Here is a 105,834-nt window from a genome sequence, read left to right as displayed (position 1 = left end):
CTAAGGAAACTGTAGTATTGCAGCTCCAAGGATGGGGGTGGGGTCAGGTGAAGAGGGTCAGCTGTAGCCTTAAAAACCGGCTGGAGGTGCTTCCACCTTCAAGAGTACCAAATGTGGGCTGTACACTCAACGGTCACTTACTTGAACTCAAAGAAACGTTTACACTGAGCAAAGGAGGAAACTTACCTAATTGCCACTGGTGGATGAAACGCCGAATGACTGGTGGCTGAGCCAGTCTGTCACAGTGATCTGGAGATGAGGGACAGGGTTCCAGTGCAGCTCAGACCCCAAGGGGGAGCACCAACACCAGGAGAGTCTATCCAAGTCATATCGGCAGTGTAAGTGCTACAGCTCTACTGGGATGAATAACCCCACAAAGTCAAACCCCACAACAAACCATATGAAGAGATTTATCGGGAGGGAAAAACCCAGGTTTGGCTGGGTCTACTTGGGCAAGCAGCAGCAAAGCAGAAGATACGGTTTATACAGGGCTCGGGGGGGTGGGGGGGGACGCAAGGGAGTGCTTTCCAGGATGGTCCTCAATTGGAGGGGTTATGTGGCCTGATCTTGAGGAAAGTTCAGGGATTGGTGGGATTTTTTTTTTTTTTCTGTAGGACAGGGGACTGATCACTCTTCCACCTCGGGGGCAAGGGGGGACTAAGAACTACCATTAGAGAAGTCTGGGGTGTGGAGCTTGGCCACTGGAGCTCTTCAGGGCAGGGCCTGGCTGCTCACCTACCTCAAGGGGTCAGGCCTGGCCGCCATATTCGTCTAGGGGTGGAGCCTGGTGGCCATAGGTCTCCAGGGGCGGGATTTACAGCAGGAGTCTGAGCAGTGGGAGGGAAAGCTGCCCTGCTTCCCAGGGTTGGTGTTAATAGCCCACAGGGACACTGCCATGTGATCCCAAAGCCACCAGGGCTGTGATGTGTACTTTATAGAACGTACTGGAGTCACGTTCTGTTGAGTGAGTCTCCTAAATACGAATGATACTTCAGAACTGCTTAGGAAAACTGACACTACTTGCTCTTGAGAGGCTGGTACCTGCAAACTGCTTCTGCTTCCAGGCAGCATCTCAACTGATGTGACAGGAGCTAGACAGTCTGAATACAAAGTGGCCCCGCAGGGCTTATGGGGTGAGTGTGTGGTCCCCAGCTGGCAGCACTGCTCTTTACGTGGGGCAGCTTGAGCTGACGGAGCAGATCACTGGAGACTGCCTTCCCTTCCTGTCTGCCATGAAGTCAGAACCTCCTCTCTGTCCTGTCACTAGCGATGGTGACTTAATTAGCCCTGTCCGGCCCTGCTTCCTTCAGCTGTGAAGCCACCCATCCTCTTACTAATTAACAGCTGCTGCAATGCTCAGGAGGGGCGTCCCCAGAAGGCAGTTTCTCTTGGAAGGTAGTGCAGGTAACTTGGAGGGACGCTGACCAACACAAAAGTCTGATTCTTTACCCTGCACTGAACACTGAATTTTGTGCACCACATTTCAGATTCAAATTTTAACCATAGTCCCATGCTTATGCGGGGTGAGGAAGTGCTGTGGGTTGAATCCAGGACTTAACAGAACAAGCAAACACTCTTCCAGTGAGTTATATCTCTGGTTCCATAGTCCCATGTTTAATGTTGGGCCAGCCCTAATCATATTACAAAACCCCAATGATCACCCACTACCCTTTGCAAACTTTAACAGGAAGGCTTCAACAGCACCACTTCTTACCCAGTCAGATACTCTGGTCCTAGTGAGTTCTCCATGGGAAGGGCTTCATGCAGAAATAGAAGGGCATTTCAGGCAACAAGAGTGACGTCAAAGTGATATACCAACAGGCAGTTTTTGTGAGAGCTTTAATGGCACAAAATGTTTATAGCTACAAGTTACATGTGTTCTGTAAACTGTAAGGAATGACGCAAGTGCTGACGAGACAGACGAAGGATGTGTATCACTCTGGCTCAGTTAATGCCAGGAGCTCCACCAACTGGTTCACTGTGCGGTTCGTCTCATGGCCAAGTCCCCACTCCACTCTCTACTGTGATCGAGTGACTCTGCTGCGCTGCTCTCTGTGCCGCTTTCCTCTTGACTTACAAACATCTGAGCCAGTTTTCATCAAACTTAAAACGAAGCCTGCTTTTCATTCCAAATTGTAAACAGGAATAAAGCTTTTTAAACATTAAATTTCAACTCTTGGTTGAATTCTGCTTTGCAATAGGACAATCTGTTTTCATTCAACAAGAATCTGTGTAGGAGCATAAACATCCCGTATGTCAGGGCTGCAAATCAACATCATACACGCTCCCTGACGGACAGTTGTACTGTGACATGTTCCATGATCTTACTGATACTTTCAAAAACAGCAAAATTAAATTTAGTTTTAATGTTGAAATAAACGTCCCCAGAGTTCAATGGCACTGCTGACAGACTGCTCCTGAATTCATGCAGCAGGTGTCTCTGCCTGGGAGACACTGGATGAGCAGCTGCTCTGCTCGCTCACACAGCAGCACTGGGAACCGGGCTACAGTTTAGCCTCAGCAGTCTTGCCAATCTGACTCAGGCTTTTCAAAAACAAAACACAAACAAATAGGCCATCGGATTTTCTTTCTTCCTAAAGAAATTCAAATACAAACACTTGAAATAAATAAGCGATAAGGTAAATCAAGCGTCACCAGGTTTAAGAGCAAGATAGGAAAAGGGCAAAAGACGCCCATAATCATTTAGACATTAAATGCCAGAAAGAAAATAACTCACAAAAACTACTTTGGATATATTATCTTTCTTAAAGATAAACAGCTTTGTTCTTGAAAAATGATAGAAATGTCTTCCTATCTGTGTTACTTTCCATTTCCATATAATACCAATTTTATAACCCTTTATGTGAGAGAGGAGTTTGTTTCTGCAGACTAGCAAACCCGGTTGCCATATTTATTCAAGTCAACTTGGTACACCATGTAGGTTGCTAGCTTTGAAATTCACAATGGTTCTGCAACTATAGCACAGTCTATATCATAAACAGTGATTAATTATATATAAAACATAGAATCCTTCAGAGTCATGCTATGTTCTGAAATCCAACAAAATCTACTTGAGATAATCTGCGATCCTGATGCTGTCTAACAGTTTGGTCCTAAAGCTTCACATTGTAGAAACAGACAAAGTCTGCCATTCAGAGGATTTTCTGAGTATTGCGGAACATCAGGAGTTTGACAGACCTGAAAAGACACTGCATGAGAAAGTCACCAGGGCCTGGGAGATCCTGGGAGACACACTGGGAAGACCGCAGCCAACAACAGGAAGTAAGGGACCACAGAGAATGAATGGCATCTTTCCAGAACTTTGTCAACTGTTCCCACACCCCAGATCTGCTGTTTGAAGTTACACAAGTACTTGAAATAACTCTGAAGTCACTCTTCAGAGGGTAAAGGCTCCAGGGTGTAAGCAAAGCTTCCTAAAACAAGAAGCCTCTATTAACACCATGAATCAGACTCGTTCCAAGTCTCTTCTGAGAAAAAAAGAGAAAGAAAGAAAGAAACTAGAAAGACAAGTAAAGAAAGTCATGAGAATTCACATGCAGGTAACACATGAAAATACCAAATGCACAAAAATCTCAAAAGCAATTTCATGTATGTCTAGATCTGAGGCATTCCTTAGAAATAAAGATTCTCTATCATAGAAAAGATAACATTGCAACATCCTAATGTTAAAATCTGCCAGTATGTTCTATTCTTCTATATCCTATCTGTCACTCATACAGGCTGCCTCCTATGAATTGAAGGCGGAACAGGAGGCTTAGGAAAAGAGCGGCTCCAAAGCTGGTTTAAAGTAATTTTTATTGCCCAGGATATTTTTTTCTTATGTCTTGCTTTTTGTTGTTGTTGTTGTTTGGTTGGTTTTCTTTTGTTTTTAATAACTATAAATTCAAGCTTAGGGAAGCTTGTTTTTGTTCTGGAAAACAAAAACTAAACAAAGCTTTTATAGTACTGTTTGCAAACCTGACCTCATTTAGAAAGAGATGTAGTTGCATGGCTAGAATTCAGCTTCTAGCATGAATGACGCAGGTGTGATTCTGGTGGTACTAAGAGGAAATGATGGCATTGTTGACAAGGTTATAATCTGCTGGTGGCATTGCTGAAAAAAGCCCTTGCAAATTTCTAAACGACAGGAAATTCTGTTAGGAATCTCTAAAGTGTCTTACAGGCCAAAAAGGGAAGAAGGTTAGTAAAATGCCTCAACAGAGTTTGAGTAAAATACTGGATTTGAGAGAGAGTTACTGGGATTGGGTATGTAAAAATAGGGTTGTAGGTTGGGGATCATGCTTACAATAGGTCTCAAATTCAAACTACAATACACCACTTGACAGGCCACGCGCATTTCCAGGTGCTTTTCGTTCCCCTCAGTAGGTGCTGGCAGAAGGTGTGCTCAGTCGTTTTCCAATATAGATGCTGAAAGGAAGCAGAGTGTATCATGTTCCATCTATCTCCACAATTACACCAGCCTGGTCCACAGGGTGATCTATACTGACCAGCTGGTAAACATCCGAGAGCCTCAGCACACTCTTCCCAGAGAGTCTGGGCACCGCTCTTTTCTCCCTTCTGTCCGTTAAACAAGCATGCTCCCACTGAGCTACAGCCCACTGACCAGCTCAGCCCAGATGATTTCATAGGATTCTGTCTACTCATTGAGTCAGGATTGGAATCACAAGGGCAGTGATGTCAAGACCAGGTAAAGCTAGGAAAAAAGAGGCCCTTTCAAAGCCCAAAGCAGAGTCTTCTCCAGCCCCCTCGTGTTTCTATTTGGATAAAAGGTTCTATTGCTATTTCAGATTGAGAGAGATGGTCATAGACAGTGTTTTTAAGATGGGATCTAACATGACTTTCCAACACCAAGCAAGAAAACGACCCCTTCCACAGCAAAAGCAGAGTGCCAAGGATAACAAGCAGCACAACCTTCAATGTAGTAATAGCAAATTTTAAGCCCCTTTAAAAACATTCACCTGTAGCAAGAGTTAAACTTAAAGCAACAAAAACAGTTTAAAGATACATGAAAGCAAGAAACACTGCAAGGCCCCCCCCCCCCAAACCAAGCTTTCTAAGGTAAATGAACTGAACAGGTGGCAGATATTAAGAGTCCTCCCAAGCTCCACAGTGCCTTCCACTCCACTGTCCCGTCTTTACCAGCAGATCCTCTACTAAGGAGACAGGGAAAGATGCCCACACGCCCATGCTCCAGAGCAGGCACTTCCCTCTGCTATGCTGAGCCACTCACAGCAAGATCAGGGAATGATCCACTTTCCATGCACCAGACAAAGAAAACAACTCACTGAGCATGCTCAGAGTGCATGCAGCAGGTAGGTCTTGAAAAATTAATTAAGCTAATGCTTACAAATGGAAATCTTTCAGATCTTAAATACTCAAATTAAGGGAGAAAAGTCATTAATTGAAAAGACATGCCACAAGTTAATGAATTAAGTAAACATGAAGCTGACTTTTGAATATAAATGCCACAAAGTTTAAAAAAAAAAAAAAAAAGACAGTACCTACAGTAGCCTACCAGCATATTCAAGAATCATCCTCCACAATAGTGTGTTTAACATCTGGGGGGAAACCATTTTGCATTTATTCCTACATTTATATTTAATAACAAATTACAATTAGCTAAATTTTAAATAACTCAAAAAAGTAATCCTGGGAAGTGTACCCAGGGAAGGACGCAGGGCAGACGGCTCTTCTTCTCAACACCTTGCCGCCCACTACCATTAAGTGATGCACCGTCAACAGGGTACTTACCCCAGCCCCAAAGCCAATACGTGAGAAAGGAAGAGAGACGGGATGAAGACCTTCAGGAACTCTGCAGAGAAAATGCCCCCTTTCTTCATGGCTCCGCTCTTCCTCATGCTTAGAGATACAGCACGTTTAGGGTGTCTGAAATGGAACTCTCTGGGGAAGAAGTTCACAGGCTGGTTTCAGAACACAAGTGCTGCACGTGTCCTGGGGACTACACCAGTCCCATAGACAAGCACATAAAACCCCCCAAGACAAAGCAGGACTCACTTGGGTGGGATGTTTTCGGGTCTACTGGACCAGTCCGATACCCAGTCTGCACTTTTCTTCAAAGCCTCAACTTCTTTCTCTCCTTCTACAACTTCTTCTTCTGACTAAAAAGAATTCAAACAGTGAGAGGGAAGGAACAAGAGAAAAGCAAGAAAGGATAACCAATTCTTTTAAACACAAAACAAACTAAAGTCGTGCGTCTTTACATAGGAAGCAGCCTATTTTCGGAACGGGCTCAAAACTGCCCTAAGAGCATCCCAGGAAGAGCAGTGAGCATGACGGAGGCCGCACTGAAGGGCAGGCTGTACCCTGCAAACGCCCTCTTTAGAGATGTGAGGAAGCCATGGATCTGGTGCTGCTGAACCTGAGGATGCACAGTGGGGTTTCACTATATCCCTCTCAACATTATATTTCCCACACTGTACATATTTTCAATTGCATTTAATTTTTCAGAACTAGAAAAAAATAAAGAGAATACACCAAAAAAGACGTGGAAATAAATCGATAAAAAGGTTGGCAGAGATGTGGTAAATCATGATGCTGCCAAACACCTGCAAGAGCAGCATCTACTTAAGCTGCTCTCACGCATTAATCTTGACCTTGGTCAATGCCCGAACAGAAACTGCTGCACTCCATTCTACTGAAGAGGGCAGGGTTTATGTGACTTGCTGAGGGCCTCACAACTGAAGGTAGAGGCCACTGGTTTCCAGCCCAGGTAAGCTGCCCCAAAGGTCCCACTCACAGAACCATGTTTCTCACTTTCTGAAAGGAGATTGCTTTTAAAGAGGAATTAATGAATGTTTCTCAAGATTCTAAAACTAATTTTTTATTGGGGGGAATAATCTATTTTGAAGTGAGTCAGAAGTTAACATCTATTAAATAAATGAAAAATATTCTTTTTGTTGCTAGTGAAAACCTGAGATGTCAGGCTAGGAAAAATTTATATTTCCACAAGCTTTTTCTTGTTTTTGGTCCTTTAAGACAGTGTCTTATTCTGTAGCCTAGGCTGACCTGTAATTCACTATGTAGCTCAGGCTGACCTTTGACCTCCCACGTGCTGGAGTTCTAGACTCAAGCCTGGCAAACTCTCTTTTAATAGAAACTAAAGAAGGGTGAGAAATTCCTAAAAATGACACATTAGCTGTATTAATTCCTAAAAACGACACGTTAGCTGTATTTATTCAGTCTTAAGACTGTAAGGCTGTGACTCCAGAGTGGAGTCACACTACTGAACACGCTGATTCTGACCAACAGGTGAAACATCTGGCCCACTCACGGGACACTTTCCACAGCTCCACCTGGCCCACTCACGGATACTTACCACAGCTCCACCTGGCCCACTCACGGATACTTTCCACAGCTCCACCTGGCCCACTCATGGGACAATTCCCCAAAGCTCCACCTGGTCCACTCATGGACACTTTCCACAGCTCCACCTCCTAGTGACTCAGCTGCCTGGGAAGGGAGCTTAAGCCTGGCTCTACACATAACACCCATTTACTACCAAATCCAGGTCAAAGCTCAAGGGATGTTTGTGTCCCTTTGTCAGCATGGCCCTTATCTAGTTCTGCTGAAGTTGGCAAATTCCACTGAAAAGCACAATGCAGCATTTAGGACTGAGCTTTTTCCAGCAGGCACTGAGATTACTCAATATCATGAGCTGGCTCTCTGGAGTAACCCTGAAGTCATGTCAGGCAGAAACGAATCAGCAGCCACAGGGCAAGCGCTGAGCAGCCTCTGTGCAGCGTTTCTGAGTCTTCAGCCTACTACAGTCATTCCCTGGATGTTACCTTTGTATCTCTATTTATTATGAGGGGCGGTACCTGTGTGGAAGCTGTTTTTCTCCTTCCACCACGGGGTGCCACGGCTCCAATGTGGGGTTGCAACTGAGGCAGTTAGGCCACCTTGCTGGCCCTCTGGTTCTTTTGGTTTGATTTCAGCAATGCTGGAGATTTAAGCCTAGGGCCTCTGACATGCTAGAGACTCTGCCTCAGTAACTACATGCCAGTCTTATAACAGTTTGTTCTGCTTAGTTCCTCCTTGGGCCTCCTAGGATTCTAAGTGCTTCTGGTTTAGTTCAGATTTTTTTTTGAACAAGTTCATACTTTATCCTTTTCAGAAAAAACAATGTGAGATTTGTGCTCTGAATTTTTCAAGAGAATGGAATTTTCTCCAGGGGACTAAAGCAAAGTTACCTTTGGATTAATACAGTTGTTTTAATCCACAGATGTATTTCTCAACTTACTTTAATGTTTGCTATAGTTCATTTCCTTTATTAATCTTAAACTTGCCAATCCCAGGGTTTTGGGAGAGAGACGGTGAGCAGCCTCACCAAATACTACATGTTGGCCTCAAGCTTCTTTATAGCCTTGGCTGGCCTTCAGACCTTGCAATTCTCAGCCTCCTGAATTCAGAAACTACAATAAAGATCTTAACACATCGTGTTTGGCCCATTTTGAGGTTTTGAATCATCTTCCTATAATTAAAAAATATGGCAAAAGGGCACCTCATCTAACCATGTACAACTCTGTTCTTCCCTCAACCACCTCAAACAGTCCTAAGAGGTGGGATGGGTGGGTCTTTATCTCATTACCATTTAATGCTTCATTATCTGGCCCACCTCCAGTTCTCTTTAGGTCTCTAAATAGGGGTATTAAACTGCATGCCTGTATCCATGTACAGATAAACCAGTCTCACAAGACAGAAAGGAGGCTATTTCCAAAGACAGCAGCTCCATGCTGGACCCATCCTAAAAAACAATGCCTTCATGGACTGTAAGTCTGCATGAGACTGAGTCTATTTCTTGCTACACAGTGGAGTTGCATGGGTCCCATTACCTTTGAGGAAGAGGAACACTCTGCGCTGGTGAGCCTGCTTAGGAATCCCTACACTGGGGCTACACTGGGGCTCTGTGCAGACCTGTGAGCTCATTCGCATGCCTAGTCTCCTGACTAGGGACTGACTCCCCTCAGAGGTCAGTTTTAGTGAAGGACTGGATCACAGGCTCAGGTTTGCTTTCAGTCAAGGCTCTAACACTGACTTGCTTTGTCATCTTAGGTGATAACCACATGAAGACAAAGTGTCTGTCTCCCCATTTCCCCAGTAGAGTAACATTACCCTGTCTCTCCGCTGGACTGAGAAACTTAGCATCAGAACATACTGGTAAGTACTGGTGTCTTTCCTAACTTCTCTGGGTAAAGCTGGATCATGACATCTCATTTATTCCTCACAGACACACATAAAGAAAACGGACAGCCTCAGCCAGTTGTTCTTAACTTTCTAACAAAAAACTTTCTCATTCATGAAACACATTTTCCTAATCCTTAGTGACTAGCTTTTCAATTACTTCTTCAATCTTAAATATATAAATGCTTTATATACAATATAAAGCATCTACTAATATATCTCCTTTATTTTAAAATTTTTACTCCACAGACCCAACTTTGTCTTTATAGGCATCAAACTACTTGGAAAAACCCATGCTTGTCCCCACTGGTCAGTCTGACAGCATGGCTTATCCCCTGCTTAAAGTCAACCTCAGACTATCAGAATCTCACAAGCTCGCTCTCTCTCGCAGATTTCTTTCCAATTTTATAATGGCTGCATTCAGTCCTAAGATCGCAGTTAAATTCAGTGACCTCATGGGCCTGATCACACTCATTTTCTTGAGTCAGGGCTGCACACCCAGCTTTCATTGATCTAGGAGAAATACCCATAGGGGAGTGTAGGAAATCAGAGCTCTGAAGGAAAATGAACTCGAAAAAGACTTGGCTTCAGCTGGTGTCTTTCTCTGGACTCTGCACAGCCTGAAACAGCAATTCATGGGGCAAGGATGCAAGACTGACACTTATTTGACTTCAGAATAAGTTCATAGAGAGCCGGGCGGTGGTGGCGCACGCCTTTAATCCCAGCACTCGGGAGGCAGAGGCAGGCGGATCTCTGTGAGTTCGAGGCCAGCCTGGTCTACAAGAGCTAGTTCCAGGACAGGCTCTAAAGCCACAGAGAAACCCTGTCTCGAAAAAAACCAGAAAAAAAAAAGAATAAGTTCATAGAGCTTCCCAACTGAGTAGTACTCTTGAAGACACTCTGGAAAATGTCTAAACAAAAGCAATCAGACCAAAGACCCCCTACAGCAGAGTATCAATTCCCTCCTCTCTTCTGTCCAGGGGATACCTACTTGCCATGAACTTCATGTGCCTTTTCCACACCAGTTACAGCATCCTGCATATGGCCAAATTCACACATACAAGCCATAGAGACTTAAACATTTCAGCCAATTATCACCAAGCATCTTTAGACAACAAAGTGCATCACACAGAGTAAACTGGTATTGCAAGTTTCAGCATGTGAGCCGCTAAAGTGAGCTTAAGTAAGCCAGTGTGGACTGCATGGATTTTCCAGCTTCAGAAAACAGCAGAAGGCAGAGCAATGAGGTGTGGAGAAGCGGTGCAGTCTCCTGGCATCAGACACATAGCTCCAGCACAGCAGCCTGGGCTTATGCCATGAGGGAACATCATCAGTAGCTTTCTAAGAGTTGGCACAATAGAAAATTCAAGAAACAAGGGATTCCTGTCTTCACTTATTGCCTGTATGCATGCTGTAGCATCAAGGAGCAGCCTTATACACCTGGTACCAGGCCCAGCAGTCAAAGTGACAGGTCCATGAGCTCACAGACAGCGCTGCACTCTGGGCTACAGACACCGATCTTGTTAGAGAAACACTCCATTGGTAAAATGCAATCAGGCTTGGAGCCCAGCACCCTATTTTGCCAACAAACTTTAGAGACTCTTGTGTATTTTCCAAATCAAAATAAAACACACACCCACCTGAGAGCTATGGTCCCTGCTGGTGTGCATCTCAACATCAAACATGATCTGTCCATCTTCTTGTGGTGAAGGGCTAGGAGAGAAAAAACTTAGACATTATTTTTTTTTTCTTTTTTACACTTTATTCTTCTGGCCATATATGTTTGTGTGTGCAAGTATTTCCTGGTGCACATGTGAAGGTCAGTGGACAACAATTGGCAGTCTATTCTCCCCTCCCCCCACATAGGCTCCTAGGAACAGAACTCAGGTCATCAGGCTTGGAGCAATCACCTTAATCAACTGAGCCATCTAGCCAGCCTAGTTCAGTAGTTTTAATTCTTGTTTTGTCACATCTTAAGAATTTACTGAAAAACAGAAAATGAAAGTTACAGCAAGATAGCTTTGAAACAGGAGCAAATCTTAAAGTCTATCTAATACCAAAGAAGCAAATCCTATGTTGAAAGTAAGTAGCACAATGTAATGGAGTAATCTTACAGAGAGCTCAGACTCTGTCAGTGGTAATGAATGCCTTCATAGTGACAAGCCACAATATATGACCTGAAGATGAAGAAGCACCACACGTTCTTGTTGTACTGCTGCCCAATGATGGTGACATAATCTTCAAAATCCAAACAGACTGAGTTCTTTTGTAACAAGTCCCCAAACCTTAGCATAACTGACGACATGCTGGAGGCACCATTCTGACCTTAAAATCCAGTACACAGGCCCCAACACCCGCCAAAACAGGAGCAAAGAACTAACCCACCAAAAACCTAAAGCATATAATTCCAGGAGCCAAGAAAGTCCCTATATGTACTAATCTTGCTTTCTGGCTCCTGAAGTTTCATTCTTGTTAACTGAAATGTGCCAACCACAATGTGGGTTTTGTACATAAAAGACAAATGGTGAAGGTCGGGGCTGCATGATTTATGCTAGCTCCCGGTACAGCCACTGTCTCTGTGCTGGTACCACGATGGCATCAAGGGCCAGTCTCATATACCGATGACCAGGCCCGACAGTCAAATAGACAGGTCGATAAGCCCACAGAAGTGCTGTTTTCCCTCTGCACTGTGCTGTTGATACCAATCTTGTTAGAAAGAAGCTCCCTCCTTCACTGGTGAGCAGTTCACACCCGAGGATTCAGAATGCCATCAAGCCTGGAGCCCAGCTCCTCTCAGGTTCGGCAAGCGCCATGATGTGTTTGTCCTGCACTGACAGGCAAAGGAGGAGCTCTAGGGATAGGGCCACACTGGGCTTTTAGAAACTGCTTGGGACGGCAGGATACAACGCAAAGTAAGGCATGCTGGGATATCTTCTAACCACCACGGCAGTGTCTGTCCTAGAACTCAAAGATCCAAGCGCCACTACTCTGGAGTGCTGGGGTTAAAGATTTGTACCACCACACCGGACATGGGATAACTTTTAAACAAAACATCTTTAAAACAGGCTAGGCCTGGTGGTGTAGTCTGAAATCCTAGCTATTCTAGACCCTGGGGCAGGGAATTTTCAAGTTCATTGCCCAGGCTACAGAGCAAGTTTAAACCCAGCCTGTGCAACTCAGCAGGACAGTTCCAAAACCAGAGAGTCACAAGAGGGCTGGAGATGCAGCTCAGCAGAGCAGCTCTTGCCCAGCACTCAGCACCAAGACGAGAAAGTAGGGGGAAAGAGAAGACAGAAAGGAAAGGGGAGAGACGAGAACATGTCCATCAGCTGAGATTATATCCAACAATCCTAAGACCTCCTCCACCGATAAGAAACACTTCCCCTAACTTCAAACACAAGTCAAATCAATCGCATCTCGAAGCCCCCTTTTCTGTTGTACTGTAGTGCTATGCATGTCTTGTGTATACATGTGTGCAGGTTAAGTGCACGTCCTTGTGGAAGTTAAAAGTGGCTCTCATTACTTTCCTCTATTGTTCTCCATCTTATTTTGTGAGGTAGTGTCTCCAGCTGGACCTGGAAACCACTGTCTCACTGAGACTAGATGGCCGGAAGTCCCTCTGCTAGTCCTCTTCACATTCAGGAACCTGAACTAAGCTGACCCCAGGAAGATGAAGTCACAGTTCATCACACACATCACTGTCATCATAAGCTAAACAGGATGCCCAACAAGCAAGTGACTTCTTAGCATCCTGTGAACAACTGACTCACGTACACATGGTACCAATGATCAGGCTCATGCATGCACATGTACAAAAATAGGCTACAGAGGACAGAAACACCAGAAACTCAAAGAAAAAGCTCTAGAAATCCTTCAGCAAGTCCCTAGATATAAAACTTTATTCTGGCTGGGCATGGTGGCACACACCTTTAATTGCAGCACTCGGGAAGCAGAGGCAGGCAGAGCTCTGTGAGTTCGAGGGCAGCCAGGACTATGTACAGACCAACAAGCAAACAAAACTACTGAAAGACAGACTAGTGCTGCAGCCTCCAGAGCTGACGGCAACTGTCCAGAGAGAACCTTGTGCTCACTTCTGCTTGTGACAGGAGACATGGCAACAAGGCAGAGATACCACGGAGGTGGCAGGGTGCTCACTGTGCCAAACAGCCATCTGACCTGTCCTCCAGCTGCCTTAGAGACAGAACTGGGTCATAAGGCATGCGGGAAGGTCAGATGTGTTTTAACTTCTTTCTCTATTTTCTCAGTCACTAACCATGTGCTATAGACAAAATTCCTCCTGCAGATATAACCTACCCTGCTTCTCCCATTTTTAAATGCCTCTCAATCTTCTCATGCACATGCATCTTCACCATGGTGAATCATCAGCCAGCTACAAATGAGGCAGACCATTGTGGCATCGAGCATCCTATGAGGCTATCACCCTGCAGGGAACTTCTCACTATTTTTGGAGATGGGTTATCATTATGTATTGTTATGTAGCCCAGGTAGACCTTCAACCTGTGGTAATCCTCCTGCTCAGTCTCTTGAGTGACGAGACCACAGGCATCTCTTAACTATATTCAGCTTACAATTGTTAATGCTATTTAAGACTTCCTAGTCTCTCAGGAAGTTACAGAAAAAAAAGGCTCAGATCAAAGTTAATGAGCCACTTGTTATCCTTTCCTTTCTACATCTTTCTGTATATTTACTCCTCAGCTTTCCAGAGGCAAAGAGCCACGCAGTGAGATGGAAGTAGCATTTCTTCAGAGGGAATGCATGGACTTCAGCACACTGCTTACTGAGAGCCACACAGACATGGCTGGAACCTCCATCAACTTGCAGGTCCTGTGAGCAGAGCATTTACTGAGTACCTCCTGTGTGCCAGCCTGTTACTGTGAAGGGTGCAAAAAGGCCACATGGCCCTACCTCTGGTTGTCTAGAGAGGAAGACAGAATGTTACTGTGACTCATAACATGGGCTCAAAAACAAAGGAAAATAGGAAACTCAGATTAACTCTGTAAGTTTACATTAATAATGCTAAATTTCATTTTAAAATTGCATTTAGTTTGTGTGTGTGGATGTGCATGTGGAGGCCAGGAGACAACTTGAGGAAGTCAGTTCTCTCCTTGCTCCAAGTGAGACCCAGGATGAAATGCAGGGCTACAGAACTTAGCAGCAAGTGCCTTTATCAGCTTAGCCATCTTGTTGGCCTGCTACCCAATTGAAACTGATAAATATCTGAAAATAATTCAATCTGAGAATAAAAATGACAATGGGGGAAGGGCGACAGTGAGCATTCAGGTGCCTATCCATTAGCTATTTGGTTTTTAATTTTTCTTGAGACATGATCTCACCATAAGGTCCTGACTGGCCTGGAACTCAAGATGTAGACCATGCTGGTCTCGAACTCACAGGTCACCTCTGCTTCCCAAGTGCCTAGCCTAGCTATCTAGTTTAAACACGCATGGTACAATAAATCTAGAGGCCTATTCTCTTAATGACTATTTAAGCAAATGAGCCTTCTCCTCATGAAAATTACCTTCCTACCCACTCAGCTCCTGAGTTAGTTACGCTATCAGCCTTCACATACCTGTCACAGTGAGAGCTGCCTCTTGAGCTGCTCTGTCCCGACTCATGCTGTGCGTCCAGAAGGATCTTCTCCATGTCTCCATTGTGGATTGAGGAAGAGGAAGGGACGTGCTCCAGCCCCCCATTCTTCCCGTTCCCATTATCATTGCCATTGCTGCTGTTCATAGGTAGCTCCACCCAGGAACCTGTTGGACAGGTCAGATAACAAGTCATAACCACAGTGGGGCTGAAATCCCTCCTGTGCACACAGATGTCCATATGCTGAGTTCAGATAAGAATTCTGACTTGACTCAAACTGAAGCCAAAGTATTCTGAAGAAAATAAACACACAGAAAGTCAGAATCCATGCTGCTCTGCTCCCAAAGGAACTCATGCATTAAACCCACCCAGAAGGTAGAAATCTAAAACTACAGAAGATGGGCTTTCCTGCCAATTTTTTTTTCTGGTTAAAGCTTAATATATGTCCAATCAACACTCTGGTGAAAACTCAGGCTCTTCTTCAAAAACTATATGCCTCTTCCTTTACTAGACAGGCCATTACCTTAGCATTTCAGTACACATATACGACTTGCCATGGGTGCTACAGGATTTGCACCTAATTAAATCACCAGATGACCTAGCAATGTCGTACAACTCGTCTTAACAGCTGTCTCCTAACTAACACAAACTGAAAAACTGCTGAAGTAAAACCAAAATTAATCAAAAAGTTCTCAATTTGTTCCCAAACCCAGAGCATGCATTAATACAGCTGGTCCTTGATAAAACCAAATAAAATTAAAAATTGGGGTAGAGGAAGCATCGGAGGGAGACCACCAATGTGTCTCCCCTTCCCCCCGCCACACTTTTAAGTTTTCTCTTCCACGCTGAACATACCTTATCAGGTTGTTCCTTCCCTTTTCTCTCCCAGGACCTCTACTTCCTAGGGTTTTCATTAAGTCCTGAGTGTGTGGAGGAGGGAGAAGCCACTGCAGATGGGCTACAGAGAAGTTTGGGATAAATAGTTGAAGGGGGTGGGACCATAGGAAAAGGGGATGGGCCTTTCTAAGACGCATGTTCTTGAAGATTCTTATTGGTCCAATAAGTTCAATAGGCATCAGTAACACTGGCCAATTAACCAACTTCTCAGAAAAGACATCCTCTACATCCCTTCTGCACAGCACTCTGCTTTAGGAACTGTGACCAACAGCCAGGCAGTGCTCACACCTGCACTTGGGAGTCAAGGCAGGATGACTGATGATCAAGAGCCAGTCTGAGTCTGACTTGGGCTTTGAAAAACATACAAAATCCCTCCCAAACCAAAACCTTACAACCTCCAAAATGTAACCAAGCAGGTGAGCAGGGACAAATCTCTAAATCCTTCGCAGATTCGTCAGAATGGCCAAACCACACCTCAAACCCTAAAATGCACTTTAAACGAGGCAGGAGATCCAGCAAGAGAGTGAGCTCACCTGCCTAGCTAGGAATGGGACTCCCGGCACTTTAACCCTTCTTGCTCTCCATCTTATCAGTCAACAGAGCTGGTAACAGAGGGGATCTACTCCCCAGAGCTGTCAGAACTACCCAGCAACATCAACGACCAGCAAACAGCAGACACTCACTCATATGTTATGGAGTTTGTATCTGTTGCTAAAGAGTTTCCCTGTCCTCTCCATCAAAGGCAGCCCACCTGCCCCCCCCCCCGCAGTCCTGAAATCACCAATTAATTCCAAACAACAAAGGCACACAACAGCACCTGGCCTCATTCTACACCTACGTGAAGATGGGCATGGCTGAGAACACAGGAAGAAGAGCAAATAAAACCAGAATCACTAGAGAGATCTAGTTTAATTAAATATTCAGAGTGCTCCTGGAGTGGGTACAAATGTGCCAGAGCACATCTAAATTTAGAGCTCTGTAAAATATTCTAGATGGAGGGACAGAGAGAATAAACAATCTTCCCCTATTCCCACTGCTTCTAGGGTTTTCAAATGTCTATTAAAACCAATGGGATTCAGAGGCAGGCGGATCTCTGTGAGTTTGAGACCAGCCTGGTCTACAAGAGCTAGTTCCAGGACAGGCTCTAGAAACTACAGGGAAACCCTGTCTTGAAAAAAAAAAAAAAAAAAAAACCAATGGGATTGGTTCTTGTAGACAGACAGCATGCACAAAATAAACAAAACCAAAGTCCAGGGCTGCTCTGGCAGGAGCACTAAGGACCAAGGGTTCCAGACAGGACAATCAACATGTGTTTAGAGAATCTAATCAAAGAATGGTGCCCACAGAACCTGGGTTTGTGCTCCTCACTTCACTGAAGGACTTCCAAGCCCACACCAACTCTATTTTCTGCTTTAAACGTAAACAGTTGCTACCCTAACATTAGGAACTTGAGAAGACACACCTAGAAAGGCTTAAAAGTGACTCCTGCTGTGCCTGCAACAGTCCGGAGTACAAAGCCCCCATTCCCACCATAAGGTAGAATGTATTGGAGTGGCATATACCAGCTCCACAGTGAACAGCACAGGCTGAAGCTACACCCCATACTAATGCTTACAGCTTATACCCAGACAGGTGCCTTAACCTCTATGTCTTAGTTGCCTTATCTGTAAACAGGAACAACAGCTATATCTATTTTAAAAAATTACAGTCGGGTGATGGTGGCACACGCCTTTAATCCCAGCGCTTGGGAGGCAGAGGCAGGCGGATCTCTGTAAGTTCGAGGCCAGCCTGGTTTACAAGAGCTAGTTCCAGGACAGGCTCCAAAGCTACAGAGAAACCTTGTCTCGAAAAAAAAAAATTAAAATAAAAAAGAAAAATTATTAGGATGGCATAAATAACGCACACAGAAAACTACAGAGAATTACCACATACAGGTCAGTCACTATGGTAAGTATTCTTCAAAATCACTGAACTGCAAAAGTATGTTCCTTGAACACAGAAATGTCAGCACATAAAACTAAGACTCAGGGCAGGAGGGGTGGCTCAGTAGTTCAAAGCACTGGCTGCTCTTGGAGAGGACCTAGGTTCAATTCCCAGCACCCACATGGAGGATCACAGCCATCTATAACTCCAGTTCCAGAGGATCCCATACCTTCTTTCTGTTACCTTTGGGCACCAGGCACATGCAAACAAAACACTCACACATAATTCTTTTTTTAATTTTAAAAACAAAATCCTAATAATTATTCTCTCCTTCCTATTTCTAGTGCCTTGTTTTGTTGTTTTTCTGGTACTAGGGACTTGAACACAGGTGCAGCAGGTCTATTAAACAGGTACTCTAAATCTGTATACATAAAAAGCTTTGATTTTGATTTTCTGAGAATGTCTCATGTAGCCCAGGTATATTTCAGCATCCCACATTTTGTTTGCTGGGAGTATAGGATTACACACCACTACACCTGGTTCCCATTCCTATGTCCAGAGGAAATCACTTTGAATAGTTTCACATGGAAATTTCTGCAAGTTTACGAAATATTTTTGGGGGGCTGGAGAGATGGCTGAGCAGTTAAGAGCACTGGCTGGTCTTCCAGAGGATCTGAGTTCCCAGCACCCACATGACAGCTTATAACTTTCTATAACCCCAGTTCCGGGGATCTGACACCCTCACACAGACATACATGCAGGCAGAACACCAACATACATAAAATAAAAACTAAAAAATAAAGAAAAATTATTGATTTATTTATTTATAGCTTTCTGAGACAGGGTTTCTCTATGTACCCCGGGTTGTCCTACAACTCACTCTGTAGATAAGGCTGGCCTCAAAAGAAAAAACTGTTTTGTTTTGTTTTTCAAAGACATGGTTTCTCTGTGCAACTGTCCTGGCTGTTTGGTAGACCAAGCTGGCCTGAAACTCACAGAGATTTGCCTGCCTCTGCCTCCCGAGTGCTGGGATTAAATAATTGTGCCACTACTGCCCAGCTGAAAAAAAATTTAAATAAACAATTGGAATTCTACTGTATATATGTTCCTCTACGTCATGGTTCTCAACCTGTGGGTCATGACCCCACTGGGGCCGTATACCAGACAGCCTGCATACCAGATATTTACACTATGATTCATAACAGTAGCAAATTACAGTAACGAAGTAGCAAGAAAGGATTTCATGGTTGGGGTTCACCACAACACGAGAAACTTTGTTAAAAGGTCACCACATTAGAAAAGCTGAGAACCACTGACCGACCTAAGTATTGATTTGCACTTAAAATTCTGATGCGCCTTTCAGATGCTGGTATGTGCGCACTCCTTTGAATATGCTGAATCTCATTTTAAAAATTTCTTTTACAATTTCATGTGTATGGGTGTTTGGTCTGCATGGTGTCTGTGTACCACATGGATGCCTGGTGCCCGTGAAGGGTGTCAGATCCCCTGTGAACTGGAGTTAACAGTCATGAGCCCCCATATGGATGCTAGGAATCAAACCTGAGCCTCTTAAGAGCAGTCAATGCTCTTAACCATTGCGTACTCGCTCTCCAGCTACTTAGAACCTCACTTTCCATAAAGACAGCACATTTTTAACCATTATCCAATGACAATGGTTAGCAATTACCCAGAAGACTATATTCCAAATATTTTATTATGCTGAGGACTTCAGGAAACGTTCTGAAAGGTTGTCTGGCTATATGTAACAAAAGCCTTTAAATGTTATTCTTAACTCAGCAACAGTCTTTTAGAGACAATCTAAGTATGTGTGCATGTGTATCTGTATGATTGCATGTATGTATGGAGGTCAAAGATCACCCTCAGGCAGTTCCTCCTTGTTTTCTGGGACAGGATCTCTCATTGGCTTAAAAGTTGATAATTAGATGAGGGTGGCTAGCCAGCAAGCCATCTTGCTGGGACCTACCCATCTCTGTCTCCCCAAAGCCAAGATTTCACGTGTGGACCATCATGCCTGGTGTTATGTAGGCTCTGGGGAACTCAAATCCTCAAGCTTGCAAGCACTTCAATGATGGAACCATCTCCCTGACCCCAGAAATACTCTTTAGGGAAGCATGCGTTGTCACAGGGAAAGCTAGGTACACATTCCTTATAAGGAATCCATTAGATGGGTGTGGTAGCTCACACCTGTAATCTTGCCTGGGAGTCCAAGGCAGAAGGGTTGCTACAAACTCAAGGTCATCCTTGGCAACACAAGAAGACTAAAGTCTTAAAGCAAAACTAAATAATCTGGTGTTGATAACAGAAATAGAAACTTTGTTTGGTTGTTTGTTTTTGAGACAGGGTTTCTCTGTAGCTTTGGAGCCTGTTCTGGAACTAGCTCTTGTTGACAAGGCTGGCCTGGAACTCACAGAGATCCTCCTGCCTCTTCCTCCTGAGTGCTGAGATTAAAGGCATACACCACCACGCCCAGCTAGAAATAGAAACTTTTAAAACATTAACTTTATCTTCTGAATATGACACAAAGAAAGGAAACAGGTGGAGGGGCTCATCTTATTACTCATTCACTACAAGCCTAGGCTGCCCTGGACCTTACTCTAAGTTACCTTAGGCCATGATCTTGCTTCAGCCTTCCCAGTGCTAGAATTATGTCTTAACAGACAAATAAATGACACACACTTTCTCTCCACCTAAGTTGCTCATTTACAATCAGGTCCTCTTAATGTGCTAACTCGGCCCAAATCCTCACAAAGTCCCCTCTTACTTGGAAAAGAAACAGTAAAGATTTCATGTCATCCAAGCAACACACAAAGGAAACCACCTCCAAGTCAGTACTCTTCCTGGCATGCAAGAGTTAAAGAAAGAGCCCAAGCTATTATTGTCAAAGGACTGTTTACATGTTGGAAGTGGTTCCTTTGTGCTGGTTTGTGCAAAGCCATGCTGATTTATTTTCTAGTTAAAATCTTCTAGAATGGCAGAAGTGGGCATACAAGTTCCTGACCAGTAACTGATCAGCTTGCCTACCCTACAACAATTAAATCCTTACATATCACAGGAAACATTTATTTTCTTCCAACTTTTCAAGGCTTCTGATGTCACTGGCACATAGTTAGGGGTCCTCCGAGTCTTTCTTCTGCATTCTTGTTTCAGGTACTTAATGCTAAGACCCCAGATAACCCTACAAAAGTCCCCAGCATTCTTCTGCACTGTGGGCACAACACACTACAGACTGGCGAGGCAGTGACATCTTATGCGCCACAGCCCGAACTTCTTACCAGGGGAACAGCAAGGGCACTGTGAAGAGCTGTCAAAAGGAAAGGCAGTAATTCCAATTACACAAGAATTACAATACTCTGATGTTCCTTATGACATATCTGCAGTGTGTCTCACTCATCTCTTGAGAAACTTGACAGTTTTCTTAATCAGAAAAGTGACTGGAAACATTCTTTTAACTTTGTGAGAAGTTTGGGTATTTGTCTTCCAATGTGTAATAAAACTGAACAGTCTCGCTACAGTAGTAAACAACAGAATCAGAGAAAAGTTTCATTGTTCCATATGCATCAATAATTTGGGCTGGAAAGATGGCTCAGCTGTTAGGAACATACACTGCTCTTACATAGGACCAGAGATTTTTTTGGTTTTTGGTTTTTCGAGACAAGGTTTCTGAGTAAAAGCCCTAGCTGTCCTAGAACTAGCTCTGTAGACCAGGCTGGCCTTGAACTCACAGAGATCCTCCTGCCTCTGCCTCCCGAGTGCTAGGATTTAAGGCATGTGACACCACCACCCAGCCTAGAGGACCAGAGTTTGATTCCCAACCCCTCAGTTTGTAGTCTAGCTCCCAAGGATCCACCACCCTCTTCTGGCCTCTATGGGTATCTGCACTTGATACATAGGTAATTTAAAATAATCTTTAAGAAATTTCAATATTTGCTATTAAAATTCTGCTGTGGGGCTGGGCAGTGGTGGCGCATGCCTTTAATCCCAACACTCAGGAGGCAGAGGCAGACAGATCTCTGTGAGTTCAAAGCCAACCTGGTCTACAAGAGCTAGTTCCACGACAAGCTCCAAAAGCTACAAAGAAACCGTCTCGAAAAACAAAAAACAAACAAACAAAAAAAAAACCCTCTGCTGTGGGGCTGGAGAGATGGCTCAACAGTTAATTAAGAAAAGTGTGTGCTCTTCCAGAGGACCTGGGTTTGATTTCCAGCATGACAGAGCTTAGAACCATCTGTAACTCCAGTATCAGGGAATCTGATGCCCTCTCCTGGCCCCGGTGGGCACCAGGCAAGAACACAGAGCACATGCACACATGCAGGCACATCCATACAAAAAGCCCTCTGCCATTACCCTTAAACTAAAGACAAATATTTCAAGCCAGAAATAATCTGCATTCATTTCAGCTCCTGTTTTCGACAATTGTGGAACTGCAGCCAGCAAAGTACTTGGACTTATCAGGAATTCAGATAGTATTAGATGCCCGAATAAGTTGTTTCACTTAGTGCCTTAAAAAAAAAAATCACTCGGCGAAATCAATAAAGCTTGTTTTGTTCAACTCAGGGCTATGTGATGAGCTTTAGAAGGCAAACAAAAGAAGAGGCAAGGCCAATAGTTAAACCTGGCATCACCCAGCAGATCTTTGATGACTCTGAGAAGTGCAGCCTGGCCCAAGTATAATACTATCTAGCAGACTTCCCAAAGAACATCTGGTATTACATGGAGGCTGGGGCTTCACCTGCTCCTGTAAGAACCACTAAAAACGAAGCAGAAGGTGATGGCCCAGGCAGAAGGTACACACAGAATGAGCACGCCCCAACACAAGAGAAGGTTCTTGAAAACTCCATGGGGACTCAAAACAAGAGCCACCGCTCCTAGAAGTAACACAGACCAGGTATCTCTTTAGCCTAACCATTTCTAAAAATGTATGCTAAAGATGGGTAAAAAAAAATTAAATTCTGTATTGTGTGATGTAATATTTAATGACACACTGACTAAATCTTTTTTAAAGTTAGCATTTAGAGACGAGGCCTATCAAAAAGATGGGACAGCCGGGCGGTGGTGGCGCACGCCTTTAATCCCAGCACTCGGGAGGCAGAGGCAGGTGGATCTCTGTGAGTTCGAGACCAGCCTGGTCTACAAGAGCTAGTTCCAGGACAGGCTCCAAAGCCACAGAGAAACCCTGTCTCGAAAAACCAAAAAAAAAAAAAAAAAAAAAAAAGATGGGACAGGGCAGAGCACCTTAAAATATCTTATTTCTTTTTATTTACTTATTTTTTGGTTTCGTTGTTGAGACAGCCTTACTCTGGGGCCCACGACAGACAGTGCTGGAATGACAGATATGTGCCACCACAATGGGCGAAAATAAATGTTCTTCCCATCCTGGAGGCTGAGCAACCGCTCTTACCAAACTGTTCTGGCTACGCCTGAAGCACCCCTCTTATGAAAGACACTGCCTGACCTTTAAGCATCCAAATGGCTTTTAAACTTCGTCTCGCCATATGCCAACCCCTCCCCCCCACTACCTCTTTCATAAGCACATACAGAAAAGTTGGGCAAGAACCGTCACTCTCACAACAGGGGACACTCTGGGGACAAGAGGTCTGTTAGAAGGGCACTACATTTGACTGCAACGCCATCCTGACCGGCAGCCTTCAACTGCCAGTGCCTCTGCCCTGGGTCTGTGTGTTGTTTACTGTATTTCCTGAAGTCCACTGCCCAGACCTGATGGTGTGATCTAAGGGGATGTGCTGGGCACTCAATCCATTTAACACAAAAACAGCACTCGAAAAGTCCCTGGTATGGTGGGCTGTCATCCCAGAACTTTGGAGGTGGAAGGCAGGAGGATCAGGAGTTCAGATAATCACCAGCTACACAGCGAGTTCGAGGCCAGCCTGGGCTACATGTGACTGTCTCAATACAGAAAAGTAGTAAAATAAGGTAAAAATTCATGGTTAACCACAACAATAAAAAACTAACTTAAGAAACTTCGGACATTTTCAGGGAAGAAAAGGGGGGGCGGAACAAGCACCCTACACAAAACTCCAGTGACCCCTGGACTGGCGTTGGGAAGCAGGCGAGCCCAGCACACCTGCGCTGCCGCACGTCCACCCGCCACGCCCGGCCGGCCGCGTCCATCTCCCGGCGTCCCCGCCGCACGTCCCCAGACCCGCTCCGCCCGCCAGCTCCAGCCCGCCGCCCTCAGCTGCGCGCGCCGCCCGCCCGCTTCCGACGCCCGCCGCGACCCTAAGCCTCAGCGCCCGGAGCGCAGGCCGCGAGCCAGCGCCGAGCGACTGCTCCTGAGCGGAGCACGCCGCTGTCAGTCACACGCGCAGCCTCGGCCTCGACCAATGGCACTGCCGTCTGCTCCCGCCCCCGCCCCCTCCCCTCCCGCACGGTGGCGGCGGCGGCGACCGAACGGCTCCTCCTCCCCCATCCCTCCGCCGCGCCCGCCGGCCCCGCGCTCACTGTTGAGGCCGGCGGGCGGCGGCAGGGGCTGCTCCCCTTCCTCGCAGTTGTTGTTGTTGTTGTGCAGGGGTGGCGGCGGCTCAACTAAGTGAGACATGGTCGGGAGACTGGGAGCGCCGCGGCCGCAGCACGACAGTATCCGGCTCTCGAGCAGCAACACAACAAGTCGAGTCCCCCCGCCCCCTTTTCTGCGCCTGCGCAGTCCCTCCCCGCGTGACATCAGGCACCTCCCGGACCACGTGATGACAACACAGGCGGCAGGGGGCGGGACCTGGACGGGGAGGGGGCGTGCCCGGGCCGAGCTGAGGCGGGGCATTCGAGGGCTGGTCCGGAGGTGCGGGTGCCAGAGTAGCGCTGACACCTGCTCCAGGAACAGTGCGACGGTCAGTCGCACTAGCCAAGAGGGCTGAGCTAAGCAGTTGGCGTCGTGTCGAGTTTAGGGAGGGCAGTGCAGCCCGGAAGCGTGGGGCGTGAATGGAACCCCTCCCACGCCTGCAGCGTACACGTAAGAACTCAACCCTGGCTTTAAAGAAGCAGAAAACCCCAGTTCTTCCCCTTGGTGAAACATCCATCCCTGCCTCCCACAGGACACCCTGTGAGGTACCTTGGAGCGAATCACCTTGCGGGAATTTCTGAAATTTTAATTGCAAAGGAAACATACAATCCTAGTGAAGAAGAATCAATAATAGCTGGGTGTGGCGCACACCTGTCATTCCAACCCTCCAGCAGGCTGAGGCAGGAGGATAGCGAGTTCCCTGCAGCCTAAACTATACAGCAAGCCCTTACCGTCAAAGACAAATTAAAAAAGCAAAAACAAACAAAACAAACAAACAAAAAGATTTACCCAAATCCTGACACTTGCCGGGCTGTGGAGGTGCTTGCCTCTAACCCCAGCACTCTGGAGGCAGAGGCAGAGGCAGGTGGATCTCTGTGAGTTCAAGGCCAGCCTGGTCTGCAAGAGCTAATTCCAGGACAGGCACCAAAGCTACAGAGAAACCTTGTCTCGAAAAAAACAAAACAAAACAAAACAAAAAACAACAAAAAAAACCCTGACACTTACCTATCTCAGGAAATGACCTACATTTTATATGCTCCCAATTCTGTTACTTAATGTTCCTGAATACTCCTACATCGTATCTTTGCCAAGTTTCCTTGACCCTATTTTTGTATAGGAAAAGTTTCTCTCAATACAGTACTTTAGTTTCAGTCTGCAGGAGTTGGAATTTTTCAAGTACTTGTCTTTTTTTTTTATAGTCTGGAATATCCACACACCATTTTCCCCCCGAGACAGGGTTTCCCTGAAGCTTTGGAGCCTGTCCTGGAACTAGCTCTTGTAGACCAGGCTGACCACGAACTCACAGAGATCCACCCGCCTCTGCCTCCCAAGTGCTGGGATTAAAGGCGTGTACCACCACCGCCCCGCCACACACCAAGTTACTAAAGCTAAGACCAGCCAGGGAGATGGTTCAGCTGATAAAGGCGCTTGCTGTTCAAACCTGGTACTGAGTTCTTTCCCCCAGAACTCAAGGTAAATGGAAAGCTAACTCCACAAAGTTGTCCTCTGACCTCCACATATGATCTCACACACACACACACACACACAATTTAAGATTTTTTTTTTCAAATTACGCATGTGTGTGTGTGTGTGTGTGTGTGTGTGTGTGTGTGTTGGGGTCGAGGTACTTTTAGAAGTCAGAGGTATCAGATCGTGCTAGCAGTAGACTTTCTGGAAGTTGTGAGCCACCCCACTGAGGTGCTGAAAATCGAACTCAGGTCCTAAGAGTAGTACATGCTCTAAACTGTTCAACCATCTCCTGCCTCACTAGTAATAACATTTTGTTTGTTTGTTTTTCAAGACAGGGTTTCTCTGTAGTTTTGGAGTCTGTCTTGGAAGTCCCTCTGTAGACCAGGCTGGCCTCGAACTCAGAAGGATTCACCTATATCTACCTCCTAAGTGCTGGGATTAAAGGTGTGCACCACCGCTGTACCGCTAATATCACTTTATATATTATATATCGCCAACTATTTTTCTTTTAGATACTTCTCATTAACGATTTATTTTTAGCCAGGCATGGTGGGGCATGCCTATAATCCCACCAGAAGCTAGCCTGGTCTACAGAGCCAATCTCAGGACAACCAGGGCTACACAGAGAAACCATCTCAAAACAACCAAAACAAACAACAAAAAAAAGATTTATCTTTTTAAATTATGTTTGCATGTGCGGCGATGTACACTGGTACAGGTACTGCGGAAGTCAGAGCCATCAATGGGATCCACCTTGAACTGGAGTTAAAAGTGGCTTGTGATCATACCCCGTTACGTGTGCTGGGACCCCAACTCACGTCCTCTGCAAGGAGGGCCACTGCAAGAGCAGTATGCACTCTGCCATTGAGCCATCTCTTCAGCCCCCTTTTAGATGCTTCCTTTAAAAAATTTAAAGTATTTTTAAATGTTTTGTTTTTCACTACCCACTGAACTACCAAACCACGATTTTCAGGTGTAAACAAAATTACTATATTTTGATCAGAGGACATATACACAGAGCAATTCCATTCTATTGGAGCTTGTTCTAACATTTTAGTAAGTATTCTGTGTGAGGACTTGGCTTTTTGTAGAAAGAAGGGTGGGGATGGAAGGAGAATGAGCTTTCTCTCTTCTTAGATACACAAGACTGAATACGACACTCCAGCTTACCCTAACCACCCAGTTCTTCACTATTTGAGATAATTCCATTACCAAGTAAAGTAGTGTACAACAATTCAATTTAGATAAGAAAGCAAAATATCACTAGGTATGGTGGCACACGCCTTTAATTCCAGAACCTAAGAAGCATAGGCAGGTAGATCTCTGTGAGTTCGAGGCCATCCTGGTCCATATAGTGAGCTCCAGGAAAGCTAGAGTTACACAGTGAGACCCAGTCTCAAAACAAAAAAAAATTGCATGAAGACATAACCTACAATCGTAGGTTTCTTCCTCAGCATTGTGGGGGGAAAAAAAACCTCAAAATAATGCTAATATACATATTTTAAAGCTGTGTATAGAAATATGTAAAGAAACCTACACAGTTGGATACTTTTCTGAGTGCCTCTCTCTTTGGTGCCTATGCCTAAATCTACTGAAACCTCTGTTTTAAAAACTTATGACTATATATGCATATCTGAATACGGGCTTGTGCATGTAAAAGCAGTACCTGTGGGAGCCAGAAGGCATCAGAAGCCTTGGGTCTGGAATTACAGGCAGTGGCAAGCCATCCCACCTGGGTGTTGAGAACCGAACATGGTCCTCTACAAGAGCAACCAGTGTGCTCAACTTCTGAACCATTTCTCTAGCCCACATGAAAAAAAATTATGAACCACCTCCAAAACTGCAAAGAAAAAAAAAAGCCTAAAATAGCAAAGCAGTTTTTTAAAAAAATTATTCACATATATTTTATTTCCAGATTTATTTACTACAGTAATCAAGACAATATAATGTTGGGGAAAACATAGACCTTAATCTATATATTAATGGAATATTTCAGGCGGTCTCACAGGTGGATAGTTAACTGAATTTCAAAACATTGTGAAGAAAAATGATCCTCCACCACGTTTCTCAACTTTCATGTTTTATACAACATATCAAAAAAAATCTCAAATGAGTCATAGAGTCATAAGACCTAGTTTTTCAAACTTGAATTAGGCAAAAATTTTAAAAGCCATCAAAAAATAGTCCATATGAGGAAAAAAACAAATAAACCATGAGATTTAAGAACTCCTTTTCAGGGCCTGGAAGGATGGTTCAGGAGTTAAGCACGCTAGATGATCTTGTAGGGGACTCAGATAAACATCCACACAATGGCTCACAGAGGATTCAATGCTGTCTTCTGGTCTCGGGGATGAGAGATCCACACAGTACACAGACATACATGCAGACAAACACTTATGTGCATTTGAAGACAAAAATCTTCCTCTGGTGAGATGCCTGCACTTACTACCTGAGTACAGGCCCCAAGGCCAACATGGTAAAAGGAGAGAACCCACTCCCATAGCATGTCCTCAGACCCCCCCCCACACACACACACACAAACACAGAATGTAATAAACATCAACTTCTAGGTCTCTTTTCTAGTGTTATATTTATAAAGGAATACAAGCATAAGAACATTTCTCTAGTTTCTCATTGTGGGCAAATCTCACTGTTTGTTTATGCATTTGAGACTTAGCATATATTTCAGGACACCCGCATCTTGTACTCTTTATTCCACAGGCATGCCTCTTTTCTCAAATAAATAAATATAAAAAGAGCATAAAGGCCCATTTTTCTTTTCTCTCTTCTTTATTTTTATTTATTTATTTTGGTTTTTTGAGACAGGGTTTCTCTGTGTAGCTTTGGAGCCTATCCTGGCACTAGGATGGCTTCAAACTCATAGAGATCCGCCTGCCTCTCCCTCCCGAGTGCTGAGATCAAAGGTATGCACCACCACCACTTGGCTAAGGTCCATTTTTTCAAAAGATCCCCATTAGGAATGAAAAGAAACAAACCTCATACTTAAAAGACTGTACTTTATGAAGCACATCCTATAAAGGTATATCCAACACACAAGAGTTACATTGCTTTCTTTCTGCCTTCTTATGATTTTTTGTAATGAGTGTTTGCTTATATGTATGTATGTGTACCATGTGCATGCTCTGTCTCAAAGAAGACATTGGCTCCTCTAGAACTGGGATCACAGATGGCTACAATCCACCACGTGTAGGTGGCAGAAGCTGCACCAGGTCCTCTGCAAAAGCAACAAATACTCTACAGCTGAGCCATCATTCCAGCCTTCGCCCACCTTTTTGATAGTGGCTCATGTAGTCCAGGCTGGTCTGAAACTTACATAACCGAGGATGACTTTGAACTCCTGATCATCCTTCCTCTTTCCAAGGCTACTGTGATTATAGGTGTGCACCACTATACTGAATTTGTCACTATTTTCTCAAATTGATAAAAATGAAAACACAGGTGTGTGCAGTTAATGGGTATAAAAACATGAGTGATATAACTATGATCCAAATTTTGGTATCTTGAAAAGTATTTTTAACATGTTCTGATCTTAAATGGCTGTTTCCCGTAAGGTACTAATTCCGTCTCTAGCACCGTACACTAATAGTTTAAACACTGAGACTGGCGTACATATTATTCTAGTATCTTCTACTTGCAAAATAAAAACAAAAATCAATTAACAGGAACTGGCCATGGAGTATGCACACAAGTGAGGTTCTGTAGACAAGAAAAATCTGTTTACAGAAAGTATTTCAAGGTCAGGCATAATGGCACACACCTGTAATTCCAGCACTTGGAAGAAAAAAAAAAAACAAAATCATGAATTTAAAACACGTCTCAAAACAAAATTCTCAACATGGGAGTCTGCTCGAGGTCAGATGGAGAAATAAGAAGACAATATGATTATATTGGATGATTCCAGTTCCTATAGAAGGACAAGTCTAAGAACATGTGAGTGAATGGCCTCTCTGCTAAGGGATTTTTTTTAACTATCCAAGGAAATCATAGTAACACAGTACAAGGGACAAATACTAAGTTCTTTCCCCGTGAGGCTGGTACATTCCAGCCATCAGATGGCTTCAGGGTCTCCACTCACTACAGGGTGGCAGTGAAGAGGGCATTCATCTGGACACGAGCACCCTTTAGATTTGCCCTTCATCTGATTTGGGTTTTAATGGGTCTCTCCTAGATCAGAAACCTATCCTATCTAAAGTTTCAAAACCGTACCACAAAGACAGGTCAAAATTTAACTATTGCCCCCTAGTGGGAAATTACCCAAATAACCTGTTGCTGGTCATATTTCTTAAGTCTTCTTATGCTTGGAGAATTCTTTGTAGATTTAGAAGTTTTGTGGTTTAATATTTGAGAAGTGAGGTGTTATGGTGGGACATTTTATGTTAACTTCAAGTCTGTAAAGTGTCTAATTCAAACAGACAGGGCTAGTGGGTCACACAGCCTCATACCACCATTAGAAACACTGAAACCCAAATTACTCTGTATCTTATGCACTTGCGAACACCACCAGGCTCTATGGATTCACTAGACACCTCACCTAACTGCTCAGTGCAATGGTTCTATTCACATGCACAGACATAAGATGAAGTAGGGCAGCTGCCAAGAGTTGACTTAAGAGTGCTATATAAGAAACTCGGTTGCATGGTTTCAACTCTCCATGTTGACAGATCATTAAGGCACCTGAGACAGATTCTCAAATAGTGAGGAAAACTTATAAGATTCATTACTTAGAACACACTTCATTTAAAAAAACAAAAACAAAAAGAGGGTCTCCATATGTAGCTCTGGAACCTATGTAGACTAGGCTGATCTTGAATCGAGATTACCTACGTGTCTTTCATGTAGTGGAACTAAAGATGTGCACCACATCAGACCCAATATATATGTTAATGTGTATGAAGGAGTGGACATGCAGGTGTGGAGGTCATAGGACAAGCGAGTCACTTCTGTCTGTTCCTAGCTGAAATGAACGCAAATCATCACGTTTGGTTCTGAATGCCTTTACCCACTGAGACAGCAGGCAATTTTCTTTATGGGGGCTAGGGTGACAGTGGATATTATTTTTGCATTTCTCTAGGTTCGGTGGGATGGCCTGTGAAAGCCTGACGACCTGCAGTTTGGTCCCAAAATCCACAGTGGAAGCAGAGCCAATTCCGGCAAGCTGTCCTGTGACCTCCACATGTATTCTGTGCCAAATGTGCACCCACACTCATACATAAAATTAAAACAAAAAACTCTAGCCATGATTAAGTCTCATGTGTAAGAAAGATTTGGGGATTAAAGAACCCTTAACAGAAGTTTAATTTTAAGAAGGGTTATACCACTTAATACCTAGACGTTAGTTATCTAAGTATACTGTAGGTTTATAAACTACTTCTGCCCAGCCACCAAGTGAATTGTCTTAACAGAATGAGAGCTCTCCCATTCTAGCATCAAAAACACTGAAAGAGGATAAAATATGTGTCTTGGTTTTAAAAGAACAGGAAAATACAAACAAGTTGACAAGACTAGGTTTATTCTGTAATTTTTATTAATAAAAGTTGACGATATAAAATGAGTGGCTGGGCTTATATTTTGCTACACCAAAGAAATTAAAAAGCCACTTAAGATGTTACAATAGTTTATGATAGCAATCCTGATAGAGGCATCTTAAGTTTGGCAAGTAGGTTTCCTTTGACTATATAAAACTAACTCTTATAGTTATGAATGAGAATCACAAAACTACGATTTGAATAATAAAAAAAAAGTTCCTAAGAACTGCTTGGTGGTTTCAAGGCCAAACTGTAGGGAAACCGCCACCCCAAAAGATCCGCAAAGTTGCCCAACCAAAAATGAGTAAAGCTGGTCCTTCTGGGTGGACAACTATCTACTTGAAAGCCAAAGGAATAAATAACAAAACTAGGAATGCACCCAAGATCCCAAAATAAATTAGTAAAAGTGCCATTAAGAATCATCAGACATATCATCATTGTTTAAATACAAATTCAAATTTTAAGTCCAAAAGATACAGTAACTTTATTACATAAAATTTCTCCTGTGTGCTAAAAATGTTAACGTACAAGACATATTTGTGTAAGTGTAGAGGGAACTGTGGTGGGGTTGTTTAATCATTTTTCATTACTGAAGAACAATAGGCAGTGGAAATATATAAGCACGCAGAGTCCTCTAAATTCAACATTGTTAGATTACTGTTCAACCAAAATATACTACCATTCTCATATAAACGCCTGCTCATTCATCTTTTAAAAATAAAGTCCATTCTCTCTCCATAAAGCTTCCTGCAGGACTGACCAAGGGCAGTTCCACACTAACTGGGGCACTTTCCATCTTTGGCTAGGGCCTCAGTACTGGGACAATGTGGGTAGACACACATCTGGTACTATGCAGCTGTTGCAGTCCATGCAGCACTGTACCTTTAAAAGCTTGTCCCGAATATACCTTTGGAAAACCAAAAGGTGTATCTATGGCAAAGTACAATTCCTTCTGATTCCATAGCAAGCAGTACAAAACAGCTCTTCAGTGCAGCATGGGGTTTCATCTACCAAGTTACTTCCAGATGGAATTCCACTCTGCTGTGCCACAATGGCGGGAAAAGTCAGCTTGTCTACTTGGCATTTCCTAAGGCAAAATGAAATGAAGCGCTGGAAGAAGACTTCAAAGTGAAGCTCTACAACCGTGGTTTCTCATTTACAGCAACTTCATTAACAGAAGAATTAAGCACAGACACAAAACACAGAACCCTCTAGCATCTCTAGACTGTGAACCCTTAACAATAATGTATGGTCAACATATGGGTGAACAGAACACTTCTCTGAGGCTCCATGGAAAAGAACACTTGTTAAAAATAATTCATAAAAATACCAAGGAGACAATAGAAACCCATTTCATTTCACTGCACCCAAGGATATGACACAAAATATTGGGGGTTTAAAGAGGTAGAAGAAAAAGAAAAAGAAAACCAGATTCTCCATTCTTTGTCACTTTTATTCAGTAGTAGGTTTTTTTTTCCTTATTTTCAGTGCCAGACATGGCAAGGAGTGATTACAGCCAACTGTTATTAAAACATTTGTTCGCAACATATACCCCCGTTACCACTGACCCCAGACCGACTCATTTTGTGTGCTTTCTTTAGTTCTTCCTTTTGTTGATATGCCACCACCGAGACCAGGTGGAAAGGGCAAGGGTAAGAGATGGAGGGGGAAGAGTCCAGGAGGCCAGAGAGGAGGAATGCTACAAGCCACAGTAAGAATGAGCTGTATTTAATTTAAAAAAGAGGGGTGTACCCCACAAATGATACAGTAATGAGGATACACAAATCCCATAGCATGACTGAAGGCGTTCACTGTGTTTGACGTCATCACAATGGAAGGCATAAAAAGTGGAGTACAACAATGCTGACACAGTCCAGTCCAGTCCACCAGGCAAGATGGTGCAAGAAGTCATTAAATTAAAAGTGCCCTTCCCTTCCCTAATGGCTAGCAGACATGGAGAACAGCCCGGGACGCACCCACACAGCTTTCTCCATGTGGCTATCAAATGTGTTGTCGAATGGCACACTGTCAAACACTGGAAAGGGGCGCCACAATGGACCGCTCTCTTATAGGTATGAATGCTAGATTCAACTATCTCACTAAGCAGGAAGTGGCTCCTCTGCTAGGAACGCCAGCCTAATTCACTTTGTCTTGAAATATGTACAGATTGTTTGTAGTCGCTACGGCAATGATGTTCTCCTTGGGGTGCCAAGCTGTATGAAGGATTTTCTTGTTGAAGTCTAGGCTGTCAACACTTATTTCATCTTTCTTTCGTTTGCCGCTTGCACAGACTTTGCGTGGCTTCAAAACTGTGCGAGGCTTATTGTTTTCTCGTGATGCTTCTAGAGTTATATCCCGCTTTGTGTTCCTGTCGAACATTCTGAAGAAATTATTGTAGGATCCAGTCATGACAACGCTGTAAAGGTAGAATACCCAATCAAACTGTTAACAAGAGATTGTTTACTTTAACAAATCAGTGAGCAACGTGGACTAGCACTCTGCAGGAAGCAACTTCTTTAAACTTATCTGAATTAAGACAATCAAATTCAGGATGGTGCATGTCGCTGACAACCCTAAAACTGTTTTTCTTTAAAACCGATTCATACTAAGCTGGTGGTGGCCCCTCGGTCCAGGTTTGTGAAGTTTGTATAATCTTTATTTAATGAGCAAATGCAATGCTCACATTGAGAAACAACCTATAAAATAACCGTTATTTTGTAACACAAAATGCCCAGATTATGAAAGCCAAGAAACTGAAGAACTCTTTTAGAATAAAGAGAACAAGTTATGACACCATGTCACTTTAAGACAAGAGCAGGTTTTACTCTGCCACGAAAGGACTGGGACCACTTGGTGCGTCTCTGAGTTCTGGACAGCACTGACCAAAGCTGGCTTTGAAGCCACGGTTGTGGCGGATGGCGGTCTCTGTCCTTTAGGAAGTGGTGAGGGAGTTGGGAAGGGTTTAGTAGTTAAGGACACTTTCTGCTTTTGTAGATGCCCAGGTTCCCAGCAACCCTTGGTTGCTCACAACCATCTGTTACTCCAGTTCCAGTAAAAGCCTTGTTTTGACCTCCATGGGCACCAAGCACAAAATGCAGGCAAACATTCCTACACATAAAATTAAGATAGACATCAGAAGAAATAGTTTGAAAAATAATTTTTCAATACGTAATTTGATAAGAATTAATCCAAAAGCCTTTCGTGTGAGTATGTGTGACACATGGAGTCAGAAGACAACATGTACAAGCTGGTTCTTCCTTCTACTATGAGCACCAGGAATCCAACTCAGGTCGTTGTTTGAAAGCCTTTCTATTACACTGATCACCCTGTCTGCCCTCAGAAAGTATTCTTATTGTTGAGAATCACCATACAGCTACCAGACATGGGGAAAACTGGCTGTATAAAATGCCATGCCTACACATCACTACGTTTTCTTGACATCTGTCCTTACTGGCCTCACATTTAGCAATGACATCACAGGTGCTTAGCCTGCAGCAGGCATCTGAGTAGTGTAGCATGACCAGCCTATTATTGGGTCTCATGTAAAATTCAAGTACTTATAACTTAAAAACCAGATAAAAGACAAGCATTCCAAGTTCCAGGGCTCTCTGTAACATCTAACAAGAAATCTGAATCGTATCAAGTGTTTTAAATTCAACTAGTGCCAAATAAAGCACCTGTAATTGCTTTAGATATGGCCTTAGTAATTTCAAAATTATGCTTTGCTTTAATCGGAATATAGTAAGGAGTAAGTGCTTACAGTAACACTTGCAATAACTTCTGTGAAGTGAGCAGAGGGGTAAGAGACACTGAAGTACCCTGCATGAAGTACCTACTGCCCAAACAGTTCTCCAAATACTAGAGTAGCAATCAAAAACAAAATCCACCACTTTAACTAACTGCTGGCATATCAGAGTTGTGATTTTTGATTTAAATGTTTCTTAAAACATGGTCTGAGTTACTCAGGCTGGCCTTGGACTCCTGAGTGCAAACATTGCTCCTGCCTCAGGTGGGACTATAGGCACACACTGTCCTAGCTAGCAATGTCATTTATCTGGGTCATAAAAATTGGGGAAAGATTTTAAGATGATAACCCTGGTATAGATTTCTTATGCTTTGCATTTATTTTGAAAATCAATACTTTGTTTTTGTCATTATAGCTCTATTCATGATTACTAGGCTTATTTTACAAGTACCTGGAAGAAAATGTTTTATAACTTCTGTTTAAAAAAAAGTCATTATTTTTACCTAGTGTGACAAGAGGTATGAACATATAACAAGTTTCTTTCCTTACCTGTCAGACCCATTCCAACAACATTCAAATTTGTCAAATATGCAGTCATTTTCATACAGTGAGCAAAGTTTACTTCTGAGGTATTCATGTACCTGGGGAGAAAACATACTTAGTTTATTGCAATCTCTTTTCAAATCAGGAAAATAACTAAAGCTCCATTTAGAGAGTGTGTATACAGAATCACACACCCTCTAATCTTACTTCTAGTCCTTATATACTCTTAGGCAGACATATTTTCCATGGCACAACTAAGGAAAACCACCTTTCCAGGCATTGTAATATACCCTGATAATCTTAACTAAAGCATCTGTGATTATTCAAATTAAGAACATAACACCCCGCCACAGGTTCATATATCTGATGTTTGGTCCAGAATTAGTGTCTATTTAGGAAGGATTAGGTGGTATTGCCTTTATCTGTTGTTTGTTTATTGCAGCTACTGTTCCAAAACCATGCCTGACTGCTTACTGCCCATATTCCCCACCATGACGAAATTGTAAGCAAGGCCCCAATTAAATGACCTCTTCCCCTTTCCCCCCAGGGACAGGGTTTGCTCTGTGTAGCTCTGGCTGTCCTAGGACTCCCTCTGAAAACCAGGTTGCCCTCAAACTCAAGACATCCACCTGCCACTGCCTCCAAAGTACTGGGATTAAAGGTGTGTGCAACCACAACCTGTTTTAAATGCTCTCTTTTGTAAATTGCCTTGGTCATGGTGTCTCTTCACATGAATCAAACAGTAACTGAGACATCTAAGTCAGAAGGTATTTGAAAATGGCAGATAAGACACTAACAAAAGAATGTTGCAGAGGAATTTAATTTTCACTTCTTGACACTCATTACATTACTGCTGGCCTGCTTCCTTCCCTTAAAGTACTACTTTATTTTAAATTCAATATACAGCACAGCAAGGCTTTGGCTTAGTGACACACTGATTTCTCTTGGCTGTCTGTCCCCATCTCCTCACACTCACTTACCAGTATCATTTAAAAATTCAATACTGGGCTATGAGATATGCTTGTCATCAAGCCAGAGTTTGAATCCCAGGATATGCACATTAAAGAGAACTGAATCCTCAAAGTTATTATTCTCTGACTCCCACATGTGTGCTATGCATGCAGACACCACACTCACTCACATACATACATATATGATAAAACATTTGAGAGTCTCTTCCTATTTTTATTCAATATAAAGTCAATAAAAATGTATCTCTTTTTTGAGCTATAGTATTTCACAAAAAGGGTAATTTTGGAAACCATGATGGCTAAACTACAAAGTAAATCTGCTAGTTAAAAGTTAATCAGAAAGCATAGCACATCTCCACACAGATGGTACCAACAACAAAGACATCTCCCAGTGTTTGCTGAGATCAGAGGAAAAAGAAGTGTTCATCGGCCATTCCCTTTTTGCAGAATGAGAACCTTAAGAAGTGACAGCCACCAAGTTGGTATCAAACTTGGGGACTCTATAACAAACCTCTGCATCATGTTCCAGAGTTCTGGGATTTATGTATATATTAGCACACTCAGATCTAAGTTCATTGCAAATGTCCACTTTACTTGAAGTACTAATAAATTTGAGTCATGTCTATGATACTAAGTATTTTAACACTCAGAAACTGAAACTGATATAAGGCCAGGACAGGATTAGTAGACGGAAAGCAAACATCAGAAATAGCCTCCAGTCTCAGAGGCCATCAAGATAACCATACAAATTCAAATGATCTGTTATAATGTGACTTCATCCTCAATGGTTAATCCAATTCTATAGGCAGAACAGCAAGTCAAGTAACATGTAAGGTAGGAACCAAATAGAGCATTCACAATGGTGCAGGGTCTCTCCCCAAACAAAGGGAGACCATGAAACTAGCATCTCAGTGTCAGGCATGGGGAAGACAACCAGTAGCTCTCCTGGACATCGCCAACACTTTGAAAACAAAACACTTTTTCATTCACATTTATTTTGAGAGTTGAAAAATTAGACTCTTGAGGTGTGTGTTTGTCCTACTTTTGTAAGCACCACATATTTCCTAAGGCTGCTCCAGGGCACTGCTTTCTATACCCTGGTCCACAGGCTCTGCTGGCCTGGTCTGTGCTGAACTGTGTACCTCAGTCCCGCCTATCTCTGACATTGGAGACATGGATCAAGGATAGTAGCTCTCTGACAAGGAGAAAATGCTGAACTTACATTCTGCACTGAAGAAACAAATCCAAAAGCCATCGGTCAAGAATTCAGGCCTTTTTAAACTTGAAAATGAGCCAGGAGGTAGATGAGTCATGTTTGGTGAGTCAAATTTAAGCTCTGGTTCACTGTCCTTCTACACTATACACTACCTGGAGTACATTCTCTGCTGAGAGTGTTCGCTAGCTCTGCTCCAGCCCACATGTCTTCTGTACACAAAGCAGCATACCAAGTGGCCAGTATTAAAACACATGAGTAACAAAATTAAGTTCCTCTGCAATCCTAAACGGACAACATACACTTTACACAGGCAGGAAGAGTAACACATCCATACACTTAACACAGGCAACAGTAACATGTTCATGGCTCTCGGAGAGAAATATACCACTCTAAACAACCTGCAAGAAGCACCTCCATACAATGCCCACAGACACACACCCTTCAAAAGAAACAAACTGTGAATACCTGGTATGTCTCCACAGGCCTGTCTTCCATATTCAAGTCCCAAATTTTGACTGACAAATAGTCTCTAGTCATCATATAGCGACCACTATGGCTGAATTTTACATCAGAAATAGAAGAGATGATTTCAGAAAAAAATGACCTGTTGCTGGGATCTTCAGGTTCTTCAAACACTGAAAACAAAGGGGAAAAGAGTTAATATTTGGGACTGGATAAATCATTTTCTAAAATAAATTATTCAAGAGAGGGGAAAATAAAAATCACAGGCTAATTAAAAAAAATTCTGCCAGCTTTGGGGACACATTTCCTTGCAAAATTTCTTAAGAAAATGAATGATTACTACAAAGTGCAGAACCTGATAAGTAGGGTCTGATTTTGCACAGGAAGACGCACGTGGGACATTCTACCTCAGTGCACATCTGCCTCACTGTCTCTATTACTGCCACTCTTGAAAAGCACCTCCCACCTCCCCTATCAAACCTCCAGGTGCCTTACAAAAGGATTTTATCGACTGGTATATATCTGAGCTTTTTTTTAAAAATGCAACCAAAGACAAGAAAATAATTCTATAACTCCATCCCTTTTGATTTTATGTGTATGGTGTGTGTATATATGTGCCTGTATCTAAGTGTATATCATGTGTGTGCAGTGTCAAAGAAAGCCAGAAAAGGATGTTGGATTCCCTAGAACTGGGGCAAACATTTAGACAGTTGTGAGCTGCCATGCTCTTAACTGCTGAGCCATCTCTCAAGCTTCACCCATTTTAGTGCCAAGGTTTTCCCTTTTCCCAACATTTTATAAAGAGAACCTTTCATGGAGGGAAGGGGGCTTCCTAGTTAAGTTCCAAAGGTTAAGGAAAGAGGGATGAGAAAGGAGGAAAAGAAAGCTCTGCTTGAATACACAGTTGGAGAACTTAGCCACACCTCCACCCCCAACATACATTCCAACCCCGTGTGCTTCCTGTAGAATAAGTGAAGTCTCATGAGTCGGGAAGCTACCCACAGACACACAAGCCCGGCAAGAGTCTGAGTAGACCATTTTAAAGAAAGGGCAGACACAGACTTACATTTAGAATGCCTGTCACAGAGTGCAGATGCCCTCATGTCACATAACCGAATAGTTCCTTTACTGCTGCTGTACACGAATGTATTACAGCTGTTGGGATGGAATTCTGCTGCTGTAATCACCTCTGTGAGCTCTTCCATATTGGCAGGCTTGATATCCACAATATCTATACAGCATTTCATTAAGGAATCTCCACTCAGAAAAGAGCAAATAACTAAGATCAAGTATTTCTTCTTAACGACACTCTACTCCTATACAAGCAAACCCAGAAATGTTAAAATGTGTTTTGTATTTTTTTTCTTTTTATTGAGAGGCCTCATCAATTATATAGCCTAGGTTGGCCTGGAACTCCTGGTCTGCCAGCCTCAGTCTGCTTAATGTTGAGACTGTTAAACAGTACTATCACACATGAGCAGTAACAAATCTTTAGATCACTTTCAGGTTTCAATGTTAGTATTTTTGTAATTAAAGCCTTAGGTATCTTACAAGTATAACAAAACACTCAGATTCAATATTCAGGGCACAAAAGAAATTCCCTAGAATTCCATAAATCTATTTTGGAATCAGTTCATATGATACTTCTTTCTATTTTCTCATGAAGGTAACTTTTTCCTCAGTTTTAATTACTTAAAAGAGGGACTGGGAAGATGCCACAAAGATGGAGAGATATTATAAAGCAAAGAACTCAAATACATTAGGGAGAGAAGATAAATCTAATGACAAAATATGATTTCTTTACCAAACACCAAACTAAACAAGTCAAATGGATACTAAAACTCCTGTCTGTAATTTCCAGATGCCAGAGATTAATCCGCAAATCATCCGCTGATAAGTAGGTTTCATAATCACTATTGATAGAAATTGAGTTGATGTGGTAGGTATGGGCATTGGCAAATATTCTCCGTGGACTGGCCTCCACCATTAGATCCATGGGTCTAAACACTGGCACCTGTCAACAAAATATGAAAAACCAGATTCACAAGACCATCAATCTACTTTTGAGAAAACAAAACGTAGAATAGATTAAGAATGAATTTTTTTAAAGCCACTGATGTTGGTTCTGTGTAAGCACCAATATGAACTCCCCAATGTCCAAAACCAAACAGTACTAGCTTATAAGCAGTATTTCTGGTATAAACCAGTACATTTGTGGCTTGAATTAACAAGGCTAAGAAGGAAATGAAAACCCGCTTTCTTATTCTTAGCATCTTTAGCATAAAATTGTAAGATTCTGTCCATTTCTACTCTCTGAGCTTCAAAAAAATTACTCTGCAAAGACTAAGATCCCAATTCTGAAAGCCAGAACCAGTGACAGAATAGTGTTAGACAGTCTACGTGTGTCCTAGCTCTGCCTCTAGTAGTGGTAAGACCTTGGCAGAGCTGTTTCTGTTCTGTTTCAATGAGAAAGATGCAATGTCCCATAAGGAACTGTCCACCAGTGGGGCCAGGAACAGAGGCCATAATGGTATCTGTTTGGAAGCCAGGTTATACAAACACTGACAGAAATCCCATCAAAGGCATTTTCCTTTCTTTGAAGTCAGGGTTTCTTTATAGGCCTGGCTGTCTTCAAACACACACCACATAGACCAGGTTGGACTCAGACTCACAGAGATCCACCTTTCTCTGCCCTGCTGTGCTAGGATTGAGAGTCGTTTTTATTAAGTGCTTACCCGTAATGTAGTGACTGTAGTAGGATCTCTATACCTTCCATCTTCCTCTTTCAAGTTATAGCCTTCTGGTCTTTTGTCTCTTTCACTGATTTTCCATAATTTTATTGTTTTATCTGGGGAAAGAATTAAAAAAGTCTTCAAAAATCCAGAAATTACTTTAATTCTGATAGAAAAGCTATTTAAAGTATGCTATTTAATAATTCATATAAAGGAATTTTTAACTTTCCTACCTACCCCCTTTCTTTTTTTTTTTTTTGGTTTTTCGAGACAGGGTTTCTCTGTGGCTTTGGAGCCTGTCCTGGAACTAGCTCTTGTAGACCAGGCTGGTCTCGAACTCACAGAGATCCGCCTGCCTCTGCCTCCCGAGTGCTGGGATTAAAGGCGTGCGCCACCACCGCCCGGCTCTACCCCCTTTCTTTCGTGAGACAAGGTTTCAGTAGGTACCCCTGACCATCCCAGAACTTGCTATACAGATCAAGCTGGCTTCAAACTCAAAATGTTTTTCCTATCTCTGTCTTCCAGCTGCTGGAATTAAAGGCATGGGTCATCGTGACAGGCTCTTTTATTTTGATTGTAAAAGGGTTTCACTCTGTAAACCAAATTTCCAAGAACTCTTATGAGGCTCAGTTGCTCAGATTAAAAGAGCGCCCCCCCCCCCAAACTACTCTTAACAACACCAAAAAGAATCCATGTGCCTTTTCATCTTCATCAAGTTGAGGTCAGGTCTCTTTCAAAAATACACCTGTTTCATGCGTAAAATAAAGCATGTGTGTGCATACTTGTCCAGTATTCAATGTTAAATGTAGAAAATACACAATGGACTCAACACTGTCTATTCCTGAGCTCAGCTGGCAAGGTCCAGCTCCTTGGATCTCAACCCAATATATCTTATGGAAGACCAGAATCCCTTATGGCATAGAATGATTTCTTTAAGTTTGCCTTTTCTCCTCTCGAATCAGTGATTACCAAAATACAAATGGAGGCCTGGAAAACAGTGTTTAAATGCAAATCCTCACCAGGTAATAGTGCAATAATCCCAGCTCTTGGGAGGCAGAAGCAAGCATATCTCTGTGTGTTTGAGGCCAGCCTGGTCCAGGATAGCCAGAGCTTCACAGAAAAACCCTGCCTTGGTATATGTGTGCACACAAATCCTCTATCCCTTCAAGACAAAAATTCCTATAATTCAAGAATGTATACAATAGCCCATTTAAATTTTTTTTTCATCTTGGAATTAAGTTTAGAAATATACAAAGTTTCAAAGATAGGTGTATTCTCATATACACTTTACCCAGTCTCTCTGATGTCAACGTCTTAAGCAACAATGACATACTTAGATTTAACTAAGTTTCCTACTAACTCCTTTCTTCTGTTCTAGGATTCAAACACCACATGGCATTTAGCCATCAAGCCTCCTCTGTATTTAAATTTGCCCCTTAATTTTGATCGTTTGTCTTTATCTAGAGAGCTGTGAGCAGTGGTCCCTCAATGTTCCTCTCTGGATGTTTGGAAAAACACAATGGTAAGCTCTTATACAAAGGTCTTATAGACTCTATCAGCATAACTTATGGTTGGTAGCTCATGTTGCCAAGCTTCTTCTCCAAGGCACACTGGCACACCTGTTCACTATATTCTTTGGAAATAAAATCTATCCATGTATCGTTTGTAATTATTTACTATGGATTCAGTACGATTATACTTTGTTATAATTCTAAAATCGTATTTTTATTCAAAAGCAAGACATCTCTAATGTTCTTACATAAGCAAAATTGAATATCCTAGCTTTAAAATAGCTCAGAAGCCATTTAAAAGCAGTGAAAGTCAATTGCTAAAGGGAGATATCAGTGACAGTGTGGCCATTTCTACTGCCTACTTACAACCTGATACGAAATGAAATGTAAATATAAACTGTTAGCTTCAGTAACCTACAATCCTAAGCTCTAGTGAAGATCCTGTTTGCAATTCTCTTGTATCTGTTATGTGTTTCCAATGCACTATTTAGTTCATAAACTGACAGTTAAGAAATAGATGCTCAGATACAAGTCATATATATACATACTTTCTTTTCTTCAGAAGATGTAGACATCTGCTTAGAAATCCCCTTCTGAAGATGAAGGTGACAAATCTGCCCCACCCCCTCAGCTGTCTTCCGCCTATTGAAATCCATCAACTGTACAAAAGGTCCAGAAAGGAAACTTGCCAAACTTTCAGATGAGATGAATTAGTTAGTGTTCTTTTTTTACATTTACAAGGGAAAACAAAACAGTAAGAAAAAGCCCTCTAAAGCAAACAAACCATCATGAAAAAGTTGGATATTCTTTTTAGGCACATTTTTTTCTTAACTGTGAAGCTTGTAACTCAGAATATAACTATTTTTATTGTTTCAGTAAAAAGACACACAAAACTGAAGTCCTATGGTTCGGGACAATTGTGCAGGAAGTATAGGTAGGACAACCAGACAGGAAGTAGAGGTGGGTCAATGAGAACAGGAGAATTCTGGGAAGAGGGAAGCTCCCTCTGCAGTCCTGTCCAGACACAGAAGCAAGATGTGACTACACTGCTGAAAAAGGAACTGAGCCATGTGGCTAACGCAGATGAGAATAATGGGCTAATTTAAGTTTTAAGAGTTAATAAGAAACCTGAGCTGATGGGCCAATCAGCTTATGATTAATGTAGACCTCTGTGTGATTTCTTTGGGACTTAACAACTACGGGATCTGGGCAGGACGGAAACCTCAGACAACAGTGCTAGAATAACTACATGGTCTCAGTGTAGTGCTCTGGGGAGCAAGCAAACAGGAAATAAATCACCACAGAAAATCCACTTTTACCTAGCATTTCTGCCCCCACAGCAGGTATTGTGTGAGAAGGACCAAGTCCACAGAAGTACACAATGGAGCGGGATGTTCTAGATCTCAGCAAATGACCATTCATCTCTCAAGCTCTCTTTTTCCTAAAATGTCTCCTCTTGCTATTTCCCTAAACTGCCAACAAATAACTAAATGTTGTATCCCACTTTAAACAAGGACCATACACTGTATGGATGCTGACATCTTCAAAGAGTTGGATGTAACTCAAGTCCTACTCTTTCTATACCTTCTCTTTCCCTTCATACTCAAACACAAACGTTTATAAAATGTTAACCTTTTTAACACTATCATATTGAACCCTATTTTTAAATATATACACTTAACTCCCTGAGGTTATCTTAGTTCTCTTAGAAATCAGCAGTAATGCCCCCCCCAAAACACAAATAAACTGTTCTATCAGGCCTATAGGATCCTGAACTATATTCTGAACATTATTAATCATGGCCCCCATAGGCTCGTATATTTGAATGCTTAATCACTAGGAAATGGCAGTGTTTGAAAGGATTAGAAAGTGTGGCCTTGTTGGGGGAAGTGTGTCGCTGGAGGTAAGCTCTGAAGTTTCAAAATCCATGCTCAGTCTGTTTCTCCTCCATTCGCCCACAAACCCTGGCTTGTTGATCAGGATGTAGCTCTCAAATACTTCTGCAGTACCATACCTGTTGCCACGCTTCCCACCATGGTAACAGACTAAACCTCTGAAACTGTAAACAAACCCCAATTAAATGCTTTCTTTGTAAGAATTACCTTGGTCTTGGCATCTCTTCACACAATAGAACAGTGACTAAAAAGGCCCTTAAATAATATGTAAAAGTAGTATTTTCAAATGTAGGCATCCAGTATTTAGAGATATTCTCCACTGTCTACAGATACAGAATACAGACTACAGGCCCCTGGCCAAGCCATGGGAGTTTCTATTAGCCTCAATCTCAAATGGTCCCCTAAATTAAGGCTCATCACAGTTGAGCATAGTGCCTACACCTATAACCCTCATCTAAAAGCCAAACAAAGGAAATGCTTATTTGGTGACACTTTTGCTAGAAGAGCAAAAAGGCAGTCTATGGAAGCTGCATGTGGACATAGTGAATGATAACTAATGATCGGCAATGAGGTAGGGAGGGAGTCCTGAGCACTCACTGGGCCTCATTACACTACTCTCTCTGCTTGAACTCTTGAAGGCCTATACTTGATCCCTAACTTTAGAAAAGGTAAAAATACAAACTGCCATGAGGTAGGCCTTATGGCCCAAGCTTGTAACCCCAGCCTGGAGAAGCTAAGGCTAGCCTAGGCTAAAATGCAAGACTGTCTCGTTATCTCCCTTGCCTTCTACGTGCAAAGAACCATTCATATGAAAAGACGGAAAAACCGGTGTGTGTGTGTGTGTGTGTGTGTGTGTGTGTGTGTGTGTGTGTTGAATTGGGAGAAAAATAGGTTCCCGAGGTCACAAATACATAGAATCATGAGTGGTAATATTTTATGTGCTGCATTCCCCAGAATTAATATAGTAGACTACAGGGTATAATGTGAATAATCTAAATATTTCCCACTGTGTTATCCTAAGAAGTCATGAGTCTACACTACACAAATAGAAAGGTATAAGTGCTAAGGTTTGCTTCTATTAATAGCTAGATGAGAAAACATGAGATTTCTGCTAACGTGTGTCAGTCTCAAAAAAGTTTTGGTCTAAATTTTTATAGGCCATGCTACCCAGATCTCCAACCACCACCCTCATCTCTTTAATCCGAAGGTCCTAGTATAAACCAAGTCACATTTTAAGTGGTGGTGAGGGAGGATAGAGAATCACTCAACTTGTCATACAGGGTTTCAATTTTTGGCCTCAATTTTACCAAACTCTAAACCCCATTAACAACTTTCCTTGCAGTTAATATGAGAAGATACTTCTTCCAGGCATGTGGCTTTGTAAGAAGAAAGTGATATGCTAATGTAAGCCAAGGAAAGGAACTCTCCCAGAGATCATCCTGGCACAGAAACCGTCCTCTGCACAGTTTAGCAATGAAGAGGAAGGAAATGAACATTTTCTGAACCCTGGTTCTGTGTGCCAAGGTACCACATTACTATGTATTCATAACAGTACTACAACAGACACTGCTGTCTCTATGTCTACAGGTAAGGAATAGTCAATTCAGTATTGTGGATCAGCCCAAGGCCACAAGGCTGAAAGGGGGCTAAACAAAAATTGATAATCTAGAATCTAAAACTTGCTAGTAAACAATAAAAGAAGTGAACATAGTAGAACTTTACGTTCTGTACAGGGAAGGGCTCTGCTAGTGTTTCTTCACAAAGACCTCAAGCAGAAGTCCTCTTGGAAGGGCCTGTATCCTCTACAGGACATGGCCACATGAGTGCCTAAAAACAGAAGATGCACACTTACCATTGGTAGACAATAAAAACTGGGCAGCATTTTTCTGGGGTAACCACCTAATTTTGTTGATCTTCTCTTCTATTTCTAAGCTTTTCAAGTAGTCAAATTCTGGCTCATGGCTCTGGAAGGTGCTGTAAACATTGTATTCTCCTCTGCTATGAGACTGGATTTTGTTCTACAACAGAAAGAAAAATATTTGGACTATATTGAGAAATATATTTAACCATAATCAACTCCAACAGACTCTGAAATTGTCGATTAGCTTACTAGGCAGCTCTATCTTATACGTTATCACACCACTTTCTGTATTTAAAGTCCTTTAAGAAGTAAAAAGGCTTTACAAAGAATAAAAATAAACACTTCATAAGTTCATTCAATAGGCAAAGAGTGAACCAAATAAATACAGACTGGTTCGATTAACTTGTCTACTAAATCTACTAAATAGCCCAGTTATACTATTAAGAAATATGAATACCCACAATAATGGATTCCATGTAAAATGTAAAAATTAGGGAGACAGTGCTCAGAAACAGTTGGCTGAAGCACATTTTGTCTGTTATCTAATGTGATAATTGGTTTTGTCTTTTCTGAAGCCTCCTTTCTGTATTTCAGTGCTGAAAACCCCTTAAAAAAAAGATGCTCTCATAAATCCACAATGTGCCTAACCTAAGAACACTGTTAGGGACAACTCTGCTACCAATCGTGTCTGTCTGTATCAGTGCCCTGGCAATGCCTGCCTGAACCTCTGCTACACAGCCTACTCTCCTGATCTCATCACAGGATCCCTACACCCTGACGCTTATAGTTCACTTAGTGTTAGTCTGCTGACATATCAACTGAAGGGATTAATATGAACACTACTTGAGAAGGGCTTCAGTTAACACCAGCAGTCCAGCAAAAGTGAAAATTATAACCACACAATTAGAAACACTTTCATGAAAACCACTTTTTAAAAAAAATCTTATTCAAAAAAGAACTATTGGAAACGTAAGAAAACAGTTTAATTAAAAATATAATTTTACAAACAGACAATCGTTTTAATGAAAACCAAGTTATCAACTGAAATGTCTGGAGCTATAACCTGTTCCCCATCCATATCAGAAGAAAATTATTAAGACTATCTTCAAAGTCCACGCTTTGGTTTGTTTTCTCTAGTAGAGTAACCAGGACTACTTAGTCAGTTATTCTTGCACACATCAATTATTAGTGAGTGGGTTGACCTATGTTAAGAATGCAGAGCATACCACTAACATACCCAGCTCTGGGGGTATGTTGATGTAAAAGTCAATTTTAGTGTTTGCCCCACTGTCATACTCATATGCCAAATTCCATAAGGTAAATCATTTACTCTGTATATTCAAATATCATGTTAGAAAGAATGCTGACAAACTTCCACCTAAATTTATCCAACCAGCATCATATGAAATAATAAACGAGACTATAATTACAGTAGTGAATATTGTTTTAGTTTTTATATCATATTTAAACAAGAAACAATGGTATATAGTACTATCTAAATCTTAAAGGGGATAGTTAGCAGAATCTGGAGTGTTGGAAGGATACACTTCAAGTACACAATGTACAGAATAAGGAGAAACTACAAACTGCATTAAAAAAAAATGCAAACCTATGAAACCAAAATTCTCAGAAACAGAACCAAAATACTATTCTACAGACTGTTCAAGAATCACACAGGTCCACAGAGAAGACCCTGTCCTAACAAGACTCAGAGCGGCATAAGGAAGGAGGCGGCACACTGCACAAGGACAAGAATAGATGCAAACAAGGCACATATGCCAGGAGGCAGGCTTGGACTCTGACCATAGCAGCCTTGCTGTGTAGCATCAGGTCTACTGGCAACTCAGTCCCTATCACGAGTCATAAGACATATTGCAGAGACAAAAATAAGCAAGTATACCATAATTCTAGAACAACTCTGTTTTCTACCTGCCACACGTTAACCACTGGCCTCACACTAAGCACCTACAATATGGCTACTAAAATCAAAGGAAAATTCATTCACTCACTTCTTCATTCACTCCAGTTTTGCTAATATAAACCAGGAGAGCCTCAAACCTGAAATTCTCCCACACCAGCCTTCCATGTGGTGGATTACAGGTTTGCATTTCAACTCTTGGACGGGATTAATGTCTTGCTAGTACATTCATTCATTCATTTTCTAGCTTTTAAAAATGGATTTATTGTTTATTTGCATGAACATCTACACCGCTGAAAAATCCAAGCCCATTCATTTCTACATCTTACATACTCGAGCATTTCTAAGACCACATCCCCACTGGAGCAGGAGAACACAGTGATGAGAATCTCAGGAAGAGGCCTTGGGAATATTAGCAGCCTCATTACCACAGCCCTAGCTATCATGTGTTATTTTCACTTTATTTCACCGCCATGACGACAGGGAACTTATCTATTCTTTAATAAACTTAACTGAAAATGGCCATATAACCAGTGGCTATATACTGCATACAGCTATACTTAGAGAAGAATCTTGTTTTAAAAGGCACAGAAAATATTCTCAAAAGATGAGAAAATTTTTTCAGTTATGAAGAGATAATACAGGAGACATTCACAACAGACAGACAACCAGAAAAGAAAATCCCTCATCAAACCATAATTCAAATACCAAATAAAGAAAATGAAGAATCTCAGCAGCAAGAACGAAAACATAAACATATGGAGGCAGGCCCATCAGAGTAACAGCAGAACAGCAACTGACACTTGCAAAGCCAGGTCTCAGTTCTAAAAGTAACAAATGCCAACCCAGACTACTACATCCAGCAAAACAATCTGTCATAACAGAATGAAAAATAAAAATCTTTCCCACAATTAAAATAAACTAAGCTGGGCTGAAGAGATGGCTCAGGGGTTATGAGCACTTCTAGAGGTCCTGAGTTCTAGTTCAGGTAACCACATGGTGGCTCACAACCATCTGTGAGATCTGGCACCCTCTTCTGGCGTGCAGGCATACACACAGACAGAAGAAAAAAAGGGAAGGAGGAAAGGAAGGAGGGAGGGAAGAAGGCAGGCTAAAGCAATGTATGACAAGGTCAGCTTTACAGAAGATATCTAAAGGGAGAGAAAAAGCAAGCCCATCTACAAGGACACAGGAAGAATAAGCAACACTACAGTAATAGTTAAAACAAGATGAAAAAAGCACTACACACACACACACCAAAATACATGCCTTTTCATAACGATTCTGAATATTAATGATCTCAATTCTCCCATCAAAAGCCACAGAATATGACTGAATAAAAAAAAAAATCAGAGCCGGGCAGTGGTGGCCCACGCCTTTAATCCCAGCACTCGGGAGGCAGAGGCAGGCAGATCTCTGTGAGTTCGAGACCTAGTTCCAGGACAGGCTCTAAAGCTGCAGAGAAACCCTGTCTCGAAAAACCAACCCCCCCCCCCAAAAAAAACAGGTGTCATCTATTTGTTGACCCCAAGAAATGAAACTCACCACAAAAAATCACCTTAAGATGAAACAATGGTAAAGGTATTCCAAGCAAGCACAAGCAGGTGTCACTAAAGCTGATAAAAATGGGCTTCAAGCCAGGTGGTGGTGGCATGTGCCTTTAATACCAGCACTTGGGAGGCAGGGGAAGGCAGATATCTGAATTCGAGGCCAGCCTGGTCTACAAGAGCTAGTTCCAGGACAAGCTCCAAATTTACAGAGAAATCCTGTCTTGAAAAACAAACAAAAATGCCAGGCTTCAAACCTCAGCTACTAAGAAAAGATAAAAGGCCACTTCACACTGACTGGAAGACAAGCCATCAAGTGGACAGTGTGATTCTAAACATATGCCCAAACACAATTGCACACCCAACTTCCTAAAACTACAGACGTGAAGCCACAGACTAACCTTAGCACAACAGTCACTACTTCAATGACCCACTTTCCCCAACTGAAAACAGAAAAACAGCACAGATCAAATGAACTCAATAGACATCTACAGAACATTCAGTCCATACAAACACTGTAGGATATAGTTTCTCAGGAGCCCATGGAACTTTCCTTAAAAACTGATCACCTCTCTGTTTCAGACAGGAAGCAAGTCTTAACAAACACAGGAAAACAAAAACAACTCATTGCTTTCTATTTGATCACAATGAAAATTTGATCACTATTTGATCACTCATGAAAATTAAGTAGCACTCTAAAATCAAGAATAAAAGCATTTCTAGGGTCAAATAAAAAATGGGGCATAATGTCCCACAAGCCTTGCACCAGAGAGATGGCAAACAATCTCCACTAGCCATGAAACCCCGCTAGGCCATATCCGGAGTTAGCCTTATATAAGATAAGCCTTAAGCCATCATTTGTGTTACAGATACCTTTCGTTGCCCTCTGTGAATCTTGTCTGGATAGAAAGCCAATGCAAAACTTGGTTTAGAGGGAACCAGGAAAACCGTGTTACCTCATGAATCAGATATTTGCACTTGGCACTGTATTTTTGTAAGCTTCATTATGTTTTGAGATATGGAAATTAAAGTGTAAACACAAGGAAAAATAAGAATTTCAAAGGGCTAGGGAAAGTGCTTCCATTCACAGAGACTAAGCCCCTATAGCTGCAGAAGCTAAGTTAATTCTCAAGAGTCTGAGTCTTCATTTCACGGACCCGCATGAACCCACACCCCCACACCACAATACCCATGGCAAAAAAAATGAAAACATTAACATATCCAAATTTGTGATACGACGAAGACGGTCTCAGGAGGTTAGGTTAAGTTTAGAGATCTAGGCACCTACATTAACAAGTTAAAGAAATGGCTCAATAATGCTGGGAAAAGAACAAGTCAGCAGGTGGAAAGAAATGGTGACGATCAGAGCATAAATCAGCGAAATGAAAACAAAACACCATCAACTAAAGAGCTAGTTCTTTAAAAGACAGGCAGATGCACCCCTAGACAAACTAACCAAAAGACCCAAATTAATAAATTTAGAAATGAAAAGAATCCATTACAGTGATGCCAATGAAATTCAGAAACCTTTTAAGTCTTACCTAAGAAAACATACAGTCGATAACTTAGAAAAGTCTCAAAGAAGTAGAAGAATTATTAGATGACTGACTGTTCTACCAAATAGATGAGATGAACAAGTTTAAACACATCTACGAGGAGCAGTGAGACTGAAGCAGTAATTGAAAAGCCCAACAAGGGACTAGGAGAGAACTCTCAAGTTGTCCCTTGACCTCCACAAGTGCATATAGCATATGTACACACACACCCAGAAACATATATAAATGAACGAATAATATCTGTCCAGATTGTTGGCACATACCTTTCAGTAGGCAGAGATAGCCAGATTACATAGTGATACCCATTTTGTGTCAAGGTGCTTAAAAAAAAAGTCTCCCAAACAACATATGCCCAGGGCCAGCCAGATGGATTCACTGGAGAATTTTGCTTCTCTAACTATTCCATAAAATAGAAAAAGGAAGGCACGGTACTTTAACCTTTTTATTATATTAGTATCACCTTGACACCAAAATTGTAACCCAGACCAACTACCCTGATGATATAAATCAGTAAATGTTATTAACTGGATTAAAGGACAGAAATCATAAGGCCATCAAAAGAGATACAGAAAGGGCTTTTGACAAATTTCAACTTCCCTTCAACTAAAAGTCCTGAAGATAACTGGAATAGAAAGAATCTATCGCAACATAATACAGGCTATATAATACACACCTATAACCAACATTAAATGGGGGAAAACCTTAAAAGTATTTACAATAAAATCAGGAATAAGACACTCCTATTCAATACAGAGATGGAATTCTTACCTAGGGCAATATGACAGGAGAACCTGGGGCTCAGGGATTAAAAGCACTGGCTCCTCTTCTAAAGGATCCACATCCAGTCCCCAGCTCTGTAACTTCATATCCAGAAGATCTAATGCCCTCTTCTAAGCTCCACAGGCATCACGTATATACATGATACATAGACAAACCACCTATAAACAGGGGCTGGAGAGATGGCTCAGTGGTTAAGAGCACTGGCTGTTCTTCCAGAAGTCCTGAGTTCAATTCCCAGCAACCACATGGTGGCTCACTACCACCTGTATTGGGATCTGGTGCAGTGCAGGTATACCTGCAGACAAGAGCACTCATAAATAAATAAATAAATAAATAAATAAATAAATAAATAAATAAATAAATAAATAAATGAAACTCCAAAGAAAAGTAGAAAAAAGACAAGAGGACCAAATAAAAAGAATATAAAAGGACAGAAAAAGTCAAAGTATCTCCATTTGCCGAAGATTCTATATCTAAGAGACTCGAAAATCTCCCCTAGAATTCTCAGATCTGATAAACACTTTGTGCAAAGTGGCAGGATACTAAATTAACACATACAAAGCAAGGACAAGCGTACTCAGAAAGAAAGCAACAACCCCTCTCAATTGCTAACACCAAGGATGTATGAAAAAGTTCCAGAACTACTTTGTGGGCTAATTTAAAAATGTAATTTTAATCAAGAATGAGTTTGAAGGATAGTGCCATGCATAAATGGACAATGCTGCTTCCAGAAAATATGTTATGAAATGAAAATCTCAATTCAAGGGCTGGGTTATCTCCCTACAAGTCATTAGTTGGGGAGGTCCCAGAAGCACCCAAAACACAGGCAACTGTCACTGCTCTTCGTTATCCACCATAACTAGATGGAAAGATCCTACTGCCAGAACACCACCGACTAATTGCAGGACACAGAAATGAATAGGAACTGATAGAAAAACTTCCCTGCTTCCTTACAGGAGAGGTGCTACACAGGCTGCTGGGGAATAAAAGATAACAGTATATTTGGGTTTTGCTAGTTTTTTGGTTTTTTTTTTTTTTTTTGAGATTTTTCGAGACAGGGTTTCTCTGTAGTTTTGGTGACTGAACTAGCTCTTGTAGACCAGGCCTGCCTCTGCCTCCCGAGTGCTGGGATTAAAGGCATGAGCCACCACTGCCCGGCAACATCAGTGTTCTTAACCAGCACTGGGCCTTGCATACTATACCACCAACCTTAACAAACAAGATATGTCTACTTACCACAATGTCGTGGCTGTTTTACAGGTAACCAACTACTCTGCAGTTGAATTTAAGGTCTGTGCCACAGGAGGTGATTCATGCCTGGTGCTGTAAACTTGGCCAGAGACCCATAGTTTGGAAGGTTATAGGCTGAAGGTGGGAGGTCGGGGGTGGTTCTACTGTGCTGTTTGGCTAAATGCTCATGCTGTCAAACAGCCTTCTAAATGTTTGTGCTTACACCCATAATTTGTTACACTCTCAACTTTGGTCAGAGAAGCTTTTTGCAGAGCGCAGAATAATATAGACTAGCTGTTGTGAAATATTATTTAAAAATGTGTTACATTTGTTTATGCTATGGAACATTTGTTTAATAATGCAAAGATATGTTGCATTCTTTTATATGGCATTTGTTTTAACTCTGAAGCAGTGTTATTTTGCCTGTTTAAAACACCAGATTAGTCCAATAAAGAGCTGAATGGCCAATACCTTGGCAGGAAAGGATAGGTGGGGCTGGCAGGCAGAGAGAAATCTGAAAGACGAAGAAGGGAGAGGAGGAGGATTCAAGGGTCCATCATCCAGCTACACAGCCAGCCATGGAGTAAGAAGAAAGGAAAGGTATACAGAAACAAAGATAAAAGCCCAGAGCAAAAGGTACACGGGATAATTTCAGTTAAGAAAAGTCGGCAAGACACAAGCTAAGCTAAGGCCAGGAATTGATAAGTAAGAATAAGACTCCGTGTGTGATTTATTTGGGAGCTGTATAGCGGGTCCCAAGAGAAAAGAGTAAAAGAACAACTTATTACAATTAGTAACTGATTAAAAGGACTGTGAGTTTCAGCCATAAATATATTAACTCCACACACCTATCCTCGCCTTAATAAACATCCCAGAAAAGATGGAAAAAACATAAGAGCCAGAAGTTGGGGAAGAATGCCATGAAATGTTTTCTGGACATGATCAGACCACTGTACCAAGTAAATTCACAGCAGAAGTGGTGGTTACCTGCACAAGATTTAAACAAGCAGTCAGCATTCCAGCACAGATGAGACAGGACACTTACGTTCTACCTCTAGCTGAAGATCTACTGGCAGCTGGTGAATGCTGGGGGAGGGAGGAATCAGTTTTCTTTCTGGATATAGCCAGTGGTAGGGTGCACAGAATTCAGTGGATGGCCCCACACACTAACTGGACTTTGGGCTTATAAAATAAGGAAGGAAGATAAAGGAGGAGACAGACAGGATGGGTCAGAGGGAGCCTGAGGGAAGAGTGCAAGGTAGAAATGTTCAAAAATATGTATGCAAGAATGAAACTCAAGAAATAAACAAAAAACATTGGTTAAAAAGAAAGAATCCAATAAGGTGTAGTGGTGCACACCTTTAATCCCAGCACTTGGGATGCAGAGGCAGAAGGATTTCTTTGACTTCAAGGCCAGCCTGGTCTACAGCTAGGTCAGCTAGAGTGTCAGTTAAGAAAAGACCCTGCCTCAAAAGAAAACAAAGAACCCAGTTACTCCAACTGCTCACCACCTCACCTGAGCATCCATGGAAACAACAAACCCATTACAAATCAAAAGGCAGCTAGCTGTCCAGTCTTCTAAACCTATACTGTTAGCATCAAGAAAGGAAACTTTCAGATATCTTCTTTGATGTCAAAACCTATTTAAACTTGTAAAAACGGATTAGGAAGATGGGTCATCTATTTCAGGATACACCTATGTTGAACCATGGTTGAACACACTATGGCTGTGATTGCCTCAAGGAAAGCTCTTTACTTTTGTGCCTCAATTTCCCTACTAAAATAAGCAATATGACTTTGTTATAGAACTTTTGAGGATTTAACTTAAAAATTAGGAAAAGATTATCTTACTTTATATGAATCCCTCAGATCTTGCACATACTCATAAACACAGAGACCCAAATTTATCCCATAAGACACAGCTTAAAGTATGCAAAATTAATTAGCAGAAGTATCTCGATTAATACCAACAAGATAAAGTTTCAGATGGAAAATCACCACTATTACGTAACCTATAATTTAAAAACATATTTCATACTAAGTAATTCTGAAAATGCATATTAACCAATAAATTATTTTCTTATCATGGGGTCATTACCAAAAAGTTAGCAATTCTGCTTATTCATTTGTACAACTACTTAATTTCAAAAAGCACTTTAGAATCTTCACAGAATTTTTAGAAAATTTCTTTTCTTAAAAGAATATTAGTCAGCTGGGCGGTGGCAGCACACGCCTTTAATCTCAGCACTCAGGAGGCAGAGGCAGGCGGATCTCCATGAGTTGGAGCCCAGCCTGGTCTACAAGAGCTAACTAGGACAGGCTCCAAAAACTCAAAGAGAAACCCTGTCTCGGGGGGGAAAAAAAAAAGTCATTTCTTTCTATTGTGGGTGTGCCACATAAAAAAAAACCTAGAGGAACCTGTCAGTGTCTGTCTTCTCCTCCTGTCATGTGAGTCCTGAGGATCAAGCTGCCAGTCAACAAGCTTGGCTGAAGGACCTATACTCACTAAGCTGTCTCACCAGGCTGAAACTACTCTCTAACATGGATTTCTGGGCCATTTCCTAACATACTTATACTATTTAAACAATTTCCTGTAAGTATCACTATCACTGGGGCTTTTAGAAAGATTTTAGAATACTTTGAAAACTAACAAACTCACATAAAAGCAATCATTTGCCCCACTTTGTCCTAAATTCTCACCTTTTTATATCTGATTTGACTTCTATAACAATTTAACACTTACAAAAGGTGGAAATGACTTCACGCAAAATATTTCCCAGTTAGCTTTTAGCTGACAACTTCCATTTTAAAGTAGCAGTGACACAGTGACCTCAGTAAGGAATCTAAACCCCAGAAAAGCCTATATACATTACCCTTTGCAATCTAGATTAAATACAATAATCATAATTGACTTTGAAGTTTCTCTTTAAACTGGCTGTAGTGGCACACATCCATAATCCCAGGACTTAGAAACTTAGAAAAGTAGAGTCAGAAGACCCAAGGTCAAATTCTCTGCCAAATTCATCTTTGACCTCAGCTGTATGATATACCATCTCATTAATAATAATAATGATGATGATAATAAGAATAATAGTTTCTTAAGGGCAAAGAATGGCTACTATAAAGTCTTAAAGTAATAAAAGTAACACTCACATTTTGAGGGATCTACCACAAAAGGCAAAGGAGGGGGAATGAAGATATGCCAGAAGTACTGGACACTGGCTATTCAATTTCTAACTTGTCGTTTTTATTTGTGAAAAATAAAAGAAGCAAGTTCCATTACACCTCTAAGTATTTAAAGATAAGTATGGTCAAATCTCTAGCTATTTGCAACTATAACAATGGGCTGGGGGGTGTGGCTCAGTTGGCACACTGCTTGCCTAGCATAAAGTCCTGGGTTCAATCCCCACCACAAATAGAACTGGGCATGGTGGCATAGACCCATAATCCCAGCACCCCAGAAGTGCAGGCAAGGTCATCAGAAGTTCTTAGTCATCCTTGGATAACTTTAAGGCCATTCAGAGCTATCTGACACTCGGCCTCAAAACAAAACCAGAAAATTGATTAAGCCTCCCTTCCCACCAAGATCACTCTTTGTCAGGCAAAGGCTCGAGTCTCATTTTTCCTACTTTCTTCCAACCAAGAAAAAAAAAGATTAAATTTAAAAATAAATAAAAGGAGACATTTAGTGTTTGTGCATCTTCTATTCAGACACTATTAATCATTTCTTTTAAAATTAAATTACCTACCTCACGGGGGTGGTTGTGAGGATTAATTCATTAGTGTTTCTAAAGCACTTTGAGATCCTCAGGTCAAAGGCGCTATAGAAGTGCAAAGTAGTAGTATTATTACTAGATTCTTTGCTTATTTAAGGAATTTCACAATCCTTTAAAACCTTACCCTGAGTTTTGATTTAGACATTTATTTGTAAAATCCGGTAATTTATCAACATTAAATTCTTTTGAGTATGTTATAGACAGACAGGGACAGATGTTTCAAAGCCAATTTTCTTAAATGTTACACCTTGACCTAAAATGGCTGGGACAAGCTTGGAAATACCCAGTATGACAAACTATGAGAAACCCTGTCAGGAAGATTTACAAGTGTGCATAAGTTGTGAGAAAAACAAAACTGAAATGTACTACAGAGTCTGTTTTAAATTTTCATTCATAAAAGAGAAAAGGAAATAGTATCCAACTTTTAAAAGCTAGCACTGTGATGATACATTAATTACATTCACATATGTGGAAGTGCAATGCAGACATTTAAGACCCAGTACCAGTTTTTCTATGAACTGAGTAATAATTTGGCTGAATGTCTTCCAGCCAACCTCACTCTCAATTACACAGAACAGCTAACCCTCGAGAGAAGGCCAATTTATCACTGAGGGTAAAGCCTTCAAATCTAGTTCAATCTTGGATTAATAAACCATTTCCTACCTTTCTGTTCTCTAACCAAAGGTTTTTTAATTAAAGTGGGTTTTCAAATAAAAGCAACAAAGGCATACACACACACAAAAATTAAAAAAAAAAAAAGCTAAGAGACACCATGAGTTATGTGCACACAGAATATTTACTCAGGGTTTTAAAGTGTCACTACCCTGAGGAATTTCTACAACACAAACTCCAGTCTCAAGATCCAACCGAAAAGGGGACAGTGAACTTTCACCACTTACCTCCTGCTCTTGTTGAAAGATGACAACTCTCCCACCTTTATCTCCTGTCGCTAGCAATTCTCCAGAATGATTAAACTCTACTGTAGAAATTATATCTGCTGTATAATTGAAACAAAACAAAAAGACATCAGTTTTTGTCCCCCAACTCTCTGAGGGTGTTCCTAACAACACTCTAGATCTATGCATCAGCCTGGTATCACCAAAAAATGAGATCCGAGGTTCTTTTGTAAGCACTTTCCATTGGGGAGAAAAGAATCCCCAAAATAAACCAACACAAAACCATTCCACCAATCAAGAACACATTAATAAATGCCAGATTTGTAACTATTTCTCTTAATTTGTGAATACAAAGAAATTATTTGTGGGATTGTGTTTTGTTGGTCGGGTTTATTATCACCATGTGTTTGGTGACTTGTAAAGGAATGAACATGCCAAGTTGTGCATGTGGATGTCAGAGGATAACTTCTTTGTGGAACGGTTCCAGGGACTGGATTTAGGTTTCCAGACTTGCACTACAAGTGCTCTACTCACAGAGTCATCTTGAAAGTCCAGTTGGAGAGGGTTTTTTTTTTTTTTTGTTATTTTTTGGTGGTGGTGGGTTCTTTTTTTTTTTTTTTTTTTTTTACTTTTTTCTTTTTGGTTGACACCATTGAACAATGATTATTTTGTGATAAAATATTGTTTGTTGGTTTTGTCAAGACTAGACAAGTAGCTCAGGCTGACCTCAAACTTGCTATCCTATTCCCTGAGCCTCTTGAATGCTGGAGTTACAGATATGTGTTATCACACACGGCTTATTTATATGCTTTTGATGAACATGAGAACTTTTTTTTTTTCTGAGACAGGGTTTCTCAGTATAGCCTTGAGTGTTCTGAAACTTGCTCTGTAGACCAGACTGGCCTTGAACTCACAGAGACCCACCTGACTCTGCCTCCCAAACAAGTGCTGGAATTAAAAGTTCTGGAATTAAAGGTGAGCACCACCATCTTTTTCTTTTATTATATATACAATGTTCTGCCTGCATGTATGCCTGCAGGCCAGAAGAGGGCACCAGATCTCATTACAGAGGGTTGTAAACTACGATGTGGTTGCTGGAAATTGAACTCAGGATCTCTAAAAGAGTAGTCAATGCTCTTAACCACTGAGCCATCTCTCCAGCACCCCATTTTTGCTACTGTTATGTTGGAGGGGTTATTATGGATCACACTTTCAAGACTCAAGTATGCTAGGCAAGTGCCTATCTCTGCTGCTAGGCTTGTTTATACAAATCCAAAGCCTCCAAAATTAAGGCAGAAAGAGGCTAATGTGGCCTACATGTCTCAAAAACAAAGAACCAACAAAAATCTAAGATACATATGGGGGAGGGAACATTTTCAATGCAAAATTAATTTCAGATAGAATTCTAAAAGACATAAATCCAAATGGTATTCTCAAATATCAGAATATACTCCTGGATACAAAGAAAATAAATGTTTATTAAAATACACAACATTATGACAAAGAATTATATCATGAAAGCTACCAACATGAGGAATACCTTTAAGATTTTTAAACTAACCATTCCATGTTTTATAAAAACAAAAACAATGACAGCACTGTAAAAATCATTATATTAAATGTGATGTATGGTCCAGCACAGAACATTGAGTTATGTTCTCATAAATAAGACATCGCAAAGACCATAATACTCTTTCTAAAGGGAAGAAATCTAAGGATAATAAAAATGTCACTTTATAACAAAGACTGTCTTGTCTTACTAATCTTAGAGCATTCTAATATGGTTAAAGGTAAGTCCCCAAAACATTCATTAACTTAACACACAGAAAATTTTAGACAGTGATTTTCAAATTATGCAACCAAAGAAGTCTTTAAAAGACATCATTGGGCCGGGCGGTGGTGGCGCACGCCTTTAATCCCAGCACTCGGAAGGCAGAGGCAGGCGGATCTCTGAGTTCGAGGCCAGCCTGGTCTACAAGAGCTAGCTCCAGGACAGGCTCTAGAAACTACAGGGAAACCCTGTCTCGAAAAACCAAAAAAAAAAAAAAAAAAAAAAAAAAAGAAAGACATCATTGGGTGGGAGGAGGTAAAAGGAAGAGGGGAAGGAGTGGGAACTGAGATTTGATCTCTTAAAAAAAAAAGAAAGAAAAAAGGCATCATCAGTTTGTATACCAACTCAAACTGAGGAGTTTATAATTCTATGAACACAGTAACTCCTTTCTAAACTCATCATCCAGGTTTGCCCTTTGCAAATGGAATAATCACTTTTTTGAGGGTGGTATGCAGATGTGAGACTGACACCAGCAGTGGTTGCTGCATTAGTGGCCTGTTTTGACCTTGCCTGTTCTTGCTTTGTCATCTACTTCTCTGAAGGTCTTATGTGCCATAAAATACAAAATACAATGATCAGATAGCCAAGAATTCAAAATTTTAACGCTCGTTTTAAAACCCAAGGGGAAACATCCATTTGTAACATATGTAAACTATAATAACTATAATAATTAGTGACAACTGCTGCACAGTAATGGACCAAATTATCAGCCTTATCATTTTTTTAAGAATTTCAGTTCTGAGTTGTGAGGCAATACAGGTTTTATAATTTTAAATGAGGATGACTTTCCAAAGAAGTAATTTGAAAGAAACCAACAAGTACAGACATGTAAGATTTCTGAAATGGAAGAAAGCTGAACATATTTTAAATACCCAATACCTAAGAGATGAAAAAGGCACTTTCATAGTCATAGGTTGGAAAGTATAAAGTACCAATAAGCATATATAAAAACTGGAGTCCAGCAGCTGATGGAGGATTCTCATTGGCTAATAAACAAACTGCCTTGGCTTTTTGATAGGGAAAGATTTAGATAGGTGGAGTAGACAGAACAGGAAAAAGGAAGTGAGGTAGATGGCTCAGACAATTGCCCCGCCTATCCTCTCTGGGACAGTCGTCATGACTCTTCTCAGTGAGCCAGTTGCCAGGAAGCCAGCCACCAGGACAGACAGGCTGAATCTTTCCTGGTAAGACACCACTCGTGGTGTTACAAAGATTATCAGATATGGGTTAAAGCAAGAGAAGTGAGAATTAGCTAGGAGGAGGCTGAAACTAATGGGTCAGGCAGTGTTTAAATGAATACAATTTGTGTTGTTATTTCGGGTTTTAAGCTAGCCGTGCAGGAGCCAGGTGGCCGAGAGCAGGGCGGCGGGAAGCCGCCGGCAGCTCCACACTACAAAGCTATTTACCAGTTAACCATTTTCAGAGAATGTCTGACAACTCTAGTTCTTGTATAAAAATAACTGGATACGTATTAACTCAATAAAATAAACAGCTTGTTGATACAAAATGATATTAATCACATTAATAGACAGAGATATGTGGAACCACCATGTGCCAAGTGAGCATGAAATATGTTCGTTTCCTATTCATAGCACTACTGTATTGTTTTTTATTTTCCATGTACAGATGAACAAAGGGAAACTCTAGAGATCAATTATGTTAGGGAGTGGTGCTATATACAAGCATCAAGTGTCAAAGCTAGGATTCAAATTTAGCAGCCATATGGTTACGGTAGCAGCATAGGATTCTGTAAATCATGGAATGAAAGTAAAGGAATAGTGGGTATTTATTCATTCGTTGCCCTCCCCTCACACTAAAGTACCTGTATTCAAAGCACCTATAACCAAACAAATCAACTTTGTACCTTCGTAATGACTAAGTACTAACTAAGCACTCAATAAAGCACCTGCTAGAGAGTCAAGGTACTGAGGGCACTGGGTACTTAAACATCCTAAATTCTACCTCTGCAAGAAAATAGAACACAAGAATGTATCCACAAGGAAGAAAACAAAGAGCAGGCAGGTGCACACCTACACACAAACACACCAAACAAGGAGTTAGATAGACAGCTCAGTGGGTCAAGTGCCAGTATAAATGAGTTCAAGGTTCAGTGAGAAGTCCCATTTCAAAAATAAGGTAGAGTGGGGCTGGAGAGAAGGCTCAGAGGTTAAGAGCACTGGCTGCTCTTCCAGAGGTCCTGAATTTAATTCCCAGCAACCACATGGTAGCTCACAACCATCTGTACTGAGATCTGGCGCCCTCCTCTGGAGTGCGGACACACATCAAGGCAGAACGTTGTATATATAATAAATAAATAAATTTTAAAAAATAAGGTAGAGTGACAAGACTAACATCATTGACCTCTGGCTTACACATGTACATGCCACATATATGCACACACACCACATACACGAGTACACACAAATAAATACGACATACACAAAATAGCCACATATGGTAGAACAAGTCTATGATTCCAGCCCTCAGAAGATAAAGGCAGGAGAACTGTCCTGTTTGAGGTCAGCTTGGTCTACCACAGGGAGCTCTAGGCTAACAAGTTACACAGCTACCCTGCTAAAAATACATAAATGAAGCCAAAGGAGAAATGTAAAAGGCAAAATCAATCCTATCACATGAAGACCAAATATAGAGATGCGTTCCTCATTTTAAACTTAAACAGGACCGAGTGTAGCTCAGGGGCAGAGCACATTCATAGCACACAGGAGTCTGTGACCCCCAAAAGAACAGGTAAAAAGTACAAATGGCCAGGCAATAGTGGCACACGCCTTTAATCCCAGCACTCAGGAGGCGGAAGCAGGTGGATCTCTTCAGCGTTCGAGTGCTGGTCTACAGAGTTCCAGAACAGACAGGGCTACATAAGAGAAACCCTGTCTTAAAAACCTAAATATTAAAAAGTACAAATAAAGGAAGAAAACTCAGCTTGGATAAATTGCTAAAGTGTCTAACCATCTGGGTTGTAGGGTCCCAAAAAACTGTACTTCAAAATAGAAAATAAGGCCAAGCTCATGTTGAGCTATGTTCCCAACTATTTTTGCTTCTTTAACTGTACTTTTAAATCTCATAAACTTCAGGGGAGATAATTTTTTTTTTTTTTTGGTTTTTTTGAGACAGGGTTTCTCTATAGCTTTGGAGCCTGTCCTGGAACTAGCTCTTGTAGACCAGGCTGGTCTCGAACTCACAGAGATCCACCTGCCTCTGCCTCCCGAGTGCTGGGATTAAAGGTGTGTGTCACCGCCGCCCGGCAGGGGAGATAATTTTTAATCCTACTTCTGAGAACTATTATTATTTTAGTATCTCAGCAAAGGACACTGTGTGATTGTGTAGGGTCAATATCAAAAGGCAGATATATACCCTAACCCTGCCTATAATACCAGTTGTTCTAAAAAGTTACAAAGCAGGTTTGATGCTTTTTGGACAAAATAAAGACAATCAGGAAACTGGAAACAAATGACCAGAGCTTAGACAAGGAGTTAGGTAATAGATATGAAAGCCATTACTATACCATTTCCATGGAGACACCAGAATACCTCTACATACTACTCAAATGACCAAAATGAGAAAGAAATCAAAATGTTCTCTGCTGACAAAGCAATCAGCACTTATAACCTGACCAAATTTGGAAACATCTAGGAAACATCACCTCCCAATGTCTGTGTTTTCAGATTAGTTTAACTGAGGAGGTAAAACCCACAGGTGACAACCATCTCAGGGGCTGTGGTCCCAAGCTAAATAAAACCAAGGGAGAGGAAATGTGGACTTTGATTCCTGACTTAGACACAGGATTAAAAGTCATCATTGCCTCCCCCAGCATGAGACTATACACCATAAGCCAAAGCAAGCAAGTCAGAAACCAATAGGAATGACATGACACTGAGGTTATGGTCACTCTTCTGCTCTACCAATAGGCAATGTTTCAGTGTTCAGGACTGGATTTTTCTTTCACAGAGCATGTGCTTTGATAAACAAAGAGGTGATTTAATCCATCTAGGAGAAACAAGAATACAATGACTAGAGAAAAACATCATTTCATTAGGAAACTTCTAATAAAGAAAATTAAAGTCTTAAAAGACCACACACCTGCAAAAACTGCCCAGTTTTTCCTAGGACCACGGCCTTCAGCTAGAGAGGCTGGAGTTTAACTACACTGATCTAGGGTCTCACATGACCTTGGTAAGCCTCTTCCAAGAGTGTGACAGTAATGACCCATAGCCCAATGTCCTCTTTTCACACAGTCATACTTTGGCAACATGTAGCCAGAGCACGAATCCTAGAAGACAAACTATATTCAAACTACCACAGGCTTTCCCCAGCGTTGCTACAGAGCAGCCTGCTGTTGTTGCTCGACTGTAAGAAATAATATAAAGACTTCTAATAGCAGCGATTCACTCTTCAAACATTTAACAATAACTAACCACATAAAGCCTCTTCAGAAACTGCTTCCAGTTTTGAATGTACAAAAGGTCACAGATGCTAGGTGGAGAGATCCTGGAGACACCTTACCAAGCTCCCACCACTGCACTCACTGCTAGGGTGGATTTGTCACCAGATAAGGAAGCAGCTTGGCACATTTCAAATGAACTTGATAGTGCTGTTATTCAGAATTTCTCTCTTGTGCCTTTTCAGTTCAATATGTCCTTCAGGTTACCCTATTACAGTGTCATGTCTCCCTAGCTTCCTAGACCTACGAGTTTCTCAAACTATCTTGTCTTTGATGAACTTGACAATTCCGGGAGTCCTTGGTAGTATACAACAGGAAACCCCTCAATCTAAAATTGAAATGTATTTTATTTTTTCATGGTAAGACTACATTTGTGGGTTTCTGGCACGAATATCAGAGATGTTAGTGTACCATTCATGCCACAGTGTTACTATGGTACATCCTCTTTGTGGTCAGAAAATGTCCCTAACAAGTATTTGAACATATAGTCCCCAATTGGTAGCACTGTTTAGTAAAGAGGTATATTTTGTTGGACAAAGTATGCCACTATGGGTGAGATTTGACAGCTCAGTCTCATATTTCATTCTCTCTACTGGAGGTAGGTAGTATTGGAAGCTGAGGACATGCATTTGACACCATGCCTCCCACACCATTACAACTCTACATTTGGAAATGAGATCCAAAATAAACTTTTCTTCCTCTAAGTTACATTGTATGGTGTTTATCACAGCAACAGAAAAAGAACTAACCCAATCCTATTAGCATGAATTACTGATGATAGTTCATATGAACTATCATCAAGTGAACATGATAATAGACACCTGTAATTCCAGCACTGGGAGACAGAGACAGGAAGGTTCTGGGGACTCACTGGCCAGCCAGTCTAGCCAAATTGAAAAACTCTACATCAAAAACTAAGGTGGGAAGCAACGAATGAGGATACTTGACCTCAATCACTGGCCTTCCTAAGCATGCACATACAAACACAAGCATGTATACATGGCATACACACACAGTTTTATAAGAGACTGTTCTTTCCTGGCTGCCCAGACTCAAAATAACCACACAGAAACTGTATTAATTAAATCACTGCTTGGCCTATTAGCTCTAACTTCTTCCTGATTAGCTCTTACATCTTAATATCTTAATCTGTGTATCACCACATGGTTGTGGCTTACCGGTGTCTGTCCCCGGAGGGGTTACATGGCTTCTCCCTGACTCCACCTTCTTTCTCCCAGAATTCAGTTTAGTTTTCCCTGCCTAGCTCTGTTCTGCCCTACTATAGGCTCAAAGCAGTTTCTTTACTCATTAACCAATAAAAGCAACACATATATAGAACTTCCCACACCAACACAAAATATTTTTTATTCAACCATCAGCACAAAATTAACTTCATTTTATAGCTGCATTTTTAAAGAACTGAATCCATAAAAGTTCAGCAAAGAGGAATAGAAAAAGAATAAAAAGGTGGACTACAATAAAAACTATAATGCTATGCACATCTGACCATTGCTAACACTCTGCACTCGAACAACAGCTCAGTAGTCAGCTAGGCTCTAAAGCTTAGGCAGGTAAGTGTCAGCTCATTCACATGTTAGACATAAGCCTATACCTTGCTTGTTAATCTTCCAGTACTTGTTCTTTCCAGATGTTAGAAAGATGGAGTGAAAACATCGGGTGAACAGATGATCTGTTTCTCTGTTCATTTTTACTAGGTCCACTTAAAACACAAATCTGATTCTTGATCTGCTGTTACATACTCATATTTCAATTAAAACACATGATCCACTTTCACCAGCTTTTCATTGGCTATATAACTATTTAGACAGAATTAACCCAAAATTTTTCAGAACAACTCCTTTCTCCCTAATGTAAGCAAACACTCAGAATGGGGTGAAGTTAAGTATTTGTGACGCTTTTTGTCCTGTTTGCTTCCTAACACCAGAAGGGGAGAATAATATAATTATAAAACAGTAGCTTCTTACTTAAAGGGAAGGCTAATCAGGTTCTTTCCCTAAAGAACTTTAGGAGGCTCTATTTTGACTGTTGTCCTCTAGAGGGAGCTCAAAGTCTTCAATAATTTTTCCAAGGTAGGCAACGTCTCCTATGCCTTGTAGAGCAAATTAAATACTGTCCTTTGGAAAACTCTTCCCTTCAAAAATAAAAGGGCTCGACCTACTCACAGACATCCCTGACCCGAGAAACAGGCCACAGCATTTCTTTCTTCCTTTCTTTTCCATGCTTGGCACTGACTAGAACATTCCTTTTATACTTGAGAGGCTGAGAGAAGACTGTGGTAGTAATCAACTAGGAGATAAATGCCTCCCCCACAGATGACCCCCTGTTGTATCCAGGGAAGCATAAGCCACTGTGTTCCCATTGTCTTCATGTCAAGGCATGGACAGGATGAGATGGTTGGCATACTTTTTCAAGACAAAGTTGCTCATGTCTTCCTAGGAAACCACTCAAGGGCTGAGATATCCTTATCTATAACATCTTCTCAGGTTCACTCATAGGGAGCTTATGCCTTTGGGGCATAGGAAATACCACCAAAGTAAGACTAATTCCTACTTTGCCATTATCTGAATGACCTAGAGGACCTGGTAGCTTAACCTCTTAGAGACTCTTTAACCCCAGCACTCACAAGATAAGGCAGGCAGACAAGAGTTCCAGTCCAGCTTGCTCTACCTAGAGAATTCCAGCCCAGTCAAGGTTACACAGTGAGACCTTTTATAAAATAGTAAAATAAAACAAAATATAACTGTTCCTAGGGTGTTAAGGTCTACTTTAGCTCACTAAAATAAAGTCTGAGAGAGCCTAAAGCCCAAGCAAGTAACAGTATTAAAACTGCCTTTAAAAACAAAAACAAAACAACTGCCTTGTCTGCTGCCTCTTGGTATACACCCACAAGCCTGGGACTATATCAAGACGATCATGGTTGGGATTCCAACTATCTTTTGGCTAAAATATCACCCCAACTAGATTATAGAGAAATATGCACAGAACAAAGTATCCAGAGCTTTCCTAAACCCAACTTAGTCAAAAGGACTGTTTTATTATAAGCGCAACAAAAACCACTGGCTGTCTACGCTCAGAGAAAACCTACATTGTAATGTTCCCATGAGAATTAGGGTCCAGACTGTCTCTTCCAGAGATGTAAACTGGAACCAGTCTCCCTTTATAACTTGTTCCTGCATAATCTGTTATCATGTTTGGGTAAACAGAATGCAACTACATATCCTCCTGCAACAGAGAGACATAAACAATATGTTAGTCTCTGGGTATGATTTTTAACAGGCACACTTCAGTGTGAAATTGTTGTGTAAGTTACAAGGAGAGCTATAAGCTGACCATTCTAAACCTAAAATTAGATACTATCTTCACTAGATGCCTAGTAACTTTTAACTGGTCCATAACCAGTTCCACACATTAAATTAGTCCAGTTGTCTAACGCAAAACCATAAGTGATGGTTCATACCTTAATCTCAGCACCAAAAATGGGTGCTACAAGTTGACATCCAGCCTGGTCTACAAAACAAATCCCAGGTCAGCAAGGGCTACTAAGTGAGACCCAGTCCCAAATCACCAGCAATATCAATGATGGTTGTGCAAACAGTCTGGTGTCTAAGCAAACAAACCACACTCCACATTTATGGATATCTTAGCCACCAGTCAAGAACATTTCCACTTTCACTTTTGAGATAGGGTCTTGGTGTACAATCCTGGTTGGCCTGGAACGCACTAAACAGACCAGACTGGTATGGAGCACAAGAAATCTGCTTGCCTCTGCCAGGATTAAAACCATGTGCCACCACATCTGGCAGGTTTTGCCTTTTTAAATGCTTTAAAACTCAAATAACTGGGGCTGGAGAGATGGCTCAGTGGTTAAGAGCATTGCCTGCTCTTCCAAAGGTCCTGAGTTCAATTCCCAGCAACCACATGGTGGCTCAAAACCATCTGTAATGAGATCTGATGCCCTCTTCTGGCATGCAAGCAGACACACAGACAGAATATTATATACATAATAAATAAATAAATAAATAAATAAATAAATAAATAAATAAATAAAAAACTCAAATAACATTTCATGATACTAAAACACAGTTTAGAATTTGAAATTAAAAGCAGGAGGCTCTTTTAAGGCTGGAGAGATGACTCTGAGGACCCATAACCATGCAGAACTCGTCGATTCCGAGGGATGCAACACTCAATTCAGACTTCCACAAGCATTTGAAAGCTTGTGACGCACACATATACATACACTCAAGCACACACATAAAATAGTTTTTTCTTTTTTTCGTGTGTGTGTGGGGGGTGTTTGACACAGGATTTCTCTGTAGCTTTGACGCCTCTCCTGGAACCAGGTTGGCCTCGAACTCACAAAGATCCAACTGCCTCTGCCCCCCGAGTGCTGGGATTAAAGGCCTGCGCCACCACCGCCCAGCCTAAAATATTTTTTCAATGGGCAGTGGTGGCACATGCCTTTAATCCTAGCGGATCAGAGGAAGAGGCAAGCAGATCTCCAAGTCTGCAGCCAAACTGATATACAGAGTGAGTTCCAGAACAACAAAGGCTACACAGAGAAAACGGGGGGGGGGGGGGGGGGGGGGGATAGCTTTGTTTTCAAAGTCTTTCTTTTTTATTCAGAATTGATTTTTACTGATGTCTATATAGAAGCTTTATGAACTACAGATCATCATATCCATGCCATAGGAATCAGAACACAATATACTACCCAGTTGTCTTGATGGTTATTTGTAATTCAAATTTTATTTCTCATAGGTTACACACAAGATATTTAGATGAAAACACTAAAGAGATTTTTAGACATGTTATAAAAATTTTACAGGTCTTATTCTAATGACCAAAGACAACACATTGAGTTTTAACTAAAAAACAACCCAGTCAGCTGTGAGCCCGGGACTACTCAAACTGCAGCACAAAAGATTGGGAATAAGGAGGAAGGTGAGCAGATAGGAAAATTGGAGACCAAAGCAGAGATGCTTCAGAAATCCTGGTGAGCAACCCTGGAGTCAGAGCCAGTGCAGTGCAGTGCAGTACTGGTGCTGCTGTAAACCATATGCAATGTACTAGCATTTAGTCCTCACCACAAACACATAAACTTGTTTACATTAAGACACAGGCTCAACAGATGAGAAAACTAAAGCCAAGAGGGCAGAACAAATCTTCAATCAAACATAAAGATAAATGTCAAGAAAAATGTCCAGATCTTCCTGCAGGTTCAGTGGACCTCATCAATAATAGGCAGGTACGTTAATCTCCACTTAACAGCATCTAAAGAGAAAACTTGAAAAGAAAAAAAAAAATCCATTGGATAACTAATCCAAAAGATTGCACCACTGAATTCCTCAAAACTCCTTAACTAAAAGGAACACCAAACATACTTTTATAAGGAAGAACAATTTAAGAATAACAAAGTGGTAGTCTACAATCCCAACACTTAGAGAGGTGGAGGTAGGGGATCAGATCAACATGAACTTTACAGGAGTGTAAAGGATGTTCTAGGCTAGCCTGAGACATTCAAGAGCCAAATGTTAAGGGGAAATAGCAATCACATTCATTCTGTGGATTCTTTCTGCTTTTATCTTTTTTAAAATCCCCCTTCTTCCCAATTTTGGTAGACAAAACATCAGGTAGTCATTTCCTGGCCTGGTCTGCAGCCATATTTAAAATTCAATTCCTCATCTCCATTACACTTCTTTCAAGGGATGATAAACTGTAAATGTGTTCTTACTAAACACATAAATGAGAAGGGTCAGAGGTGGCTTGCAGTAAAGGCAGCACTGCCAGAAACGGAATGAATGGATGGACCAAAGTCAGTATGAAGACAGTAAGAACAACAAAAAACAAAACAAATGTAATCCACTGTACATCTTTGATTGGACATTCGAGTAGAATGTCATGTAAGCAGTTAGACTGATTTGGCAGCAAGAGTTTTCAGAAGACATTTAAAGTCATGTAACATTTCAAGGTGATGTCCTTTTGGATAAGCACAAAGAAAACCAGAGTTGTGGGCTGAGAGCCTTGAGGATCTCCTATCCTTGGCAGCTAAGCAGAAACTATGTAAGAAACAAGATGAAGGGCTGCTGATGAAATGGGATGTTTTTCCAGGAGCCAGGCAGTGTTTGAAAATGCAGTAGTGATGGAGTGCATTTAAGAGAATGTAAAAAGATATGAGCAGTGAGGGGTGTAAATAACTGTAGGCTTAGTGGTATCTTCAAGATAAAAACTGTTGTTTCCTGCGGCTTTATTTTTTTATTTTTGGTTATCAGGTGAGAGGATGCTCCAGAGGTAAAACTATGCAGGTGTCAGTACAGACTCACTCCCATGGCTACTACCAGACATCAGTTTTCCTGGAAACTGGCCTGAGATACCAGTTTTTTTTGCCACATCGATTCCAGAAAAGTTCACAATAAGTGGTAGCTGGTTTCCCTCAAAGAAAACGAAAGAGAGCAGCCCAAACCTTTTTGATAGCCTCATCTCCAAGTGTATATCATCACTTCTGCCATGCCTGTAAGAGCCAGTTGCTAGGTCTGTCATATTAAAGGGGAGGGGCTTACACAAGGACAAGAACACCAGTATTCATTGGAGCCATTTTGGGGGCTGCCCAGTACAATTCCTCTGTCAGTACAGAAAAATTGATAAAAACTGCCTGGCCAGGTGGTAATGCTATGAGCCAAAGAGAGAAGCCAAGAACAGTTTCAGCTGAGCTTCAAGGCTACGATTTTCTCCTAGCTGTCTCTGCAGCCCTCACTCCCACCCCCAGGCAGTGTGTGCACACACACGTGTATATGCAAGTGTGCAGGAGGGGCAGACTTGTGTGTAACATGAGGGGGAGCCAGGCCTGCTTGTTTGGGTTTCTGTCCCGCCTGGTACCCCACAGCCGGCAAGCCCCAAAGAAATAACACAGAGATCTCTATAAGTTATAAAGCTGATTGGCCCATTAGCTCTAGCCTCTCACATCTTGATTAACCCATTTTTCTGATCTATGTTAGCCATGTGGCTCAGTACCTTTTTTCAGTGGGGCAGATCACATCCTGCTGCTTCAGTGATCTGGGCAGGAGTGGGAGGAACCAACTTCCTTCTTCCCAGAGGTCTCCTGTTCTCATTACATCATTTCCACGTCCTGTCTGGCTTTTCCGCCTATACTTTCTGCTGGGCCAATCAGCGTTTTATTTAAAACATGAGTGACAGGTTAAAGACAATTCTCCCACACTTGTGTATGTATTGCTGCTGTTTGTAGTACTGGAGAGCTATCAAAGGACCAGTGAGGCAGGCATGCTATCCTTTAGTTATAGCCTCAGATCTCAAGCTATTTAGTTTTTACTCCCTGCTTCAAAATATGAAATACCCCATTAACCTAACTACCTGCCACGTCATTTCTACTCAAACCACTCAACACAGGTTCCTTCTCCTACTCTCCAGGGGGCTCTCAATCCTGTAAACAAACACTAAGGCAGTCAGCAATGTCATCTCTAGCAACTGCTGGTTTTTACCTGTTTGTTTCCTGCCAAGTGCTTCTCACAGCTTAGTTAGGGCACTCTTCCAGGGTTTCCAAGGATACTGAACTCCCCCCATTATGTTTCCTGGACATTTCAGAGTGCTTGTCTGTTTGTTTAAACACGTGAGTTTAGATCACGATTCACCACGGCAAGTCAGCACACCTATTTGCTCAAATAAGGTACTTTGCACATTCTTTCAAAGCCTCTTTTGATAAAAAGTGATAGAAATGTGTATTGGCTTCCTACCTGGATCATCTAATCCTACTGTTTCAACAAAACAATGATATTCTCACCCACACCAATAATTCCCAGGAAACTTACTTCTATGATACAACTGCTACTGACTTCTAAAAAAAAACTTCAGGATCAAACTCAATTTAAAACATTAGTTTAAGCCAGATGTGGCAGCACACAGGTATAACCTTAGTACCCAACAGTCTAAGGCAGGAGAATTACAAAACACAGGCAGCCTAGGTAGATAGATGGTTACTTCTATCTAGCCTACAAAACTACGGAAAAAAAAAAAAACCAAAACAATTTAAACTTGGTTTTTTATCTTAGGTTTTTTGTATATATATATATTTTTTTCTGAGACAGAGTTTTACATTGTAGCCCTGGCTGGATGGTACTCACTATCTCCCCATATAACCTTGAACTTTGCAGCAATCCTGCTATCCAGGCCTCTTGAGTACTGAATTTTATTGTTTTTTAATTTAAAAAAAAATTGTAGCTGGGCAGTGGTGGCGCACACCTTTAATCCCAGCACTCGGGAGGGAGAGGCAGGCAGATGTTTGTGCGCTCAACGCCAGCCTGGTCTATAAGAGCTAGTACCAGGACAGGCTCCAAAGCTACAGAGAAACCCTGTCTCTAAAAAACCAAAACAAATTAATTAATTAATTAATTAAAAAAATATATTTAAAAAAAATTGTGAGCCAGGCCTACACTGTGAAACTTTGTGTCAGGAAAAGTAAGTAACGATGGTGATGACACAAATCTAGAGATCTACAAAGTCCACTCAACAACCACACACAACAAAAATCTCTGTGGTGGGGTCCCATTCACAGCTGAGGACCCTGAGAACTACAGACTGGACATGACTGGCTAGCTTCCAGTTTAGTGTGGTACACAGCCAGGCTTGGCTTGTTACCTTTCCCTGGCTTCTTGAAGACACTGCTTTTGACTGCATACTGATGCAATGCATTTGAGGAGCTGGGGACCTTGGTGCTATTCTGCTGCTGGTTTCTTCCTTTCTGAGGAGTAAGCCTTAGTTATTTTGTGTAATTTATTGAGATGTTGGTCCATGTTGTACCGTCTCAACTTGTAAGGTGAACCAATCTTCTGTTTTCTCCTTTCGCTCACACTTCTCTGGAGCCCCTCTGACATGGCTGTTATAACTAATCCCCCTCCCACTTCCCCTTTCCTGTTCTACATTTTAGAAGAATTCCTAAAAGTTAGTCAGAACTATTAATTCATTTGGTGTTTGCTTCCTGCTTCTGCAAACAGAGTAAATTAATAATATAAACAATACAATTAATATATTTATTATCCATACTATGTTTAATATATAATTACTTCTATTAATTCACACTATTCAAACAAAAATATTTTTATTATGTGAAACAATCAGGAATTTGACTTTCAACTTGAATATGCTCATGAGATTCCTTTAGTAGTAGTCCCCGATGAAGAATTTGTGGGTTAATAATCGATGTCTGAGTGTGAATGAAATAATATTAGTCTATAAATGAAAGACTGCTATGAGTTTAAAATGTTAAAAGTTCCTATCTTTGCATTTGTAGTGTAAAACAGCGGGCTGCTTCACGCCACCTGGCTCTTGGCTGCCTGGCTAGCTTATGCCCCGAAATAACAACACAACAATTGTATTCTTTTAAACACTGCCTGGCCCATTAGTTTCTAGCCTCCTTACTGGCTAACTCTCACATTTTGATTAACCCATTTCTAATAATCTGTGTAGCACCATGAGGTGGTGTCTTACTGGGAAGGATTCAGCATGTCTGACCTGGTGGCTGGCTTCATGGCGACTGTCCCAGAGAGGAGAGGCATGGTGATTGCCCAAGGCATCTGCCTCACTCCCAGCATCCTGTTCTGTCTACTCCACCCACCTAAATCCTGCCCTATCAAAAAGCCAAGGCAGTTTCTTTATTAACCAATGAGAGTCCTCCATCATTTCCCTTTTCTGTTTAAACAAAAAAGGCTTTAACCTTAACATAGTAAAATTTCATATAACAAAATAGTTATCAAGCAAGAATTACAGTTACAATATTTATAACTACTTTATCTTTTATCATATCTAAGGAAAACCATATCTATCTATTCTTCAACTCCATCAAAGACTCCAGGATATAATATTACCTAAGTAAAGAAGAAATAAGCAACTTCCAAACTCTAGAAATGACAGAGACATCTCGCTGTCTGGACAGTCACCCAAAGTTCTTTTGTTCTGTTGGGGCATCCATCTTCAGCCTTCAGGCCCACAGTATCCAGCAGACTTTTCCATGAAATAGGAAATTTCAAAGACAGTTCAGTCACTTTCTGCCGTGTCCTACAGAATGTCTCGCAGACTCTTTCATAAATCAGGAACCCCGAAAGACCATCTCACCTTTAGGCAAGTTCAGCAGTCCTTTCTCTGCGGGTTCTTTGTGTCCAGTCTATGCAACAGTCCAGGCAAGAGCAGTTTCTTGCCCAAATGGTTATCAAACTCAATAAGGAGCCTCTTCGATGCCCATCTTCCTCTTGAAGTAGATCGGTGCTGCCAGGAGCAGATGTGTCTCATTGTCATGAAAAGCTCTAAGTTATTAAAACATTAAATGCCATATTCTGTAGTCTTTGAAAGATATTAGGAATGCCTGTCTAGCTGAAATATATCTCTATATATCCAGAAAGTCTAACTAACATAACTACAGCTTGACTATTATTGATGATTATTCATTAACAACCTATATTTCCTAATTATACATTACATTTTTAAAATGAACTACACAATCACAATACCTTAATCAAGAGCAGAAATACATATATATAAAACAAAATTGACCTTAAATTTAAATCACTAAAGCAAAATCCATATCAATGCGAATTATTCATATCTATATCATAGCCCCCTTTAAATGTAAAAGATCATTTATAAACAATATTTGGGAACATGGGCACTTCCTGCTTCCTGCTGAATGGGGACGCTGTTAATCAGATCTTTCATGGTGTAACATGTGTGCCAGCTTCATCTCAGTTGGCAGTTTAAGTAATTTTCTTGAGGGTGTTCACACAGCAACCTTTCAGGAGGGTGTGGGCTATCATACCATATTGGGATAGAAGCAATCCACAGGGTCTCATCCTCTGTGAAAACAAAAGAAGAATCTCTTTTCCAAAGTATCATATCCTTAGATCCAAATTCTGAAGTCAAGGTATTTTTAAAATATCTATGTTGGATTAGTTCAGCAGCATTTATAAACAAATATCTTTTAGCAGTTGTTGCTCCTTCCTCAGCATTCAAACAATTCAAAGAGAGCATAATAGCATACAGTATCAAGATTCTCTGTGTATTTTCCATCTTTGTTTTAACCTCTATTTCTTTTATTTTTACTTTTACTTTTTGAGACAGGTTCTCTGTATATCTTTGTCCTGGAATAACTCTGTAGACCAGGCTGTCCTTGAACTCAGAGATCCTTCTGTCTCTGCCTCCCAGGCATTGGGATTAAAGGTATGCACTACCACACCCAACTACTTCTTTTTCTTTTTTACTTTTAAGAACTTTAACCTTTAGCCTGCATATATTTTTAATACACAGTAAACCATTTAGAGGTTTTCTTCATCTTTGAATCTATCTTTACTGTATATCTCTCTCTTTTTCTAATCACGAGTCTTTAATTTACCAAGCAATATCAGCAGGACTAAAGCTGTGGCTTTGACAGCTAGATCCAGCCCATTACTTAGCTTTCTGCGATTCCAGCCTTATGGCTGAGATGCCAGCCAGAGCCATGTTCATTGCCACAACTCTACAGTGTTTCAAGGTCCCTGCCAGCAAGCAACCTGCAGCATTCTGCTCACAGACCACACTCATTTGGACTGTCTGCCTGAAAGAGACAGAGTTTGCCCTGGCAGAACGGCCCAGAAAGCCAGCATCTTAAAACATCACAGCTTTTTTCCTGCTACGGCTGAAAACCAAAAAGCATGTGTTCAGCTTTTCATCAAGACCGTTTAAGTGTTTCGTGGCAGGACCTCTTAAAAGAGCTGCAGGGTTTTGCAGCTAAAGCTGAGTCAGGAAGCCTCTTAGATGAGAGTGCTTGCTTGCCTCTAGCAAGCAGAGCGGACCCAAGAAACTGCTGCTACCAAGAAAACATGCTTTACTCTATTCTTTCCCAAGCTTTCTCAGGCTTTCTGTGGATGCAGTTATCCATGTTGGGCGCCATTCTGTAGTGAGAGGGCAGCGAGTCTTTCCCGCCACCCAGCTCTCGGCCGCCTGGCTAGCTTATGCCCAGAAATAACAACACACCAATTGTATTCTTTTAAACACTGCCTGGCCCATTAGTTTCTAGCTTCCTTACTGGCTAACTCTCACATTTTGATTAACCCATTTCTAATAATCTGTGTAGTACCACGAGGTGGTTTCTTACCGGGAAGGATTCAGAATGTCTGACCTGGTGGTGAGTGTCTCAGAGAAGAGAGGCATGGCGATTGTCTAACTTCCCTTCTTACCCAGCCTTCTGTTCTGTCTACTCCACCCACCTAAGCGCTGGCCTATCAAATGGGCCAAGGCAGTTTCTTTATTAACCAATGAGAGTCCTCCATCATGCATTGGCACAGGAGTCCACTTCCTAAATATAACTCCAGTAGCAGACACTAAGAGCAACAGTTAATAAATGGGACCTCCTGAAACTGAAAAGCTTCTGTAAAGCAAAGGACACAGTCAACAAGACAAAACGGCAGCCTATATAGAATGGGAAAAAGAGCTTCACCAATCCCATGTCTGACAGAGGACTGATCTCCAAAATATACAAAGAACTCAAGAAACTAGACATCAAAAGAACAAATAATCCAATTTTTAAAAAAGGGGTACAGACCTAAACAGAGAATTCTTAAAATGGCCGAAAGATAATTAAGGAAATGCTCCAACATTCTTAGCCATCAGAGAAATGCCAATCAAAACAACTCTGAGATTCCATCTTATACCTGTAAAAATAAAGCCAAGATCAATAACACCAATGATAACTTATGTTGCAGAGGATGTGGAGTAAGAGGAACACTACCCCATCGCTGGTGGGAGTGGAAACTTTTACTTTGGAAATCAATATGGAAATTTCTCAGAAAATTAGGAATCAATCTACCTCAAGACCCAGCAATAATATTGTTGGGCATATACCCAAAGGATGCTCAATCATACCACAAGAACATTTGATCAACTATGCTCATAGCAGCATTATTCATAACAGCCAGAACCTGGAAACAACCTAGATAACTCTCAACCAAAGAATGGATAAGGAAAATGTGGTACATTTACACAAGGGAGTACTACTCAGTGTTAAAAAAAAAAAATGACATCTTGAAATTCACAAGCAAATGGATAGAGCTAGGAAAAAAAAATATTGAGGTAACCCAGACCCAGAAAAACAACTACAATATGTACTAACTCATAAATGGCTTTTAGACATAAAGCAAAGGATACCAGCCAATATAGTCCACAAACCCAGAAAAACTAGACAACAAAGAAAACCCTAAGAGACACACACATGAATCCGCATAGGAAGGAGAAAAGACAAGATCTCCTGAGGAAATTAGAAGCATGGGGGACAGGGAGAGAGAATGAAAGGGGAGAGTGGAGGAAGAAAGAGGAGTGGGGGAAAATGTATAGCTGAATTAAAAAGTACAAAGTATAAAAAAGACTGAAAAAAGTTCCTATTTTACTTTATTCAATAACATACCATCACTGATTGTGAAAAAGAGTTGTTATGGCACATACTTCACAATTATGAAAACAAGCAAACACTTTAGAAATCTGAGGACATTCAAGATAAGAAGTCAAAACCAGAAAATTTTATTTCAAACTATGTACAACAACAACAAAAAAAAACCCAAAACTAAATCCAAAATTAAAAGCTCTGAGAGAGAAACCTTGATCAAAGAGCGAGTTTCTAATTAACAAAGCAACAGAAAATCATCAAGATGTAAATAAACCAGGCATTGTGGTTTATACCTGTAATTCCAGGACTTAAGATGCGGAGGAAGGAAGACTGCCAAAAGAGCTAGGACAACCTGGGCAAATTAATTAGTAAGTTCCAGGCTACACTGGGCTACAGAGAAATTCTGACTTTTGTTTTGTTTTGTTTTTCAAGACAGGGTTTGTATAATAGCCCTAGCTGTCTTGGAACTCGCTCTGTAGACCAGACTGGTGTCGAACTCACAGGTATCCGCTTGCCTCTGCCTCCCAAGTGCTGGGATTAAAGGCATATGTACCACCCAGCAAATAAAAATTCTTACTCTAAATGTCTAAATTACATATACTAGCCAGACATAGACGTATAGCTACTTTATCACTTCAGACATAACTAGAAAAAGCATAGTACAAAGCATACATTTTATGAAATAAGTGTCCATAGCAGAAAGACCCAGACCCATACATTAACAGAGGTGTCTAAAAACAGTGAGATTACATTTCTGGTTTTCCTCAACTATAAAATAAAGGTATCAAGTTATACTCAGAGGTTGGCTGAGTGGATTATAGAAGCTCATACATAAAAGTGTTATAGGGAGACAGGCTAAAGTTAGAAGTTTCCTCAACACAGCAGGCATTTTATGCTTATTAAATTTTATTTTGTGTGTGTGTGTATGTATGTATGTATGTATGTATGTATATATGTATGTATGGCACTTGTGTGCCACAGATTGAGTGGAGGCCAAAGGACAACCTTCCAGAGTCTGTTCTCTCTCCCTACCAGGTCCCAGAATTGAACTATGGTCTTCATGCATGGCAATAAGAGCCTTTACTAACCAACCCACTTCAGCAGTCCTATTTTATTCTCACAGGAGAGCAGGGCCCAAAGACATCAACTAAGCAGGGCTCAAATAGACTGAAGCAACTATCACAGACCCTAAATGGGTCTGAGTTAGGTCCTCTGTATGTTATGGTTGAATAACTTAGTGGGGCTCCTAACAGTGGGAATGGTGTGTGTGTGTGTGTGTGTGTGTGTGTGTGTGTGTGTGTGTGTGTGTGTCTGATTCCTTTGCCTGCTCTTGGAACCTTTTCTCCTACTGGGTTGCCCTGCTCAGCCTTGATATGCAGGTATGTGCCTAGTATTATTTTAACTTGTTGTGCTGATTGGGGATGAGGGATGAGGACTGGGAGGAGTGGAGGGAGGGGAAGTTCAATCGGGGTATAATATGTGAGGGAAGAATAAATTAATAAATTAGAAAATATTTTTCTTTTTAGGTGAAGTGGCACACGCCTTTATTTCCAACACTCTCCAAGATAAAGAAAGAGGATCCTGAGTCCACAAACCTGTGCTCAAAATAATATAAGAAGAAAGAAAGGAGAGATTGTTTTCCTTCTGTTTCATGTTTTGGGGTCAGGGTCTCATTATGAAAGTTGACCTCAAAACTGAAGAGATCTTCCTCCCTCTGCCTCTACTTCAAGACACTGCCTCAAAAAATAAATCTCAAAGAAAAAGGGTTTTTTAAAAGATTTATTTTCTTTTACATTTGAGTGTTTTGTCCATGTGTACCACATGTGTGCTACTGCACAAGGAGGGCAAACAAAAGCGTTGGATCTACTGAAATTTGAGTTATAGATGGTCGTGAGCCACCTTGTGGGTACTGAGAACTGAACCCTAGTTCAAGAACAATTGCTCTTAACTCCAGAGCCATCTATCTCTCTAGCCTCACTCAGGAGGAAAAAGAATTATTAGTATTAACAAATTACTATGTGGTGTGAATTTAATGTAGCTTTATGCTCAGCTACCCAAGAAGTATATACATTTCAGCATTTTTAACAATGCTTTAGAAACTGACCAAAGCCAGGCCGTGGTGGCGTACACTTTTAACCCCAGCACTCGGGAGGTGGAGGCAGGCGGATCTCTGTGAGTTCAAGGCCAACCTGGTCTACAACAGCTAGTTCCAGAAAAAGCTCCAAAGCTACAGAGAAACCCTGTCTTGAAAAACGAAAAAGGCTGAAATGATGGTTCAACCATTAACAGAACGTAACTCTTCCTGCAGAGGTTGCAAGCACCCACAAAGCAGCTCACAACTGTCTGGACTCCAATTTCAGGGCATCTGACAACCTCTTCTGACCTCCACAGACACCAACGCATATATGCTTGCTGTGCAGGCAAAACATTTATAAATATTTAGGATGTTTAATGATACAGAAATGAAGATGATATCATGATGATTTAGACATGTTAGTCCATGCCTATAATCCCAGAATTTAGAGGTATAAAAACAGGAGGATCGTGAATTGAAGGCCAACCTGATTTAGTACTGGAGACTGAATCTGAGGTCTTAATGCTTGCTGGGCACTTGTACTGAGTTTAAGCCTAGCACCATGACAGTTTTAAATGTATAATGTCCAAATTCCATGAGAGACCGTAAGAGTAAAGTGGAGTGATTCTGAATACCTTTAAGCCCTTCTCTTGGATGGCAATGAGAAGCAGGAAGGCCTCTTGTTTTGCAGGCCAACCTGAGCAGAATAAAGCATTGTGAGACCTGTATCTAAGTAAGTAAATAAATGATAAAAATAAGGTGGAGAGTGACTGAGCCAAAAAAAAAGGAAAAACAAACAAACAAATACAACAACAACAAAAAAAAAAAAACATCATCAAGCTATCAAGCTCAGGTCTCTATGCACACAGGCACAGGTTCCTGCGTATACTCATACACTATACACACTCTACCTTAAGAGACTAAGCAAAAGCTGGGCAAATTTTATGGGCAGCAGTTTCCTTTAGTATCTGCAACCAAAAAAGCTTCACATTTTAAAGTATTTTTTTTTTCATGGTAATAAGCTCTACACAGTAACAAAAATGTTATGGAGACTCTATAGGGCTGAGGACGTAGCTCAGTTGGCAGAGTGCCTGCCTAGCAAATATGAAGCCCTGGGTTTGATACCCAGCATGTCATAAACAAGGTATGGTGGAACACACCTGTAATACCAATATTTGGTAGTATGAATCAAGAGGGTCAAGAGTTCATGACCAGTCTCAAAAAGAAAAAAAGGAGGGAGGGAGACTAATTTTAGGGGTGATATATACTGCTGCAAATCTCTCCAATGCCTGCCCTAACAAGATTCTCTTAACAAGACATGACAAATCAGCATTGAGGCTAAGAGGAGAATATTTACTAGTTTTGAAGCAGTCAAACTTGACAGCCCGTAGTTTCTTAAAGCTCTGCAACCTGTACAGAGAGCAGTTTCAAAGTTCTTGCTTACACTTGCTCCAACAGTTTCTTAACATCTCATGCCATGGTCATCTGTACAGCACCACTTCATTCAGGCATTGATTTCCCAAAATGTCGACACAGTTATTACACAGCACAAGATCTACATTCATTAGTGCTACTGATTTTATCTAAAAGACCTTTGAAAACCCAGAACTGTTGAGTCCACTAATAGCACACAAGTCTAGAATTACCAACCTGCACCATTAATCAGCTCTTATTTACGAAACCAGATCTTACTATGTAGTCCTGACCGGTATAAAACTCACTATGTAGACCAGGCAAGCTTCAAACTCAGAGATCCAAATGAGTTTTGGGAATAAAGTATGTACTAACACACCTAGTATGTACTAACACATAATAAAGTATGTACTAACACTCCTGAGTTTTGGAAATAAAGTATGTACGAACACACCTGGTCTCATCTGTCAGTTCTTGAAATGAAATGAAGAGAGCAGCTAGCTCAGTAAAGAGCCTTACAAAAGTTCTTTCTTAAAAAACAAAAACAAGCCGAGCATCTCAAATGTATTAATCAATCTCTTAAGAAAGAGATTACTTTACTCAAAAAAACAAAACAAACTAACAAAAACGAGCCAGGCGGTGGTGGTGCACACCTTTAATCCCAGCACTCGGGAGGCAGAGGCAGGTGGATCTCTGAGTTTGAGGCCAACCTGTTCTATAAGAGCTAGTTCCAGGACAGATTCCAAAGCTACAGAGAAACCCTGTCTCGAAAAACACAATACAAACTTACAGACATTAAAACCTTTATAAAGCATTCTAACCCATCTATAGTTCATATCTCAGCTTCAAAATGGCATTTTCTGAAAACTCAGTAAAATCTCCAAACTGAAATAATATCAAAACAAAAATCAGGGCTAGTGGGTCAGCAGTAGAATGCTTGCCTAGTACATGCAAGGTCCTCGATTCTAGGTTCCATTACTGGCACCATCTTCTCCTAAATTAAACCATATTGTAAACATAAAGCAAAAAGACCAGTTGTGGTCATGGTGGCCTATAATCCCAGTATTTGATGGACTTCAAACTCTACCTCTTTCTTGACCAAAATATATATCTCAAACAAATGTGAAATACTTTGAATTAAAACAAGAACAACTTATCTTTTTTTGAAATAGGATCTTACTCTGCATCCCACACTGGCATCAAACTCATGGTCCTCTTGCCTCAGCCTCTTGGATGCTATGATTACAGGTAGAGCCAGAGCTCAGGTTGGAGATCAGCATTTGAAATAAAATTACATTAGGAAAATGAAGGCAAGATAAGCATCTTAGTAGTTTTACTTGCACAAGATTACAGCTAATACATTAACCTTCTCAACAAGGTCTGCTTACTTCACAGGGGTTTGAGAAGATTAATGAACAAACACACACAAAGTAATGATCCAGGAGTAGTGGCTCTTTGGGAGGTTGAGGCAGGAGGCAGGCTGTTCTGAGTTCTAGGTCAGCCTGGGAAGCACAGTAAGACAGTATCCCTACATACAAAGAATGTAGACAGACTAGTGAGACGGCTTAGCGGTTAAGACTCTTCTGACTGATAATGTGTGTTCAATCCCCGGGGACAGACAAAGAAGGACACTGACTCAAAGTTCTCTGATCTCCACCATGTGGGTCATCACACAATATATACATAAATGTAATTTCTTAAAATTTATTTATTTTTACTTTATGTTTATTGGTGTTTTGACATGGATGTCAGTTCCCCTGGAACTGGAGTTACAGAGAGTTGTAGGCTGCTATGTGGGTGCCAGGGAATTGAACCCGGGTCCTCTGGAAAAAGTCAGGTGCTCTTAACTGCTGAGCCATTTCTCCAGCCCACATAAATGTAATTTTAAAAATAAAAAATAAAATGAAACAAAGTATACCACATGAAAGTATGTATTATATAAATGCTCAATAATGCTAGCAGCTGTTATTACTTAACAGCCAGGCTAACTCTTCTGCACATTTGGCATAGAAAACTCTAATCTATGTCCAGGTTTTTATTTCTTTCCTTCTATTAAGGAAGCAACTTGGGACTCCTTAATGACTCAATTATAATCTCTGTCTTCACCTCAGGTAAGACATAGGAAACATCAAAACTGAGGATATTAGCCAAATATCTTCAATATTTTAATTTTCCCATTAAAGAGCTAACTTTCAACAGTCATCTTCTTGTAACTAAACCTGAAAATGAACTAGACAAGCACACACTGGAAAATAAGGAAATTTGTCTACTCATTCAAGCAATTTTTCATCTCTCACGATTCTAATTATTCCACTATTTTCAAGGACTTGAGTGATTTTAAATTGATTACAAAATTACTATTAGAGTATTAAATAATGTTTAATTTCCAAAGTATTAAATGTTTTATTTTCAAAGCTTGAGACAAATGCCAGTTAACTCACTTAATAGTCACTACTTCTTACAGGTTTTTATCACTAAATGTATAAAAGAAAACAACATATCATCTTAAAACACAACAAAGAAATTGTCTGATACCAGACACCACTGATGCTATTACTGGGCAAATCTGCACTGCGTGACAGTGACAGCACTTCCCATGAATGTGACTACATCCAGTCAGTAGCAAAGTTAGTGCCGAAAGGTATCTCATATCAAAGAAGAATGCCAAATAAAACCATTTTATTATTGGTCATCTGGTTTTAGAATATGGCCCATATGTCAATCAATGCTTTGAAACCTGCAAAACAGGCTTCTACCATTTTTTATCTAATTTACCTTCAAGCCTAAACCTAAACACATACACTACTCTAAGGAACAGAGACTATATTAAATTTGGTTTATATTCTACCATTAACCATATAGAATATATTTTTAAAATGTTTTGGTATACTCTAAAGATTTTGGTTATTTTTCAAAAGATTTTTTATGTCCTTTTTGCAATATATTTAGACTACCATTTTAGAAATATTTTCCAAGAACCAGTCCACAAGTCTAAACCCTACCAAAACAGGAAGCAAAGAACTAAAAAGATGCAATACTCTTGATTCAGGTTTCATAAAATTAGATGTTAGTAACAAAATACTATCCTAAAATAATTTCCTATGAAACAAAACTTAAGACTGTCAAATATGCAAACCAGAAAAATACACTTAAGCAAAGTGAAAACTTATCTTTAAAAAATAATTAAATAAGTAAGGTATAGTACTTGTGAGGCTCCTACTTGTGAGGCTGAAGCCAGAGGATCACAAGTTCTAAGGGAGTCTCTGATGCACAGGGAGTTTGGGATTTTGAGTTCAGGAGTGCTACAGAGGGCATTTGAGGCCAGCCTGAGCTAAATAAGATCTTGTCTCATAGAATGAATGGAAGGAGGGGAATCCCTATTGCCTCATTTTTTTCTTTTCTGTAGAATTCATACTTTAAAAGCAATAGATGGGAAAAGATATAGTGGTGGGAGTATAAAAATGGGACACTGTGGCCCTCTGTTGACACCATGGGTGGTACAAGCTCATCATACTACTCCATACACTTTCTATAGAGCTCAGAAGCTCTGTAATCACATTTTAAGATGCAAAAAGATGCAGACAGATACACAAAAATGGGCAGTCAATAATTAGGGAAAATAAAGCAAGTGATAGCATAGAGGCCCCCCTCACCTCCAAACACTGGTTCAACAGTAAACATGAACAAGCTGCTAACAATGCAAGCAGATGTCCAAACGAGCCAGATGTGCTAACATCATGGCACTATCATAGCACTAAGGGCAAAGAGACGAGGCTGACGATAATGTAAACAGCTTAGTCTTCGTCTGGTGGAGAGAACTGAGTTGGAAGCATGCAAAATTAATACAGATCTATCATTTTACTATACATACCTATTATTTTACTCTTCCCCAAATGCAAATAAGAACAAGGAACATAGAAGTGTTAGCAAGAAGAGTAACACTTGACTTCAGGATCACAGACCAGGGAGAGGCTGGTATTACCACATTTCATCCTAAAGCCATTAACAGGGCACTGGTTCCAAAAATAAACAAAGAAACCTGTATGTACATGCCACCTTCCCCAAAACACTATGTTTTAAGTTTTAAAAATCAAAACAAAAATGTCCACATTAAAAAAAAAATGACAAACATCTATCTATATACCTACCATCCAGGTCAAGATGCTTGAGGCACCCTGACCTCTTAAGAACTTCCTCCCATCTGCTTAGAGGGCTGCTTTTATGCCAATTAGTACCTTCCTTTTGCTATCTTACCAGCTTCATATTTTTCTCTAATCTACAGTTCGTCCTTTGTTTGTTTAGACTTTGCTAGTGCACTCAAAGAATGTGTACAGTGAGAGGAGCAAATAAAAACAAAGTACAATGTTACATACACTGAAGATGTCATAAACTCATTACACTAAAGACTTTTTAAAAAGCCTAAGCATGGTGGCATTGGCCTATAGTCCCAGCATTAAAGGTGAAAGCAAGAGGATCAGAAGTTTAAGACCATCCACAGCTGAAGATGAGGTTCCACATATAATATTCACCATGCCTTCACTTTGGCCAGCAAAGCTTTAGTAGCTATTTTAAAGACTATACGTACTCTATGAGCTATAGAGGTGGCTCAGGAGATACGAACACTAGCTACTCTTCCAGAGAACCCCAGTACAATTACCAGCACCCATATAGCAACTCACGACTGTCTACGACTACAAGTCTAGAGTGTCTGGCCTTCATTGACTAAAAGCACACACACAGTACAAAGACGTATGTGCAGGCAAAACAGCCACACACATAATCAAACAGTAAGACAATCCCCCAGTTTCCTCACACTCTAATTATGCCTTACTTGTCCAAGCACTGAAGTAACAATAAATCTTTACAAGGCTCTCAAGAAGGGCACGTTCATGAACACCTGTAATACCAGCAATACCAGCACTGAGGCAGGAAGATCTTGAGTCCCACTCCTGCATAGACTACACCGTGTAAGAATTTAAAGTCACAAGAGACCCCAGTCTCAAAACAAAAAAAGAGGCCAGTAGGTGGAGGTGGATCTCTGTAAGTTCAAGGCCAGCAAGCAAGTTCCAGGTCAGCCAGACCTGCGTGTGAGATCACGTCTCAAAAACAAGACTGCCTATTCTTATAAGCCAAGATAGTGTTCTGTTTTATAGGTATAAGCTCATTTACATATCAAAATAGCACTAAGGCAGGGTTTACAGTAAGTCTTTTATAATGGAGGAAGAAGCACAGGTGAACTGATTTGCCCAACACCACAGTGGTGTTACAGGTCAAGGAAAATCAAAGACTTAAATAAAGTACAGTAGTGTTATAGTGACCTTAAGGACTACCAGAAATCCACAGCACAAGAAAAACAGAACCACAGAGTTAAGTGCCTCAACTGCCTCTCAAGTAAGGAGTTATTCCAAAGGTAAAACACATATGCTGCATGCCTGTAGACCAATGTAGACAGAATAGTATTGTAGCATGGGTGTCCTGCCTTGAAGACCTAAGTGGGCCAAAGATAGCAAGAGCCTGTGGATGAGTGTCAATGTCTGCTCTGTACTAAAATTCCTGGGTCTTGAGCAGTCCAGTTACAACTTATTAATTAAGGTCCCTATCGAGTCAACATCTTAAGACTTATCAGTAGTAATAATAAGGGGCTACCTCTTTTCAGACATTGTTGGAAACTAACAAGAGCAGAAAGAAAACAGCAGAAAACACTTCATCCAGTCCTTGTCTTCTTAATGTCTAAATACAGGAACTCAGAAGGGCCCTCATCCAGAGCAACAGACTCCTGACTTCTCTGTATTACAAAGCTGCAAACCAGAAACAGAAAGGTTGCCAAGTAAATAAAATGTTTACCCCCAACTATCCTATATTCTACACCTCTTCTTTTCCACTCAAAAACCTAGCAAAAGTAGCCAGGCAGTGGTGGGGCACACCTTTAATCCCAGCACTTGAAGGCAGAGACAGGCAGTTCTGTGAGTTTGAGGCCAGCCTGGGCTACAGAGCAAGTTCCAGGACAGGCACCAAAGCTATACAGAGAAACCCTGTTTCGAAAAACAAACAGGGCTGGAGAGGAGGCTCAGAAGTTAAGAGAACTGACTGCTGTTCCAGAGGTCCTCAGTTCATTTCCCAGCAACCACATGATGGCTCACACTCATCTATAATGAGATCTGGTGCCCACAACACTATATACATAATAAATAAATTTTTTAAAAAAGAAAAACTAACAGAAAACTAGCAAAAGTGACACTGACTTTTATTCAAGATAGTCAATCACTACTGTGTGCCAGGCATCGTTCTAAGCAGAGAAGTTTACTTAGGTAGGACATTTGTAGAGAAGCAAAGATCAGTCAGATCTAGGCTTACAGTGTAACAGTAGAGGTTCAAGGCACTGAATATAGTATTTACTTAACAAAGTGCTGTAAAAGAGATTTTAAAAGTGATTTCCACAAGAGGTAATTAAAAGGTTATAGGTGTGACTGAGGATGAGCAGGATTTTGATAAGAGAACAATTGTAGGAGGATGTCAGACACATCAGTATGGGATCAGCAAGCTGGGGATGTACCTGAGTGGTACAGCAATTGCCTAACATGCACAAGGCTCTGGTTCAAACCCCAGAACAGCAAAAACAATCACAAGTACAGAGCATAGGGTTTGCTTATACAGTATCAGTTTGGTGGCGTCCTTAGCTTAAGAGAAACCATACTGAAGAAATGTCACATTTTACCAGCCGAAATTTAGTTTCTAATCCAATGGATTCAACGATCCACTAAAGATTTCTGAGAAAAATGACAAAAAGGATTATGTTTCAAATTAACTTAGAAGTAAAACACATGAAGAAAATGAGACTTATTTAAGAGTTATGACAGCTGGGCATAATAGCCACACCTTTAATCCCAGCACTGGGGAGGAAAAAGTGGATCTGTGTACAAAGACAGCCTGGTCTATGGAGATAGTTCAAGGACAACCAGGACTATGGAGAAACCTTGTCTCAAAAAAACCAAACTACAATCCACCCAGAGTGGATCAAAACTGGACAAAGGTGAAGGCAGGTATAGACGATGAAAGCATTACAGGTAAATGAGCATGTCCTGGCAGATGCCTGGCTGCCAGGGGACAATCACTCATCATAAACCACTAACAGCTAAGACATTAGAAGGTACTGTTAGCAGAAAGAAGGCTATCTAAAGGTGGAGCTAGAGGCAGTCATTTAAAGATTATAATCTTTATCTTTGGGCCCTGTATAATAATCATATTTTATGCTAGAAAAGCAAAACTTCCTTTTGATAAGCATAGTAGACAAATATATACAAACTACAGTTTCCAAGAATCTGCAAATCAAAGCAAAATAACTTGAAACAATGCTATTTATGTACTTGTTAAGACATGGTACTAGAACAAGTCCTGTTCTTCCCAAAGCACACACTCCAAGTCTTGACATTTTAAGATATTAAGAAAGTGTTGTCATTACAGTATGTAACTTAGAAAGCTACTTAATGAATCAAGAGTAAAGTGAAGCTATTAAGTACTAACAAACAAGAATTAAGGCTTATCTGTCATATATATTTTGTGTGTACGATCACAAACTATCACTTGTTTCAGTTAGGTGACTGAAGTTCAACTTAGAAAATCAATTTCTGCTGATTAAGTGAGGTCTTCTGCCCCATGATTAACAAGCAAACTGTTCTTAAGGGTAGACAGCACACACCCCAGCTCTCAATATTCAAGAGACCTTTGATAAGGAGAATAAACAATGCAACCAAGGACTGTTTTCCAAGTACGAAGCACTTTCATAATGTGGTATTACACAACACAGAATTGAAGATCCAATATCTGAGTGCCTACTCCTCAACAGGTAATGGAGTTACAAAATCAGTAATACTCGACTCGAACACAGGATTTATTTCTTTAAATGAGTTCAAAAGAAAACCAGCACACACTGATTGTTGTGACCATCACTGAGTCACTCTTTCAAATTCTTTAATTTTTCCAAGTTTCTGGTTTCTCATGTGATAAAAGAATGAGGAACCACCAAAAAAAAAAAAAAAAAAAAAAAAAAAGAAACAAAACAAGGTGGGAGACTCCGGAAAATATGGTAAGTACGCCACTGACTTTCTATAGGACTCACAGCACTGAGCACACACCAGTGACAAATGTCACCACACAAACATCTGGTTAGTCTACAGTTTAACAGCCCTACCACCACCTAAAAAAAAAAAAAAAATCCCCACAAAAGCACTCCGTGGATAGCAGAGAGGAACTACCTCACCAGAGAAAGGTACAATCTAGAAAAACGGTCATACATTTTCACAGACAACCTTCTAAAACTAGAAGTCCAGGCTTTAACTTTTCTGACTTCTGTTTAGAAAAATTCCACAACTGGGCAAACAGAAATCTTTGAGTTCAAGGGCAATCAGGGATACTGTCACACTGTCTGTCTCTCTGTCTCTGTCTCTCTCTCTCTCACACACACACACTCCAATCCTACAAACTTCATAAATATTTCTGAAGAAATAATGCAACCATTCTTTTGCAGATTATCCGTCTCTACCACAAAAGATCATCTCAAAACGAGAGCAAGACCTTCACACTCCGAAACTTCAGAGAAGTTCTGAAATAAATTAGTAACCTTCCATCTCAAAAAGTCCCCTAGAAAAGTGATTTACTATTCTATCTTATCTATTTTACCACACATACAATCCCTGCAAGATAATAAAGTGAATAATTTGAGCCAGCATTTTCTCCGCAAACATGTAACCAATACTACAACACCAAAGTATTTAAGTTCAAAAGAGCCTCAGTCTCCCCATAGAATAAAGGATGCTGTCGGAATATTTCTGAGCTAAGTGTTGTTGGCATCTATTTCTACTTAATTATCTAGAGACACAACACAAACATGAAAGTCCAGTTATTTGCACGTACAATTTATGTAGCAGGGAAACCTTAATTACACGAACCTCAGAGCACTTACTGCACACCGTTTACTTCATTAGCTCAATGAAAAAAATAAAACGACATAAAAAGATATAAAGACTTTTCCAAAAAGGTGATTTTTAAAAGTGTTGTTCCACCTCTTGGACAACAAACAGAAAACATTCTTCCAGTGTAACAAGCTCAGTTTAGTTCGCGTTCCTTCAGTACCCAGAATGCCCAAGTCAGTACTCAGCTGTCGTTGTTAAACTTTCTTACCTTCTGCTACATCATCATCTACGGCTCCTTTCACCTGAGAAAAACACCACTGAATGTCATTCCCTCCTCCAGCTCCTGAAAAAGAAAACACAGCAATTAAAGCGGACTTCTGTTCTGTTTACTTTCATAAGCACAGAGATGGCATCTGAAACTAGCATGACACTCCCCACATACACAGCCACCAAGAAACCCATGGACTTGGAACCAAATTAGGCTCCAATAGTCGGTAGACCATTAAAAACAACATGGCAGGTATGAAATATTCAAAGACAGTCTATCAAACATTATCATCGTACAGATATTCAAAACCTCACTTTCTCTGCCCCTTTAAGACAGTCACAGAGCCTTTTAAGTAAGACCCACCAGAAAAAACTAAATACCAAAAGTTAGATTTCCTTTAAATGTACAAAAGGCCTACAGAAGAGTTATAAGGCTAAGCTACCATGAAAAATAGAACGAAGAGAAAACTTCGGGAACATTACTGCCTGAGAGGAAGAATGATTCATGCGAACCCTACCAGCGCAGCATACACACAAGCAAACACAACACCCATTTCTTTACATCCATTAGGAGCAAATCACTGGCTGCACGCACAGGAAAAGGGGTGGCAATGAAGGCTTAGGAAGAGCTGGTCAGAGGATGCTGCTTCAGCCTCCCTTCACCTAGCAGACAACCCAAAGGGCCCGGAAAGACCAACTTTGACCATTTGTCATCTCCTACAAAACAGTTCCAATTTTCATTTCATTGTTCGGCAAGGTCAAAGGGCAACTTGTTTGTAGGGCAAACTGTAAATCGGCCCAACATTAACTTCTTTAAAAATCCTATTATCTAAATAAGTATTGAAAAGACGGGCAAGATTGGTTTAATCTCAGAGACTGCCCATGACTGAAGAGGAAATGAAGTGGGGCGGGGGGGGGGGGGGGTATTTCTGGATTTCTAGAAAAAAAAAAACTGAATCTCAATCTAGAATTACTCTACTAGCTGAAGGACCTCAAGACAAAAATGCAAAGATAACTGCCTCTCAAAGGCCATTAACCCTCACTTTTCCTTTACCTAGTCCTTGCAAAATTATTCCCAACCGGGTAGTCTCCGTGCTTTTTCTCCCCTGCAAGCTTTTATGAAATCCCTCTCTCTTTGGCTATTTATATCACTGAACTCCACAACTATTTTAACTCAGAGCAACCCTTCTGGGAAAAGGACATCTGCACAAGCGATCCCGTGCAAAATGCAAAGTTTTCAATTACCTGTTTGCCCCCACCCCACCCCAATCCTTCCAACTTCTATTAAAGGCCTAGCACCCGGGAGTGGCGGCGAGGAAGTCATGGAAGGGAGCACAATCGCCACGAAATTCAGGCTTACACCCTCAAAACCTCACCTACCCAGAATGGGGGGGGGGGGGACTGAGTAGGGGGAGGGGACCCGTATGCCTCCTTTGTATTTTAACTTGCAAAGCGCTCTTATCAGCGCCGAATGTGTTTCTACAGGAAGGCACGCAGCAGACGGGGACCGGGGAAACGGGTGTGTGCGGAGGAGCGGAGGGAGCAGGGTGCAGAGGGGATCCATCTGCACGCCGGCACCCGCCCCACCCACGCAGGCCCCCACCCCCACCACACCCGTGCCCGGCTTCGTGCGGTGCCAGGCCCCGGGCCCAGCCCCCGAGCCCCACCGTCCCAGGCCAGTGCCAGGCCCGCCCGCCCGCCCCGCACTCGGCCAGCGCCCCAGGCCAAGGCCCCGGCCGCCACGGTCGCTAGGGGGTGACGGAGAGCGCACAGAGGAAGCGGCACCCTGTCAGCCGGCCGAGGGCCGTTTCTTCTTTACCTGCCATGTCGCGCTGCAAATGATGACCCTGCCGGGCTCCTCGGGGTCTCCGCGACCGGGGCTCAGCCCCCTCACCTGGGGATGGGTGGATCGAGGGCGCGGATGGAGGCGGATGGCACCTGAGGGGGGAGGGGACGGGGACCTGGGCGGAAGGGAAGCGGTCCGGGTGGAGAGGCCGGCAGGATGGTGGCTTTCACTCGGGGGCGTCCCCTCTCGTGCTCCTTCTCCCTCGGTGTTGGCGGCAGCAGTAGCGGCGGCGGCGGCGGCTACGGCAGCGACGGCGGCCGCGGCGGCAGGGGCAAGCGACTCCACTTTCAAAATGGCGCCCGCTGGCAGGCCGGTGACGTCACTCCAGGGGGCGGGGCGCCTTTGGGACGGGCCGCGTTGTGTTGGCCACGCCTCCTTCCTGCCGCGCTCCCGCCCCGCCCTGCCCGCTGAGACCCTGCGGAGAGCCCTGCGCTGAGCCTGGGCGGTGGTTAGTTGCTCTGGAGATGGGCTGTGCCAACTTGGCCCACGGTTCCCACGTGGGCCATGGCCTGGCCTGTCTGCTCCTCACTCTGTCCCAAGTCCTTGCACCAGGGCCGGGACTCGAGGATGGTCTCATCTCTCCACTTATTCTCACCCACGGGGGGAGCTCTCTCTGGAGAATACCCCTTTTGATGCTCTAGTGACACCGTCGGTGAACCCCAGGGACTCACCCACAAAATAAAGGGACAGTGATGCATACTCGCTGCCTGGCCAAGGTGAGAGTTCACAGAGCCCAGAAGGACACAACTGGGCTGGTTCCATCTGGGTGAATTAGGTTACCTTCCCGTGGATGAGAGTTCTTGGCTGCTGCAAGCAATTAAGAATGGCTCCAGACAGGAAGCTGAATGTGTTGTGAATGGCGCAAAAAAGCAGCCCGGGTTTGTTTAGATAAAAGTGGTAAAATCAATGATTAAGAAGCTATGTTCTGCTGACTGTGGTGATACATGCCTACAATCTCAGCAGCGCTTGAGAGGTGAATGTAAGAGGCTCCAAATGTCAAGATGGCTGAACTGTGTAATGAATTTGAGGCTAGCCTAGGCTATCTATATGAGACCCTGCCTCACATACAATCATCAAACAAACAAAAATTAAACTAAATCTATTTAAATGTAGCCTCTTCCAATCAGACTTCTCTGACAGTTTCTCCCATTTCCTACTCACCATTACCTCTGTTGGATGCCCTTGTTTGATACTGTCAGGGTGGTGGTGGTGCACTCCTTTCACAGCGCTCAGGAGGCAGAAGCAGGCGGATCTCTGTGAGTTCGAGGCCAGCCTGGTCTGCGGAGCGAGTTCCAGGACAGTCAAAAGTACACAGAGACACCCTGTCTCATCTGGAGGTGGTGGTGGGGGGGTGGGGTTGAGTGGGGAGGACGGAGTGAGGGGAGAGACTGCCAGGTCCAAAGGAAACTCCAATTCCCCAAACGCCAAAAGGCAGTCCAAATGTCCAGAAATGAGCTCACCCTGGACTATAGGAGGATTTCTGGCAGTTCAATTAAAAAAAAAATCAAACAAACAGCATTCCTAAGGAACTTATAAAGTCAGTTCCCCTCTACCAAAAAAAGTCATTTTCCTCACCTCTGGCAGAAAAGACATATGGCTACCCGTGGTGCCTATCAGCATAGCAGGGCGCATGCTAGTATCACCAGTAGTCTTACCCAATTTCAGAGGGCAACCTAGCCCTTCTCACCTCTCCCCTACCCTCAGTCCCTCTAGCGCTCAGGGTACTCCTTCTCCTCATAACCCTGCTAGTCTTACCAGGCTTTCTCTAATCTCTATCCCGTTCTTCTCCCCTCTCTGACCTTGTTCAGTCTACTTCTTTCTCCTTCTGCTCCGGGTTCTTCCAGATGCTTCTGGCTGCTCTCTCTCTCTCTCTCTCTCTCTCTCTCTCTCTCTCTCTCTCTCTCTCTCTCTCTCTCTCTCATCTACAATAAAACCCTCCCCTTAACCATACTGTGAAGTGGTCATGTTGTCAGTTTATACAAATAGTCTCATTAAGTATACTGCGCTTTTCTGTTTTTGTAAACCACATTAAAATGATCTCAGTCTGTGTCTGTTATTACACTGAATACTTTGAGGCTAGGAAGTATGTTCTTCACCTCCCTATCACCAGCCACATAATTCATGGGATTAATGGATGAATAAATAAAGTCTTTATGACTTGGGAAGAAAAAACCACTTAAATGTCAGCTCCTTGAGGTTTACTATATTGTGAAAGTTTTCACTCACTCATCTTTTTTTAATTTTTTAAGGTATTATTTTATGTGTCTGAGTGTTTTTCCCTCATGTATGCATGTGCACCTTGTACATGCCTGGTGCCCTCAGAAGTCAGAAGGGAGGGTCAGACTCCCTGAACTGGAGTTACAGACAGTTGTAAACTGCTATGTGGATGCTGGGAACCGAGTCCTGTTCCTCTGCAAGAGCAGTCATTGCTCTTATCTGCCGAGCCAACTCTTACTCCTAACCCTGGAAGGAAGAGGCATATTATAAATCGTCTTGGTGATCTCACCTACATTTATTTGTTGGTGGTGGTTTGCTTCGTTGGTTTTTCGAGACAGGGTTTCTCTGTATAGCTTTGGAGCCTGTCCTGGAACTCGCTCTGTAGATCAGGCTGGCCTTGTATTCACCTGCCTCTGCCTCCGGAGTGCTGAGATTAAAGGCCTGTGCCATCATGCAGGCCTATTAAGAGACTCCAGTCTCTTAATCATGGCTAATTTCTCAGCTACAGCTGACAAGCCCCTGTAGGGCCCGGGTCTCCCCCAGCTCCTGGGGTTACTTGAGGACAGTTTCTGGTCAGCCAGCTAAAACATTCTGTTTGTTCCTGTCCTCCCTCTGCCCTGCCTGGTGATTAGCTGTAGGGCATTGTTTACTCCATCTTGGGTGTGGCAATTTCCCACCTGCCTGGGCGGAAGTCCTTGTGCAGCAGCGAGGTATATAAGAATTTCCCCAAGGTTGAATAAACGGCATTTGGCTGATCTCCTTTCGAATGACCCAGGTCTCTTGTGTGTTCTTTCAATCTCCAGGCCCTTGCCCGACTCGCGTACGGTACAGTGGCACACGAACTGTACCAAGAGGGAACTCAGAATCGGGTGTTACAAGCCCCGAGTACCCCAACAAAGCAAAGGTTTCACTTTAGCGGTTCTTGCTAAGCACAGCTGATTCTTCAGCCCCAGAAGAATTCGGTTCCCAAAGAAACCAGATCCACAGATTCTTCACAAAATGGCAGTCGAGCCTTTGCTTTCCTCTGAAATGTCACAAGCCAGCCTCCCGTCATCTGCTCTGCATGGCTCTCAACACACAATGGCTTTTTCCAAAACTCCAGAGTCCTTCTACAATTCTCCCCACATGGTCAGGTCTGTCCCAGCAATACCCCCACTATGCTGCCACCAGTTTGTTTTAGTTGGGGTTTTAATTGCTGTAACCAAAAAAAAAAAAAAAAAAACATGATGACTAAAAAGCAAGTTGGAGAGACAAAGGTTTATCTGGCTTACACTTCCCACATCACAGTTCATGACCAAGGGAAGTCAGGACAGGAACTCAAGCAGGGCAAGATAAATAAAAGAGGCAGGAACTAATAAAGAGGCCGTGGAGGGGTGCTTACTGACTTGCTCCATATGGCTGGCTCAGCCAGCTTTCTTATAGAACCCAGAACTACCAGCTCAGGGGTGGCACTGCCCACGATGGGCTGGACACTCCCCCATCAATCACTAATTAAGAAAATGCCCTACAGGCTTGCCTACAACCTAATTCTTTTTTTGAAATATCTATTTATTATGTATACAATATTCTGTCTGTATGCCTGCAGCCCAGAAGAGGGCCTGCAGCCCAGACGAGGGCACCAGTCCCCATTACAGATGGTTGTGAGCCACCATGTGGTTGCTGGGAACCGAACTCAGGACCTTTGGAAGAGCAGGCAGTGCTCTTAACCTCTGAGCCATCTCTCCAGCCCCTACACCCTAATTCTTATGAAGGCCTTTTCTCAATTGAAGGTCCCTCCTCGGTGATGCCTAGCTTGTGTCAAGTTCACATAAAACTATCCAGCATATATGACCAGAGGAGAATCACTTAAGAGTTATTACTTTACCTCATGAAACAGATTTGGATTGGGATTAATACAAACTGTTCCTCATTTTAAAAAAAAAGTCAGGGTGGAACTGAAGAGATGGCTTGATTTAGAGTACTGGCTGCTCTTCCGGAAGACCTGGAACCCACATGGCAACTCACAACTGTCTGTAACTCCCATTCCAGCAGATCAGACACCAAAACACAATACACATAAATAAAGTATCAGAGAGAGAGAGAGAGAGAGAGAGAGAGAGAGAGAGAGAGAGAGAGAGAGGTAGTATCCTTTGGAGACTTCTGTCCTCTAGGTGGTTACATAAAGAGTGTTCAAGTAAGACCGTGAATGTAAGGCTAGCAGCTGACATCCCAGACAGATACTAGGACAATCTTGAGCTCCAGACCAGCCTAAGCAACGTGGGAAAACCTCCATCTCAAAAATAAAAAACCAATAGAAAATAAAGACATTAATCTGTTGTAAAGCCAAACACAGCAGGGCATACTTGTAATCCTAATACTTGGTAGGTGGAAGTGGGAGGATCAGAAGTTCAGAATCATCTTTGACTACACAGTGAGTTAGAAGCCAACATGGACTTCATGAGATCCTGTCTATTAGAAAAATAAATTTAAAGAGAGGGTGAGGGGGAAAAGGAAAAAAAAAGAAGAGGAAAGAGGGAGGGAGGGAGGAAAGGATGAGAAGAAAGACAAGGGGGTGGGGAGTGAAGAAATTACCAGAACCAGTGTGATGGCTCAGTGAATAAAGTGTTTGTCAAGCAGGCATGAGAGAACCTGAGCCCACATCCCCAGCATCTACCTTTACAAAAGCCAGGCCTGGCAGCAGCTTGCGTATATCTATAACTGAGCACTGGCGGGGAGAAACAAAAGGAAGCTTACTGGCCAGCCTGTCTAGCTGTACTGGTGAGTCTAGGTTCAGTGAGGAAAGCCGGTCCCAAAAAAGAGAGGACAATTGAGAAAGATACCCAATGTCTACCCGGGGTCATTGTCCCTCCCTCCTTCCCTCCCTTCTTCCCGTCCTCCTTTTTTCCCCCTTTCTCCTCCACAGGCACACAAATTAACAAAGCTCAGAATGCTGGCCAAGCCACATCTAATGCTTCGAAGGCCTGAAACAGTTGCTAGGTCTTGACAGGAAACAGTACCAACTTTTCACATCTTTGTTACAAACTTGGCCTGGAAGCTGCTCTCCTAAAGCTGGGAGGAGTCCGCACTGTAACAGCAATCCATACTAAGGTATTCAAAACATAGGATTCGCTTTTCCAAAATCACTGGGATTCTACCCAGAAAAGTGTTTAACAAAAACAACAGTGAATCTATCAGGTTACAGTCAAATGCTTGTTTAAAAAAAAAAAAAACAAATAAGGAAATTGCTGAGACTCAGAAACAGGATACGGAGCTCGTATACAATATGACTTCCCCAGTATGCACAACCAACTCAAAATCTGTAGATTCCTTACAGGAAGGAAATTCACGACCGTGTTCACAACAACATCTCTAGGCGCAGACACGATGGGTGGTCATTTCCTCCTTAGCCAGTCGGGTTCTCGAAATAGTGCATACTTAATATGTATCAATGAGAAAGAAGGATCTTAACTTTAAAGTTCATTCTAGGAAAGTCGGGTGGCTCCTGCAGTATAGATCCTTGCCAACCTAGGCTGATGACCTCACTCTATCCTTCAGACACACATAGTGGAAAGAAGGCAGGTCCTGTGAGTTAACTGTTCACCTCCATACATGTATCATACCATGAGCAAGAACACACACACACACACAGAGATTTTAATAAGCATTTAAAACATAAAAGTTCATTCTACCCAGACATGGTGGCATGTGCCTGTAATCTCAGCATTTGGGAGTGGAGACAGGAAGATAAGTAGGGATGTATGTGCGAGAGTGTATTTGTGTTTCTGTATGTGTGTGTCTAAGGCATGTAGGTGGTATGTGCACCCACACTCCGTTGCTCAAGTGTGTAGGCACTTGAGTGTGGTGGTCCGAGAACTCTTTTCAGGAGTTAGTTTTCTCCTACCACTGTGATCAAACTCAGGGCATCAGGTTTGGAATCAAGCGCCTTTGCCTGCTAAGCTAAGTTGCTGCTCTTCCTTTATTGTTTTTATTACTATTTTATGTGTATGAGGGTTTTGCCTGTGTGTATGTATGTGCACCGCATGCATGCCTGGCATATGCCAAGGTCAGAAGAAATTCCCCAGGACTGTAGTTAATGGATGGTTGTGAACTGTCTCATGGGTGCTGGGAATCAAACCTGGGTCCTCTGCAAGAGCAACAAGTAAGTGTTCTTAACACCTAGACCCCCAAGATTTTTTTTTGGTTTTTCGAGACAGGGTTTCCCTGTAGTTTCTAGAGCCTGTCCTGGAACTAGCTTTTGTAGACCAGGCTGGCCTCGAATTCAGAGATCTGCCTGCCTCTGCCTCCCGAGTGCTGGGATTAAAGGCGTGCGCCACCACCACCTGGCTCCCAAGATGTTTTTTGAAAAGAGGATTTCAGAAGCTGGAGAGACAGCAATGTGGCTTAGAATGTCCACAGCCTTACAAAGGACTTGAATTCTGTTGCCAGCAATCACATCAGGTAACTTACAGCCACCTGTAGTTCCTGTGCCAGGGGAGCCAAAGACCACTTCTGGCTTTCGAGGGGACCACACTCACATGGTACACATACACACACACACACACACACACTTTAAAATAAAAAATAAATTTGTTTTTTGTTTTTCGAGTCCAGGTTTCTCTGTAGCTTTGGAACCTGTCCTTGAACTAGGTCTTGTAGACCAGGCTGGTCCCGAACTCACAGAGATCCACCTGCCTCTGCCTCCTGAGTGCTGGAATTAAAGATGTGTGCCCACCACTGCCTGGCTGAGGCAGCCTATTCTTGTATTCATAATATTTCTAATAACCTGCCAATATGGTGTCTGCTTTCAGCATAATGAGTTCAAAAGTCCTATTTTAGACTATTTACTAAAATAGACTGATACATTGCTTGGGAGCCTTTTTCTTATTGGGATAAGATCTTATAGCCGTGCTGGGATGCATGCAGATAGGAGAGATCAACAAACATGAAAACAAAGCTGTGCTCCCTAACAAAGGTTATCCCTGAGCTGTGGTCAAGAGCGATTTAAACATGCTGAAGGCCACTGCCTATTATTTCCATTTAACTGCTAGATAGCCCTTGCTGCCAGTCTTCCCCAGAAGGCCGTCTATGGTTCAGCTCCGGTGGCTAATGCCTCACAACACTGACTTGTGTTTGACCTCTTTTCAGACAAACTGTATTAGGCCTATTTTCACTCATATCTAGCTTGGGGGATTCTGTAGCTTCTATACATTCAAACAGCTCTTCCTAAGCCCCATGGCAGGAGAGTCTGCTTTATTCTTCACAGTCCTATTAGGTTGACTGAGAAGCACTGATAAAGCAAACTATTTCTGTGAGTCCTAAGATATTATCTCTTCACATTCATAGCCATGGGGTACTTGGCCTAAATACTGGATCCTTTGATATGATTTTTCCAGACTTTCTTTACAGTGGTTCTTGTGTCTTACGGACTCAAGAATTCAGGAATATGACTGAGGATGTGGCTCAGCTGGTAGAGTGCTTGCCTAGCATATACAAAGCCCTGGGTTCTAACCCCAGCACCTTATAAACCATGTGTAATGGTGCCTACCAGAATCCCAGGCAGGACTTGGAGGTGGAGGCAGGAGAATCAGGAGTTCAAAATCATCCTTGGCTTCCTAGCAAGTTTGAGAACAGCCAGGGCTACATGAGACTCATTCTAAAAAAAAAAAAAAAAAAAAAAAAAAAAAAAAAAAAAAAAAAACAAAAAAAAACAAAACAAAAAACAAAAACAAAACAAGGGGCTGAAGAACTGGTCCAGTGGAAAAGAGCACTTACTGCTTTTGCAGGGACCCAAGTTTGGTTCCCAGCACCCACATCAGGCAGCTGGCGACCACCTGTAACTTCAGTTCCAGGGATGGAAGAACCTTTGACCTCTGAGTATGCCTATACTCATGTGGTACACATGCACTCATACGCACATGCAGGCACACACGAATACACACAAATAAAAAACAAAACCTTCTAAATATTAAAAATAACAAGCAAACAAGAGCCCTCAAACATTGATGACTACATCCTGGTCTAATTTATCCTTGAGACTTCAAGCCCCTTTTTTACACTCAAAAGTTTAGAGTAACAAAACAAGCTGTTTGCTTTTCATTTGTCCAAACAGAAAGGAGCCTCTAGTATTGGCTCACATTTTTGTGGGAGATAGGAGGAGACTGGGGAGACTTTGAACTCTGTATTACAAAAACACAATTGCACTTCATATTATTTAGTGGAATCTGCGTGTGGATCTTAATACTAGCTTACTACGTGTGTGTGTGTGTGTGTGTGTGTGTGTGTGTGTGTGTGTGTGTGTTATTTATGGTTTGTTTGTTCTGAGTTAACCCCTTCCCAGACAGTATGGCCTGGAGTATTACAAGGTTGATAGTCAGGTGCAAAGGAAACTACTTTTCCACAAATTCCAAACAGCAGAAGGGACAAATGGCTGTCTGTGGTGTCCATCAGTGTACCAAAAGCTGGCCTCCAGGCTCTCTCAAGGTCACAAGTGCCTGTTAGACACTTCTGAGTCTTAGCTTTTCTCACCTCCTTCCCTCCCCTAAAACTCCCTCCAGCTCACCCCCCTCCCCCCAATTCACCTTACAACACTGCTACTTTGGATCTGTTAGATCTCTATCTCTCTCTCCCCCTCCCCCCACATGTCTCTGCTCCGCCCCTGCTTCTCTCATGATCGGGTCCAGTCTGCTGGCCATGGTCAGTCTACCACTTTCTCTGCTTCGGACTCTTCCAGACTCCTCTGACTGTTCTTTCTCTCCTATCTACAATAAAAACCTTCCCCTTATGCCGGGTGATGGGGGCACATGCACTTGCCTTTAATCCCAGTACTCCGGAGGCAGAGGCAAGTGGATCTCTGTGGTCTACAGAGTAAGTTCAAGGACAGGCTCCAAAAAGCTACAGAGAAACCCCTTAACCATACCATGGAGAGGTCATGTCGTCAGTTTATACAGATCCCAGCACCTGAGCTCAGATATCCGCAGAATAAGAATAGAGCTCAGGGGATGAGAACCACGGAAACACAAAACACCACAGAGTCTCAGAAAATGGCTAACCACCACTTGACCAAAGAGGCAAGAATGGTTGACTCCCTTTCACTCCCTACAAAGCCAGCTGGCTAGAGAAGAGATGAAAAGTGGGGTTTGGGGGATTTTGTAGGATACATATTGGCTGCCTTCTGAGATCACTGGCTCTCAGAGATCACATGGCTTTAAAGATTCGGTTTGTGTCTCTCAGCTCCTTGACCTTTGTGGTGACAGGCACCAGGAAGTCCTGGACTCTGGCTGCAACCTCACAAAGTATCTCTCAGCAATAGAACTTCTGAAGGCAAACTCTGGTCTACTACTGAGCACTGAGCGCGAAGCACTGGTTATGTAAGGATGGGGGGATGGGGGAAGGGCACAGGGGGGAGGGGCAGTCTTTCTCCATTTTCTGAGATTTCAAAGAAGCCAAAGCCTGCTCATTTCTATTTTTTGTTTGTTTGTTTCTTTTTTAAGACAGGACTTCTCTGTGTATCTTTGGCTGTCCTAGAACTCACTCTGTAGCCCAGGCTGGCCTCAAACTGAGATCTGATGCCAATGCACATAAAATAAGGTTAAATAAATGTTAAAAAAAAAAAAAAAAGGAGAAAACTAGGGTTTGTAGAGATAAGTAAGGCGTTTCTTGCTTAGTGGGGATAGATAGTTGCAGGGTACCCAGCTAGTTAGAGGCTTGAGAGCAAGGGCCTGTTTGGGACTCCCCATCCGCTCAGCTAAATGCTCCCTTCAGTTGTCCACCATTGTGCTTCTGTCACCTTAGTCATTGCGTTCCATAATGAACCAGAGCACTTAAAGGAGATGCATGCTTAAAACACACATTTTAAAATGATAATGGGGGCCAGCACAATGGCTCCGTGGGTTGAGGTGCTTACTACCAAGGTCAGCAACTTGAGTTCGATTCCCCCAGGACCCAGGGGTACTGAGCCCCCATATATGTGCACTTGCATTTGCGCGCGCACACACACACCCCAAATAAACATTTTATTTAAAAAAAAAAAACCTACTGAGCAACTTAGCAGGACCCTGCCTCGAGACAGAAAACTAGGCTGGTGATGTAGAGTGATCGCCCAGCCTTCCCGAAGCCCTGGGTCTCACTTTCAGTACCTGATAAACTGCGCGTGGTGACACTCGCCTGGATTCCAGTACTCCAGAGGTGGAGGCAGGAGGATAACAAGTTCAAAGTCGTCCTCCGCTTTGACTACACAGGGTTCCTGGAAACCCCACCTGAAAACAAACAATAAATAGATACGTGAGTAAATACATAAAGGAGCCGTGTAACAAACAATAAATAGATACGTGAGTAAATACATAAAGGAGCCGTGGCTAGAGAGAGCTCTGTGCCTAGCAGTGCACAAGGCTCTAAATTCAGTCCCCAGCACTGCCAAGGAGAAAACAATCCATCAACAATTGTCAGGATAAAAAAAAAAATCTTTGAGAAAAAAACAAGAAAACTTATTTATGAGCCACAACTATGTAATGGCTTGACCGTATGCCTCATCTTTGGAGCAGAATCCCCAGTCACAGAGGGGGAAAGGATATACAAGCATTTCAAAACGACTTTAGGGAAAGTCGAAAGTTTAATGAATCAAATCTGGCTTACGTTTAAGAGACCAGCAAAAAATAAAAACCTCTGCTGAGGTCGCTTATGCTGGTAGCGTTGCAATAAGAAAAATTGAATTTAATAGCTTCTAATTTGGAAGCCAATAAAGCCGTAACAAAAGTGAAACTTTAAATTGCTTTTGGTAAGGAGAATGAGAAGAGGCAAAACCCGCAGACGCTATTTGCAGCACCGCCTCCACCATCCAACCTCCTCCACCGTGTCAAAGTTCGAAGCCCCTAGTAAGTAACGTGCCTTCTTTGGAAGGTCACATGAGGACGCCAAGAAGTCCCTGGCTGAGCGCTTTCCAAACCTAAAGTTTCCCTCAGGCACAGGTGCCCACCCCCACAGTGCATCTTTTTTTGTCACTGCAGGCTTTGTGGCCTCAAGCAAGTTGCCGAAGGGAAGCTGTGCTTTGTCCCTGGGAGACTCATAAAAATCAAGATACCACAGTTGAGAGAGGACTGTGTCCAAGGTCCTGACTCACAAAAGATGAAAAGGATATAAGCAAGAACCTTAAAGTAACAGCCAACCAACCAAGACCAAGCTGGTGAGCCTGTGGGAATTCAGATAATTGGATTAACCAATTGGCCTGTAAGGAAACTCCAAACAAGGCAGAAACACCTGAGAGGACAGTGGGGCACTAATAACATACTGTACAATGTCCCCCATGGGTTCATGTGTTTGAACACTTGGTCCTTTGTTGATGGGGTTGTTTCTGAAAACTTTTGGGGATATGGATTTGGTTTGGTTAATCTTAATTGGCAATTTAATCGAATTTAGAATCACCATGGAAACAAGTCTGGGGATGTTGATGAAGACTTATTAAGATTGAGGTAGGGAGACCAACTCTCCATGTGGGTTTTACCCTTCTGTGAGCTGGGGTCCCCAGTTATGGATAGAAGGGAAGAGGTGACCTGAACACCAGCGTTTGTCTCTCTCACCTTGACTTGGGAGGCAGTGTGACCAGAGACATCAAGTCCCTGCACTCATGACTTCCTTGTTATGATGAATTGTAGTGAGGAAAAAAAAATAAAATGTTTCCTCTTTTTAAAAGTAGTATTTATTTTATGTGTATGCATGTGTACCTGAGTGTACGTTCACCACATACATACAGGAACCCGTGGAGGATGGACGAAGCATCGGGTTTCCTAGAACTAATGTTATAGGTAGCTGTGGGCCACAGTGGGTATGTTGGGAACCAAATCTAGGTCCTTTGCAAACGCACTCAGTGCTCTTGACCATCGAGCCATGCCTCCAGTTCCAGACCTCTCCTTCCTTAAGTTTCTTTGGCCAAGTAATTTGTCCTAGCAATGAAACAAGGAACACATACAGAGACCTGGCTGTCAGGTAACGGGTCACAGAGATGGGATTAAAGGTTATTAACCAGGCCAGGTTTATGCCAGGGTTCTCTGTTTCCTGGTCACTCAAGATATGAGTAATCTCACTCCACAATCTCACATGAACTCTTACAATTTTTCCTCACTGACTCTACCCTTTCAAACCTTGAGCCAAAATAAACCCTCCTCCTCCCTGAAGTTGTTTCCTGTCAGTGCTTGGTCTCAGCAATGAGAAGATAATAAACACAGAGGGGATCCTAGTCATTTGGGGAGCTCCAAATGCTAAGGATAGTTTGAAATGCTAACGATGGCTTACTCCCACCCTTTAGAAATTCTCATCGAGCAGATCAGGGTGTGGTTTGGGCCTGAAGAGTTTTGAAAACCTTCATGTGATTCTAGTACACGGGCCAAGACAGGGAAATACTGCAAGAGGAGAAGTTAAAAATAATAATGAGAATAATTGGATCCCGAAGTTCATCAAACCAAGACGTGGCCCTGGAACTTGGCATTTGAAACCGTCACCATGGAGACAAGCCTCAAAGAGTTTTGGAAAGAAGCTTCTGTTCCAGAACTTTCTTTTTTTAATTTTCTCATGTCTACAAGCAGGGGAAATCTTAAATTGAGGTCAGTGAAATATATTACATACAGTGTGTGTGTGTGTGTGTGTGTGTGTGTGTGTGGTGTGTGCGTGTGTGTGTAAATGTAGTCTGTGGTCTGTTCCACCAAGTAGCTGGTATGCATCTGACTTGTGAAGGACTCCATGTCCATAACCCAAAATCTTAGGAATCTCTGACTGATTGGTAAGGAAGGTACGACGTGAGATGATTTATCTGACATACAGTACTGACCTTATAATGTCCTTGAAATTAGTTCTCACAGCTAAAAGTACTCTTGTCCTTTGAACCGGAAATATACCCTGTAGGCTCATGTTTTGAATGCTTGCTCTCCAGTTCATGGTGCTTTCTGGGTTTTGTTGTTTTGTTTTGTTTCTGAGATAACATTTTACTCTTGTAGCCCTGGCTGGCCTGGAACTCATGGAGATTTTCCCACAGGGATTAGAGGCATGTGACACTTCACGGGTCTGTGGTGCTATTTTGGAGTTTTTGGAATCTTTAGGAAATTAGGCCTTGGTGGAGGAAGTAGCCACTTCTTCTGGTTCCACATGAACATCTGTTGCTGCTGTGAACGTCACCGGGTCGCGTCTATCCTACCATAATGGACTGAAATCCCTTTGAAGCTGCGAGCCAAAGCAGGCCTTTCCTGCCGTAGAAGGTTTCTGTCGGGGATTGTGTCACAGACGTGGAAAACGGAATCCTAACAAGTGCCACCTGCCACGGGCTGTTGCGGTTTAAAGAGATGTGGGGCCATCACTGGTTTCTATTCCGAGGCCATATGAGTCAGTGTTTTCAGAGGGAATGGTGACGACCACGGTATTAAGAGCACTTGCTAATTGTACCAGACACCGAACTGAACCCTGGACAGCCACAGTTGAGTGTGGCTTAATAATAGGAAGGTTTCTGAGAAGGGCGGTGTTAGGTTCTTCTGTGTTCATATCAATATCAGAGAGTGCACTTATGCAAGCCTCTATGCTACT

At 41.8% G+C, this 105,834-nt stretch overlaps 2 protein-coding genes across 5 annotated transcripts; both read right to left on the bottom strand.

The window, feature by feature from the left end:
* Positions 1-1,822: 1,822 nt before the first annotated feature.
* On the bottom strand, positions 1,823-24,312 carry Bnip3l (BCL2 interacting protein 3 like). 3 transcript variants are annotated; one of them, XM_038310171.1, is made up of 6 exons: positions 24,130-24,312; positions 14,813-14,996; positions 10,863-10,935; positions 6,037-6,140; positions 5,773-5,922; positions 1,823-4,428 (listed from the first exon to the last, which is right to left on the bottom strand). In XM_038310171.1, the coding sequence occupies exons 1-6, from the start codon at positions 24,224-24,226 to the stop codon at positions 4,380-4,382; spliced, it is 657 nt and encodes a 218-aa protein (XP_038166099.1). In that variant the 5' UTR covers positions 24,227-24,312; the 3' UTR covers positions 1,823-4,379. The 3 variants fall into 3 exon arrangements, with proteins under 3 accessions (XP_038166099.1, XP_038166100.1, XP_038166101.1); XM_038310172.1 differs by lacking the exon at positions 24,130-24,312 and adding an exon at positions 23,753-23,869; XM_038310173.1 differs by lacking the exon at positions 24,130-24,312 and adding an exon at positions 15,685-15,779.
* Positions 24,313-32,632: 8,320 nt separating this feature from the next.
* Positions 32,633-92,372, bottom strand: Ppp2r2a (protein phosphatase 2 regulatory subunit Balpha). 2 transcript variants are annotated; one of them, XM_038309922.2, is made up of 10 exons: positions 92,050-92,372; positions 90,232-90,306; positions 57,843-57,940; positions 46,128-46,293; positions 40,873-40,985; positions 39,974-40,151; positions 39,204-39,368; positions 38,141-38,310; positions 35,495-35,586; positions 32,633-33,616 (listed from the first exon to the last, which is right to left on the bottom strand). In XM_038309922.2, exons 1-10 carry the CDS (start codon positions 92,054-92,056, stop codon positions 33,337-33,339), a joined length of 1,344 nt encoding a protein of 447 aa, XP_038165850.1. In that variant the 5' UTR covers positions 92,057-92,372; the 3' UTR covers positions 32,633-33,336. The 2 variants fall into 2 exon arrangements, with proteins under 2 accessions (XP_038165850.1, XP_038165851.1); XM_038309923.2 differs by lacking the exons at positions 46,128-46,293; positions 90,232-90,306; positions 92,050-92,372 and having other exon boundaries at positions 57,843-57,861.
* Between the last annotated feature and the right edge of the window lie 13,462 nt (positions 92,373-105,834).

This window comes from Arvicola amphibius, chromosome 13 (assembly GCF_903992535.2).
Source record: "Arvicola amphibius chromosome 13, mArvAmp1.2, whole genome shotgun sequence".
NCBI lineage: Eukaryota > Metazoa > Chordata > Mammalia > Rodentia > Cricetidae > Arvicola > Arvicola amphibius.
The sequence above is the reverse complement of the archived record's forward strand: the minus strand, read 5'-3'. Positions and strand labels throughout refer to the sequence as shown.

Bases quoted from the DNA above. Each gene is read 5' to 3' on its own strand.
- Bnip3l (XM_038310171.1), bottom strand. From the start codon at position 24,226: ATGTCTCACTTAGTTGAGCCGCCGCCACCCCTGCACAACAACAACAAC. The intron at 14,997-24,129 runs GTGAGCGCGGGG...CCTGTCCAACAG, and splicing joins GCCGCCCGCCGGCCTCAACA to GTTCCTGGGTGGAGCTACCT. The intron at 4,429-5,772 runs GTAAGTACCCTG...GCTTCCTTTCAG, and splicing joins GTATTGGCTTTGGGGCTGGG to CATCTATATTGGAAAACGAC.
- Ppp2r2a (XM_038309922.2), bottom strand. The intron at 40,152-40,872 runs GTAAGCACTTAA...TTTTGTTGACAG, and splicing joins CTACAGTCACTACATTACGG to GTGCCAGTGTTTAGACCCAT. The intron at 38,311-39,203 runs GTAAGTCTGTGT...CTTTGTTTTCAG, and splicing joins CTGTGACAGGCATTCTAAAT to TGTTTGAAGAACCTGAAGAT.